At 46.6% G+C, this 141349-nt stretch overlaps 6 protein-coding genes and 1 long non-coding RNA gene across 7 annotated transcripts; 1 reads left to right on the top strand and 6 right to left on the bottom strand.

The window, feature by feature from the left end:
* Positions 1–66054: 66054 nt before the first annotated feature.
* Positions 66055–71773, top strand: LOC130600563 (uncharacterized). Its single transcript, XR_008972484.1, has 4 exons — positions 66055–66196; positions 67021–67164; positions 71481–71511; positions 71593–71773. It is a non-coding gene; the product is annotated as an uncharacterized LOC130600563 (long non-coding RNA).
* Positions 71774–82524: 10751 nt separating this feature from the next.
* LOC130600532 (tubulin tyrosine ligase 3-like) lies at positions 82525–87020 on the bottom strand. The gene is made up of 12 exons (XM_057411947.1): positions 86912–87020; positions 86321–86422; positions 86151–86233; positions 85738–86061; positions 85502–85630; positions 85293–85407; positions 85097–85195; positions 84765–84930; positions 84538–84686; positions 84207–84453; positions 83555–84128; positions 82525–83370 (listed from the first exon to the last, which is right to left on the bottom strand). Exons 1-12 carry the CDS (start codon positions 87018–87020, stop codon positions 82525–82527), a joined length of 2943 nt encoding a protein of 980 aa, XP_057267930.1.
* A 4297-nt stretch (positions 87021–91317) lies between these two features.
* Positions 91318–97614, bottom strand: LOC130600531 (tubulin tyrosine ligase 3-like). Its single transcript, XM_057411946.1, has 13 exons — positions 97321–97614; positions 96954–97167; positions 95167–95249; positions 94979–95077; positions 94751–94930; positions 94512–94640; positions 94209–94276; positions 93383–93473; positions 93180–93288; positions 92997–93083; positions 92639–92693; positions 91793–92210; positions 91318–91470 (listed from the first exon to the last, which is right to left on the bottom strand). The coding sequence occupies exons 1-13, from the start codon at positions 97612–97614 to the stop codon at positions 91318–91320; spliced, it is 1980 nt and encodes a 659-aa protein (XP_057267929.1).
* Positions 97615–98259: 645 nt separating this feature from the next.
* Positions 98260–111528, bottom strand: LOC130600530 (tubulin monoglycylase TTLL3-like). Its single transcript, XM_057411945.1, is given in 14 exon segments — positions 98260–98406; positions 98718–98992; positions 105784–105938; positions 106017–106263; positions 106349–106497; positions 106558–106612; positions 106916–107002; positions 107098–107212; positions 108426–108554; positions 108665–108844; positions 108893–108991; positions 109081–109163; positions 110868–111081; positions 111235–111528. Coding segments are annotated over 14 exon segments (2229 nt in total).
* Positions 111529–112173: 645 nt separating this feature from the next.
* LOC130600529 (tubulin monoglycylase TTLL3-like) lies at positions 112174–114047 on the bottom strand. Its single transcript, XM_057411944.1, is given in 7 exon segments — positions 112174–112320; positions 112635–112912; positions 112995–113284; positions 113365–113429; positions 113431–113523; positions 113655–113785; positions 113882–114047. Coding segments are annotated over 7 exon segments (1170 nt in total).
* A 33-nt stretch (positions 114048–114080) lies between these two features.
* On the bottom strand, positions 114081–114743 carry LOC130600528 (uncharacterized). Its single transcript, XM_057411943.1, has one exon. It carries the CDS (start codon positions 114741–114743, stop codon positions 114081–114083), a length of 663 nt encoding a protein of 220 aa, XP_057267926.1.
* A 5234-nt stretch (positions 114744–119977) lies between these two features.
* LOC130600526 (tubulin tyrosine ligase 3-like) lies at positions 119978–123943 on the bottom strand. The gene is made up of 13 exons (XM_057411941.1): positions 123913–123943; positions 123435–123536; positions 123265–123347; positions 123080–123175; positions 122867–123034; positions 122628–122756; positions 122419–122533; positions 122223–122321; positions 121891–122056; positions 121661–121809; positions 121330–121576; positions 120816–121251; positions 119978–120490 (listed from the first exon to the last, which is right to left on the bottom strand). Exons 1-13 carry the CDS (start codon positions 123941–123943, stop codon positions 119978–119980), a joined length of 2334 nt encoding a protein of 777 aa, XP_057267924.1.
* Between the last annotated feature and the right edge of the window lie 17406 nt (positions 123944–141349).

Genomic DNA, 141349 nt, shown 5'->3' with positions numbered 1-141349 from the left:
TATTAGAGTAAGATAGGATTTCAGTGTTGTGCAAGGCTGAAACACAGATTCCAAGGACCCCACTTTTACTCATTTGGAGTTCATACCTCCGCATAGAAATGGCTGGCATGGAGGCTAAATGGAAATCCTCTATCTGGGAGGATGGAACTCTTGCTGCTGGAGAGAGGATGAGCTGTCATGAATGTCGAGCTACAGCCTGCAAGCAGAAAGGTGATTGAATTCCTGGGAGACAAACAGCTGGATCTGTACTGACATACAGCTGGGGGCACGGATCTAGGGGTGGATGAGTCCCTTCTATAAATAATTGCTGAGGAATAGAGCATACGGGATGCAAAGGACAGAAAGCAATGCCAAGGACAAAAATGCACAACTAGGGAATACGCTGAGAGAGTGGAATGAATCATATAGTGAGAAGCAAACCGGAACAGGGGAAGGTTCTGGGGTTACTGCAATAATGATGCACCTCTCCTGTAGAAAGCCTCGAATGAAAGGCACTTGGAGAAAGTGCTTTATAAGCTGTGTGCAGGATTGAATTCCCACTGGAGCTGATGGAATTGCTCCCATCTATTTTTTTAATGAGTTGATTTGGGCTTCGCAGGCCATGTTTTGATCCCTTGTGCTCTGTGGATGTTTTCTTCTTCTGCTGGCAAATATATCAGTTGGTTTCAGATGGACTGTTTGAGCACCAAGACTGTGTTAATTGTGAGTTAGGTTATTCCTGGTGTTGATTAGGATTGTAAACTGTCACGAGATCGAGGTTCTCTTTGCTTACCAGTGTTTTAAAAAGGTTTTGTGTTACCAACACAAATAATATCTTGGTGCGACACTGAGTAGGACTACAACTGGAGGAGCAGTAATAGTTTAAGGAAAGATAGATAGAAATAGAATTTATTTGTAAATGTGGGAGAACTCAGCACATGTTTTTAGCTGAGAAATCAAGAAGGGGGGGAGAACTTGGCAAACTTCTGCTTCAAAGCAGCACAGGAAATTCACCCGGAGTAGGCGCATGACCTAAGTAATGTTAATTCTTTTTCTGTTAATAATACCCCACAATTAGCTTGTCAGATATTTGTAGCTGACTCAAAAATACTTCCAGCTTTTCACCTTGAAGTGGTAGAGACCCTTCTGCCCTCACGTCTTAAAAATGCCACACATTCAGCTGACACAGGAGGAATCTGAGGCAGCAGAATGCTGATAGCAGGGACCACAGAGGGGTCAGGTTTGGACCCCCATCTCCAAAGCACTGCTGGATCTTTAAATCATGCAGGTTGTGGTTCCCCCACAGACCTTCTGGTCAGGGTAGTGCCAGGACATTGACATCGCTTTGTGTTTTCCTTCTTTCCCTCTAAATTACTAACCCAAACTATCTCTGTTTATTCTCAAGTTTAATGTGACCATGTACATGTAATTGCAGATCCAAGTGTAAATCGGGGAAAGGCACCTGGGGCTTGAGTTTTATTATCAATAAATAACCAGGGAAATCTGGGAGCTGCAGCATGGTGAGGAGCGTCTGTGGGACAAAGGGGTAGGACACCAAAAGTACAGGAGAGTGGAGGTAAAAAATAACTAATTAATGCTTCTTGAATAAAATTATTCTGCTCTTTATCTCCATGAGAATTAGATTTAGAAGGACTTGGAAGAGTCTCGAGCAAGCTGATTTGGTGGCATGAGTTTTGGTGCAGCACTGAGGCTGACGCTGTTTGCAGAAGCACAGACACCAAGGTCGTGTCTTTGAGCTACACATATGTTTGATGGGAATAAAAATGAAAGACATTCCCGGTGTCTTTGAACTGGTATCCAAAACAAGAACTAGGGGTCGCAAAGTGACAGTGAAGGAATGGATGTACCCAAAGTGTTCGTGACAAAAATTCCTTCAGCAGGACAGAGCTTGGTTCCGCACAAGAAATGGGCTGTGTGTCCACAGGCAGGTTTTTCCCTGCAAAAAGCACTTCAAGGGAGGAGAATGGGTTTGTATTAGGAAAACAGTTAAATGAAATCTTGCGTCATGTTTGGAATGATGAGGGGATGATGCCTCAAAGGTATGTTGTGGAGAGCAGCAGTGTCATTGGAAGACACCGAAAGAGGACATGGAGCCAAGGAGGTTACCTCCATGCTGTTGGCAGGGGACAGATGCTCCTCTGTGTTGCAGCTGGTATAGAATAAGGACTGGTGAGTTAGTGGGTGAGGTGATGGGAGGTATGTGAGAAGTTCAGTACTGGTTTCTATCTTCCCCCTGCTCCTTTGCAGCCTGCCTTTTTGTTTTCACCCTTGCAGACATCTTGGGTCCCTGCAATACAGTTGGTTACTATAGAGCAAAGAGCCCACCAGAGATAAAGGCATTGCAGTGCCTTGAGGCATTAGGAGGAGCACTGAGCCATGTGTCTTGAATGAGTTTGTAGGAGTCAAATGTCTAAAATGCCCGATATGTTTTTCCTTATGCTGGGCAATGGCAGTGTGTCATCTGTCCTGCCCCAGCTATGGCTCTTCCCATGTGTTAAAGCTCAGCCAAAGAAAAGCCCTAATGACTTAGCTGAAGTTAAGGAAAAAGTTTGCATTAGCTGTGGATCTGTGGTTGGTTTGTTCACACTTACTGACCTGCCCTGACTGCTTCCTCACCCTTCCCTGTTATGTCTTCCTCCTGTCTGTGGTCCTGTCTGCACTATCCATCTGTCCATCCGGAGTGTCATTTTCTAATGCCTGTCACTCTTGATGATTGATAAAAGGCAAAAGGACAAATGCCCTTCCTATCAGTGTGATAAGCAAATCCAGTGCCAGTCATTTGCATGCAGAGAGGACTGTTTCATTAAGAATTTCATTAAGATGGTAATGTTTAATGTTTCCTGGAAAAAATGAGTTTTTAGGTAGTTCAATTATATAATTAAAGTCTGAGAATTAGGGAAGATTGCAAGCTGCTTGCATAATGTGGGCCAGTTTAATGGTAAAACTTGTAAATAAGTTCAAAGGAAATGAGTTTTCTTTATGTTACTTGCCTTGAATTGAGTTTGTCTCCTACAAGGGTGAGGGATATGGAGAAGGGCAGATGGGGAGTTAACAGGCTTTGACAGAGGTATGTGTTAACAGACAGACCTCGTTTCTTTGAGTTTGAGCAACAGGAGATGGGTGACCTGTTAAAACACTGAAGGTGCTGCTTAGACACCCAGGCCACCATCCTGCTGTGTGAGCCCATGCAGGAGCCGTGCCTTGCGGAGGCTGAGGCTTAAGAATATTTCTTCCACTTCATTTAGCACAGCACTGGGTTACAATGGTGTTGGATTTGTACTTCGCAAGCACGCGTTAATCTGTTCCTTGGGATGTTGTGTCTCTGTTCTTACCATGGCTGGGGTTGAAATGCTGCACGTACGTTGTGATAGAACTGGCCGCCGCTCTGTGTGCGTGCAAGGGCGAAGCGTCCAATGCTGACCTGAGTGAAGGCCAAGAGCGCTTGTAGAGTGGAGTCAGTATATATGAGATTTGTGCATGTGTGTATATATACGTATATGGACGTATCTATGTATGCACACACAACATATGTATCTCTGAGAAGAATAAAAACACTATTAAATTAATTCCTTAAGATAGCAGAATATGCCCCATCTGCTTTGCTACAAAACAGGTTTCCTTCAGGACTAGATTTAAGGCAGTTGGAATGGTTTAAGGGAGATCCTTTCTTCTACAGGGGGCAAGCTCTTAAAGATAGCTGTGCTCCATCAACACAGTTTCCACTACAGCAGGCTGAAATGCTTTTGTCTCCCCAGTTTGCCCAAATCCTACCTCCTAGGAGGGCTCTCCCAGTTACAACTTGGGTTTCCCAGAGCACTAGGGGAGCTGAACCTGGAGTTGGTTGGCATCTACATGGCTCATTAGGGTCCCTGTCTCCTGTCCTGCACCAAAACACAATACTGTGAAGTGGGGCATCTGACAGGGAACTGCTGTGCTGAGGTCACCAGCTTCCTGTAGTTATTCCAGGAGATCTCTGAATCTTTTTGAAGCATCCTTTAAGTGACAGTCCTGAAAAAGGACATAAAACGGGAATTTATTACAGAGAATTCCCAACAGAAGCTCTAGCAGTGTAACACCTTAAAAAGAAAATGGTGACCTGACAGTGCTGCAACAATGTCACGTATTATGTGCTTCTCCTTTCAGTGCTTTATATAGCTTATTTTAAGGAGATGACCATTTTTGATGCACCATTATTCTTTACAAGGAAGATCTATATTTGAGCGATTGAGAATAACAGCTGTATAACAACAGTTTCCTCCACTGGGTTTCCCCCCCCCCCTCCTATTTTCTATAGTGTTCCAGTTCAGTTCATTGCTGGCTTTTATTTTAATTTGTGACTTTTGAACGCTGGCCAGCATGTTAATATTTCATATGAAAAATCATTAATATGGATACCTTTATTCAATGCTCTTTTCCTCATCCAGCTTGTGAAATATCCACAGACATTTCTTCAATTTCTTAAACCCCACCATTTCACTCTCTGCCCCCCACTATATATATTTTGCACCCACACCTTGAGTTCTGGGGTAATTTGGAGCATTTCATTTGGAGTATGTGCCAGTGCTATGTTTTTGGGCACCAGATCAGACAATGCATTGAGTAATGCTAATAGCCTGGCCTTGGTGGCAGGGTCCTGTTAGCCCCCTAAGTGAGTTTATGCCTCAATATCTATTCCCTCTTCTTGCAGATTAACACTTTTGATCTTCCCTCCCAACCCCTATGCATCCAGCAAATCTTCCCAGCACATTGACAAGAATGATTCATAGGTCTTTCATTATTATTTATCTGTAATGTATTATGAGTCAATGAATCACATATTTGCCTTCTGCCTGATAAATACTTGACTCTGGGGAGAAATATACCCAGCCATTAGTAGTCAAAGAATGGTGCATCCTAGGAGTTTACTACTGGGTCAATAAAAAAGTGTCTAGGCATTATGCTGGACAAAAGAGGATTACGGGGTTATTGAATGGGAGGTGAGTGATTATGGATTGAAGTATTTGTGGTTTGAAATAACTTTGAATAAAAACATACCATGCATGCTGTCACTTGCCAAACTTGTGTTGTCTCTGTGATAACAGAAGTAATCCTTCTGTGTTGCCCATTAATAGTGATATTATTCACCAGTTAAGTTTTGTAATGGAGCCTGCCTGTAGCATTTCTGACTTAATTTGTTGACTCTCGGTTCTTCCCAATGAAACTGCATGAATAGTGGGATTCATGAGATGCAAAATGTGCTGCGTGGATTTGCCCATGACCTGTGTCACCAGGGAAGGCCAGCCTGTGCCCTACAGCTCAGTCTGCCAATAACACAGTGGTCTGGAGTAGCTCTCTGCTTTAGCACCACTCTTCATGTAACATTTCCATATTTACTGTCATCATTGCGTTGAGAGGAGTGGGAATGTGTTTCGCTTCCCAAATTCCCTGAAGGAATTGGCTTCCTTACTGCTGAGTAGTTGAGAATGCTGTATACATAGGAAAGATTGATGGTCTGTAAGTAAAATATTTAAAGACGTGTGTAAGACAAGCTTTGCATGGTATCCATTTATCATCTTGAGTGGATTTCATCTCCTAGCTGAGTTCAGACTTCTAAAGGAAAAAACAAGAGCTTTTGCTCTTGGAGCTGCAGCTGTAGAGAACTTCAAGGAGCAGCAGCCACTGCAGAATTAGTCTACCTCTGTATCTTTATTGACCTGTTAGCAGTTACACATTTATTGCTGCAAAGGCTTGCTTGCTGCTGATGACAAGAGGGACACAATCAGACAATTCAACAGTCCAATTACTCTGGTGTGGAGGCAACAAAGTTGTTCCAAGGTCATGTTGTCACATCGGAGCAGGCTGTTTCCCGCATCTCATTTTTATGCCCACACGCAAAGAGACACTTTTCTGGCTGATATTTATAGAAAAGTCCTACAGTCATTTTAATTATGCACAACATACTGATGCCTGCTTCACTGATCATAATTGCAGCTCTGACCTGTTTTATTTTGTGATTTAGATGCCTTCTCTTAAGCATTGCTCTGGGGTATGATTTACAGTGGCAGGTACTGGAAGTGAGGAGATAGACATTGATAATGCAGCTTCAACTGGTGGAGGCTGAAATGTGCTGTGGGCTGTCACTGAGGGGCTCCTACGTATTCTTGAGGGGAGCATTGGCATATATCAAAGAGCTGGGAGGGGAGAGACCAGGACTTGACTATCCCGTCCTCCCAGAGGACTTGTCATGTCCATCCTGTCCAACTTTATTTCTCCTCCTAGCACTTCCCACAATGAAAATTCCACGGCCAAAATGTTTGTACTCTCCTTATTCATTCTGTCAGTGATTTATTTATTTATTTGATCAGTCATGTAAAGGTAGGTCCAGGAGCAACATGAGCACTCTTCCATAGGCAGCCTTTTGCATCATGGTGTCCAAGAAAAGCTTGCAGCGCTACTACAGTGCCCCTTCCCTTTGTCACATTAAAGATTCACTAAGCAAAGAAATCCATTTCTTGTAAAACAAGGAAATGTGGGAACGTGGCATCTTGCGAGCAGCAGCGCTGCCAGCCTGTGTCTAGTAGCAAAAGTACCCCCAGGGGTTGTCTGGGGAGACTTAATGTTTTAAATCCCTTGTCATGTTGTTATGGCACTCGTTCATTTGCCAGCAGAAGTGGCAGAAGACAAGCCCCATGGGCCTTCTGCAGTGCTTGGCAACAAACATTTGTCACCTAATGCTTTTAAGTGGTTATCCAGGGTGGGAAAGGCAGAGTGTTTGTGGGAGAAGATGACCCATTTCTATCTTTCACAAATCTTCCTCAGATGGAAGCTTTGCTAGAAGGGATTTGTGCTGCTGGAAGAAGGCTGGGAGACAGCAAGGCTTTAGGAGAGTCACTCCTGTGGAGCGCTGTCTGCAGAGTCCTGCTTTGGTCACTTCAGTCCCAGTAACAAATCCCTGTCCAGTCCACACTAACCAGCACATAAGGACATGTGTTGTCTGTCACAGACCATGGGGGTTTCTCGTGAGCTGAGTCTGGAATAGTGAACCCTAAAAACGAGTAGTCCTGTGTGCTGGCTGCAGATAAGACCCTTCTTGCTGCAATGAAGGCTTGGGGTGGTCCAGAGTGTGAAAGGATTCTGGTTGATAGTCAGTGAAGTGTACCAGGCTTCACTTTGTCAATAGATGGATGTAGAGAGTAGGGGCTGGTCCCTGTATGCATCATTTGAACTGATCTAATGTTTCACCTGAAATCTCCACTTGAGCAGAAAACAAGTGGTGGTGGTGGTAGGGTAGACTGGAGAACCATATCTGCAGATGGCAGAAGGAAATCTAATCATGCAGAAGTGATGAAAAAGTTGGCTTGTTGCTTGCTGTGGTTCTCTGCTGGCATCTACCTGACTGTATTTGTCTCCATGGCTAGCTAAGTCTGCTATTTGTTATGGCTTTCTCTGGTATTTTAAAGAAACATGACATGGCATAACTCTTGTAGGAGAAGTGAGGTTCAATAACGTGGCACTTCAATCGCTGTGTAAGGGTTCAGCATGGGGCACCTAATAGCCCACTGGCATGGGCTATGGCTTTTCTCACCTTCAGGTTAATGGTTTGTATTGCTCATAGCTGCTCTGAAATGGGTTTTATGCCACGTGCTGAATCTAGTTTGGAGAAGAAGCCATAGTAAAAGAGGAAATATTGAGATGCATTTGTTGGTTTGGCTTTTGTTCTTTTGTATTTTTCTTTTCCTGATGGGAAAAGAAATGCAGGAAGTGTTGGCCTTATTCTGTAGCATTCCCAGGCTAGTATTACAGCAGGAGCTGAAACAAATGCTCCCCTTGTCTCTGTATCTCAGCAATCCGTCTTTGTCTGAGTCTCACTGTGTCAGCATGAGGGAGGTCTGAGCAGCCATTCACCCTGGGCTGACCTGAGGGATGGGATTTTATTTTGGCTATGGAGTTACTATGGTCGTCCCTTACTGTGAGAGAGTAGAGTGTGGGAATCCTCTGTGTGCCCTCACCTTCTCCAGTTGCATCACCTTATCTGCTTCAATGTCAGAAGCTGCAGTCCTGTACAGGGACTTCAGAGTGATTTATTATTATTATTAAAACCTGTATGCAGAATCCAACTTGATCAAAATCTAGAGGAGTTAAAGCCTGAAAGGTTTGAATTTGTTTCTACCTTTGTATCTAAATGCAGATCCTGAAAGCACGAGGCATTCTGGGATAACCTGTCCCTGTCGCCCTCGTTGACACTTCTATGCTGGAACATAGGTTTTGGAAATCCCTAAAATGCTGCCTGTTTGCATACCACTGAACACAGGGAGGGCACTGCGGCTGTCATTCCAGAATACAACAATATGCTGACAGCAAAGAGCTACGGGAGTGATAACGACATCAGCAGGACTAGTATGGGAGGCTGTTGGGGTTGTACGCATGCAGAGAGAGCAGAAATTGCAGGGCTCAGCTTCCCTCTCCTATCTGGCAGTAATGCACGATCAGCTGAGAGCCAGGAGCTGTTTATTGATTATTACACACTGTCATTAACTGGCACATGCTGATCAGAGGCATTGAAGTAGAGAGTGAAAAATCTGACTTTTGACTCCTGGGACTGAGTTTTCCAGGAGGATGAAAGCAAATCTGTGACGGTCAACAAATGGGGACGTTCCTGATGTGTCACAAGTCACTGCTGGCTGGTGCAGCAGCTCAGGAGGATCTGATGCCATTTATATGACCCATTACCAGATCATTTCTTGATCACATTCTCGTGAATGGGCCAGGGTGTGAAACTAGGCAGGCCATACAGCAGGCTGCAAGCCTGGCACCTTGGGACACTTCATCTTCCAGAAGTGGATAACAGTTTAAATGTGCTGCCATTACGGTGCAGCAACTGGTGACCTAAAACCAGCTTGGGCAGTGGTGATGTGGTAATTGCCAGCTCGGTCAGGGAGGTGTGAATGGAGGCAGGCAGGGAAACAGGACTGGGCTCTTTTGTTCTGTTTGCATGCACCAGTTAGATGAAGCCTTCTAGTAGTGGTGCCAGGGCTTTTAGCTTCATCCCTATGCCCTCTGAGCCAGATCTTTGGGTGGTGGGAGCTGTGGTTGCTGGAGCTGCCACCATCATTTGCTGCTCATTACCTGAAGCCACCTTATTCCAGTGTGGCTGATAAAGAAATGTGCTGGTATGGGCAGGTGTTAGAGCAGGTTGCTAATTTTTATCAGACAATAAATGTTTTCATTTATTCTCTGTCAGAAGAAGCCTTGGTTACTCTTAGGGAAAAATTGAGTAGAGATAATGGGTTTCTGCTAATGGCCCTCTTCTATCTTGCTTACTCAGAGCCGGTCCCAGCTCTGCAATGGGGAGAGCAGCTTGTCTGTTGAACGTGTCACTGCCAAAGCAAACTATGGGAATCTAATGATATTACATATTGCTCTCAAAGATGGAGAAAACATTTGTAATGCCCTGGCTTATCACTAAGCTGCCCAGTCATGAAAGAAGGGGAGAGCTGATGCATTCAAATAATAGGATAAAAAAGAACAGAGGAAAAATGTTGTAAGAAATCTCTACTTGGTGCTGATTTTTCCTGTTAAAAAGGTCAATGCTTTGGCTAGGTCAGTGCAATTGTAATAGCATCTCTGAAATGTGATTTGATGCAATATTTGTGAAGGTATTGGTTGTTAAGTTTATTTTACTTTTTCCTTACTATCTCCTTCCCTGTTCCATAGTTACACTGAAAAAAAATAGGCATTATACGCATTCTCAATTATGAAGTTTTTATTCATGTTGAATACCCACTGTAAGTAACAATTATCTTCCTCACAAAGTATAGGACTGCATAACAAGAGATTAGATTGGTTTTGTTACTTTGCAACCAACTTTGTTTCTAACCTTGCATGAACCTTTTGATCACAATTATGTCCCAGTGCACCAGTTATTAAATTTAATAATATAATATGAAACAAATATTGTTGTATAAATGGGTACTCTGACATAAGCCTGCATCTCTCTTCAGGAGATCTCAACTTGGTTTTCACTGACCTTGGTAGCAGCTGACCTTTGTGTTTTGAGCTAATGGGTTCCTTCTTGCTACCTTTCTTGATTGCCTGACCCAAGCTCAAGCCTTCATATCACCAAAGACTGCAGGTCATGGTCTGCATAGGGGACTTAGGGAGCCCAGAGCATCACTTCAGCTTGGGGTGGACACTGCAGTGCCTGCTGCATCATTGCAGATGTGCTGGGCAGGATGCTGGGGGGCTTCAGGGGCACCCAGTCATGGCCTGCAGCTGATTTGGTTCATGTCCATCTAGGCCTGTAGGTATGGCCTGGGAGCAGTTCCCCATCACATCAAGAATGGTGAGTTGCTCAGGTTTGGGTAGTTTCTGGTGTTTAAGAATCAGAAGCCTCATGCTAAGCATAGCTCTTGGCCAAGGTGATTTTGCAGTGTCTGTTACCTCTGTTGATGGATCTGATGACTTTAGCCAGATTGAGTTGGTAACTTGTGCCAACAGAAGAAGTGAGAAGACCTTCAGGGTGCCCAGTCTGTTTGACATGAAGTTCACAAAGAACAGGAATCTGGTTTCTCTCCTCTCTGACCATTCATGTCTCCTTAGTATGACAGTGTCCAGATAAAGCATCTAATTGCCAGGAAAATCTCTTTTCCAGGCTCTCCCCGAGTCAGGTAATGCACCTACCCTGGGTGTGCAGCTGATAACGTGCAAGATGTAGCCCAAGGAACACCCTCTTGCTCCACCTCCATGGTTTGCCTAATTCCTGTTTTTATGGGAGGACTTAAGGTTGCAAGGGGGGTTCCCAGAACTGATCCATCAGCACAATGAATCCTGTCATTTCATTCCCATCCCTCACTGGAAGGGGACACCACATTCTAGATATTGGACTTAATTACTTTCTGAATGACAACACATTAGGTTTATTACCCATAAAATTGAAGCACAGATACTTTAGGTCCAAAATAATTTTCCAGCTCACTAATCTATATGTGGCAAACCTCTCGACATGGTGCCTTATGTTTCCAAAGGCATTTCAGGGTGCAGCAGTTACACACACACCCATCCATCAAAATGCCTGGAAAAACTCCTTTTGCATTTGGCAAGATTTTGGTTGCAACTACAAAGCAGGAGTCTGGCTCTTGGCTAACCTGCAATTGAAACAACACCTAGGATTGCCAAGTGGAGGTAAAATTCTCCAAGGTCAGAACAGTGGTATTACCTTTATCTTTTGGCTGATTGCTCTTCTAAAAAGTAAAAGTGGGAAAACTCAAACCCATTAAAATAGATGGTATGCATCCTCTTTTAACTCTATTGATTATTAAAAGAAGTAAGCCAGATCAAGTGCAGAGAGAATAGCTACAAAGAAACTTTTATCTACCTATAAAATTTTGTAAAATTCAAAGAAAAACTATTTCTTGCTCCTATATTGAAGTCATGAGCTCTCAGAGTAGAAACATAATGAAGAGAAGCATCCTTAGAGATCCTATGATTTTCCTGCTTCTTTTTGGTTCTCCCCTTACCTGCTTCCAGCCATTGGGTTCTCCTGACCTGGGGCAAGCCTGCCTGGGCACTTCCATCTTCAGGTTTTGTAACATGTTGGGGATGAGTAAAGAATAAAACTGAGCAGCGCTTAAATTGTATTAAAGCATAGCTAAGATGAGGCTCAACAGAATGAAAACAGGGCCATTCCACCCTTTCTTTTTGTGCTGCTTTTTCGTTTCTATGTATGGCTCTCATACACCCTTTGGAGCTCAACACTACAAATCCCCCATCCCCACAGAAGGTTTCAGGAAGGGAACGCTGTTATGTATCTGAATAAGAATACTTGAATTAGATAGCAGGTAGCAGCAGCATTAAGGTTTTTAAAGAGATTGAGAGATGACTCGCATTACAGGGGGGAAAAAACCTGAACAGGGAGAGTTATGAGCCTGCTGTCCATAAATGGGTCACACCACTGGGGGTCCATAGCAAGGCATTTTGCATCTCCAGCTACTCCCTATGGATTAATGCCTCCTTTGGTTGAAAGGAAAATAGTAGGTCCTAGTCTTACCCTGGTTACCTGTAACTCTGTTCCTGTTTCTTCCCCAGTCTGTGGGAGGAAATGGAACTTGTTATTCATGATGGCCCTGAAGTAAAGGAATTAGATAAGGGCAGGTTAGGTGAGCTCAAGCACAAAAGCATATTAACATTTCCGTGGTGCCTGGCTAGGATTCTGCTTGCATTGTGCCACAGCTTTGTTTGTGCCTACTCTGTATCTCAAAAACATCATGAGTTTTCCTGTTGCTTTCCCTATAAATCATTTGTTGTCGAGCGAGCTGCATACCTCACTGAGCAAAAGCTGAACATTCCCTTCTTAATCTGGAGTATATATTATTCTGCTAATGCTCATATGGCTACTTTTAATTTTTTTCGAGGTCATTAGTCACTTGCCATAATGGTAAAATGTGATGAACAACCCTATGTAGAGTTTAGTGAAATGAATAAGTAGCTTTAAACTCTTTTATGATGGGGGAAAAAAAAAGAGGCAGCAGTAAACAAGGCAGCATGTTTCGCATAGATGAATTATCTATGACTAACCTTGCAAGGCTGAAATTCAGTCTTCTGCATTGTTCTTTAGATACTCTCATGAAGCTACTCTAGTGGTCAAGAATTTCCTTTATTAGTGTCCTAGGTAAGACATGGGTGGTAACTGGAATTTCCCTGCCTACGAGAAATAATGCTAGTCCTCTTCTGTGTTTGTTTTTAATACTTTCAGAGCTTTTCCCCCATCAGCCACAGTAGATGAGCAGTGAACTGGTTTTGGTTGGAGCTGTTCTACTCAATACACAACATACTATGATGAAGTAATAAATTCACCAAAAACAAAGGCTTGTCATAGTAGTGGATATCCTGATATAACGAGTCTCTGGTTCTTCAGGGTTCTGCAGTGGAAAAGATACTATAAAGATACCAACCCTGTTTGTATTTACTTATTCAGATGAATAAGTAAGTAAATCAAGTACAGCAGGGTTAAGAAAAAAAATCACTTTGTTATAATGACCTTCCACCTGAACTAAGAGAATGACCTGTGACATGGTACAAGCAAACGATCCAGTACCTTGCAGTGGGTACACCAACCTTCTCCTGTAGTGACAGAAAGTATTACATACCCATTTGTTGTGCTCTCTAATCTAGAGGTGTTGGGTGAGACTTGATAAGGGTTAGCAAGTTGCTGTGAGGTTTTGGGTAGAGGTGGTTCTGGCTGGATAAAACATTGCACATAGGAACAGAAATGGGAATGAATATTACTTTTTTTTCCCCTCCTCCCTTTGGAGCTTTTAAAATTCCAATGTTTCCAGTTGCTGCAAATCTTTATTTAACAGCTGCAGTGTACCTAAAGGTGAGGTTTGCCCTTCTGGGAAGGCTCAGCTCAAATACACTAATCTATTTGTATCCCAAGGGCTTGCTGGGCTAAGTCTTGTATGGATCTTGATTCGCCTTTGCATAGGAGTGAATTTGTGCTACAATTGTAAATGAGTAGCAACTTCAGTGTTGCCTAATTGTCATGTTTTTTTTTTTTCCTTATGACTATATTAAATCTTAGGTTATTTCACTTTATTGATAAAGGTCCTCAGAGGGGTATTAAAAACATCCTTTTTGTATTGAAAATTTTTTCTGCCCTTCGTTGTAGCACAAGAAGTCTTGAGAGCACGATCGGACAGTCTCCCATATGACTGAAAGCACAGAGAACAAGCAGAACTAATATTTTGCTTGTCGTGTCTGAAGCCACAGTAATTTTTGGAACATGGAAGGTTCAGGGGTTTTGACTGCTTATTGCCATAACACTTGCAATATTTCTCGTTCATGCATAGGTAAAAAGGCACCCGAGAAACTTGTGGAATTTTAGTGGACTACTTGATATCAACAGTGTTTGGGAGATATGAGTGGTAAGAAGTGTGTGTCCTGGTCACTGAGGTGACAGCATAGCTGTAGAAGTGACCTCTTCAGAGCTGGGCAGTGGTATTTGGTCTGGGATGTCTGGAGCAATCCCTCTGTAGCCAGATACCATCTCCTTTGAGTCCTGTTATTCTCAAACCATTATGTACAAGAAAGCATAGCCGTGTAAGTAAATGAAGAATAAACCTCCTGATTCGATGGAGTCAATACTAACCAGCAGTATTCTAGACGACTGCTCCCAGTCTTGGAGTGATCACTACCAACCTGTGGGGCAGGCCTGGTGAAGGAATACCTCTATTTGTTTCTACTGCATTTACAAGTGGCTTGAGTTTTCGTAAAGATGGCTTCTTGTTGTCAAATTATCAGTTATTATACTGTTGTTGAAATGCTAGACTGAATATTTCAAGTGCCACTTGAGTTGTAGCAGCAGATTTGTTGGCAAGGGATGGAGACAGGGAGAGAACACAATGCTCGCCCAGGGAGAGGTTGAAACTGTCTCTTCACTCTTTTTAATGGAGACAGGAAAGGTAATTAACAGCTAGCGTTGTGTACAGATTCGTATTTCATGGGGAAGATGACTCATTTTGGCTCTGTGCAAGTATGAGAATGAAATTAAACCAACGCCTGGTGCCATGCCAGCAACTTTGGCATTTTAAACATATCTCCCCTCTGTGTCCCAACACAAGCTCGTTGTATTTTCAATATAAGTATGTGCTTTGTGGGAGCAGGTTTTTCCAGGCTCTCTGTAGGTGAAATATAGCTTTTATTTTTCTACTTGCATCCAAATTCATTCATTTAGTAACCTCACTGTGCATTAGCTGTGTGGTTTTTATGTTCATCAGCCTGTTGCCGTAGACTCTTTTAAATTGTACTAGCTCAAGGTTAGATTTATTGGGGCAGTAGAGGAGTTTGCAGAAGAGTCCATTGGGCAGGGCTGGCAGAACAGGATACGTTAATGTGGGGGTAATTATTCCTTCCATTGGGATCGTGCTACCTACAGTTTTCTCCTGCATCCCTGATGGTCAGGATGGCTGAACCATGCTACTGAACTTGGAGCTCCTCTCCTTTTCCAAAGGATTGTGGGTGTTTTTGTGTAATGGGGTCAATGAAATACTCTGACAGAGAGCTGCAGTTTATGCAGCAAAGTTTGGGCAAAGTGCTGTGAGCGAAATGCAAGACAGACTAATATTTAGAGCAATGAATTCTGTGCTCAGTGATGTGCATTTACTCTACTTGCTGTCTTTTTAGGGAAGTGGGAGTGTATCTTCAAGGAAGCAGTTTCCTAAATACCATGTCATGACATAGTGGGGGAATTGCTTGAGGACAGGACTGTGTTCCCTGCTATATGCAGTGGCCTTGGGCAACTGAGACTGTGCCTTTGTGCTGGCCACAGTATCTCCACAATCACTTGCATTAACATTGAACAAATGAGTTAAAATTCCACTGTGCCTATATTTACCTTTCACAGTGGTGAAAGACTACCCAGTGCCTTTTTACTACTTGGGCTATATAATAGATAACCAAAAATGAGATGTATTCTGAGATCCTCTGCTTCACTCCAATGTCATCTTTATGCTGTGAATGTCTTGTAAAAGGTGGTAGAGACCTTGAATTTTTTAATTTTTTTCCTTATTTATTCAAGGAAAAGACATCCATAAATAAACTTGTACTGATGGACTGAGTCATTACCGCCCATTTCCAAAATAGCCCCGATCCAGCCCCCCACCAGCTTTACCACAGCAGGAGCAGAATTCGGGTAATGAGGACTGAGGAAAAGGTTACCAAACAAAGCTGAGGGAGTTAAATTTAGAGAAAAAAGAGCTAACAGGTGGCCAGAGAAAAGGGAGGGAGGAAGACTTTGGAAAGGCAGTGAATAGAAATGTGATTGCATTTGTTACGAGGTTTTTATAATAGGGGAAAATGTTGGGAGTAAAATAAACTCCATAAAGAACTATTTAAAAATGTATTGTTTGCAGAAAACTGCAATCAATCTAACTGACAGTCAGAAAGGTCTATTTAAATTGCAGGGCTTTCATCCCTTGCACTTTTACCAAAATCAGCTTGAACAAATTGGGAAGAGTATAGAACAGATACTGAACTCATCAGCATACTGACATGCACTGAGCCTGGAAGAAGTGACCCTTGAATATCTTCACTGCATTTTGTGCCTCAGCCTTTCCTCTATTTTATGCTATGGTCTCACCTGGGTTTGGGATATTAACACTGAGATCCAAATGCCTTTCAGACTTTTGCTTGCTTGTGCGTCTGCATACTATGTTGTTTGGGTTTTGCCTCGAATCCAATTTAACTTTTATCAAAGGAACAGTTTAACAGAAGGGATCTAACAGTCATCTACCTGCTGCTTTCATTTGGCAACGATAGCTTTGACTGCAACTGTGCTCCACAGACTGGCTCCTAAAACAGATTTATTGTTCAGGCTGGGGACTGAGATGTATCTATAGAAAGAAATGGAAGTTTAGACAGTGTTCCTTTATACAATGCCATTGGGCTCACTTCTGCTGATATTGGCGGATATTGTCTGAAAGAAGAATTTGGTTCACTCTGTGTGATGAGAATGACTTGGAATCACAGAATCATAGAATAGTTAGGGTTGGAAAGGACCTTAAGATCATTCAGTTACAACCCCCCTGCCACGGGCAGGGACACCTCACCTAAACCATGCTAGGCAAGGCTTCGTCCAACCTGGTCTTGAACACTGCCAGGGATGGAGCATTCACAACCTCCCTGGGCAACCCATTCCAGTGCCTCACCACCCTAACAGGAAAGAATTTCCTTCTTATATCCAATCTAAACTTCCCCTGTTTAAGTTTTAACCCGTTACCCCTTGTCCTATCACTACAGTCCCTAATGAAGAGTCCCTCCCCTGCATCCCTATAGGAAGGCTGCTATGAGGTCTCTGTGCAGCCTTCTCTTCTCCAGGCTGTACAGCCCCAACTTCCTCAGCCTGTCTTCATCTGGGAGGTGCTCCAGTCCCTGATCATTCTTGTGGCCCTTCTCTGGACTTGGCAACTAATTTGATGCTGTATTTTTTTAATTGGTACCAAGGCTTTCTTAGTCTTTTTTTATTTGAAGAAATTTGTATAAGAAAACTCTGTCTTGGCCACAGAACTAGTTTCCAGGTTTGTACACCGGAGAATTGGAATCTAGCTTTAGCATTAGCTTATTCTATCTGTCTGTAATAGAATGAAAGGGATTTCTCTCCAGAAGTATCTAGCTCTTCATGTAGGGAGTCTAAATGGATTTTCATATGTAAATATTCATGTTTCAAGTATTTGAAGTTGGACAGAAGAATCCCATATGAAGTGCTCACTGTACTGCACTGGAATTTGGGAGTCTCAGTAGCACTACCTTTCAGAGGTCTATTTCTCAGTATAGCTGTATTAAGCCCTTAAGTAATATATTATTGTTTATACTTATTGGAAATCCTCTAAGGATTAGTTTCTTTCTTCTTACAGAGTTTTGCTAGATTAAGGAGAGGTGTATTATGACAGCCCTGTATCATTACTTGGTTTTATCTGAAGGAATAACTTATTTCTATATATTTCTACATTCCCTGAACTGTGATCGGCTGTGCATTGATGTGGCCAAGGTGCTTTTATGTTACCTAGATGCAGCCTGTGGCTGGTGTGTCAGAACGCAGCATTATCCTCACAATGACATTTTGGTCTCTTTTTATGATTCGGGGGCAACCTCTTGAATCTCTTCTTTGATATGATGCGACTGACACCACTTTCAGAAATAACAATTATGAGTAGGAGCATTTAGGCAGTGCCACAGCCATTGTTACATGGACAACAACAAGGTTTTCCTTTTTCTCTCCTTTATTAATCCCTGGAAAACATAACCCTGTCTACCTCAGCCACCTTTAAAAGGGAAAGTGCAGCATACAGCCTCTTTCTTCACTCAGTGGAAATACTTTACTTTAGACAACCTTTTTATTCAGAGGACCAGCCCAGCCTCAGATGGCCCTTCATTCTAATTCTGCTTGGGGGCTAATTAAGGCTGCCCTATCTAAAATCAGTTTGTTTTGCTGCTTGTTTTTGGGTGTATTTTTTCCCCTTTATTATTATTTTGAGTTTGAAACATAGCAGGGCACCCTGTTGGGCACCCAATTTATTTCAGTGTTTTCTTTCCCAAAGCTAAAACCAAATTGGATTTAAAATCGTCTGTTTAGAGTTTTCCCTGATCCAATCTACCTGTCCTTATTTAACCCAATCACCCTGTTTCAGATTACTGTGTTACTAATTATAGTATTGATTACTTCTTCCTCTCACTCATTCTTTCTTCAGGCTTGTTAACTGGTAGTTTGAAATTCTGCAAGGGGAGTTTGCGTAGCATATCCTTGAAATTACACTTGGAAACTATTACTTGGACAGTTACTTTGGAGGCATTCTTGGAGGTCATTACAGTTTTTGTCAAGAGCACTTTAATTCTCTGCCATTTTCCACTTTTGTTATTATTGTGGATTGTCATGGGAGCAGGTTAATTTGGTCCAATTTCCTCCACGTGTCCCATCTCATAACTGCAAGCACATGAAAGCTGGACGATGCAGAAGATTAAACCTGTGGTGACAAGTAATTCCTGTGACAGAATCTTTAATGAGAAGAGAAAAAGACCTTAAAGTATCTTCTTTCACTTAATAAGAATAATCTAAGCAATGGTATGAAAACCATCGGAGGACAGCCTGACTCATTTGCAAGTCACCTTATGAGCTATGATGGGACTGCCCTTTGGGCACGTACATGTGAGACAGTGACTCCATCGGCAGGCAAAATTAAAACCCTCTCTCTGAAAAGCAAAGAAAGCTCCACAACAGTGTTCTAGGAGAAAGTGGGTCAGTGGTCCTGCTGTCTGGAGGCATGCCATGTCTGTGCATAAAGGACTGGATCCCGCAGTCTTCCATTGCAGTGGCTTATTTTCATGCTGTCCTCTGCCCTTGCTCACTGCTAAGGACAGCATGGAAGTAGCTATCACTTGTTTGGCCAAGGCCTGTCTAGTGGCAGGTGTGTATTAAAAAAGCATGAGAAATAAATAGACATTGAGCCTGTCTCAGATAAACCTTTTTGGCAGTTTTTGGTTTAGAGGCTTTCAAGTCATATCCTTAGGTGCCAAGTCCTCATGACTTTGTCTAGTCCTTTATTAAATCCTTTTTAACACCTTTGTCCTGTGCAATAACTTGTCTCAGGGATTTCTATAAATTAACTGTGTAAAAAAGCACTTTGTTTAATTTGTTAGACATGCTGCCTGATGATTTCATCCAATTCCACCCCTCATCCCCATTCATTAGTTTGGGAGTAGTTGCCCTCTGACTATCTTTCCACTCCTGATCTTACAGACCTGTTATTCCTTCCTCTATCACTTTCCTACCATATTCTAGAAAGAGCCCTTAAGGAAATTTAGCTCTGTTAAATGGTAGAAGCCAGCTCAGAGCAGCTCCTCAGGGTCAGATTCATCAAGCAGTGCTCTGGACCTCAAGGAGATCGCTCCAACAACAAATGTCGCACTCTTATCCATGTTATTGAAAGAGGCTGTTTGCAATCAGAAGCATTTACCATAGTTCTGCCTTTCACATACACAACTGTTCAGGCAGGCATAAGCATGTCTTTTAGGGTAACTTTTTTACAATGGGAAGTGGCGAGTTTGCTGTCACTTGCCAGAAACACCTGCCTGTCACCCTAGGGAGAAAATCATTACTACTTGGGAGTTTTTTGATGGCAGGGCTCTGAATAATCAGCAATTCCAGCTATGGGTTTCTCCTGAGACATGTATCTTCCTGGCTTATCTCTTGACCCATCCCTAAACCCTAGCATCCCTTGACCAGAGAGGCAAAGGAAGCAGGATAAAAAAATAGGTACCATATTTCTGTGTTATTGCCTGGTGTGTTGTTGGGATGTGCATGTGAACTTAGCTCAGCAGGTCGGTCAAGCCTTCCTCCTGCACTTGCATCTCATTGTCTTCAGTAAAAGCCAGACACATGTAAACCATGTGTTTAGGGTTTCTCCCTAGTTTGGGATGAGAGTGGTTGCCTTACAGGTGGTTTAGCTGTAGCCCTGTGCCTCAGGTCTGCTGGAGCTCAGGAGGCTGGAGGTCTTGGTCCTGACCTGCTGAATGAATTTGGGTAGAAATCACTGCCCTGCTCTGTGCTTCAAGCTCCCTGAAGTTGGAGCAGTAAGTGCTCTGCCTCCTTGTAATCTGTGGCAAAACATCTCTGTGTAAGTTATAGGTATTACTAGAAGACTCGTGGCAGCAGCTTGGAGATTACACCCGCTATCTGAAAGGCTTTTGTGGTTGGAAACCAGTTCATTTCTATGTGAAGAAATCAGAATTTTTATAAGCAGAATGTTGTGGTTTTTTTTTTTTTTCCCCAGGTCTGGATGCTTCCAAAAGCAAGAATGTTCCATCAGGTATTAAAATCTGGCTTTGCTTTCAGTGGCAGGCAAGGATGTGTGTTATTACTGTACTTGGACAAAATGTCACTCAGGATAATACAGAGCTGCAGACAAGCATTGCTTTAAAAGCAGGCCCTTGTCTCTCTGCATTTCCTCAGCACACTGAATGTTTGGCTAAGCTCCAGGAACTTTCCAAACACAAACAAGCATTTATGTATTAAGTCTTTTTATCAGGCTATGCTCTGTCTGAGCCGCGATGCGGGCAGCCTTTCTTATAAGGTGTATGCAGAATTGTTAATGGCTTTCCCATCACCCTGTGCAACAAAAATATCAAAACTTTTGAATATTAAATCACTAAAAGCTTTTTGGATGTAAATCACTGTCTTGCTTTCACTAAACAGTATAAGAAGAATTAACTTACTATGATTTTGATAAAAGCCCTGGGTTTTTTTCTCCTAAATAAATGGATTGCTCTTTTATATGGTGAGAACATGAAAAGCAGGTTGAAGCTTTTGCATGTGGCCTGTGCCTGGTGCTGGAATGAACTTTGGCAGCGCTGGTCCACCCCTGCCCCCTGGTCAGTGGGTCCCAACACCTTCCATGTAGCAGGTAATAACCAAACTAATAACGCTTGTGCAGTTGCTATCATGAGATGGCCCGCAATTTAGCATTTCTAAATGCAGTTTTAACAGAAACAGCACTAGCTCCCTTTCATGGCAAAGATGAGTGGGAGATGTGGAAGGTACAATGCTGTGTTATCTGTGGTACACCAACTCGGTGCAGTAGGTGACTGCCCTGGAGCAGTCGCAATCACACTGGCATTTTGACTTGATGACTTTTGAATTGCTGGTACTCAAGCTGATCTTGTTGCAAACTCTAGTAGAGGATTTCAGGGCTTTTACTCTGTTCTCTTCACCAGGCTCACTGAAATGAAAAAGAGATGCGCTTAACATATATATGTTTAAATATGTAGATATATTTTGAAGATGCAGTCTGTTGTTTGGTCCTTAGTTTGTGTTTTATGTCAGTGGAACAATCTCCAAAATAAGCTACTAACTCTGAACGCATTCCATAGCAAACCATGGCTTCAAATAATGTCGTGAAGTAAGGTCTCGTCAGCTGCAGGATGTGCTTTGTATTTGCAACATTGGTCATATTGCCTCATTTCCCGTACATTTAGAGGTCACCTGCTATCCCTTCTGTCCTGAGACAGCAGGAGATGGCACTCAAAAGAGAAGTTTAAGTGTAAACGTTTTCCTCTTTTTGCCTCTTTGGATTCAAATTTCATTTGCATCAAATAGAATCTGAAGTGTTCTCATTCATGCTTTCATCAAATGGTGAGTAAGCATTATTGAATAATGCCCTGTGTCTCCATGGGGAGCCTAAGAGAAGTGAGCTCCATGCATGCAGCCATTAGAGGCAATAGGATCGGGTCACACAGTTGGGAAAAACCAGCAATGAGCTCTGGAGAGCAGGGGTGATGACGGTAGTTGTTCTGGCAGATGGGTTAGAAGCATCCACCAGGTCTTGTCTATGTCCAAACTGGAGGTGTCCGAGTGCTGTGTGGGGAGGACCTTCCCACAGGAGCTGCTGTCACAGAAATGGTTTCACATGCTGAATGACTGTGGATGTGAGGAGTAGTCTTTGATATACATCACTGCTTCTGGAAAAATCAAATATTTGGGTTCAAGCATAGTTCAGTTCTAAACCTCTCGGGTCCACTGGAGTTCATCATCCTTCTCTTTCCTTCCAGGAGTGTTTATTTTTTATCCCCTCACCCTTATTTGTTGCTGGTCCCTGTTAGCATGCAGCTCTCTTTGCATCTAGAGATCAAAAAATCCTGTATATATGACAGAGCTATTGAAAGTAAAAAGGGGATAAAAGAGTGATAGCTGGGAATAAAGCCAATGTTGTGGCTTCTCAGAAAGCATCCTTCTGCAGCGCCCAGAAAAGGCACCAGATGTGCATGTGTGTATTTTTAATACAGCTTTGGCTAGAGGGAAGTGATGCTGATGGTTATCTCTATAAAAGTGGATTTGGGGCAGGTAGGAAGGGGTGATGAGCTGAGGACCAAATAAATGCTCCCCTTTGTTTGTACCCCTTCTTGTCAGGGAGCGGAGGGACATTTCAGCCAATTGATCTTTGGGCTGGAGCAGCTGTGGCCAGTAGGCAGCAGACACTTTAAACCACAAGTTTCTTTAAACTCTCTCGGATTAGCCTTTCTTCTTCTGAAATTGAGAGGAGATGCCCTTAGCATCTGCTGTGGCCTGGGACTGCCTTCTCTTGTGCACTGGGATCCCTTCACTTGTGCTTGAAGCAACAAACCTCCCCTCATCTCCACATGTGCCAAGAAAGAAGGAAAAAGCAGCACTCTTCACCATCCTACTGTTTTGCTGAGACTTGCACAGGCAAGTTTTGGGAAATGAGGAGCTACCAGGGTTTCTTGTATAATATTTGGCTTTTGGAGGCCTGCCTGCAAGGCTTAGGGCTGGAGGTCAGAGTGGTTCCTGCTGTCCCAAGGCTGATGTTGGAGCTTGGCAGCCAGTTCCAGTCCTCCTAGGGACCTCTTCCTTTTCTTACTCTTTCCCATTGTAGCAGGGCAGGGGCTCTCCGATCCCCTCAGCAGACCAACCCACTTGTGAGCCCTGTGCATCTCTTCTTCAGCAGAGACCTAAATCCAGGGAGAGCTTGTAGATGTTACCTAGGCTGCAGTAGGGACAAGTACCGATGCTCTGCGCTAGCAATCCTTGTGTTAAACAGGTTGCAGGTATGTGGCTGGCATGACCTCCCTGAGATCATGGGAGCAGCACGGCAGGAGAAGTTTCTGCTCAGCAGATGTGAATTGTGTGCATCACTGGCACTGCGGAGACTCGATTCTGTTTCTGAACATGTCTCCACTGGCAGGATGAGCTGTGAACAAAACAAGGTGCTGGGAAGGGAGGGAGGAGTCAGCTCTGTGGTCTGGGGAGGCAGAGAATTCATGTGTTTTGGAGTAATGCTTCTGAACAACTCAAATCACAACGTGATGCTGTTAATGCTGAAGTAACCTGATGGTTGCCATGGGGGTCAAGTGCTTCTCTGTGCCAATTCACTTATTGCTCTGTGCAGCTTTGTGGTGTGGGTCTCCTTTTCCGTGTTGGTCATTTCTGCCCTATAAGAAAAGGGAGAGAGAAAGAAGAAGAAAGGGAAGGAGCAGGAATCTGCTGGAAAACCTAGGAGACTGCAGTGGAGCATGAGGGGCACATTAGCAGTCTCAGTGTTGTTTGTGGGTGTACTGTTAAGGAAATGTTTCTAAATAATAGCTCTTTGCAGTTTCTCTGTATAGAAAGCTTACTTAAGCATGATTTCTCCCAGGATGTGTAGAGCTTTTCTCTTCTTTGGGCAAACATAGAAGCCTAAAATGGATCCATCCACAAAAGCCCCAGAAGCTGCTTCTTTCACAAGCAGAGCTGGCTGTCACCTGGGATGGCCAGGAGCATCACTCATGGAGCAGCTCAGTAATTGGACTTTGCCAAGAAGAAGTAAATAAAAGGTTTCCAGTGAGGATTGCTCCAATAGCATGGATTTCACAAATTGAAAACATATTAGCTTCTGACAGCTCTGTTCTTCTATAGACAAAACAAGTACATTCCCAGGAGCTCTGTGCTTAAAGTTTTAAACCTTTTTCCTTCTGATGAATTCTTCGTGCATCTGAAGAAGGCTCCTAGAGCCTGATTATTTTTTTTTTACATTCTTATGCACCTTGGTTTATCATTCACACCAATGCTGGGCCGGCTCAAAATGTTCCTTTGCCTCTAATTTGGCAGCATTTCACATCCACTTGGCTCTGGGGCATGTGTTTATCTATCTTACTCCACTGGGTACAAGGCATTAAAAGATTTGGCCCTCTAATATTTCTTACAGTTGAACCCAGGGTTAGGTTCTCTGGGACTTTGCAAGATTCAATTCATTTATTCTTTACTCTGCTCATCCTGCCTCTATTCTTGGTGCCTGCTGATGAAACTGTGTGAAAAGAAAACCTTTCTTAAGTTGCCAGTTGCATCTTAGAAACAGACTTTTGGTTCAAGTATATGGCTGCTCTTCTGCTAGGCTATGCTGTGGAGCAGGAAAGGTTGTGAGGAAGGAGACTAATGCAGTGGTTAGCATTTCATAACAGCACTTTCTCAGGCTCACAGAATGAAAGCTCAGTGTTTCGCATCAGTCTGCCAATATATAGTTGCGTCAATAGGTGCCTTTTTTGCTTCTCCACATGGAAGAATTTGGCTCGGGGTTTTCCAGTAAACCATATTTATGACTTGGCCTTCTTTGTATGACTCTGGCTCTGACTGCCAGTTACACCGAACAGGAAAACTGACAGCAAGGCAGGTCTGTGCTCCTTGTCCCTCTATAAATCGGGCTCATTTTTTGCCTAGTAATGGATTGCAGCCAACCCCTTCCAGTATCCACAAGAAGGGGAGGTAGATCCAAGGTTGTTCTGTTAACAAGTAGAGATGAGTGGAGCATGAAAGACTCAGAAGACAAACATGATGATAGCTAGGCAGCTTTGGGGTGGCTTCTCTCTCTCCTGTTTGTATCTTGGTTAACATTGTTATCTGAGCTCTGGCCTGCAGGGATGCTTTGTGGGGCATGCTTTTTGAAGGGATGCTTTTTGAAGGCAGAGCTTGCCTCTCATGGGAAAACTGAATCAACATTGGCTTTTGTATGAAGTGTGGGGGCAAACTGAGCACCTCCAACTAGTTCTGTGTACCTATTTCTTGGCTGTGGGAAGACACAGTGCAGTCTGTGGGGATAAAGAAAGCAGAGGGGAATGAATGGAAGATGAGTGAAGGATTCTCCATGACAGTCATGCACAGAATCAATTTAAAAGCAGTCGCTGAAGATCACTGCCTTCAGGGGAATTTAAGGGGCCATCCAATCCCTACATCCTCTGCTGTCTGGAAGTGCAATTGCTGTACCTGTGGTACACAAAGGAAGAAACAATCGGGCCTCTTTCCCCTCTTCTGATGACAGTGCTCAACTCCTAACACTTCAGCTGTGAACAGGAGCTCAAGCAGGCATTACAGGCAGTATGGTATTTGTGGTCACTATGACTTTGCAAGCCCTGTTCTGATCCCTGTCGGCTGTGATGGTGACTCTGGAGAGATGAATGTCATGGTTTGTATGGTTTTGTGTGCTTTTCTGGGGACTTCGAGCAGTGTGCGCTCAGCCTGCTCTTTGTTAGAGTTGCAGGAGCTCATCTGTGCTTGGAAGTAGCAGGGAGCATCCTTCCTCGGGCTTGTTGGGAAACCAGCATGCTGCTATTGGGGCATTTTCATGTGGACATCTCTTGAAAATGTCCTAGCCCTGCATAAGTCCTGTTTAGCCTTCAGTGATTGGATTCATGCCTCAGGAAACCAGTGCTGCAGAGAGGAACCCAAGAATTCATTTTGTATTGTGCATTTCCAGACACTGCTTGTTGGCTTGAAAACTTCAGCTTATCATTAGTTTTGATTATATCAATGTTTATGTGCTAGCGTGCGTACTATGGGCCAGATGGTACAGCTGTTGTTACCTGCATTGCAGATGCAATTTGGCCCAGATGATGGTGTAAGTCACCCCCACGTGTCTCTGGGTGTCAAAGTTAAATGTTAGCTTTTGTGGATATCTTTTTTTCCTCCTACATATGAAACAGGGCAAAGTAGGTACGGTAAAAAGAAAAAACATAGCCAGTACAGCTAATACAAGGCTAATCCTTTGCTGCAGCTTTGGGTTGTTGCTGAATAAATAAGAGAGCAGCCTTCAGACTTCACTAGTCATCCTAAAAGAACAGGTCCCAGTCACCCACAATAGGATTAGGAGAGTAGAGAAGCATAGAGCCTGTGCTGTTTTTACAATCCTTTCCATCCCTCTGGCTTGCTCTGTACAAAGATATCCTGTAGACAAGGCTGGGCAGGGAGCCAAGGGTGAAGACAGCAGGAAAATTCCAGTACTGCTCAAAGTGCTATCTTCTCTGATTCTTTCTGATCAGATTTAGTGTGATCACTTTGAAAATAGGTATCTGGATTGATTTAGCAGCTGTTGCACTTGTCAAGTATATTGGGTATCAGACATCTAATGGATGAAAGGCAAGAGTCAAGAAGGCAGGATGACCTGTAATCACGGTTGCTAACATTGGTGATTTCATCACTTCTGTCAGGCTTCCTTTGCAAAGAAAAAGAAACCACAAAAAAACCCAAAACATTTCAAGAGCAAAGCATTATAATGGGGTCCTTAAGAGTCAAACAACAGGGAAGTAGTTTCAGAAACGCATACAAAATACTGTGACTTCAACCTTCTGATTTTTTCAACCTGTTCAAGAACTCTTGGATTTGGTCATTCTAGACCTTTAGGGACAAGGTTTCCAGTGCTCTGTGGGGTTTTATTTGTGTTTCTGAAGCAGGCATTCCACAGAAAAGAGTTTGGATGCCTTTTGTCTACCACAGGCTTAGGCTTTAAGCTTTAGAGGAATCTAAAGCTGTTTTGGGCTTAAGAGTAGAAGTGTGGGTTACCTCTCTTGAGAATAAACTGTATTGTGTATTGTAACTGCAGCTCGTGTAGAGGAGAGGCTACCCTGGAAGTCAGTGTAAAGCCTTTAGTCCTTTCCCTGCTTTTTGTTGCTTTCTCCCAGGTGCTGTGACTGTCTTGGGGAAATCAGAAGCAGCTTTTAGAGCAAATGAGACAGTGAAGTAAAGATCAAGGATGTTTGAAATGAAGTGTAACATCCTCACACTCCTCCCTTTAATGCATTGGAAAATATGTGGAAAAAGAGAAATAAGAAGTGCAGTGAATTTTGACTCCTTCAATACTTGCTTAAAGGAACAATGTTTTTGCTGGGACTTGGATTTTGGGAGTAACTGCTGTGTTAACATTGCAGCCTTATATGTGTTTCCTCTGATCTCTTCTTGCAGCATAATTGCTGTATCGTTGTTATCAGCTGCATTCCCTCTTTCTGCAAATGCTGTGTGCTTCCCCTGCAATAGGAATGCTGAATTTGGGATCCGTGCTTCAAAAGCAAATCAGAAGAAGTGTCTGCATACAAATGGCTCTGAAATAAGTGAGCTTTTCTTCTTTGGCACAGAGGTCTTCAGAGCTATAGCACTACTGTGAATGTTTTGTTTGCTTGTTTTCTAGCACCACAAGTAGGGAAGAGCCTGTTTGCATTGGTATCAGAGAATATTGTGACAGGACTGCACTTGGAGCAGGACTACTGGAGACTCGGCCTGTCTCTGCTATGATGCTGATGGGTATCCAACACTATGGGTAAATTGAGGCAGGAAGAATTTAAGAGGTCAGCCTCAAATGCTAAAGCCAAGCAGAAGTGTGACTTAGGTCTTTAAGTTGGCCCCACTGTCACTTGTGTGTAAAAGTGCTTCCGTGCTCTCCCTCAATACCTCTTTTCTTTGCCTGTATGTTATCAAAGGGAAGGAAGTGTTTCTGAAGGACAGGAGCTCCGTCCCTTTCCTGGGCTGGCTTTGTGTCCCAGCAGTGCTCTGTAATCTCTCTGATGGAGCAGAAACAATTCCACTTTCCTCTTCTGCACCCTCACTGCTGTCTCTCCTGCATGTCCTGACATGCTCTTTAGGTTATTTGCTGCCAGTGTTGTCTTACAGGGTTTTTATCCTTGATGTCTGCAATGTACCCAGGTTTACTCTGAGCCTTTTGAAGTGACGGCTCAGAACTAGGCACCAATGTCCGAGGTGCTTTGCTGGAATTTGGCATCATTGCAGAACTCTGCTTTGGTGCATTTCATACCAGTGTTCTGGATTTTTGTTGTTTTTTTTCTCAGGTGCTGTGACTTGTCTTGTGAAACCCAGAACCAGCTGATTTCTACAGAGCCCAGGATATGCTTCCTCACTTATGCTTGCTATTTATGATAAAACTTGGGTTGTGATCTGACAGTTTTTAATCCCAGCAAAGCCATCTGTGCCAAGCTAGATGGGGTGACTTTTGTGAGTCATTTCCCATGACTTGTTAATGTCCTCTAGGTGTCTCCTGAAATGGTTTTATTTCATTGTTGTACTGTGCATAAATACATACATGGGAGCCATAGTCAAGTTTGTTCAGTTTATCAGGACTTTCCTGATGAATATTGGCTTTTTACAAGCTCCTTCTCCATTTCCCCAAAGGTTTTCAAAAGAAGTCAGTGATTGCTGAATATTTTGTTGCCCATGTACCTTCTAAAGCCTTTGAGAAGCCAGTCCCCTCTGGGCTAGGCAGATGGTGCTGTGATACCTGCACATCACTGACTCCGGTGGGTTCAGCTGATTTGAGCTTCCTGATGCGGTCTCTGACAGTATGTGTTCTCCAGGTAATAAAACATGCCAGGGAAATAATGTTTCCTCTTGCTTCTCAGCTGCAAAATTTCAGTTTCTGACCCTTCCCAAAAGTAGACAGAAATTTGAAGTAGATGGAATTAGATGGTTTTGTGCCTGGACAAATCTTGTCAGTCCTTGGACTGTCAAATGTCTGCTCGAAGATAAGATTCCTACTTATTATAGTTGTAGCTGTGTCAGTGGGAGTTCATGGGAGCTGTGTGCAGGACTTGGGGCCAGCACTTTGTCTAAAACTTTTCAATAGAGTGGGGGTACTTATAAACTGCAATTTTCTGCTATTCGCTTATTGAAGGTGGGCCTGGTCCAGCCCAATCCCGAGCTCCCACATCCCTCTTACTTCCAGCAGAGATGGTTATTTCTTGCAGGGTTTTTGCCATTGTGGGGAGACCTTGAGCTGGGGTTCAGACATTTCAGATAGGAGTTTCATGGAGGAAGTTTTGTCACTTTAACTACCTTGTTGGGGGATATTTAAACGGAATCTGTGTGCTGGGTGCATGCATCCTTGCATCCTTTTCCAGTTGTTTTCGTTTTATGTAACTCCTGTCTTCCTCATGCTTCAAATCCATCCTAACAAACAAGTTTCCCACTGACTCAGGCTTTCACGATGTTCCAACACTTGTTAGTTCACAAGGCATGAAAAAGCTGAATGTTGTTATATTATTTACTGTTTGCATTTCTAATACCTCTCTTAATGATGTGAAATATAAATGAATTATGTGCCTTCATTTGTGGTTGCAAGTTGCTGTTGTAAGTTATGCAGATGGATGGCTGTGAGGTGGTATATGAAAATTCTTTGGAAAGAAATGACAGGAAGAATGGAAGCAAAGAATGGTTTTGGTTGGCTGGTGGTGTGCAATAACACTTGTGACTGAGCTGTGCAGAACTTTATAGACTACTCCTTTATTTTATCTTCCTTTTTAACTGAAATAGTTTGCCTTAAAAACTGCTCATATTCCAAAATTCCATTCTGGTGTTACCTCAACTTTCTCATTAGAAATGAGGGATATTTGAAAAATAAACTTCATTTCAGAATTTGTTTGCTGCAGGAAAATAAGAAACCTGATCTATCACTCTTTCACAGGGACTATGGGAAGAAGCAGTATCCATCGGATATAGAGTGCAGGACTGGTTTTGTCATGAGTGAGGCAACAAAGTTGATTTCTTATCCATAGGATACCATAAATAATTCATTTAATGTTGTAACTTATCATTACTTGGAAATAAAAAAAATTAGGTTTCTTATATTTGTGTTTTAAAAAGTTTGCAAGCACCAAGAACTGCATCTTTAATTGTAAGTACATGGAAAGTCAGACCTGCTTGTATAAACTCTGCAAGACTGGGGCTATATCCCATCCCCGCAGCAAAAACCTGCTGTTGCTTTTAAAACCAAGAAACAGGTAGGAGAAGGCCTGAAGGCATCTGTCAAAGAGAAAAAAAATCCTGGCCTGAAATTAATAGAATTGGTCATGTGGTTCATGCTATTAGTTCCTTGAATTGCCGCTCAAATAGTAAGATCTTGAGTGATGAGGGGTCTAAATACATTCCTTCTTGCTTTATTCTCTCGTAACTGAAATACAGCTGATCATAATTCTTCATTACATGCTGAATTTCAATAAAATCTCTTTTTCAGAAAAATACATATGTTGAAAGCTGTCTGAATTTGGCAAGTATTACATTAAAAGATCATCCTTCTTGTTCTTTTTGGCATTGCATTTTTCTTCTGTTTCTCTTTTATTCTTCATTGCCAGTTTTGACTGCTCGGCTCAGTCACAGGAGTTAATCAAAGTAAGAAGTGTTTTGTTACAGATACGTGTGAGCATCAGCTGAGAAATGATTAAATGAAAACAGGAGTCAAAAATGCCTAAAATAGCTCCTTGAACATCAGCAACGAGTGAGGGATAGGATTTTGTTGTTGGTTTTGGTGGATTTAAAACTACCCATGGCATTTGTATTAAAGTATCCAAATCAGCTGTTGTAAGCAAGTCCTGCAGCATCTCCTTGTGAGGGCAACTTTGAGATTACTCTGAGTTAATCATGCCAATGTTAGATATGGGAACATCAAGACTTGTTTGTGGGTCTTGGAGTCTCTGGATGCAGACTGAGCACACCATGCTCTGGAACAAGATGTACCTCTATGCGTGAGCCGTTTAAATCTGTATTGAGTCTACAGTGGTATATTTTCCCATCGCTAGCACTGAGAGGAGGTATATGGTCTTTAGCATGCCATGAGTTGTTAAGTTTTTCCAGCTAAGCCAATTCAGTGCTGCGAGGCTCCGGTAAGGATGTCTTTGGGGCTGGTGATGTGTTAAAGCAGTAGATATGGTGCTGCTTTTTGCCAGACTGGGTGGGTTTCAGGGACGTTTTGTCTCCTGCTCTCTCTCTGATGGGCCTGCTGGAGAGTGAATTCAATAAGCGTGCTGTACAGATGATGCTGATAGAAGGAAAAGACTGCCGTGAAATCACAATGAGGATCCTCCCCTGCTTCTTTTCCTTGCGCTCTTACCTTCATTTATCTCGGCAAGCTTGAATTGCAGTCCCATTGCTATTAACCTTTCGACTGCTGGCATTTTACCCAGAGCACTCAGCCCCACCTGGCAGCGGAAAGAAGAGGATTTGAGCAACTCTGTTGTGAATTGGCATTGGGGCTCCAGTCAATGGCTGCTATCTGGAAAGTGGAGAACGGACTATACAGCTCTGCAGTCTTAATACCATGTGTGCCCAGGTATAGCCACCTGCAGAAGCCTGAAATCCAGGAGCAAACAAGAGAAGGGAGAACCACAGCACAGGAAGGCTTACTTTTCATTCTACTTTCCACAACCAACTGCTTTGCCTTGGTACAAGCAGACACGCTTTCTCAGCTCTCATGGCAGCAGCCTGTGCTGAAGTCAGGCTGTGTGGCTTTGCTTTCTGCTGAGGGGCTGTTGTGGGAGTGGAGCACAAGGCTTATTTCTCCCAAGGGCTGTCCCTTCTCTCTTAAATTCAGCACCCAGCTCCAGATGTGGCTTGTTCTCTAGGCTGTTCCATCAGGTTTCAAGGTGCCTGGTGGACTGCATTGCCAGTATTAACACTGTCGTGCTGCCTTCAGTGTTCCCCAGCATTCCTCCATGGATACACAGCACGATGCTCAGTGCTGTTGGCTGAGCCTTGGCTGTGTAATTGCCAGTCCTGCCATCTGCTCGGTGCAGGGCAGGGAATGTTCTGTGCTGGCTTTCTCTGGCCTGTCAGTGCAGCGGGCGGCAGGAGGTACTGTAAAACACAGTGGTGTGATGAAGTCTGGCCGCCCTGCCTGGCAGGGGATGGGAGGCTGCTTTCCATGGGTCCAGCCGCTGGCAGAGCTGCCTGCGGTACTGACCATCATGCTGTGAGTCTGCTGGGCCCTCGCAGGTACGTGGCTGGGCACGAGCGGCCTGTGTTCTGGTGCGTTCATTATTCAGCTCTAGAGAATCATGCTAGTTAAATGTCAACAAATGACTCCTGTTAATGAAGAGAGGCTTTTGTTTTAAAGAGCTAATTGTCCATCTCTTCTGCATAAGAAATGCAAAGCTTTTCTTATTTTTTTCTAGTGATGTGGCAGAACTTACAGATGCGCAAATACTGTGGGAAACATCTATTATTTAACTTTCATTACCATTAATATGAATTAAATTGATGGTGTTTGACAGGATGCTTTATGCGTTGTAGCAGATGCCTTAGGGAGCTGCTTTTAAAAGAGAAGAATTTCAGGGAAAGTAAAAGTTGGTTTAGTGGCTAGGTGGAGAGGACTCTGGAGAGTTGAGTTGAGCTCTCAGAAGTGGGAGCTGAGTGGCTCTTTATATGACCTCATGTAAATATTGCAAGACCAGAGTTTCTGTGACATTCGATTCCCATTTCTTGGGCTTTCCAGAGTGGCTGGATTTTCAAAGCAGGTCTGGTAACCAAATGAGATAAGAGTTTAGTGACCTTGTGTCCTGTTTGGGAAAGAATGCGAAAATACAAGGACAGGTGGCAGGTAAAATACATGTGCAGTAGATAAGATGTGAAGAAGAAGTGGCTGTGATTTGCAGGTTGTGTAGACCTGATTGCAAAGTGATGGAACTGGAATACCTCTGCCTGATTGGAGCTAAGAGATGGTGATGCAGTCATATACTCAAGCATTGCTGCCTGAGCACGCTGGTGGCTTAGAGGCTGGGTGATTTGTGTCCAGTACCCAACTCATTGATGTTCTTCTATTGCTCTCACCTGCTGAGAAAGGGAAAGGAGGAAAAGGGGAAATAAAAGAGCTTGAAAAAAAGGGTTTCAGTTTAAAGGCAGTGCAGGTACTGCAGCAGGAGCTGTTTCCTATCACTGCTGACCTCTGCAGATGTGTGGCCAGGCCCCTTCTGAGGTCTGTGGCCAGCCCAAGTGTCTGGTAGTGCCTGCTTCATTCATTATCTGTGCTGTGTGGGCTTGGTGAATTGCAGTGCAAGCTGCAGACCTGCCTCTCTTAACCCCTTTTACATTTCAATTCTTAAAAGCAATTTCAGAAGAATAATCTCTTTTCTTAAGTGGATTTAAAGAAATACGCAGAAATGAAAAGAAAACCCAAATTCAAAGGCCTGAAAACTCAGTCACTAGTATTAACCTAGGTTAAAGTGAGTAACTTGGTATGAGATAACACAAATGCCTGTCACCATCCTCTCCTTTCTATTCTGGTGTTACTTTTATTTACTGGACAATGAGTATTCCTTGATTAAAAGCATTTATTTGCACAGCAAGCTATGTGAAAGAGCCTCTCGATACCCAGGTAACCGGTACGAGGCTAAAAAGGAAAGGTGATCCCAAATACAGCAGTTATTGCAAGTTCCACCTAAATCACTTAAGCGGTGGATGGTTGCAATACAGCACAAAACTGGCCAGTTGCCTTTCAGCAGCCTTGTTGGGAGCAGGTATCGGTCTGGCCTTGGCCAGACACAAAATGCAGTGTTGTCAGTCTGTAGGTAAGCAGTCGCTGTGTGCCTGCCAAGAGCATGCTTCAGTGTTTCTTCTGTAGGAGAACAGAGGCACAAGAGAGCTGGTCAGTCCTCTGCAGCTCCCCTGCCTGGGGAGTTCCTGACATTGCCACTGGCTGCAGGTTTTTGGGTTTATTGCCAGAGTTGGGTGGAAACTGCCTGCTGAGAAACAGGTGAAGGCTTCCCCTTCTTTGCATTGAGCACGAAATGGTAGCAACTTTCTAAGCCTCTCGGGCCAGGCCAGGACTGAACTGATAAGGAAGAAACTTCCCATCTCACTCTGAATCCCCAGAGGTTTACAGCTGCATTTTTAGTATCTACTAAAAAGAATCTATTGCCATAGACCACCTCTTTCTGATTCCTACACGGCTCTTGAGAGTGTTCCCGTTAAAGATTCAGAGGTTCTGGCTGCTACGTTGGCTTATATATTCTGTCCATGTCGGGTGGTTTCTGTAAATGCTGGGCGAGCAGAGTAGTTGAAGCTGCAGTTTATCTCTGTGCAGAATACAGACAGGAGCAATTCTGAGGAGCAAACTCCCCAGACTGATATAGCTTACAGCATAAGCTGAAAGGTCACCAACCTGTCTAAATCTCCACAGCACTGATTTTTCAAGTGATTGTCCATATGAGGATGAGCTCCATAAAGATTCAATCTTTTTATAATTGCTAAATAGTAGCACTGGTCTCTCTTCTTGTACCTTGGATCCAGGCACAGTAACAAAAATAAGACTTGAGAAAGGACCTTAAAGTTTCATCTTTTGGGGCAGGAGGTGAGAAAAGGAACCATTTCCTTTGGCTTGCTTGCTGAGGCAGGTGGGGGTGTTGCCTCTTCCAAGAAGGCCCAGGCCAAGAGGTCCAAGGAGGTCTGTGATGCCCTGAAGAATCCATGCTGTCTTTGATTTGTTTGTATATGTAGTGGCTCTTCTGGACAGAGCTGTGGACTTTGGGGTTCTCTGTCTGGGTCTGGAACTCTCATCCAACTTCATCATGTGTATGGTGCTGAAGAAGTCTCAGTTATGCTTGCCGTCAGATGTAGGTGAGGCTCAAATATTTTGAGGTTCATGTGTGAATGGTTCCCTTCAAATATTAAGGTTCCATCTGCAAATTCTTGAGAAAACACTTCATTTTACATTATCAGCCTTTTTTTGAGAGAAATCCCAAACCAAAGCAAACCAAAACAGAAGCTTTTTCAGATAAACTACTTCAGCATGCAAAAACTTTCCATAATTTTCCTAGAGGAGAAAAATTTGAGTTCTTATCTCTTGACCAAGTTTTTGACCACACTTATTCAATCACTGCAGCTCACTTCTGTATCATGGCTTTTGCTTGGTAAAGATGTGGTTCAAACTCCTGCTCTGCATTAACATGTACTCGATGTGATTCCACCTGTCCCATGGCAGTGGTCTCCCAGAAACAGGCAGCAACCAGCAGACACCTACGGGCATGAAAGAAGCTCAGAGCATGAGCTTAATTCCTATTGCTTGCATCCCATGCAAGGATTCCCCTTTCGTATTGGGGCTTTAGGACTACCTTGATGCAGAATGAGAGAACTTTCGAAATCCTAATGAGATTTCACAAGTTCCTGAATCTGATGTTCCCAAATCAGTAGCAATGTACAAGGCACGAGATGAAGTCTCTCAATATTGGAATACAGCAGATCTGTTCTCATGTGAGAAACTAAATACCAGTTTGTACTCTCTAAGTTGATGCCTGTTTGAGGCAACTTTTCACTGAACTTCCAGTCTCTGCAAAGCAACAAGCATAGAGGTGTTGGCCATGTAGTAACCTGGTATAACATCTGATGGGTAATTTGTTCTGACAATTTTTATGAGCAGGAAAAAAACCCAACCCTCATCAAATGCATGTCTCACTTTCTGACCCTTCTCTGTGGTTCATTTACCTCCTGGAAGAACCACCTGCTTTGTGCTTTGATGCTCCATTTGCAGTACTTGAGGGAGGAATGATTATAGTGGCATGCAGCCACTGGTTAACTTCTCCCCAGATGTGTGCTCCAGATGGCTATCCCAGGAATCCACCCCAGACCCAGATTTCCTGCTTAACGCTGACAGTCTTGATTCAAACTGAAACATGGTTGTTTTCTGTGTTTTCCTCTTTTTTAACTGATAGCATCCATGGAGTGGTGCGAGCAAACACAGTCCATAGAAAGCTACACTAAATACATTGTTGATGCACTGATGGCAATAAAGATGAGGGTATTATTAGCCTCTTCTCTTAAAGCCTGTCTCAGTCTACACAAATGGCTACAGTCTGCTGCATTTCAGGAAGATCAGAAGTAACCGTCTGGAACCTGGTGTGTCAGCACTGGGCAAACTGAACAAACACAAATGCTAATTTAACTGAGCATTATCTGGGTTCATACGCAATAATAGCTTCTCCCCTTGTTGCTTCTCTCACGACTTCTATGCCATCTCTCTGAATAATGGTACTGGCCTCTTTATTTTTGAGCTCTCTGAGGATGTTATTTGTTTATCATCTTTATTTAGTAACAACCAGTGTAGCCAAGTGATATAATCTAGCTTTGTGAAGTTCTGACCGTAATAGAATAGAGTGGCTTCTCTTACTCCTTTGGAGTTCAGGGAAGCTGCAACAGAACGAATAAAGCAAGTTGTACTCTCTCTCTATGCTCGCTTCTCTCTCCCTGCCTGCTTCCTAACAAAAGTCTTTTATTTCTTTTTCTTTTCAATCAATACATTTTTCCTCAAGTTCTGTTGATCATCTTGCTGTATGTAGCAGAGTGAGGCTGAGCATCCTCCTCTTGAATTTCATCCCCTGCTGATGTGATACTAGGCATAACAAGCATATTGGGTCATTATGCTTTAGTGTTGGTGCTCTTGACTTAGGATCAAGTAATCTTAGGGCATAGTGTGACTCCTCTGCAGGAGAATCTCTGCTGCTGTGTGTCCTGAGTTCAGCTGTGGGCTTAAACTGTGACACTGTGGTACCAGAATACAGTGCAATCACAAGAAAAGAGCGAATCCTGGAGAGCTGCAGCAAGCTTTGCCTATAGGGGATTTGTTGCTTATCCACCAGGTTACAACATATAGGTCTAGGCATGCGATTACAGCATTTGGAGGGGTAGTGTTGCTGGATTAGGGGAGGCTCAGCTGTCAAACCTTCGAAGCTAATAAAGCCTCTTAAGGAAGAGGCTGCTCTGACATTGATCACATCTCCAGGAATTACAAAACCCTAAGAAATTACAGCCAACAGAGGCAGGAGAGTCTGATTCTCATATTCTAACTCCTGAAAGGCTCCTGATGAGTTTCATAACTCCCTCCTAGGACCAAGCACAAGGGTGCAGCAATGGCTTGGAGGATGTAAAATCTGATCAAAGCCATAAGGAGACAGGGGTTCCCAAAGCTTTGGGTTGTGCCAAGGAGCCTGATGAGTCATAGGACCCATGGAGCGTGGCTGCATGGTCGCAGCATGAAAACGGGTATTTGGGAGTCTGTGACAGCTGAAGTGTCCTTCTGTGTATGATGCCACAGGAGGGAGCAGCAGTGCTTGCTGCTCTGTTGCACTCCTTTCCATCAAGTCGTTGGGAGTGCTTTCAACACCTTATTCCAGGAAATATGCCAAGAAAGGACAAATATACTGGTTATTTATAGGCCACCTTATGGCCCTCCTTATTACTGTCTGGAGTCCATCAGGGTAGGCATTTATGTAGTGAATGACCTTTTCTGCCATCTGAAAGAACACAGATCCTCTGGTTCTCTGCTGACCTTCCTGTGTACCCTTTCTGGGGAAGATAGAAATAAGAAAAGAGTCCCCAAGGATCCTCAAAGGAAGAAACATTTTTCTCTCGTTAAAAGATCTGCCATAAGTATTCCTAATTGGCAAAGAAAGAGGTTTTGTTGTCTCCGTGCTTCCTTTGTCATCGGTGTGAATCAACGGAGGAATTATATCTTTTGTCATCTCGGGATGATAGGAACAACTTTATTTGCATGAAGTCACTGTTGAGAATGTTTCCAATATCTCCTTAAAGAGAAGCAAAACTCCCACAGCAAGAACTCCATTAATCTTTGCTGCCCTTATCTACATTGACTTATTTAGTGCATGAGCTAGATCATTAGCAACACTAGGGATTTCCCCTCAGCCTGTGGTAGAGAGATCAGTGGAAATAATAAACAAGTGTGAGCGAATGCACAGCCTGATTAGTGTATACACATACGTTTTCATGCTTGGAGACCTTTGTAGTATCTCCCCTGCCATTAGGTGCCTTTTACTGACTCTTGCAGTGCAGAAGGTCAGTAGTATCCTAGTATCCTACTCCTCAGGGCCACTGGTTATCATAAATACTTATGTATTCTATATACTTATGCTTATCATAAATGGTACTTATGTTTGACTAAACTTCAAACAACTTTGACCTTTTTATTACTTTCTCTGTGCAATTTAATGTGTCTTGGAGGGTGGATGGAAGATTAACTCTTCTGCCAGCCCTTCCAAGAGTCACCCAGGGGAGCTGGGTTTTTTTTGGTAAAGGCCAAGTTATCTCCTTCAAGACTTAATTTCTATGAAAATAGAATATTTTGAAATCTAATTTCTTCCTTAAAAACTTGGAATCTCTTGCATGTGGGTGAGGGAGATGCAGATGTTTTTAGACGCTTGGGAACTGTTCACTGGTTAGTTTAAAATATTTAGCTATTTGCATGCTTCCTTCTGAGGTATGTAAAATAAATGGAATCATAAATCACTCCTTAAATATTCTATTTTGTGCTAGGTGACTGGAAATAACAGATGGATGCTTACAGGCGGGATTTAATTTTGCTCTAAGTTAGTGATGGGTTAGAAACCAGTACACCGGATTTTAGCCCCCTAAAGCTTTGCATCTATTTGCATCTGTCTTGGGAACTTGGTAAGGCATAAGATTTGCATTAAGTGGATAACAGCTGTAACCTCACATCAGCATCATCTTTAGCACTGAGACAGTGTAGGTTTAGGCCTGGCACAACGGTCCCAACTTTCTGCTTAAAACTGCTGTGAAAGTGTGGAGGTGTATGTGTATCAAATAGTGTGGATGGGATGATAATTTCTGCCTTTTCCAAAAGCTTATTGAAAATAGGAAATCTAGAGAATAGGAAGAGGGCAAAAAAAGCCTCTAATACAGATCAGGTAGGTCAGAGATTTAAAGCTCACTTGCTCACTACCAAGCTCCTCCTGGCAGTGTGCACAAGTCAGTCTTACTACACAAAAGAGATGAGGCTGAATGCTGGCTGCAAATGCCTCTGAGCCAGATATTCACGTGATATCCTCATTGTCTGTCAGATGTGCCAATATGTGTTTTCATGCAAGAAAAGGAGAGTGTGGAAGAAAAGAGATTGCGATCCTCTGCTAGGAGGCTTGTGCTTTTTGTACACCTTCCCATTGCATGGATAGCTGCTGCAGGGTGAGATTAAATTATGAGGAGGGATTGCATGGGACAAGGGGAGAATTGCTGTAATCCCATGTTTCTCACATTGATAAAACTTAATAGAGATGTTGAATTGTACCAAACAGTCTGGCCACTAGTTTTAAGTTTAAATTGCAGATCCCAGCTAGTGGGGCCAGGTCTCCCCTGAGCATATCTAAGCAAGAACACAGCTTGCAGCAGTGCCCAGATTTTGGACCGCTGTGTACGCAACAGCTCTTCAGATGATCTGGGCTGCAGGCATGTTTGTGTGTTCATCAGCCAAGAGTGCTCACCAGTTCTTATAGCAATGCTAAAACTACCCATTGCTGTGCCAAAGAACACTTGTGCTGTGTCAGAACATGCTCCGTTTTCCCAGAGGCTGGAGGCAACACAGGTAGTTTAATAAAGATATTGGGATGTATCTTTGGAGGCAGAGATTGGCCATTACTTGAGATCTGGGACTGGGCAGTTGTGGTGGTGTCTGTGACTGCACAGGGAAACAAAGCTCTAATGACTGATAAAAAAGATCATTTATGTTGTACACTGTCCTCATTTTTCTTGCACCCTCTGTGCACAGATTCTGGGACCAGTTTATCAGGCTCCGTTAAGCAGGCTTTTGCTGAACTAACATATCTAGAAACCTGACTTACCTTGAACGTTTTGCCATTTGCTTATCTGCTTTCACTAGTAATGGGATTCATGGTAACACTGAACTTGAGAAACCTACAAAGGATGTAATAGCAAATGTGGCTCCTGCTTCCATTTGCCAAGTCACTGCCCAGTTCAGTGCAAACATTTAGTTTTTCTTTCAGCTGAAGGTGAAAGAGTCTCTCTAGCAGTAATCCTGCAGAGCCCAGTGTACACACTTCATCTTCTGTGCTGGGCCTGCAAGGCCAGCTCAGTGACATTTGGCTCAGAGAACTCTTTCCCAGTGCATTTTAAAGTTCAACCTTGACTGTGAAGATTCTCCATCACAGCAGCATCTTCATTACTACCAATTTACAGAAGGGGGGAGAGAAGGGATGGCTCTGAGGTCAATTTGCATGGTGCTCTTGGCTTGCTGAATAAGCTGGGTTTTGAGATGGTGCTGATAATTTTGCTTGCATCCACCACAGAAAGGTTATTGAGCATTTGGTGAATCTCCTGGGGATCAGTTATAAAGAATGGTATTTACAGGAGGGTAAACCATAAATCTTCATGACCTTCCTGCAGTTAGCAGCATTTAAAATTGCATTATTCTTTTCTTCTCCTGTAGACAAGGCTTTGATAAAACTATCTGTCAGTTAACTTGAATAATCCATGGACAGCGGGGTCTTTGCTGGAGAAATGACTTAGCTGAATTTTAACTTGTTTGGTTTTACTTCTTGCCAAGTTTTTTTACTCGGAAGATTAAAGATGAATTTAATGCTTTGACAGATTCCCTGAGGAACGTTTACCTTGACAGGAGGCAAAAAAAGCCCCCCTTAGGTCTCCATTGTCTTCACTTCTGTTCTTCTTGTCAGATAGGGGATGACAACAGGACTGTGGAGAGTTGAACAAGGGAATCTCTGTCATTCAAAACTGTTGCATGTTTGATCCCTGCTGTCACGTTTTCATGAATTTCACATGCACAATGTGTGTATTCACTTGTTACAAATTAGCACCTGGTATTTCTCAGGCTACCAGAGATATCTTTCCTCTTAAATAATTGAAGTTTATGCTGTTTTGATTTTACTTTTTAGTTGTGTTTTATTCTCGGTGATTAATTAATAAGAAATTCTCAAATGTGCTCTTTTTCCTTGTTTTTCATTAGTCTCACTCAGTGCCATAATTTCTTGTTGATTGAGTTTCACTGGCTTTTTAATACCTGTTATGAACAGGTCACATATCTTACTTAAATGTGTTTACTTACAGACCTTTCTTCTGTTGAGGCCATACAAAATTGTCCAGCATGAATACTTTCATTTTGTGTCTCTATTTAGGTCTAATTTATAAACAAGCTTTGTTAAACCAAACAAGCTGATACTGCTTGTAGTGTGGAAGCATTTAGGTGGGTAAGAAGGAACTTCCACTAGTCTTACTCATTTCTATTCCTGTACAGGAATATTTATGCCACTATAAAACACCTTTACACTGGTAAAATTGCATTCACATTTATGTTGCTAGGATGGCGTAGTTGTATCAGAGAACAGATGTAATTCTACTGGACAACTTCTTCTTGTAGGCAAATCTTCACTGCATATGGAGGACAGGTTGCCCTGTACAACTCCAGCTGCTGGAGTTGTGGAGGTCTCTTGAGAATGTGGATGTCTTATTTCAAGGCTTTGCTTTTGCAAGAGGTGCAACTGTTGTAAAAGTATATAAGCACAACATACAGGTCTCCGTGCAAGTTATGGGCCATTTAAACATCCCTAAAAGGCAGCGTTATGATGTTAGGGAAGAGGTGGTTTTTTTTAATGTAGGTTCTTCATGGTCTTACCCCTTTGATGTAGTAATTGGAGCTTGCATGATCAGAAAACTGAGTGCCAGAAGCAAAACTGGTCAGCTTGAGTGCAGAGCAAGCATGAACACCCGGTGGGAGACTGGCATTGTTCTGTGTTTTATATATTTCCTTTTAAGAAACAAACACCAGTGCAGGAAACTTTCCAAATCATTCTTTGTCTAAAGCAGTAGTTTATGGCTGCAGTAGGCTGTGGGTGCTTGAGGACAGCACCCATGCAGGAAGTCATAGAATCATAGAACAGTTAGGGTTGGAAAGGACCTTAAGATCATTTAGTTCCAACCCCCCTGCCCATGGCAGTCATGTGTGATACCCTACCAAAGGAGACATTCATATTTTAAAAGGAAGAACAAGTGTCTGTGGCTTGGAATTGGCCAGTTTTGTCCTTTGTAAATTATGCAGAGCAAAACCTGTCATAAATAACTGGTAATGTATAAACATCTACCATCTGGAACAAAGTTAATACATACATTGTTTGAAAGAAGCATGCATGTTGCTTCAAGGGTCTGGTTTGTGAAGCATTTAAGTACTTGCTTATGTCCTACTGAAGCCAAAGAGATACTGTAACTACAGATGGAGTCAAGCTTTTCCTATCAGCTTCTGCTCAGGTGTGATTTGCAAATGAAGTATTTTGGCTTGGGGGAAGACTTTCTGTGAAGAAGGTAGTGGTGACACATGACACAGTCATTTATGGCTCTTGGGCACTGCGTGGGAAAGCATCGCATCACAACAATGGGGGAATTAACTGATGCTGACAATTGAGTAATTGGGAGGGTATGGCACAGCATGGATATACCTGGTAGTGCCTCAAAGTTCTTTGTGCCCTTTGCTTTAAAATTAAGAAGCAGATGGTTGCTTGGAGTTACTTGTTTCCACTTCCCTCCTCAGGTGCTCGTTTTCTGCTAACGGCAGCCATCTGCTTAGGACTGTTGACTTGAGCCTGTGGAAAATAAATACTGAATAGGTTTCGTTCTACTGTAAGTGACTTTTAAGCTTGGAGCATCATATTGAAGTATTACCATGCTCCTATGTGTCTGCCGCTGCTGTGACACAGGAATGTGTATTTAATACCCTAACTGCGTGGTTGGTAAGAACTAGTTCTGAAATATTAGTACATGACATTTTTTGCCTCTGTCTAAGGGGGGAGAGCCATACCCTGTAATGGGTGTCTCACTGTGCTGCTTTGTACAGTGCTGCTGGACTCCTCTTTACTTACACTTTTTACTCTAAAATTTATCTGCCAGTGTTCTTTTTACTTTTTGTGACCATCTGAAGGGAGATAGGAGTCACCTGAAAGTCCTTGCTATAGGTGAACGAAGGTACTATGTTGTATTTTGCTTGCAATCTGCTCATTTAAGCAAATACAGTACCATACAATATTCAGGCTCCAAAGCAAATGCCTCATTGTTTCCTTTAGTCTTCCAGATCCCTGAGGATCTTTTTCTCTTTTTACTTTTGTTGCTGTGCTCTGTGGTGGATGCCAGGCTCCTGGTAAAGCAAGTCAGAGTGGTCTTTTCATTGGTGATTTGCTTTCAGCTCTAAAATACACCAAATTCGGTTTTGAAATCCTACAGCACTGTGGGAACAATGTTATCCCAGCGCTGCACACCTCTGCTCTGCTCTGCTGTGTTTCGTGCCCAGGTTCCTGCTCTGCCAGGCTCTGTGCTGGTGCCGTGCTCCCTGGTTTGTGTCCACGGGTGCAGCTTGTGCTCTGAAGAGCAGGTTTTTGCAGGAATGGAAGCGTGAAATACGGTGGCGTGAGCAAATATATACAGATGTAAAGAATAAAGCTCAGAGCTTTAGAAAGCCGCTCAAAACCTCGTTGGAAATGCAGCCAGTTGGGCTAGATGCATCTCCCAGGTGTAAAACTGTGGACTGCATTTCATCACTGCTGTAACCCGATTGTAGTGGCTAGCTGATATACCCAGAGATATCCTGGAACAGAAATCATGGGCATGAGGGTCCTTCATCTGCTTATACTAACAGGCACCACGACCTCATGTTTTTGCATGGCTGTAAAACGTGTATGAGGAGGTCGCTCCTGATCTTGCACAAAGTACATGAATTAAATACTGAACATTTTAGTCACAGGGTCTGGCTCAGACAGAAACATTCCTTTGCCACCATCACACTCTCCCTTGTGTTGTAGATGGTGCAGCTTCTCCAAATGGAGGGCACCTGTAAAATAACGAGCACTGTTGTCCATCAATCCCTAGCAGCAGGTCAGGAGAGATGCGAGATCGCTGCAATCGGCTAAAACCTTTGTGGAGATCATAATGGGGGTGGACTACAATAAATAAAAAATGAAGGCAGGTAGCACAGTGTAAAGGAACATGACTGAAGAGAGAGAAGCAGAATTTGACTGGGAAAGAGTTTAAGTAATGTCAGAATGGATGGAATTTGCAGGTAAGAAGTGCTCTTACCCATTAGAATTGCATTTTGATTCTTTTGTCTGCTGCTTTGTGCAGCTCTGCTACCTCTTCTAAAGAATTAAGGAAGTCTCCCCAAATGAGTATAGCTAATCCTTGCTTGCCTACTTAGTGTTGTCTTCTGGGTTTTTTCTTGTACAGCATCTTTTGAGAGGGCTGTGGCTGCTGTTGTAGTTCTTAATTCAGGCCTTCTAGGCTGGAGGAGGCAAAGAAGAGTCCAAACACCAGTGAGTGACTGGGGAATTTCCTGAGCTTTTCTCCTGGCTCTGCACAGTGCTGGATAGTTCATTTTTTTCAGCTTGGTGCCAGAGGTCATGTGGTTACCTGCCTCTGAGAAAGTGAAGCAATGTTTGCATGAGGCTTGTAAGGCGCTGAGTGATGCTAACAGTATTAGTTTGGGATTAGCTATTGCAGCACAACCACTGTGGTGGCAGAGCTGCAGCTCAGGAAATGATCTCCTCCAAACCTGGAGAGCTATAAGCAGCAGAGGAAATGGGACATTATCTTGTGTTTATGACATTGCTGTACTCAAAACTTTGGGATGTCTGTTGCATCTGTAATAAGCAGGGCAGTGTGTATACATCAGGGCATAGGAAATGCTGTGTGAGGCCATGATGTTTGGTCTCAGATAGTGTTATTTTCCTTTTCTGTTGTTGAAAGTGCACTGTTGCTGGCAGTCCACAATGAAAACTTGTACCACATTTCTCTCTATCCCAGTAGACAAGGGGTGGTTTTGAAAGCTGAAGGTCCTTGCAGCAGTTGTGGAGTTTTTCAGCAGAGATTGAAGGTCGGACCATAACTTCAAGTGTCCAGCTTGGATGTGCTGAAATCAACTCCATCCTACATCTGTTCTCCGAGACCAGTGCAACTTTGTACCATGACCATTTCTTATGGTTAGAAATCACCTGCACCGGTAGCGGATCTGACCAGTTGATGTTATTAACCTGAGGACTAACAACTCATTTGGCAAAAACTTACCAAAATAATGTTCCCAGCCTGTACACTCCTACTGCTATATTCCCCTTGTCCCTTGAAAGCAGGCTGAAAATCCACATACTTATTATAGCCGCATTCCCCATTAATAAGGAATTTGGAAAACAGTACAACACTGCACAGGCAAAAAATGCACCCCCAAAGGTGCAAATGAATTTAAACAAATTAATCAGGTCAGAAGAATTAATTAGTGACTGATAAACAGATAAACCTCTTGGATGCTACTAGAGAGAGGAATGAAACTCTAGTCTGGGATTCGTCTGAGACTGTCCTAGGTGAAAAGTGCTTACCAGAGAATTGTACCCAATGGATTGAATAGCGCAGGGCATGAGTTCTGTTCCTCTCCCTGTTTGTTCCTAGTTTGGCTTTGCTAAATGGAGTGAAATCCATTTTCCTTTTCCTTTCCTGTATTGCTGATCCACTGTTGCTAATTTTATTCTTCTGATTTGATTGCCAGGTTGCCTTGTGGAGGTGATTCCTGTGTCTGGTCACTCCAACAGCTGATCTCATGTTGCTGCACTCTTTGTAGTAAGATGAGCAACCAGACTGAGTTCATATATATTAATACACACAAGTGTATATGTACACACTTTTTCCCGCCATGATGTTGAGCTCAGAAGTTTTTGGAGAGCCTAGGAATCCACCCCAAGTGGCTAGTTGGTCACATCCTCATCTGTTATACCAGATATGTTGTTTCTGTCAGCCTGACATTGTGGTGCCCTGTCCTAAAGGGATGTTCGGTTTTGAGTCTTGTCTTTTCTTGCTTGCCACATGGCTTGCAGTGCCCTTTTGGGAAGGGTGTTGTTTATTGCAGGTTGTCCGTATGCAGTTTAACGTACTCTGTACCAGTACACTAGCTGAGAGCATTCATTTGTAAGATCAGTATTTTAAATGCAAACCCATATATTCTGTGTTAACTCATTTACTTTGCGTATAAAATTTCTGCAGATCTCTGAAATCCAGCAGGTTTCCAAGCCTCTTTTTGAAGGACTTCTTGGGCTGGCAGTTGTTTTGGTGCTGGAGGAGCTGAATTGTGAATTCACTGTGATGTGACACTGCAGCTAGCACAGGTCAGTCTGTGGTGAGGACTCTTGGGGCAAGGTCCAAGCAGCATCCTTAGCTGTGAACCAGCTGCCCTGCGGTCAGGAGGAGAGGTTGTGCAGTCCTGCAGCCCCTCTGACTGCCTCAGCCCAGGGTCTGTGTACCCAGCAGGTCACATTGCAATGTTAGGATGGTGTTCTCCAGTGAAGAGATGACTACAGGACTTCAGTTGGCTCGGGGGAGAAAGGTTTTTCTGCACTGCAGAACCAATTATTTTGAGAGATGCTCTTGGGTGCAAAGGCATCCACATCCAAACTGCCTTGGAATGTGAGATTTTTTGAGTTGGCTGGTCCCTCCACCAGCTGGGGAAGCTGGAAAATGAGTGACTGTGGAGCAGGGCTTGACAGAGCCAAGACAGAAGCCCCTTGATCCCCTTCCCCTGTTAGGATACTTGGTTTGTTACTTTTCCAGAGGTAAGCTCTACATATGAGCTGCTCTTTGCTTTAAGTGGCTTAGGTATGCTGTGCAGCAGGGAGAGATGTAGCATATTAGCTTCAATTTCGTGGTATCGGTAAATGCTCATGCAGTATCTGTGGTACATTAATCCTGACCCATGAAGACTTGTACAAACAAAAATGAAGTTGAATCGAATAAGAAATAAGTTGGCAGGTTAATTTGTTCTGTTTTCTGAAAGAAGATGTTTTCTTTAATTCGATTGCCTCTGGAATGGAAAAGTCTTGTGATAAGAGCATACAAAGCACACTGAACTGTATTACGCTCCAACTCCCATCCCGTGAATGTGGCAGCACAAAATATCACCCAAGGACAGATGCTACCTTATTGCAGTTGATACTTAAAATTGAATTTGCGTGTGTTCTGCTGTAGTCTATCTCGCTGGATGGTTTCCTCTGGAAATATTCTTTAGGGTCTGTCTCAGTAACATGTCTGCAGACAGATGTCAGTGCTGCCTAGGAAGCTGCAGTGGGCATGTCTGGAAGTGCTTGGCAGTGGTTGGGATTGCAGAATGGGCTTTGGAGGTCTTTGATCCTGCACTGCTTGATTTCTGCTTCAAGGTAAGGTTTATCCTCTATGATGTCTGCTTCATGGCATTTGGACTGTATGGTCCATCAGTTGATTTTCATGTTTAGAACAAAATCAACCAAACAAAATCCCAACAAACAACTGCAGAACAATGCAGGCTTTTACTGTATCTTATTAGCAGTGAGAAGTGAGCTAACTGCTGGTGCCTGTGGGACCAGCCTTGATGATTTCTTAATATTTCTTGTTTTCTTCAAAGGTTAATCTCCTTTAGCTACCTTTTGATATCTGGCCCCTTTCCACAGGCACCTGCTTTTCTCATCTGGGTCTTCAGTAGTGACCTTATAACTCTGTAGACAAACATGGTCGTTGTTGATCTGTCAAGTCCAATATCCCTTTGCTTAAATGTTAGATGGATTTATGTTATTGCTTTGGGAGGCAATAATCCAGAAGGGAATTCATTTTACAGAGAGGTCTTCTGCCTTGCTGAAGGGCTGTTGGTTGGATGAATCACCTACCTAACATCATCCCAGTTGGTTTGCTTCTTCAGTTTTTCATACATCTATTTGTCTCTCACACCTAGACTAAGAAGCAAAGTCTGATCCTTCCATCTGAGATTTGTTAATCTTGCTTATCAGCCACTGAAGGAGTCTTTCAGACTTAGCAGTGCTATATTCACACCCCTGAGGCATTACCATGTAATGCTGTTGCAGGGAGAAGATAGCAGATGAAGGCTAGTTATCATTTGGACCTCGCTGTTTTTTTGTTTGCTTTAAACAGCAGTTTTAGAAGCCAGGAAAGTGAATAGTAGGGACTGCAAATAAGAGTTAACCCAGACAAACCCCACAAAACCCAAGTGCAACTGGCTGTGCTGGAGGTTTTAGGAAACTGCTGTATGTGTAGGACTGTGATCTCTGCTGTTCAGACCTCCAGAGTAGTGCCAGAAATGTAGATTAATGGCTCTACTAAACATTATCGCATGCTCTTCTTTCTAGGAGTGGGTAGAGTATACTGAGCTTAATGGAATGAAATCCATTTTAACAGAGGGCGACTGAAATGAAGTTTGTTAATGGAGTGGCATTTCATGATATCTTTTATGGCTGTTCAGTCTGTAAAAAGAGTATTTTCCAGCTGGCTGTTGGTCTGGCTTGACTAGAAGAGGAATACACATGCATCCAGTGTCCAGGGTTTGTGAGCTCTTTCCTGAGTTAACTGGGCCATGTGGGAACATTTCTCTGGAAGCAAGATGTGTTTGCTTAGGCTGCAGAACTGATGGACCCCTCATTCCTGACAGCTTGATGTCACCTTTGGCACCTTATTTAGCATCTCCTGCTCTTTCACAGTCTCCCTTTAAACATACCTTTTCAACATTTAGCTGAGGAGCAGAAACATCTTCATGAGACTAAGAGTTGCTGTTTGCTGACCATGCATTCAGCTCAACTGTTACCCCTCCTGACCATTGAAAATAGCTATAAATAAATCAAAATCACAGGCACTTGAAGCACAGGCTGTTTCTTTCATGGGTATCCACATAGAGGTAAACCAGCCCAATGCAGCCCAGCTCCATAATGGAGCTGCTGTCCAGTGCAGGAATACAAATATTAACAAATGTAAAGAGGTGGCTTAGAGTGCTAGAAAAATCCAGAGTAGCTCGAGGTGAGGTTACTTCGTTCTACTGCAGATTTGCACAAAGATGAAGGGAACCAAGAAAACTGATGAGCTGTTTGTTTTCCGAAAGTGTTTACAGCTTTGGGCTCTTTGTCTTGTAAAACCTCACAATGCTGTTGCCTTTGTATGTAACTCTTTATCCGTCATGTTGTTTACACAAACCCGTTCTGTTCACAGATTATGTGCCCAGATTTAGCCCAGACAGGATGTGACACCGTTTTTTTTTTTTTGGAACTGTTGTAAAAGCATTGCATTAAGGATGTGTGCATTTATTTTCTCAGTAAATCTATTATCTCAAGATGCATATTTGGTTAAGGAGGACAGGAGCAGGGTGCTGCTGAGTGCTTTGTACTTTGCAATGACTGGAGGCAGCTGGGCTTGTACACTGAAAAACTTCCATGGATGTATTTCCAGCTGTTAAGGCAGCAGTGGAGGATGTGGGTGCCTCTATTAAGACTGTTAAGAATGAATGTCAAGTGAACCAGCATATCTGCTCTTCCTTTTCTGTTTCCTTGCTTCTCTTCCTCATTTCCCCACATTAAAGGGAAATTGCTGGAAGCTATTATCTACCTAAATGTAAATTATTAGAGACATCCAGTGGTCATTTAGCTGTGCTTTCTTTAGTATGCTTTGGGTATGAAGGATGCCATTGCAAATCGCTGCTATGGTAAGACCTTGCCAGTGTGAAGACACAAAGTAGTGTGGGTTTGCTCTATAGTACTCCAAAGTATCTCAGAAAGTTTATTCTGATACTCTCAGGGTACTTACTTCCTCAACGTTGTTTAGAAGCTCCAGGCAGGTTTGTGCTGTGGTTTTTGGTGGTGGTAATTTTAAAGGGATTATTTTGCCTCTTCTGACCTGATTAGCAAGGTAACTTTAATGCAGTCATCTGTTAGAGATGGGACTCTATGAATCAGACAGATTGGAGGCCCGAGTTGACCTGGAAAACAATTTGTTGTGAATCCCCCTAAGGAATGTTAAAATTTCAGTAGTAAAAAAATTGCTTTCTGCTCACCTCTGCACGTTGTGAGCCATTAGGGACAGACTCATTGTGTAAGGAGAGTTTTGTGTTGTTAAAAATTCATCCTGCTAAATATTGCAAGGGAAGATACATTGATAAACTTGGAGCTTCTCAGTAGCCACAAGTACCCAAATTTTCCAGCTTTATGCCAAATTCAAATCCAAGGGGCTAAGATACGTTTTCCATATTTTTTGTTTTGTTTTTCCTAGCCTGTTATGGACAGCAGTTGGAACACTTGAAGTTACCCTGTTAACTGTAGCAGAACTTGGTCTCGTGAAAGTGTTTTGAAAGAAGCTGTATGCTGGGAAATAGTAGTTGATCTCCTCTCAAAATCTCAGCCCACCCTTTGGAAGCTCTCTCAGAAGGTTGCTTTCACTTTAAGCTGGAAATGCAAAGCAGCTATGTCAGCACAGTGGGAACATCCTACTCTCAGCCTCAGTTACCTTCCAGCATGGCTTTTTCCCTGCCTAAATGGCTTGTCCCAGCTGCAGCACCAAAGGTAGAGAGCCCTTCCGACTTGACAAAAATACGTGTATCAACTGGCATATAAAAATGCAGCAAGGAGGATTTATTCCATTATATTTTACCCTTGCTGGCAGAACAGCCATACAAGCAAAGTCAATGGCACTATCAATGTTCGCTGCATTTTGTTTACAGATGTTTGCTGGTTTATCCTCCTCTGCCAGATGCTTGTAAAAACCTATTACCATTAAAAAAACAACCCCAAACCAACATCAAATGGGTTTTCCAATATTAAAAGAAACTTCAGAGCCATTCCTTTAACTGAAGTTCTTAAAGAATCTGTTTAGATGGCACAATGAATTTTGAGAGAGATTAATATGGCACTGAGGGCAGAGCTGAAGTAAGGTTTGTATTTCTGCATGCTGCAGTACTGGAGGGATATTAGAGAAATAAATAAAACCAGTGGTGGTCATCGTAATTGGGAGGAGGTTAAAAATGGAGCTCTTTGAAAAAGTTTGAAAAGTATATTATTTCTGTTAAAATAAAAGCAGGTGCTTAATGGAATAAGGGGCTAGGAAAGCAGGAACTCAAGGACCTGAAGGAAAATGACTTTTCAGGGACTGCATGAAGCAAGCTTTCAAAGTGATATCTAAAGTGGCAGACATATCTCTGTTGGCTGTGACTTGTGCCGCAGTCAGGACAGAGGAGTGGCCTGGACTGAGATTACCTAAGAACTAGGACTTGTGTGATTGCAGTTCACCTCTCCCACTGTTTGGCTTACATATTGGTATGTCCCTTCCTAAAACTTTCTTCCTGGGATGCCGTGTGTGACACGTGAAGGCAGATTGACTCTACAGCATGAGTGCAGTCCCTTCCTGATGCCTTTTTTCAGCCCTCATCGCACAGGTCTGATGGGGACTGAGAGCTGAGAGTTAAAAATGACCAAAAATCCTGGGGAGAAAATGGAGCAAAGAAAGCCGGTTAAATACAGCCAGTGCAGGGCCAGGCATGTGGCTGCACTCCCTTCTTCCCAAACCCAGTGTGCTCTCCTCTGCACCTCCATCAGGAACTGCATCTGCTTGGCTTTGTGGGGATTTTGCACAAGAAGGAGGGATAGGGTTGGGATCCTGGGGCCCTTCTGAGCTGGGATGCCTCTGGAGTGTCCTGCTTAGCATGGGTGAAGACTGGGGTCAGGACTGACCTTAGCTCAAAGCACATCTGGAGTGGGGCACCAAATCAGAGCCCTCTTGGGTGGGAAACCGCTTGAGGAAAAGGAAAGCAGAACAACAGCTGGTTTAGTGGGTGGATTTTCTTTGCTCCTGAACTGCCCAAGCCATCCCTGCCGTAAGGTACACAGCTGTTTCCCAGTTGTGCTCCTGAAAACAGCCATTGTCTATTTGGAAGCATACTTTTTTTGGGTATTAAGCCAGTTTGTTGCTTTCACAAGGAGGGATTTACTTCAAAGGTCAAACACGTGCTTGTCTCGTGTGCAGCCTCACTTATGGTCCAACTCAGCCTCACGGCAGCAGCAGACAGAGCCTGCCTCCTACATCTCCTTTCTGGGCCATGGGGTGTCCTGGGAATCATAGCTTTTATTTTGACTTCCCTGTGTTTTGATTTGAGTTCACTGAAATATAAATACAATTAGAGTTAGCAGAATACCTCTGACTTAGATTTTTGCCCTCTCGTTTATGCTCCAGGCATTATGCTTTAGGCAGCAGCTAAAACGGGATCTAAACCATGAAAAAGCCTACGGGCCCTGACTGAAAACTCTGTTTCATGTTTAAAGGGAAAGGTTGAGTTGTCAGTGCTTTGTAGTGATGCCTACTCAGCAGGGATGGTACACTGAAACTTGCAGCGGGTTTGGATCCTGTTCTCTTATCCATAAAGAAAGCGAAGGGATTGAGGTCAAATTTGAACTGAAGGAGTGAAATTGTGGAATGCAGAGTAAGTTGTACCTGGAGACTTGAAAAAGATCTGTTTTGTTTTGTTTTCTTTACATGACTTCAAAAACCCAGCAGACTCATCTATAAAAATTTCAGTTTAGAACTTTCACATGCAATTCCAGAGCTTTGCAGATGTAAGCATTTTTGTATAGTTTGGGGCTTGTGTTGTCTCTGGGTACAAATTAAGTTGTAAAAGCATATAACAAGTTCCTAGAAGAAAAGCTGCTGCTTTTCTGGTGCTGTGCTGGCACTGCACCTGGTTCCATGATATTTACAAAGCATGGTTTAAGCAGAGATGTCTCAGTTTTACTCGCTCAGCCTCTGCTGTTTTTACAGTTGTATGATTCAGGGTATAATTTTCTTATTCAGCCCAATTTGCATTGCTGCTATCTTTTATTACAGCTCTCTATTTCAAGCTATGCCCACTCACTGCATTAGCCTGTAAATGCAGACATCAGCTACTGGAACTCCCCAGAGATTGATTTTTATGGAACTTAACTGGAAATAAAATGATACCAATAAAACCTTTTTCTTACTTTGCCTTGACAAACTGCAGGCAAAGTCTGCCATGCATCTTATGATGGGTTCTCCTGTAGTCTGCAAGTGGTCCCATCCTCCTAGGAAGAAGGGAAGAGTGGAGCACTGTTCATGATGTGTAGGGATATAGCAGAATCTGCAGCCCTGTAATAAGGGTCTATTGCTCTCAACTGGAGTCATAAACTCTTCCGCTTTTTGTTCAATTACCAGTAGTTGCCATCATTTGAAAGGTGGTGGCAGAGCTCTTGATGAACCAAACTGCTTAGAAAAATGAGAGAGAAAATAGCTTTTTCCTGTTTCTTATTTCTAGTGGGAGAGTACGAAGAAGAATCAGCATCCAGCACTGCTGAGCATAGGAGGTCTCTGACCTTGGTGGAGTTGGTGTTTGAACCAAACAGTTCCCATGAGCTCTTTAGGAATTAGTTATACAGGAAATATGTAGAGAGAGTATTATAAAAGATACTACCTAATGAAAAGGAGTCTTATGAATATGAGCAATTGGAAACCTTTTAATGGGGAATGATGCTATCTGAAAGTAGTGGGGTGGGGAGGTAAATGTTAGCAACCCTCTGAATGTGGCAGATGCTAGAAGTTATAGAGGAAGTGATAGGTTTACATAGACTGGGTAGTGCTGGAAAATCAAACTGTTTTGGGCACACAAACTCTTCCTTAGGAAAGGAAATCCATTTCTGTAATACAATCTTTTCCATTTGCTTGTATATTAGCTGATTATGCACTTTGCTTTTACATTATTTTATTTGCTTTTTCTCAGACCAAAGATTATCCCACCTTTCTGTCTCGGATATCATCAGAATACTTTTATTTGTCCTTGAGAAACAGAATTGCTGTTATTGATATAGTAGTAGCTGTGTTCACAGGGGTAATGAAATAGCAGAAAAGCTCCAGTATGCTGAGATAGAGAAATGTGATACATGGGAAAATAGTAAAAGTATGGTGACATGCTTTTAGGAAAGAGCATGACAAGAAGTTGGGGTTTAGTTATTGATTTGCAGTGATTTCCTTGAGATGTTTCTCATGTAGTCTCTGCATTAGAATATTTCTTTGTTATTGCCATTTGCCTGTAAGAAATTCAAAGATAAAATATTCTTAAGGTTGTTGTTTCCTAAAAAAGCATGAAGTAGCTGGACCATCAGTGTAGTTATGAACAACAATGTTCCTGATGTAGTGAAGCCCTTTAGAAGTCTGATTGCTGGACAAGCTCCATTGTTTCTAGGTACATTTTTCTCCTTGTGCCTGGTAAATTTGGCTTAGAGTGAATACTGCAATCAGGTCCCTCTCTAACACAGAGGCAGATGCAAAACAAATAAAATTGAGATGATAGCTTACTCAAGAATCCTTTAATATTGGTGGAAATTCCTCATTGACTTCAAAGGGGTAAATTCTGCAGGGGTAGCAAGTGTTCATGGGGTCAAACCCCCGGATGTGTTCACAGCCTGGATTTCAGATCTGATGGAGGTGCTGACCCACAGCTGAGGCACGTTCCTTGCAGTTTCTGAGCACATCTCGTGAGTGTCCCATGGGAGCTGGCACAGCACAACCCCAACTCTACAGCAGTGCTAGTACCCATTGCTACTCGATCGTTGTCCCATATGTCTGTTTTCTGTTGTCTAAGCCTGTTTCCCTTTAAAGGTTGGCTTTAAATACTGCTAGCTTGAAATGTAAGACATAGACCTGAAATCAATTCTGCTGTAGTACCTTTCTAATCAGCTGGCCTCTGGCTTGCATCTCTCAGTAGCTGCAGGGATTTTGTGGTGTGGCAGGTCTCCAAGTGGGCTTGTGCCTTTCAGCAGAGCACATGTCCATGGAGGGAGAACACCTGCTGATTAATCTCCAGTGTCCTTCTCAAAATTGGCTTCTTCCATCACAGCTCACTTGTGCCTGCCACTGAGTACATGAAAATAGTCTTGTTAGACACATGAGAGGGCCTGCATGGGCAACACGCTGAATTTATCTTTTCAGCACAGAAATATGTGATATTATCAAGGTCAGTCCTATTTACATCCTACTGCTCCATCATTTCTGCAATCCTGGATTAGGCTAAATAATCTAATGCACACAGGTGTATATTGCCGGGTCAGAGAGGAAAGCTGAAGTGCTGAGAATCCTCTTTCCTGAAAGTGTCAAGAAAACTGATAGCTTTAAACTTTGCTTTCTCAATTTTAGATCCTGCATTGGGGCATCTTGATCAAAGTGATCAAGTGATCCTAATATCAGAGATTAGCCCTTAGATATCCATTTAGGAGGTTCCTGTGCCTTCTAAAGTGGGGGATTCATACCAAGGAACATAAATCTGTTCCTTTCATGGACCTGTCTCATCAGCTTCCACCTGGACTAAATTGCCTTCTCCGCTTGCATTAGGTAAAAGTCCAGAGCATGTTTGTATGGCTCACAAAATGCTAAGGCTTTGAAATGTACAGGTTAAAATCAATTATAAAGCTGTTGTCTTAAGAATGACTTATTCAATGGTTATAGCAACTCACTGGCAACTATTGCAGGTGCATCCACTTGCAGCATAGGCTGTTTGAAATCCAAATGACTGTTGGGTCTGTTTGGGTGAGTTGCGGCAAAACATGTGATCCTGAAGATGAAATCAGTGCTGGGCTGTTGACATGTTGTGACTCCGTGGCAGTGTAAATGGACATCGAATGGCAGGGACAGCATGGCTGTGACGAACACCCCACCGTGGCTTCAAAATGCTCGTGAGGATTCCTGAAAGTTTGTCTCTGACATAAAATAGAGTGGACTGAGGGCACCATGCATGAAGTAGATTCAGCTGGCAGTGTTGTCCAAAATACCCTTATCAGCAGTTTGGTGTTTTACCAAACAAATCATACTCAATAAGTTTTGCCACAGCTTATTCTTGCTTACATGGTCCCTTTGTTGGCTTTTCCTCTTGAGCAATGGTGATGCCTCAAAATGAGCTGAATTACTATTGCTTTACAACATTAGCAGCCATCCCACTTCTGCAGGAAAATTCTGGTTTGCAAATTGCTTAATCTGAAACCAAAGTGCAGGGAAAGTCCTTGCAATCACAGAGTGGGTCATGTAGGGGCCCTCAGCTGCTCATTTAGGGAGAAATAAGTAGCAGGTTCCAGAAAGGCTCAGCAGGGAGAAACTTGTTTGTGGGAGGAAGTTAGTCTAGACCAGCACATCTGTGCTTATTGCTCACCCACTTTTACATAAAAACAAGCCCAAATTGGAACTGGTGCTCCCAAAAGCTGCTCAAAACTGTAGATGTTCAAGTCCTGTGTATTCTTGCTTTTGAAAATGCATTCATTTGTGCCAGTTGGGAAGAAACTCCTAAGGAAGCTGTTGGGCTGATGCTCAAGCTGTTGCTGAAGCAATGGGATTTTTGTAGCACAAAGTGATGCAAGAAAGAATTCACAGCAAGGAGAAGGCTGTGTGCTCGGGGTTCAGCTCATTGTGCCTTAGTTCATTTTCTTTCTCTGCAGTCTTTGCTTTCACATAGGTTTCAGTGAGGCTGTTGCAGGGAACCCTCTGCACCACTTTACCAGCTTTTTGTTGTACAAATGTTGGGGCATAGGTGCTCTCAGTCTCTTAGCTGAAGGGATAGAGAAGTCCCAGGCCAACCAGAGGGATTTTTATCCTCACCTATTTGGGATTTCTCTCTTTATTGCCTTCTTATCATATCTTTCTTTTCCTGATGGCATTCCCTGCTTGTCAGTGTTTAGACTGGGGACTGGAGCATGTCTCTGTGGGTCAGACATATCTTCTGATTTTGCCAGCATTGGTATTGTGCCTTTTGCTAGTATAAAGTCTGTCTCTGTATCTGCTAGGCTGCAGGACAGAAACTATATTCAAAACTAAGCTGGTCTTCTGTTTGAATATGCGCTTTCTGTTACGTATTTAGCTGATGAATGCTCATGTTAGCTTGCCTACTTTCTTCTCTGTTCTACCCCACATTAGCAGAGGTGCTGCTGGCAGGTACTTACCCAACACTTTAGTCTTAGATCAGAATAATCTCAGGGCAATTCCAATGAACAGATAACACTTATACTTGAGAAAAAAACAAGGTGATAGGAGAAGAGAGGGCCTGGCTATTTCCTCTATTTCTTTTGAGTGCAAAACTATTCTGAGTTGTTCTCTGGATTTCAGTTTAGTGTTTTCCTTTTCTGTCCCATCAGTTAGTGGTACAGTGCCTCCAAGATTTAGCCTGAAGCACCTGCAAAGAAGAGGCAACAACAACAGGTCAAAGGAAAGGCCAAGAATACACTGCTATTTTTGTCTTCTCTTGATCTGTTTTTGGTGCCTTGTCACAGCCCTGCTCTACGGTCAACACTTCCCATCCATTTTTCTGTACAAATTCTCCATCCTTCAACTTTGATGCCAGTACCTGAGGCAACCATCTGGGATTAGGAGAAGGGCCTTAATTGGCTGATTCTATATCAGCTGTAAGAAAGATGATATTTTTATCGTTAGGGCAGCAACAATGCTTTGGCAGTTATCTAGCGCTGTAGACTGACAAGCTGGTCCTCCTTAGTCCCCCAGCTCCCTCCACCCTCCCTGCTGTGAAGGAGAAAGCCAGGGATGCTGCAGCATCCTAATTTTCCAGATGACAATGCTCCCGAGCATCCAAGCTTCCCAGGGAGCTGCAGACACATCTGATCCCAGCTGCTCTTGGCTCCCCTTAGCTTGCAAAGACTGAGCCAGGAGATTGCTGCTTCTGCTGGAGGAACGTGCACCTTCCAGGCTGGCCCATAAACACAGGAGCTGCCACAACCCCCGTACCCGCTGAGCAAACAAGAGCAAACATGATAATAAAACATATTAATATGCCAGGAATTGGCCAAGTTACCAGGGCGCAGATTGGCAGAGCTGTGAAGCAGAGAATGAAGTTCAAAATGCTTACGGTTATTTACAAGCGTCACGTTGTTTTATGGAATAAATTACTTTATGGTGGTTTTTATACAGACAAGGAGAAAGGGGACAACTCCTCAGCTGCCTTCCCAGAGACATCCTGACCATAGTCCTGCTCTCCTGCAGGTCCCAGACATGGGTGAGGGAGGAAAGGGAAGGATCCCCATTGAGGAAACGGATTCAAAGACAAGACACTTTCTTCTTCTTCAGTTTTAAACCCATGCTCTTTTACCCCAAATTGCAGCATCTTCCCCAGATTTTCTTGCTCTTTAATTCCAGAATGGGATTTTAAAGATAAATGAAATGCCATTGGTGGTTGAAATGTCACCTTTTACTTTGATTGAGCAGGCCCATCTAATGCTGGTATTTGCCAATTCTGCCTGCAAACTTTGAAGTGCAGCTTGAAATCGTACCCTTTCCAAGCAAGTCAAAGCCATCTTTAAAGAAAAAGGATAAAAATTACTTTACAGCTTGTTTTAATACTTTTCTGAGCCACAGATCTGATACATGTGTTATTATTAATGTACAATCCTCCCCCAACTCTCCCCCACCATAACTCAATTCTTTTCCTCTCCCATGAGACACACATTTGGTACTAACCCACAGCATTAAATTCTCCTGTCCTGTGGCATTTTTACCCACTGCTTTTTTTGTTACCAGATGCATGTCTCTGATTGACAGAATTACTAATCCATTATAATCATATTTTCATAATTAGTCCCACTGAGCCTCCAATGCCTGCACGCAAGCATAGGTAAACTCCAGCCTGCCACAATATGTTTTTACTTATTGACAGCTCATTGTGAAGAAAATGTCTGTCTGGTTCCTGCAGTGGTTATTAGAGGTGCCTTTTGTTTTTCCTTTCCCTCCCCCCCCAAGTCTTTGCTAATGTGGACTCTTTGTTGCTTATAAGTCACCATTATCAACTTCTAATCCTGAAGAAATTCAGGAAATACCAGGTATTGGAACATCAAAGTCACTTCTGAATAAAAGCACATTGAAAAGCATTGATTATTCACCAGGTAAATCCTGAGCAGACACAGATGCCAATACCTGTTTGTTTGCCTGATGGAGGAAAGATTGCCAAAGCTTTCAGATTTGTCTTTCTGCATCTTTCACATCACATCGTTATGGCTGTGTCCTACATGCCGTGTGATCTTGTGTTGCATCCAGCCTTCTCTTGGGCTTGGATGACTTTGAGGCAATGACTCATTGCTTGGCACCTCATTCTGGGTTCGGTTCTGCCACTGGTCATGGACAAGTCCCTGGGAAGAGGGTTGAGACAGTCCAGCAGAATCCATCTGAAGGGCTCTTGGGCAGCACGTGCTATTCCTCTTACTCTGTCCGCATGGACCTCCTGCCGCTTCCTGCTGCTTGCCCTATTGCTCTGGACTTTGCGGCCATCTGGAATACTATGTGACTTCACTGTTGGTTTCAACAACTTTCTGAAAGTTACTTTATTTCTAACAAGATTATTCTAAATCTTGGATGCTTCTTGATGTATCATCATTTAATTTAAAAGATTGAACTAAAAGTGTGTAATAACCCCCAAATAAGACAACTTAAAAAAAAAAAATCTGCTTAAAGATGACAGTTTGGTTTGACCAAAACCTTAATTATTTAGACTATTCTATCCATCTCTTAAACAAAAGGTTTATGAGAGTTCATCTCGCTTCTGCCAGCCTCACATTTTGAACCTCTGTTTAAACCTTTTCCCCAGCAACTTGGGAATCCGAGACATTGAATCTGAGCACCTTATCTGCCCTGCAAGTTCTTGATTGGGATGGAGAGCTGAAATCTCCAAGCAGCAAGAAGTGAGGCATCCAATGTGTTCACTGATAGAAAGATAAATCACTGCTGCAGGGATCATAAGGAGTTACCTGACTGCAGGAGCTGAAGTCCAGAGGGGAGCAGCAAGGACTTTACATGTGCAAATCAGCCACCTTCTTAATTACTGACATCATTAATCATCCGCATGTGTCACGCAGTCTATGCTGATCACAGTGTGAGTAAATAGGAGGGCAGGAAAAGTAACTCAGAAGGGCTGTGTCTGGCTCTGTTTTGATCAGCAGACGGCTCTGCTGATCAGAATTCCAGACATAACCTCCTACTACCTCTGTAACCTTTAGGCTGCTTCAAGGAGAAGATGAGTTTCCACTTCATTATCTATCTCTGGCTTCCCTGGTACTCACAGCTGCCTGGGGCACACTGTGCCTGAATCTCCCCCAGGAGATGGGATATAAAATCCCCAAATATCAGAAGCCAGCATTAGATGGTGGAGAGCTCTCCTCTGAGTGCTCTTGTCTGCTGCAGCTACTCCTTCCACTGCTCATCACTCCTGAACAGACAGAGAATGCTGATAGAGCATACCAGTGGTACCAGTACTCTGTGATTTGGAGGGTGTTGGGAGCAGGGCACCTCTTTTTCTGCCTTCCTTAAACAAGATAAGGGAGATGACTTCTCTCCAATTCCATCATCTTGTTATGGTATCACAGATCATATCTTCCACAGCTCAATTGCCAAGAGCAACTTTATATGCTTTAAAATGAGCATATGCTTATGTGAAGACTAAGTAATGAATGAGTGCTGTGCTGAGCTGGGCAGTGATGAGCACTGAGTGACTTTTGCTGACACATTCATTTCCAGTAAAGCACAGGAGACTCCAAGTGAGACAAATCCCTCCTTAGGAGACTCTGAACAGAAATGCTCAGTGCTAATCCCTCAGTCACAGAAGTCTGATTTGGTTTTATTTACTTTTTTGGGTTTGTATTGGGTTTGTGTGGCAAGGCTTAGGCAGCAGGGGGCTATAGGGGTGGCTTCTATGAGAAGCTGCTAGAAGGTTCCTCTGTGATGGAGCTGATACCAGCTGGCTTCAAGATGGACCCACCACTGGCCAAGGCTGAGCCCATCAGCAATGGCAGTTGCAACTCTGGGATAACATATTTAAGAATGGGGGAAAATACCTGTGCATTGGTAGCCAGAGAGAGGAGTGAGAATGTGTGAGAGAAACAGCCCTACAGACATGAAGGACAGTGAGGGGAGGAGGGGAGATGTTCCAGGCACCAGAGCAGAGGTTCCCCTGCAGCTCATGGTGCAGACCAGTGTGAGGCAGGCTGTGCCCTGCAGCCCACAGAGGTCCATGGTGGAGCACATACCCACCTGCAGTCCACGGAGGAACCCACATTGGAACAGGGGGATGCCCAGAGGAGGCTGTGGCCCCACAGGGGACCCATACTGGAATGGTTTGTGAAGAAGATATTGGAAAGAATTTTCTCATGCCTAATACAGATTGGTTGGAGCATGGGGTTTAATGTAATTTGCAAAATGAGCAAACAGCAGTGACTGCTTCTGTATCTTTAGATGTGCTTGAAAACTGTGGTGAAATGGAGAAAAGTTTGGCTTTTGGTTTATTGTGTTGCAAAGCAGACATCTTGAAGTGTGAGGAGTTTAAGATTTAAGCTGTGACAGGGTATTCACTTTTGCCAATTAATGGGGGAGATGACCTGATACTCTCTAGAGGCAGTACATGGCTAAGTTGGGTGAAAAGATACTGGAACAGGGAAGTAGCGTCTTGGCTTTCCTAGTAAAAGCCATAGGTGAGTATTGGTTAATGAATTCTGAGCTGGTGTTTGATGGAAAACTCAGGCCTTGAAGTCTTTCATGAATAAATCCATTAGCAAACCCTTTAAAAAGGTCTAACTCAATTTTCCTTCCCATTACCTCCAAAATGGATTCTAGCACAAAGCCAGTTAAAAGCAATAGGGAGGGCAAAACCTGACCAGAACCTGCCAGTAGTTTTCCTCTCAGTTGGATGGGAGGTGAGGCCATGCATGTGATGGAGGATGATTGCATCCCATTTTATCTGTACTTGTAGATTTAAAGCACAAGAAGAGGCTTCCTGGGGAACAGCTACTTCCCTGGTTCTCTCTCCAAATCCATGTGATGACATGAAGACAGACTAGGATTGAAGCTGTGAGCTGGTGGTGTTGCTTTTGCTCTCTTCTTGTTAGTATCGAGTATTTTACCACTAATAAACACATTTGTGGGAAAAGAAATCACATGCTCTAGTGTGCCATTGGCACATAGCGTATGTTTTTGTAGGTAAGAGACCCAACCTGCTTTGTTTCAGTGCCTGGAGTAAGGGCTCTTTTATCTATAGAGCTAGGGCACTACGGAGAATCACTATGGAGCATTCTCCTTGAAGCAAAAAGCAGACATTGCTTCTAATATAACACATTTCCATGGGCTCTGGTGGCATGCAGGGGTAAGTTTTCCTTTCTCCCACACCAGGGTTGCAGCAGTAATTCTCTCCACCTGCTGTGGGGAAGCCATGGATGGCTGATCTTTTGAGGAGAGTTCAGCTCAGGATTATACCAGTAGGTCTGTTAGGTACTGAATAATGTATCCTGGCAGCAACGTTTCAGTCGGTGACACAAATGTGACATTTGCCTGCATCATGTCTTTTTTCATCTGCTTCCCTTAGATCAAGGATGCTTAAAATCTCTGTGGTGTTTTGGATGACTGGTCATCTGTGGAAAGGGGGCTGGTTGAAGGTGAAACGGCCAAGACAGTTGCATCAAAACGTCCTCGGAGAAACAAAGAGATCCCGAACGTGAACATGGCCCTTTCCCCAATAACTTGTATGTGATGTGCAACCATGAAATGAAGCATATCAGGGAATAAAAGCAAGGGGGCATGATGCACACTGGTGCTTGAGTGCTTTGAGGATCATCTGCCTGTCAGAGCCATACGGTGAAACTGCTTGGGGTAACTACAGACTTAACAGAGTAAGATCTGCAACTCCAGGTGCCACAGAGGAAATAATTCTTATGATCAGTGAGGTTGCAGCATTACTTCTTGGGGTGGTTAGTAAGAGGTTTCTTCTAAGGTTGAGAAAAGGCCCAAAAAGAGGAACAGGTAAAGCCAAAATACCCCAAACATCTGTGACCTATGCTTAATTAAATTTCATGCTTGTCAGTTCCCCAGAGCTTTTTGGTACTCTATGTATCTTGACTTAAGTAATGAAGGCAATAATACTTGTGTACTGGAGGCAGTGAAATGTGTTCTTGGTAAAACTAGGTCAGCATCAGGGTTTTGCATGGTTCAGACAGTCATCTTCTGATGAAGTTTGAGAGAAACTAGACTTCACAAACTCGTCTTCAGGGCAGTTGGCCTGTGATGGCCTTGCTGTCTAACAGGATGCTCCTGCTGAGGTTGACTTCAGAAGTCATCCAGATTTTTGTTTTCTACAGAGAAAGAAAAAGAGATCACTAGTCTGTGAACTGATGGGAGCAAGGTCCTCAAAAATCCTGAACTTGTAGCCCTGAGCTGTCTTCCCCCAGCTGTCAGCCTCAAGAGGAGGCTTCTGAAATCCTTTCCTTCTTTAAACTCTATGAATTCATCCTTTCTGCACATCTCCTGGTGGGACTGATGCCCTAAACGCTGTTCCCACCATTTTACATAGAAACTACATCTAGATGCTAACAGATCTGCATGGAAGAGTTCAGTGAATTGCTTATTTTGATGATGATTTCTGGCCATCCTCCATCAGTCCTACATCTCTGAGGGGATTACCCATGTGGGGGCACTTGGATCTGGCAAGCTCTGTGGGAAAATCCCTTGTGTGGTTGTTTTCCTAATTGCTTTGCAAAACAGGACAGTGCTGGGCTGCTCAGTTACTTGAGATGATGAGCAAATCTGGACAAATCAAGGTGATTCCACCAAATGAAAGCTATAGGAGATAGACTTCCCAAAGTGAAGAAACTAACTTAGCTGTGTGGTTGTCAGCCTGTCAGTTATCTCCTAGCCTTTGTGCCAGACTGTCCAAGCACTGAGTGCTGCTGCGATTGCTTCAATTTACTCTATTTACATGCGTAGGAGGAGATGGGGGTGGGAAAATTGGTATTTGCCTCCACATCGAAGTGGAGGAACTGGAGAAGCAGGGGAGTGCGCAGAGCAGTTTCCAGAACCACAGACTGAAGGATAATTGTAGAAACCAAATGCATCACAGAAAACCCAATTGGAATAAATTGGCCAAGAAGCTTAAAACTTTTTCTGTGCATTGCAGCAAACCAAGAATTAATTCCTGGGAGCAGACAAGGCCCCAGGCTGGCAGAAGGTTAATGTAATTGGCTCTGGGTGCACTCAGACTGCATTGGCATCTCAGTGCCTTGGCACTTGAGAGGGTAACAAAGAAATGGGAGCTCACCCCACCAGCTACAGCACTAGAACTGATAGGATTTGGTGCGTGTTAAAGCAACAATGATCCTAGTGTGTGGCCTCTGAATGATCACAGAACAAGTGAGCAAATATAGACAATCATACACCAATAGACATGGCAAAGGAACGGACAAAGTGGTCTCAAGCTGAAAGACTCGGAATAGGCTCTAGAGCAAGGATATATGATTACTGGCTGAGACGTGGGACTCTGCCCGGACTGGGAGGATCGCAGGCATCAGACTTTGTCTTGTTCAGCTCTTGTTAAAATGGATTAGCAATGAGAACCTAGATCATGTGCTGGAGATGCCCTTATGGATGTGGTTTTGTTTTGTTGGGTTTTCTTAGTTTGGTTTGTTGGGGTGGTTTTGTGTTGTAGTTGTGGGGTTTTTGTGGTTGGGTTTGTTTTCTGGGTTTTGTTTGGTTGGTTTGTTTTGCTTTTTTGAGTTGGAGGGGTTTTTTGGTTGTTTTGTTCTTTAAGCTGTAGCTACTCTCTCCTTCCATGACAGGAACAGGACTAAATGCTGGAGTAAGAAAGGTGGAGGTATTAGTCATAGTTGGCTTGACAGGGCCGTACTTAAGGCAGTCTGAATTAGTTTACTGCTAGGGAAGGTAATGTGGGGTAATGAACATAAATTAAACCATTTTCCTCCTCTGTCTCAGCCTGGCTTGTGGTGAAGACATGATGCAATATAGGGTTTTCCATGCTTTACAAGCCTTGACAGAATTAGATGTCACAACCATCTACATGGAAATAATAATGTGTGGACTCAATACGACACTTCAGATTTGCCAGTGGAGTATCTCCTGTACTCATGCCGTCCTGCCCAGTGGGCTGCAAGTGTCCTATACTGTTCTTGCTTCTTCCAAACACGTCACGTTGAGGTAGACCCCCTACAGTAAACAGAGGCTTTGGGATCCTCCTTTTTTGTCTTTGTCGATGCATGGACGAGCTGATGTGCTGACTGTCAATGGGATATATCCATTTTTGCAACCTTTCAGATCTAGCTAGCTAAGAAAAAGAGGAGTACGTGTTTTCTCTGTGCTTTCTTTTGGTCTGCCTTCAGGGGTCTTCGTAGGGATATCTGGAGCTGCTTTGTTTCTTTGAGAATCATTTGTTGCCCAGGGTCTGAAGTAATAGATCTGGAGCTCTTCTTTAAGCGTTTTCTATATGAAATACAAAGCACTTTGTTCCTGGGATACTGGGTGCACCCGGAGCAATGCAGTGCTCCAAGTGAGAGCTGCACAGGAGATGCAGAGCTCCTGCTGCGTGTGCAGTTGCATAGCAGCCACGTGCTCCAACAACAGGAAGTCAGCACTTTCTACTACACCTTGTGTAGGTAGAGGGCAGGTTGCCCGAGTATTGAAGGCGTTGTCTTGCTGTTACATTGCAGCAGTGTCAAAAATCTTCTGGAAGTCCTATGCTGCATTCAATAGGGTATGCTGCTAAAAGCTCCAGTATCCTGAGACCCCAGTATCTGTTCACATGCATGGATTGGGTTCTTCTCTGGCTAGCATCTACAAAAGGTTTTTTGTAGCTGGAGTTGGTATCTTTATGTGTAACTGATCTGTTTATCACCAATCATTGTGAATAATTTGCCTCTGGATAACTGCTGGTAATTGCACCTGGAACCTGATGGTGAGGAGGCTTGTTCGTGTATTATCCATGTTGTAGTTGCTGACTGCTTACTCTTTATATACATATATTCTATCCATGCATGCATTTACTTCAGAAGGGGCCTAAGGAAAATGTATTTGAAGTGCATGTGTTGTTTCTAAGCTTGTCCTGATTAACTCTGGGGAGAATGTGATACACAGGCCAGGAGCAACAGAGACATTTTTATTAACTGCTTTGGCTCTGTGGGAAGCACAGTGAACCTCTGAATGTGTTTCCAAGGGGTCACACAGACTCTTATTTCATTTTTATCTGAAAAGCAAAGGCCAGTTCTTCCACGTGAGCTTTTAAATCAGAAGCACAATTTAGGGAAATCCATCAGGATTGCTGCATGCTGCATAAGACCTGACAGTTCTCTGGAATGACTGCTGTCTCGGTTTCCCTGTTGGGATGGTTGCTGTGCAGAATGGGACTGTCCTTTTCTCAGACAGCACTGTACCCAAGGGCAGCTCTGGGCTGAGGTATCACTGCTGTCTTGGTGCTGGATGCTGCTTCTGCCTATACTCGTGCAGCTAATGCAGAAGGTCCATAGACTTTGAAGTCTGCTTTTTCCTTTCATCCTGTTACTGCAGAGCTAACAGACTGGTGCACTGATCCTGTGTGCTGATGTCTGCATTGCCTGAAAAGAGCTCTTCACTCCGAGTAATCCAGAGATGTGTTTGTAATGAGATACTTGACAAACTGTTGTAACTTGACAATTCCTCACAGTCATAGGAAAATACCTGTACCAGGTGTTTCTTAAGGTAAGTCGTCTGTGGTCCAGCAACTTTCCAGGCTACTTCAGTGGTATAAAATTACCACCACAAAATGCTTCCATAGATAAAAGAGTAAGAACTTTTCTGTTATATTTACAATGCATAATCTCCTGGGTAGTAGTTAGGTGTATGAACACTACACTGGCATTTCCTCTTTAAACATTGTTATTTTATTGCTTTATCTATCTAGAGGAGAGCAGAAATTATCTTTTAATTACAACGAATTTAATGCTATTGGTTATATAGCACTTTAGCTCACACGCAGCATGACAAAGCTTAGAATTTAGTATAGTCCTATGATGCATCATTGATTCATCTTTTCATCCTGGAGTGCCAAGTATTTCCACATTGTTGCTAAAAGCAGGTAAAAGATTATAAGCAGGAGATGTTTAGACTGACTTAGTCAAAAAAGAATCAAAATAGGACTACATAGGGAGGCATGGGAAGGCAGGTCATGCTAAGGCTTTGCCATGCCGTCCCTGAGAAGAAGAAGAAAGAATAGGAATAAATACTCTGTCATTATCAAAACACAACACTATAACGTGAAGAGGTGGAGTAATTTATCTGTAAGTAATAGACTGACCTATTCAGAACTGCAGTTTTAATGTAAGGCTAACCTTTGAAAATGGATCAAGTGATATAAATTATTAAGGAACAGGCATTCGTCAGATAGATGGTCTCTATTAGTAATTTTATGCATGAATAGTTATCTTCAAAGGTAGAGCTGCTGTCTGCTGAGGAAGAAAGTGCAAAAGCAGATTACCTGAAGCTGATGTGTAAGGCTGACTTTCATTCTGTGTGTTCTAATCCAGTAAAAACAAAAGGCTGAAGCAGGGTCATCTCTCTTGCTACCCAGCCCATGCAGCTCTTAAATTCTCTTGCTTGCAGAGGAAACCCATGTTGCTGATGTTCCTAAAACATCTTCCACTTCTGCATGGAAAAGTAGGAAAGCAAAGGTAACCTTAAGCTATGTGTTCCTAGCCTGTTTGCTGCAGTAAGCAAAACCAACTTCAGGCTTTTCCTAGTTTCTTCTGTCTCCAGCTTTTTGTGTGTCTTGTCTTCCAGTCACAGATGCTGCTATTGCTCAGCTTTTGAATGTGGGTTTGAAAGGGGTATAATACCAATGCATAGAGGGTATTACAGGCTTTCCTCCATCCTTTAACCACACTGATGTCTGTAGTGCTTTGGGAAGAAGTGCGTACACTGAAGCACATCCCTGTTAAATGGGACTTATACCCAGCACATGATGCTTTTTCACACAGTCCCTGGTCTGCTTATTTTGCATAGTGACTTTTAGCCATTGTGTTACCTCCACATCATAATATAATGTATTTGTTCACTTCTGACATCTTTGTTCACTCCAGAGGTGAAAGGGGAACAATCTACAGTGTGTCTCAAATTCTTCTAGATTCTGACAGACAACATAAATAATCATATCAGGGAAGACACCTTTCACATCCAAAAGAATCTAGAAACTGCCCACATGTACATGAGCATCTCTTCTCAGCAGGAATCCTCCTTTTCTCTTTTCCCAAGCACCAGTCTCATCTATATTTCCATTTGAATTAAGAAAAGGTTTTGAAGGGAACTGGAATTTATGACCCCTCTGAAAATATCTACAAAGAGATTAAGTTTCTGCATCCTATTTTCTTCAAATGGCAGGGAAAAAATGGAAACATAAACATATGAACATCACTCCAGTGTCTGGAATCTTACTGATTTCTCTCTTTTCCTCCTTTTTCTTCACTAGTTCATGTGTGAAGATGAATGTTTTGTGGTTAAAATGCTGGAGTGGGATGCAAATGATGCCAGCTTAAACTTCCAGATATGTTAAAGGCTTCCTCTGTGATACCATTAAATAGCTCTGTGATCTCTGCATGTACTTTTAGCTACAAAAAGTATCTAAAAATATGACGTCCACATTATTTTTATGATTTAGACAATCATAAACCAGACTCTGGATATTTAAAACCCACTCACTTTGTTTCTTTGAACAAAATACCTCCTGTTTGTGTTGAACTGATACAGGTTAGACTTTGAAAAAAAGATAAGCATTTGGCGTACTAATTTGAGGAGCAACAGTTTTCAGTAGCCTGGAACCCTTTGCAGTATATTGATGTTTCAATTTGTACAGAGTAGCAGCTGCCCTTAATGATAAAGCAACTGCTCTGCTCTGTGATAATTTGATGTGGCAGCAGTAGTCTTGTGGAATGCGACATGACAACTTGAAATAACAACATGCAGATACGATGCCACAGACATGTCATGAAATAACATCAATTACTAGAAATTATAGGAAAACATCTTCAGAGCAAAAATATTGAGACAAAAAGTTGTCATCGCACCAGAAGCTGAGAGGAATATGCTAGTTTATGAAATTCCTACTAGAAACAGTTTAGTTTAGTTTGACTTTTTATAATTTGACTTCTTAAAATCGGCACATTCATCACTAGACTAACTTGTCATATACAAAAGTAAGATGATTTTCTAGTATCTGCAATGCTTTTTAGTGTAAATTCTTTCAGGCTATTGTCATGTGTGTGACCATGCTCAAAAGGCCATGAAGGCTATGCCCACATTAACAAGTAATCTATCTCAACAGGAACGCATGTAGAGCAAAACAGTGCTGAAGGTCCGGGTTCCCCTCTACAAACATTTCAGAGGATTTACTTCAGGTAGCTGTAGTCTGACTTGTCTGCTGGCCACCGTTTGCTGGAGGGCAGTAGGTGAGCTCCTGGAGTGCATCTTCCAGTCTAATTTTATCCTGAATTAAAATGTGGAGCTCCAATTCAGTCTATGAGGGGAACCAGAGCCCAGCAAGTGGAGATAATCAGGAAAGCATCTTCATAAAGCACACCTTATTTCATAATGAAGCACTAACACATGAATGTCCAAAGACATCTGGGCTGTCTGAGTGCTTCCAAACGATGAACTAAATTGTTTATTCAAACAATCAGCTTAATCCTGTTGGAGGTAAGAGAATTATCGCTGTGCCGATTAGAATTGGATCAGTGGATGATCCTTTTATCCAGGAGCTTCCTTCATTTGATTGGGCTTTGCTGGTTCAAAGAAAATGGAAATTGTTTCTTAACTATCTCTGATGTTGAGTAATGGAAAAGCCAAAGCTTGACCTTTTTGAATCATTTCCATTACAAATAATGCCATTGTGGCCCCTCTTAGACACTGTGCTGGACAAATCTATATGCCAGTATCTATTCTGAACTTTATTCTCCTTGTCCTGCTCTCTCCAGCTTTCTCTTTCTGTAAAAGGAGAGACTGCTTCATTCTTCTACGAAGGCTTCTGCTGAACAAAAGCAACTGACTCTGAAAGTCATCCTCTGACATCAAACCCTTAGACTTTTCAAAGCATGGCTCAGGGTTTTAGATGTGAAGCTCCTACTGAATTTAATTGGAGCTGTGCAGCTGCATCAAACCTTTCAAGATGCATACCCTGAAATATTCATATTGCCTTTCTCTCTTTCCTTTCTCTTAGCCACATTTGTTAAAGTTTAAACGAAGTCGCTTCCAGTTCTTGTAGGTGCAAATCTGTGCTTGCATAGTCTATGAAGACATTAGCATTTAGACATTGAACACCCCTTGATTTGTATGCACCAATCACTTGGTAAACAGCTGAAGTGGTTGCATATAAGCTGTCAGTTAATTCTGGCTGCAGAAATTGATTCAATTTTTTAAAAGTCAAGCCCTATCAGGTATCTTCTCTTCTGTTACTTGCACAAAAAATGATTTAGATCCTAGCTTTTTAAAATCCCCCCAGTCCAGGTGGAAGTTTTCCTGTTGCTGGTTGGTTTGCTCTCAGTTTGCATGATCCTAAGGTAGTCCAAGGTTGCTTTCCTTTCAGAAGGAGAGCACAACAAGAGGTAGGGTATTAAAATATGGATGTATTCCCTCAGTTTGCACAGCACCCTCAAACAGAAGGTCTGGGGCAGGGCTTGGCTTTCTGTGGTGAGTTTGTTCAGTGAGTGAGAGAAAGGGGTATGTGAGTGCTAGGCATAAGGGTTCTACAGTGTAATAAGGATGGCATATAAGAAGGATTATATCACTCTTTAGAGCCACACATGTATTGAGTATCTAATAGAGGAATCTCATCTTCAGATATGGTTTCAGAAATAATTATAGTCTGTTCTTATGACCCTCCAGAACCAGTCATAATCTTATTTTCAAGCTTACCTGTCTCTGAAGGCTGCTTAACATGGAAGAGTTCCTAATTTGTTGACTGTAAAGCAGCTCCCACTTTCTGCTTGAAGGTGGGAGTGCTTCTGTTTATAAGGAAAAGCCCAGGAGAAACTACAAGGAATGCAGCTCTCTAGTCTCTGTCTCTGCTGATATGCTGCTCAGCCTTGATTCAGTAACCTGTTGCCGCCTCAGTCTACCCATCAGTAAAATGGATATAAGGGTAAAAGTAAGAATAATGAAGGTCAATCTGTGGCAAAACCTGACTTTTTCATGGCACTCACCATTTCTCAGAGTTGCTGATACTGCAAGCATATATGAGTTCCAGTGCTTCATAATTCCCTGCTTATTAGGTGTACTGAATTAACTCACCACATGCATGGCTCTAATCTACTGCAAACACAGAGTGAAATGCATTATCTTAAACCACCATGAAGGCAAGCTAGCTGGTAAGCAGAAAATCAGAAAGATCTGATTACCAATTTGTTTGTAATTGTGGGTCCACACCCATAATTCATGTTTCTGGGCTGATCTGAGTCCTTCAGAAGCAAAGGGTATTAGGAGAACTTGTACTTTGGTTTGTTGCTGTCAGGCTTTGTCAAATCTCTTGCATGAAAGGGTTCAGAAACATTGTTTTATCCTTCAGCCCAGGAAAGAATTGCCTCATCAGCAAGGTGCTTCTATTTTAGCTGCCTAACTTTCTAATTGAATTTAGAATATAACAGAATCATCACTAGCAGCACTGCAAACCTTCCCAGTTTGATTTGGATAATTCTGCCTCGCTGCTGCAGGGGTTTTCTACATACTTTTGGGAATACCCCAGGAGAAATGCAAATTGTGACACAGAATTAGTTACCTCTCTGCAACAGCCAACAAGATCTAAGTACGCTCTCTGTGTCTCTGTCTCCTTCTGATTTCACTTGTCATGTGTTTATATTGGCAATTGTTTTGTATAGATAGACTTGTAGTGTTAATATTCTGCTTTGATAATATTACTCTTCAGGAATCTTAATGAGTGGCTTATGTATGTGGCATCTTTAAAGCCTTCCACTGATGGTATTTATTCTTTATTTTCTTTAAGTGGTGAAGGAGCACTGCTGAAGCCCCCTTGGGTAAACAGTGTTTAAAGTAGTCCATGCATTTTAATTAGAAAAGAAATACATAGATAAGGATGAAAGATTTGTTTTCCTCAGGCAAACCATGAGAACATCAGGCCCACAGGTAGCTTAGTTTAACTCCAGAGAGTTTACATTTATATCTCCTTCTCTAAATATTAGAAACTCCATTCTGATACAAGCGGGACAAATTAAGGTAAGATAAAGGTGTCTTCTCTGCTGGAGGCTTAAGGTCCTTCTTACTGTACATTATTAAGGTGTCCTGCATAGGGGAGGGGGGGGAAAAGCAAAACTAGAAAAAGAAAACTGCACCGCAATCTATGTATGAGACTCTGTGCACAGGAAAACATGGGTTATTTTAACTAATGATTGGTTATGGAAGTGGGTTGGTTGTGTTTTTCCTGGTCATGAACCAGTGGGTCCTCAAAGCATATTTATATGTTTTAATTATTAAAATCAGTTTGCTGTGTTGGCAAGCTTCTTGTAGAAGATGCACTTCTGGTATTCGCCTTTGCTGCGTAGCTGTAGGCTAATATTTAAGTTCTTGAGTAGGTTTGGTTTTGCTTTTGTTTTTAAACTTGAGGGTTTTTAAGCCTCTTTTGAGAGCTAAATGACTAGCCTGTGGTTAAACAGCAAATATGCAAGTACTTCTTCAGTATGCAGGGGGTATGTTTTCAAGTGGAAGGTCAGCAATGAGTTGTAGAGGCAGGAAATTTTTCAGAGCCTGCATCAGTCCAGTCACTTGAACTTAGAGCAAGGGTTGCACTTTGCTTTTGGGAGGAGTACCTTAAAGATTGAAGGAAGGTAAAGCCATGCACAGAAAAGTCTGAAGAAAGATGTTTTGTTATTACTTTCCTAGCTGCTGTAGTGTTCCCTGTCTTTGGAAGGGTTTGGAGACTGATGTGTGTAGAGAGCAACAAGGTTTGCTGTTGCTGGAGAACATCAGGAACACAAGGAAGGTGCTGCATGTTCACAGGGCTACATTCATTTCCACACCATTTTCTAACTTTTCTAATGATGTTTTCAGCTCAGGAACAAGAAAATCTGGATGACTTGGCTGAGATCAAATAGAAGGGACACAAATTGATTGTAGGCCCCTGGATGGCCTCCTGCTTCTCAGTGAGAAGGCTGAGCCATGGATGTTGCTGCTTCCTCTTCTGCCTTTCAGAAGCAGCCAAAATAAGGGTGAATGACTGAACAGTGGGATTTTTCTAAATGCCTGCCTTGAGACCATTGTCAGCACAGCTCACAGATGCTGTTAGGTTAGATATAAAGGAAGGCATTATACCTTGCAGTGTTCATTGTGTAGGAGCTGGTCTTATAAGGTGTCTGGTCCTGTACTGTGACAGACTGCATATAGGCACATCACCCGTATGTTCTACTTTAGAAGAAGGCTGAATATGCTGCAGAACTTGATTGAGATCCTGTGATACCAGAATTAACTCATGTATATTGTGCATTATTCAGTAAAGCAAAATGTCTGGGAGAGGTGTCATCTCCAAATACGTGTAAGATTGATTTGATTTCAAGACCTAGGTCAGATTCTTTAGTATTACTAAGCCCGAGGCCTAAATGGGAAAGGACAGTATCTGCTCTCTAGGTTGTGCACTGATCTAGGTAGCCTCTGGGCTGCTCTAATTAATCTCTCCCTTGCTTCGGGATATTCAGAGCAAGAAGAGCAGGCTGGCAGCCAGAACCATTAGGTCTGTGCCAGATGAGGTTCCTACATGCTGGTGGGGTCTGTAGGTCTGCCTCCCAAACCCTTTGCTGTCCTGATGCCATCTGATTGGGACAGCCCAGAGCTTTACATGAAACATTCTGAAACATGTGCCAGGACTGTAACCATCATTGTGTGCAATTGTGGCACACACATAGGTAGATTTGCTAAAGAGGATAATGTGGAAGAGCCTTCCATTTCCTAAGCAGAAGCCTTTGTTTTAGAAGCCTCTGCCATTTACTGGTCATTTCTTGTGGTCTTTTGAAAAATATCAGTGCTGTCTCCAACCTAATTAGCAGAGTAAAAGATGAGTTATCACTTACCAAGGCTTTGATTGCTTTTTCAGCTTTGTATGGCCTCTTGGCTGGTAGGTGGAATTGTGTACAAGATGGGCCTTTTTTTAGGGAAAGATATATATAAAAAAATAAAACAAATAAAGGAGCCAAAAATTCAACTCCCAATTCTGTGCTTTAATGTTTTACAGTTTTGCAGGGTTTTTTGACATAAGGTCATAGTAGTTCTCCTTTAGAAATCAGGAAAAATAAAATCTCATTTAAGTCTATCTTTAGGTTCATATTTCTTAAAAATGTATCCCTTGAGAATGAAGACGCAGGTTCCCAAAGTCTAAAACGCAAGAGTCAGCAGGAGAAACAGCTCGCTTGAAAACAATCTGAGGAGTAATTATTAATTAATGTACAAAAAAAGATTCGGTGTGCAGAAATCTCTGCCTTTCTCTCATTTTTATCACGGATTTCCTCTTCTTCTGGACTTCAGATGCAGCTCCGAACAACCCAGCTTATGTTGTGTTTCTGCAGATACAAATAATCAGAAGAGAACAGGTCATATGTTTTGACAGATACCACATAAAAGGAAACGTTTAGACTGGCATACCCATACTCAAATTTGATTACAGGGAATTAAGTTTCTTCAAAGCAAATGGCTTTCTTTTACTTCTCGGTATTTCTCATGCAATTAGCAAGTTGGTTCTATTAACTCTCTTGACAGACAGTATTACGGATCTTATCAGCTTTCACTTGTGTATGCAGGGCTTTATTAGCTTCTTGTTTGCTTATGAACTTCTTTGTTGACGATAAAATTGGTGGGTAAGTGTGGGACATACGTGTCAGGGTAGGACGCTGTTTGCTTCGCTTATCAATAAATAACAAACTTTTGGCAAATAAATAAGAGCGACAAGGGAGCTGGTGGGTCTCAGGGTTTCTTTTGCCACTGTTGGCACTTGCTCGTGTTGCTAAGTTACTGCAGCTCCTGGCTTCTACTTTAGAGAGAAGAAATTATTTTTACATATATAATGAACACAGTACCAGGGACTCCCAGAGCTGTGCTGGAAGTGACTGTAATACAGGGGGGATTGTGAATGCAGTCTGAAAGCCAATGCTGCAGAACACTGGTCTAATACAAAACTAGGCCCTACCATCACATTACAATAACAAAGGTGGGCATATTATTTATTTTTGTCCAAAATGCCTTAAAAATAGCAAGCAGCAATAATGAACCACTGGACTGGATGGTACCTGCCTCTGTCACTTGCAGGGTATAGGCTGAGAATGGTGGTTTTTCTGGGAATGATCATGACTAGAAGTAAAACTTCCAAATTAACTTCCCTGAAGAGAAAATATTCCCAGAAGAAATCGTATTTCCTTACTGAAAACTTAGTTCTTTGAATCACTAGTCAAAAGTATTTATTATTCCTGATATTGCAACAGTGAGTTCATTATTACAACTATGAAAATAACAAGCAGTAATGCCTAATTCCCTAAGGAGGAGTTTTAAACTCCCTGTCAAGTTACCCAGCATGGTCCTTGCTATTCCTTTTTCTGAGGCAAAGGGAAACCGAGTGGTATTACTTAGGGTTCAGTTGCTTTGGTGTTACAAAGGCTGAAGCTCTGAACTGAAAAAAGGAATCAGTTTTCATACTGGGAAATACACAAAGAGTTTTATTGATATTCCAGTTGGTGAGAGGAAAACATTATTTTCCTGCTGGTTAGAAGTTGCACTTTACCATCCATTGCTGGGCAATGTAAGCCCTTTGAAAGGGCTGGAGTTCAACTCTACTTGGCTTCAGGCTTAACCTGCCTCTCTAGTGGAGGAGAGGAGTCCGGGGGTCAGATGGTGGGAGCATGTGACTCAAAGTTGCTGGGACACATTGGAGGATGGCCTGAGTCCAGGGAGATGAGCACAGTGTAGGTAGCTTAATGCAGAAAATTGCTAAGTAATGTGCTTTGGCAGCAGGTTCTCTGTCCAAGTGCTGTGAAATCATACAGGCCAGTGGGAGGGGAAGGGATGCCCTATACCAGAGGGTTTAAACCCAAAGAGATACAGCAACCACTGTGTCTACAGAAAAAGAAAACATGAATTTCTGGCCTTTAGTTAAGCTTCTGGTTTATATCAGTTAACAGTTTCAAGGTGCAGAAATTAACACAACATACTACTTGCCAGTTAGGCAAGAAGTCGGTAGATCCCAATGCAGCAGGAGGCGCGAGACCTTGATAGTATGCTCTGTAGTCTGAGTTCTTCTACCTGAATTTATTCTTTCATCTGGTCTTTCCTTTTCCTGCTGAAAAGGGTTCTGAAGGGAAGGGCTTTGTTTTTTTGTTTAAGAGTTCATAAAGTTGTCTCAGCTCTGCTTCTGATGGTGTCCATAGGTGTCCTCTTCCTGCTACAGATATTTCCATGGGGTTGTAGGGAATATTCTTGTCCATGCAAGGGAAATGGTCTGCTCTGCTCATTGGGAATCTGATAAAAGACTGCCAGTGGCTCTTTTTTTCTGGGTATCTCGGTTTTCTCTCGGGCTGAATTGTCTAAATTCTGGATTCATATATGTAAAAGAAGAAAGTATGTGAAACCTCAGGGACCCAGCTGGGGCAAAGCAGCAAGCCCCAGGACACCTGTCTAAGGGAAAAAGCAGAAAAGTTGTAAAGATGACACTAGTACTAAGCATTTCTTTTGCAGATGGTTACAGGTATAGACTGACTTGCACACACACTACCAGAGGCACTTTTCCCTTCATGCCCCCAGGAGCCAGCTTGGATGTCTGATTCATCTCTGCAGGCTGAGACAGAGCCATCCGGCTCTGAAAAATTGATTTCAAGGGGAATTCACTTGCTGTCTGAGCACAGCACTCCTCAGGACAGCTAGCCCTCTGCGGAAATCATCATAATTGTGCCTAGGCTTCTCAAAGAAGGCTGGATTTCCAGCCTCCCCTGGGATCTGGGCTCCTTATGCAGTGACATGGCTTTAGAGACATCCTTTCTTCTTAGAGCAGATGGATTCAGTGGGGGGTCTGAAGAAATGGGCTTTTGAAAGAGAACTGGTGAACATAATGGGGAGCAGGAAACTTTCTGTGTGGTTTTAAACTTGCTCCTCTGGAGTCTAAGACTATGCTGATGTCAAAATTTATAGGTAAGCCTCTATTGCAGAGAGAGGGTCTGGTTAAATCTCTGTCTTTCTCTGCTCAGCACTATTAGGGGTATTGCAAACCAAAATGAGAGCAGCAGATTGCAGCAGAGCTGCCATGGGTGAACCAGTGGGCAGAGCCACATCTAGCTTATCTCTTTTTCCTTTTTCTGTAGAGCAGGGAGAAATTCTTGCACCTCCTCAAGGACTGACCATACAGGTTTGTTAAATGTGGACCACAGCTCCATATTCTTAGTGATTCAAGAGCAGACACAGCTTAGAGCTCCTACCATCTGCCAGTTGTCACCAGCACTGTCCCTGCAGGCGAAGCTGCGGTGGGGCAGTGCTGCAGCAGCCAGCTGTAAAGCTGTGCGGGTAGAAGCAATGCAAAAGGACCATTATTCACTGTGTTTTAAGATAAGGGAACCAGGGAGCATCTGAATCTCACACAGGTTAAAAACTCAAAGCAGCATTATTTCCATATAGGGCATAACTGAATGGTGGAGTTTGTTACCATGTGATTTGGTGGGGATAAAAAGGATAACTTTTCAAAAGCCATTGGGAAACATTATGGAAGGAAAATGCACTGACTGCTAAACACAGTGATGCAGAGAAAACTGAGACTAAGTCCTCATAGTTCTTCACTGTGGAAGGCTCACCACAGACCTTTTCTCTGCGCACCTGCAGCTGATGGCTGACAGGTACTGCATTAGATCTCTAGTGCACATAAGCCAGTATGGTAATTCCCATGTTTCTCTTGCTGCCTTTAATGCAAGAAGCTGTGTGGATTGAGATGGTTTTGGACTCCTTCTGATGCTCAGTTTCAGGCCAAAAGATGGCCAAAAATGAAAAAAAGAATGGCAAGTATAAGCATGTAGGATTTATTAGCATCATTTGCTATGGAACAGTCTGGCAAACCATTTAATTCAGCATTCAGTTTGTAACTGAATAACATCTTTATGACCACACAGTCTCTATATTGAAAGACTTTATAACTGCAGTAGTCACATACAATGGTGAGGGTAGCCACAAAGGCATTGCAATAGGCTGGTGACTGGCCATGTAAAAGCTAGGGAGCTGATTTTGCTCATTCTATCAGACCAGAGCTGCCATCAGCACAGTTTACAGGCTGCTTCAACCAGTAGTAATTCATATAGATGCTCAGCTTGTCACAGATGCAGAGCAAAACATATTAGCCTCAACCAAATGAAAGAGGTTAAGATAAACACATCTTCATCTTTGATGTTAGTGCGCATATGAGCAGTTACTGCAGATCAGCCAATGTGTGGGAACTCGTTACACTGCAATAGCTTGATCATAGTTCTGAGCCCTTAAGCTTCTCAGTTTAATGCAAGAGTCTTCATTTACTGCTGAGCTCATGCCTCCTCTTTGTTTTTCAGTGAGCAATTCCACTGGCGTTTTATGCTCTTTCCCTTTCCCTGCAATTTCTTTGACATTTGTCTGAAACACCTCAAATCCCAACGTCAGGATAGAGAAGCTAGTAGATCTTGTTGTTCTTGACCTCTTTTGGAACCTCACAAGGAATAGCCCTGGAGCTGTTTTCTCTGAAGTAGACTGACCCATTTATAGCTATGACAGATGTCTGGGAGGTGCGAGGATGCAGGTTTCCCACCTTGGGAAGGAGCAAAGGTCTGTGCTCACTCAGCCCTATGGAGGGTTAATTATTGTTTTGCTTAAAAAAGCATTCGGCTGCCCTTAGGTATAGGAATTTATTTAAGCCTTATCTGCATAATTATCATGTTTATTGCTTAACACAGCTGGATGGATATGAAGAGTATGCAGTTTTTGATACACACTTTATGTCAGAACCATTACAGGGGAAAATAATTATCTCTTATAGCCCCTGCAAAGAGGCTGGCAGTAATAGTTTTTTGACTTTAAAAGACAAGTCCTAGGACCAAATTTATTGGGCCTATTTACATATTTTGTGATGAAGTTTTTCCTCTCTTTATGAAATTTGTGCTGTGATGGACAGCCAGGATTTTGAATGGTGATTGGTGACCTGAGGTGCTTTGCTTAATAGACTCAAATTGCAGAGAGGAGGGAGCTGCATCACGTGAAAATCATTAACCTCTATCAGGGACTCTTGTCAGGCACCCAAACCCACCTTCTTTAGAAATCTCAGCCACTTCTAACATCTTAACATGTTGAGATATTTAACAGGAATTCTGGAGTAGCCAGAAAAATGCAGAGAGCATTTTAATCTATGATGATTATTATTATTCTTTTTAATCTTGCAAGGTGTCACTCTATTTGAAACCCTAGTATGTTGTATCCTTTATGGGTAAATCTTTACAAGGCATTGGTGGGTATTTCTGTATTTGTAATAGTGTGCAAGCATGTAAATGGTTCAACTTTGTCTCATTCATAAAGAGTGCTTACCATTTCAAATTCCTGTTATTGCATAAGGCATCAATAGTCTGAGGGTTTCCTGGTCCAGCCTATAGTCTGCAGAACTCTTGCAAATACCTGCATGGCATAGCCCTGGGGCAGCAGCTGCTGACACGCTGATGTCACTGCGAGCAAACCAGAATAAAGCTTTGAAAATGAGTATGAGGCCTACACAGGAGCAACCAAGGGCAGACATCTCTGCTGTATAGTTCAGGCATTGGCAACCTTTATTCTGGCCAAAGTGGGGAGGTGGGGTGATATACTGGAAAAATGAGCATGTAGCAGCATTCTGACAAAGCTGCTACTATCACCAGATAACATCTGATCTCAGCAACTGGGTTATGAAAGGAGAATACAAAAGACCTAAAAAAGGTCACATTTCAGTTAATATCTCCTTCATCAATGATGTGTGAGAGCTATTTAATATTAACCTCCGATTCTGTATGGTAGGAGTAGGTACCAGTCAGCATGTTGTCATTAGCTGGAGTGCTAGCTATTTCTATTTTATGTTCATTTCTTTGTTATACGAATGAATCTTTCAGTGTGGTTGGGAAGAACAACAACATGGTGAAGTAACAGGATGGAACTTTGGCATAAAAGCCAAAATAGTTAGAAGGGAGGCCAACCACCTATCAGTTGTGATTTCTCTCTTTTGCTCCACTAATCTCTCCATGTTCCATAGATGATAAATTACCAGTCACTCCCTTTCAGTCAGAAACATCTCTTCCCATGCTAACCTGTTGCACCTAATCAATCCTCAGTTACCCAACCACCTTCTCCCTTTTGGTCTGATCAGTGTTTCTAGTCAGACAAGTTGCTTTTGACTTGGTTACTCTGAAAAACAGTGCGTGTGTAACTTCCAACTACATGAGTCTTGGTAACTGCTTGTCTTGTTGGCTGACCATCACAGGCTCTGCTTTCAAGATCTTGGTAAGTTTAGAGCAGTCTCCAGTTTAATATAAACCTCTTCCTCTCTTTTCTGTGGCTACACTTGTATTTCCTCACTATGGGATAAACAAACCTTTCTACAGGTGATCAGCACAACATATGGCCTCAAATTAGGAAGCAGAGAGACTTGGTACCATGGTCTAAGCCCAGCTGGTAACTCAGAACCACACAGCTGCTCATTCACTTCCCAACTTTTGTTCTCCCAGCTCCTGAAGGGGTGGGAAGGATAATTGAAAGAATGTAAATTCCAAGGTTTGAGATAAGACCAGTCCAGTTACTAAGGTATAACACAAAAGTACTACTACTACCACCAATAACAATGATAAGGGAAAATAAGAGGGCTAGAGAATATTGCTAAGCACTCACGGACTGATACCCAGCCTGACCGAGAAGTGATCTAGGCCTTCCGGGTAACTCCCCCCGTTTCTATACTGGGCATGACGTGCTGTGGTGTGGAATACCCCATTCGGTAGTTTGGGTCAGGGGTCCTATCTCTGCTTCTTCCTGGCTTCCCCTCCTCCCTGGCAGAGCATGAGACTGAGGAAGTCCTTGATAGGAGTAAACATTACTTAGCAACAACTAAAAACATTGGTGTGCTATAAGCACTGTTCCTAAACTAAAGCTGAAAACAAAGCACTGCACCAACTACTAAGAAGGTGAAAAATCACTGCTACTACTGAACACAGGACAGCATCTGCCCTTTATTCCATGCCATTCACGTCATGCTCAGATCCCACATTTTTTAATATACTGTTGCTTTTTGTCTCATATATATACAGAGAGAGACACACGTATATATACATATACACACAAATATCTATACGCACCCCACACACAAAAAAGAGAGAGCATTCCATTGCCCATGGACCAATCCCTATAAAATTTTCTGAATTCATTCAGGCCATGATGTCAGGCTCTCTCTCTTGTAACAGTCTCTCAGGACAGGAGAGATGGTGTTTAGTGTTGGGTTGTTGCCTGCTGACGACACCGCTGAACTCATCTGGTCAGTGCTGAGCTCTTCCATTTTTGTCATTCTTTGTTGGGGTGATGATTGGAGGGAAGTCAGGGTCAGTCAGTGGTGACCTGAGGACAGATCTGCTGCTGCTGCTGGCTTTTAAATGACTTTGTATTCTGCAGATGATCATGACAGCACCTATCTCCTTTTTAAAGTCCAGATTGGTGGAGATGGGCATCTAGCTGATGGGCTATAAAAGTGTTATATAGCAGGCGACAGCATGTAATAGAGTTCATTGGCTGTTTTCCCCCCCCGTTAAAATAAATCCTCTTGTGATACACAGTGGACTTCTCCATCTTCCCGCATTACCCGCCAAGTATATCTGGGTCCCTGAGCAAAAGCAATCCCACGAGTAGGTTTGCCTTTACCTGAAGCAGGAATAACCCAGACTGTCTTTCCCAGCAAATTCCTTATGTGCACCACAGGAACGTTATCCCTCGCTACAGTACATGAAAGTTCTGACTGGGCTGGGCCAGCCCTGTTGGCAGATCCCCTCGTGTTGACCAACCCGGTGGCTTTTGATAAATGCGTATCCTCATGTTTGAAAGTCCCACCACCCATTGCTCTCAGTGTAGTTTTTAAGAGCACACTGTACCATTTGATTTTCACAGAGGCTGTTGCATGGCAGGGGATGTGATATACCCACTCAATGCCATGCTCTTTGGCACAAGTGTCTATAAGGTTGTTCTGGAAATGAGTCCCATTGCCTGACTCGGTTCATTCTGGGGTGCCGTGTCGCCACAAAATCTGTTTCTCAAGGCCCAGGGTAGTGTTCCGGGCAGTGGCGTGGGGCACAGCGTATGTTTCCAGCCAACCGGTGGTTGCTTCCACCATGGTAAGCACATGGCCTAAGTCTTGGCGGGTTGCTGGGAGTGTGATACAGTCAGTCTGCCAGGCCTTCCTGTATTTGAACTTCATCTATTGTCCTCCATACCAAAGAGGCTTTAACCACTTGGCTTGCTTAATTGCAGCCCATGTTTCACAGTCATGAATGACCTGGGCAATAGTGTTCATTGTTAAGTCAGTCCCTTGATATCACAGGCTCCGCTTGATGGGCTGAGGTGTCATGGGTCCATGGCTAAAAATAATTCATGCCAATGTAAGTCCATTTCAGCCACTTCAATCTTAGCAGCTTTATCCACATTTTGGTTGTTCTGGTGCTCCTCGGTGGCTAGACTCTTGCGTACATGAGAATCTACACGGTGTTACGTTCACCACCACGATCTGCACCCGGGCAGCGGTATCTTGTCACAGTGCAGCAGCCAGATGAGTTTACGTCTGTGTTTCCAGTTGCTCTGTTTCTATTGTTGCAACTGTCCACTTTCCTTGCTCAGTAATGTTCCAGGCCAGCTGGATGGCTTTCACCTCGGCAAACTGATTCCATTCACCCCCTTGGCTGGTGGGATGTGTGTCCCTGTGCGATGCCGGGCTCTGGTTGATGTAGGGGGAAGTGGTTGCCGTCGTGTTGTCACACTTCAGGTGGGCAAGACGCTTTTCCCTTTCTTCATGGCCTTTTTGTTGCAGCGTTTCTGCCTGCTCCCAGGTGCTGCTTCGTGTCCCTTGGCTGCAGCACGGCTCTGCTGCCCAGGACATGCAGGCAGGGTTGTTGGTGGGACTGCGGCCGCTTGTGCGGGTTCCCTGTCAGGACAGTAGCCCCAGGCTTGCTCAGAGTGGCCTGACGCCACTGGAGCAGGGGGTTTGGCTGTGGTGGTGCCTGGGGGGCAGAGGCGGAGGAGAGGCAGAAGTGCAATTGCGTCAGAGGAACCACCTTGACCTGTGCTTCTCCAGGGGGTGGGAGCTGAGTGGTTGTGCCCCACTTGGACATCACAGGAGGCCTTGACACTGTAGGAGACCTGGGCTCTATAGGGGGCATGGTGACCATAGGAGGCTTGGTGACCGTAAGTGGCTTAGGCACCACCGGAGGGCTGGGCACCACAGTAGGCTTGGTGTCCATAAGAGGTTTGGCCACCACTGGAGGCCTGGGCACCTCAGGAGTCTTCAGCACCATGGGAGGCTTGGCGTCCGTAAGTGGTTTGGAGACCACTGGAGGCATGGGCACTGCAGGAGGCTTGGGCACTATAGACCGATTAGTGACCATGGGTTGCTTGTCCATAAGTAGTTTGGCCACCACAGGAGGCCTGGGTACCACGGGAGACATGGGCACCACAGATGATTTGGTGTTCATAAGTGGTTTGGCCACCACCAGTGACTTGGGCACCACCGGGCAGACAAGAGGCAGGGTGGTGGGGAGTTTGTCCTGGGGTTGTTGTTTTTGCAACTGGAACTTCATTAGCGAGTAGCCTTCCACCAGCAGCTTCAGTCCCAGGCAGGGAGGCACTGGCACGATGGGCTGCAGGGAGATATTGAAACAACTGGGTTGGAAAAGAGCTTAAGATCATCAAGTCCAACTGTTCCCCACCACTGCCTAAGTCACCACTAACTCATGTCATTAAGGGCCTTTTCTACACAGGTTTTGAACCCCTCCATGGACAGTGACCTCCTTCTTCCCTGGGCAGCTTGTTCCAATGCTTGACCACTCTTTTGGGGGAAGTAATGGTTCCTAATCCCCCGCCTAAACCTCCACTGCTGTAGCTTGAGGCTGTTTCCTCTTGTTCTATTGCTTGTTCCTTGGGAGCAGAGAGCAGCCTATCCCACAGCCCCTCCAAACCCACCTCTTTGTGGATGAGTTCAAAGGCTCCAGTGGAGCAGCTGTGGTTCTCCCTGTGGTCCAGGACCACACGCAGTATGTCACGCTGGACGGCAGCGCAGAGCTGTCGGGTCACTGCTGAGCAGGGCGCCATGGTGGGACTGGCGTTGATCTCTAGCAGCCACGGCTGGCAATCCTCCCCGAAGATGAAATCGGCCCCATAGAGCTCAAAGCTGTCCTTCCGGTCCCTCACCAGTTCCCGGCAGCTGTGCAGGGTAGCCACCACTGCCTCCTTCATGCCTGGCACGATCACGTTCTCCCAGGCCTCCGTGTGCCCCACTTGCTGCAGGTGAAGCTGCAACTGGTGGCTGGACCATATCAAGTCACAGGGCAGATTGGGGTTACGGCCTGCAGCCTGCCTCCACTGCTTCTGGATGGACACATTGCAGAGGTGCCGGGAGCTGGTGTGGGGAGAGCAGAGATGGGTCAACAGGGTGCTGGGATGTGGGGTGTGCTGTGCCAGGGTGGGGGGCACTCACGCGTGTAGGTGGCTCAGGGAGAAGGGCTGGGAGCAGAAGCGCACGTAGCTGTCCCGGTAGAACCATATGGTCAGCGGGTTCCAGTCAGTCACCAGGATCCATTGCCGCAGGTCAATCTTGGTGCCGAAGATGAGCAGCGGCCGCTCCACGTATTTCTGTACTATCCATTGTCCTGGCCGCGCTGAGGGCGCTGCAGGTTTCCCAGGCAGCTCCACGATCTCCTCCAGCCGTGCCGAGCAGGTGATGCCTGTGAGCGGGGTCACATGGTGCCGGTGAGACCCCTCCTCACCAGGAAGCCTGTGCCCAAACCCCATTTTCCCCTTGCCTTCACCTCTACCACGGGACATAGCTCCAGGCTTGATTATCCAGAGATTGTGAACGCCCTCCATGTGGAGCTGGGGCAGCCGCTCCTGCAGCTTCTGTAGCAGTGCCCTGCAGTGTTTTATCTGAGGAATGCTTGCCTCCAGCCTCGATTGCTTGCTGCAGGGTGGTGACACAGGGGGCTCAGCACCAGCACTGCCATGCTGTGTGCCTCCCCCCGTCTCCCCCCAGACGCACTTCACCACACGGTAGTACTCGTGCAGGAAGCAGTCCCAGTTGGCGTTGGTGATATGGAGCAGTGGGGAGTCCCTGTCAATGTCAGTGTGCTCCAGCCTGTCCAGCTGCATCCTGCAGACCTGCAGTGCTTTCTCCAGCAGCTCAGGGGGTGATGGGGATACTGGACCTGCTGGAAGTGGCATGGACTGAGGGGAATGGCTGCTGGCTACCCTTGGGATGCTTGGCTTTGGGTGCATCCGGGTCCCAAGGCACAGCCCCAAGCAGAGGCTCAGCCCACAGCCAGGGCCCTGAGCTCCTCACCATCCCCACCAGGCCCATCTCCACACACTCACCTGCCCCCTTGCCAGGTGACTCCATCACCCCTTGCATGATGCCAGGCTTCTCCACAGCCAGTTTGAGCAGGCTGTGAGCTGCTGTCAGGCGGAAATCCTCTGCAAAGGATTTGTGTTTTCCTCACCCTCTCCTGCCCAGGGCACTCGGGGATGTAGGAGATCGGGGGGGGGCAGAAGGGCAGCAGCCCCAGCTCACCGATGAAGGCTTGACGTTCAGCCTCATCCCCGAGCTGGTAGCACCTTGGGAAGAAGGTGGTGGGATCCGCTTGGTAGAATGAGGGCAGGTTTTGGAGGTTGACACACAGCCCCTTCTGTGCGGATCGACAAGGGTGGCAGTCAGTGCTGGACCCGTCGCCACCCCTGTTCATTCCCCACACTTTATCCTGGACATCTCCAGGCTCTCACCTTGGTGGTGAAGGCTCCAGTGCCAGTGAAGTGGTTTACCATTTGGTGGTCCTGGAGCTCCCGGTAGTGTACGGCACTGCGGCGGTTTGTCCAGATGAATGTTGGCAGGTGGTCTTTCACCATGGAGGACTACGGGATGGACAGAGGGGTCTGAAGTGAGTTGTCCCTCTGTCCCACCCTCGCTGCCCTGCCCAGGCTGTGCCCTGCGGAGTCCAGCGCTGCCCCTCTGCACTAACCATGATGTCATGGATGCCATCAGGGTCCTCAGCATACCACGGGACCTCCTCCTGCTGTTCCTCTTCCTCCTCAGGAAGCTCCAGGTTTTCGCCCGAGCACGGAGCCCAACAGGATACCGACCCTGGCTCTGCATGGAGCACTGCCTCCCTCTTCTCCTCCCCACTGCCATCCTCCTGCTTCTCCTCCAGCAGCTTTTTTGGTTCCTGCTGCACTGGACAGGTGTCCTCCTTGATGGTGGTGGTGAGCTTCTCCACCCAGCCTCGTGCCCGCAGCAGTTTGCGCATCACAGGGTAGGGGCCCTGCACTGAGAAGATCTTTTTCTCCTGGGGAAGGACACAAGCGCTCAGCCATAAATGCAACAGGCGCATGTGCATGGCATGTTGTGGGGTGTGTGCGTGTAATCGGGTCCCACCTTGATGGCCTCCTTCACATGCTGTCTGGCCCTCTTCAGCAGCTCCTTGTTGACAGCGGGCTGCTGCTTGGTGCTGGCAGGAGCTGTTAAGGACAAGCCAGGCTGAGCTGCTGGCCCCGTGTCCCCAGTCCCATGGCAGGGACAGCAGGACAAGGGGTGAAGGCACCCACCTCTCTGCTGCTGCATGCTTGAGCCGGGGCTACTCTGTGCAGCTGACACGAAGTCAGAGAAATTCGTGCCGGAATTCCGGCTACTGTGCACCCCGAGAGGTGCTTCACAGGGCCCGGAGGCCTCACTTCAACTGTCGTGGAAATCGTCAGTAACACGTCTCCTAGTCTGGCAGTCGCCCCCCCCCCCAGCCAGGCTGGGGGAGTCTGTGTGCCAAAGAGAGATTGACTCCTTCCAGCCGAAGCCTGAGGGCGAGGGGAGCTGGTGTGACTTTTCATCCCCCAGGACCAAGCGTTTCCCCCTCCCTGTGGGGACCGAGGTGGGGCCCAGCACATGGAACTCCCCAGCTCCTGCACCAGCCCTGGCCATGCACTGGCCCCACTGTCCCGAAGGGGCTAACACTAGCCCTCCCATTTCACGTGTCTCCCCCCTCAAACTCGCAGGCCCCAGAGAAATTAACCCTTTTACATCGAGATCCCCCCCCCCCATACAAGCCTCAAACCCTTTCGTGCCCCACATCCCGGGGCTCCCCCCAGCCCCGTTCACCCCCATTTATCCCCTTTTTTTTAGGCCACCCCTCCCGCTCCTCCCACCACACGTCCTGCCCCCACCGTCGGGACCGCCCTCTCTGTTTGTGGTTGCTACAGCGGGCCGCGAGTAGTCGGGCGGGGCGTCCAACGTCACCATGTGTGCCCCGCCCATGGAACCCGGGCGTTCGATGGGCCCCGGGCACTGTAAGCCAAGAGAAGAGAGGCAGCTGTGAGCCCCTGTGTGCCATGGGGCTGCGTCCCCAGTGGCTGTTGCCAGGCCCCTCACCGTGCTCTTGGCATCTCAAACCCAGCCCTTCCCCAGCACAGGGGGTGCAAGCAACCTGGGGCATCCTCCTGCCCTGTCCCTGAGAGGGTCTTGGGCACAATGGCACCGCTGTTCCCACAGGTGGGACTGACGGCTCTGGGCACAAAGGGCACGCTGGCTTGAGGCCCGTACCCCGCTCCCAAAATCCCAACATGAGGGATCTGCCTTCTCCCATTCCAGAGCCTCAGGTTCTCAAGGAATTCCTCCCCCAGAATGCAGGCCCTGGTGTTGACAGCTTCATCTTGCTGATTTTCTTGTGGATCTCCTCCATGAAGCGGACGACAAAATCCACCAGCTTGTGCTTGTTACAGATGAACACAGCACAATGCCCACTCCTTATTCCATACCATTTACATCATGCTCAGATCCCATGTTCTTCAATTTATTGTTTCTTTGGTTTCTCGTATATGCATGCACACACGCACACACAAAGAGATATCATTTCTTAGTTTATGGACCATCCCTGTAAAATTTTCTGAATTCATTCAGGCCATGATGTCAGGCTCTCTCTCTTGTAACAGTCTCTCAGGACAGGAGAGATGGTGTTTAGTGTTGGGTTGTTGCCTGCTGATGACACCGCTGAACTCCTCTGGTCACTGCTGAGCTCATCTGGTTTTATCCAAGTTCATTCTTTGTTGGGGTGATGATCGGAGGGCAGTCAGGGTCAGTCGATGGTGAACTGAGGATAGTTCTGCTGCTGTCTTTTCCAGTACTATATTCTCTGCTGATGATCATGTTGGCACCTATTTTCTCTTTAAGCTGCTTAGCTTCCCTACCTTCTAGTCTGGGACTTGTCAAGGGTTGTGTTGAATTTACAGCATGGGCAGGGTGTAAACCCTGACCCTGAATCCTTCTTTTTGTGGTTGGACTCTGATCTATTGGTTGGGAATTTGCTGAACCTGTAGGTCAGTGGTAAATAGCTTTTAATGCCTGGAGAGTGGTGCAATGTGACTCACCTGGTAGCTGGAGCACAGTTCTTGCAGGGAACCCTGATTCTTCCCTCCAGGGCTGTTGGAGAGCTGCTGTTAGTGTGGCATTGTGCTGGTATGGAGAGCTGCAGGATCTATTGCTCAATGCTGTGGTCAGGCAGCGGCATTTGGTGCTCTGAGTGTGTCTGTGTTCCTCTTGTGACCTACAGCTATCCCCTATGCCCCTGCTCCCTGCAGCTCCTCTCCACTGCCCTGCTCCAAATCCCTTCATGCCTCCTTGAGCATCTGCCCTGCCCTCTCGAACTCTGTCACCTAATAAAATCTACAGAAGACATTAAAGCTCCTACTGAAGAGCTTTATGATTCCTCTCCTTGCCAGACAGCAGCAGGTCTCAGCAACTGTGGTCCCCAGCAAGTCAGTCCTGCCTTCAGTATTGTTAAAATGCACCAGGATGTGCTTTTCCCACCCAGAACAGAGTTCATGTTTTCTTGCTTGAAGAAAGCATCACCAACTTCCTTCAAGCTAGGTAAGGACTGAGAGAGGTTTGATGGAGCTCAGATTTAAAGTCATGGGCTTGCTGGTCCCTGTCTCCTTCCATGCCGATTGGAGAAGGCTGCCCCTCTCATGGCTGATGCATAATTTAAGGCAAGGGTATTTGAATCTATCTCTTCTAACAGTCTTTCCTTGCAGGAGAGATGGTGTTTACTGTTGGGTTGTTGCCTGCTGACAACACCGCTGAGCTCATCTGGTCAGTGCTGAGCTCTTCCAGTTTTGTCATTCTTTGTTGGGGTGATGATTGGAGGGAAGTCAGGGTCAGTCAGTGGTGACCTGAGGACAGTTCTGCTGCTGCTGCTGGCTCTTCCATGACTTTGTAGTCTGCTGATGATCATGACAGCACCTATCTTCTTTTTAAAGTCCAGATTGGTGGAGATGGGCATCTAGCTGATGGGCTATAAAAGTGTTATATAGCAGGCGACAGCATGTAATAGAGTTCATTGGCTGTTTTCCCCCCACGTTAAAATAAATCCTCTTGTGATACACAGTGGACTTCTCCATCTTCCCGCATTACCCACCAAGTATATCTGGGTCCCTGAGCAAAAGCAATCCCACGAGTAGGTTTGCCTTTACCTGAAGCAGGAATAACCCAGACTGTCTTTCCCAGCAAATTCTTTATGTGCACCACAGGAACTTTATCCCCCTCTACAGTACATAAAAGTTCTGACTGGGCTGGGCCAGCCCTGTTGGCAGATCCCCTCGTGTTGACCAACCCGGTGGCTTTTGATAAATGCGTATCCTCATGTTTGAAAGTCCCACCACCCATTGCTCTCAGTGTAGTTTTTAAGAGCACACTGTACCATTTGATTTAACCAGAGGCTGATGCATGGCAGGGGATGTGATATACCCACTCAATGCCATGCTCTTTGGCACAAGTGTCTATAAGGTTGTTCTGGAAATGTGTCCCGTTGTCTGACTCGGTTCATTCTGGGGTGCCGTGTCGCCACAAAATCTGTTTCTCAAGGCCCAGGGTAGTGTTCCGGGCAGTGGCGTGGGGCACAGCGTATGTTTCCAGCCATCCGGTGGTTGCTTCCACCATGGTAAGCACATGGCCTAAGTCTTGGCGGGTTGCTGGGAGTGTGATACAGTCAGTCTGCCAGGCCTTCCTGTATTTGAACTTCATCTATTGTCCTCCATACCAAAGAGGCTTTAACCACTTGGCTTGCTTAATTGCAGCCCATGTTTCACAGTCATGAATGACCTGGGCAGTAGTGTTCATTGTTAAGTCAGTCCCTTGATATCACAGGCTCCGCTTGATGGGCTGAGGTGTCATGGGTCCGTGGCTAAAAATAATTCACCATTATGTTGCCAATGTAAGTCCATTTGAGCCACTTCAATCTTAGCAGCTTTATCCACGTTTTGGTTGTTCTGGTGCTCCTCGGTGGCTAGACTCTTGCGTACATGAGCATCTACATGGTGTACCTTCACCACCAGGTTCTGCACCTGGGCAGCGGTATCTTGTCACAGTGCAGCAGCCAGATGAGTTTACGTCTGTGTTTCCAGTTGCTCTGTTTCTATTGTTGCAACTGTCCACTTTCCTTGCTCAGTAACGTTCCAGGCCAGCTGGATGGCTTTCACCTCGGCAAACTGATTCCATTCACCCCCTTGGCTGGTGGGATGTGTGTCCCTGTGCGATGCCGGGCTCTGGCTGAGGTAGGGGGAAGTGGTTGCCGTCGTGTTGTCACACTTCAGGTGGGCAAGACGCTTTTCCCTTTCTTCATGGCCTTTTTGTTGCAGCGTTTCTGCCTGCTCCCAGGTGCTGCTTCGTGTCCCTTGGCTGCAGCACGGCTCTGCTGCCCAGGACATGCAGGCAGGGTTGTTGGTGGGACTGCGGCTGCTTGTGCGGGTTCCCTGTCAGGACAGTAGCCCCAGGCTTGCTCAGAGTGGCCTGCCGCCACTGGAGCAGGGGGTTTGGCTGTGGTGGTGCCTGGGGGGCAGAGGCGGAGGAGAGGCAGAAGTGCAATTGCGTCAGAGGAACCACCTTGACCTGTGCTTCTCCAGGGGGTGGGAGCTGAGTGGTTGTGCCCCACTTGGACATCACAGGAGGCCTTGACACTGTAGGAGACCTGGGCTCTATAGGGGGCATGGTGACCATAGGAGGCTTGGTGACCGTAAGTGGCTTAGGCACCACCGGAGGGCTGGGCACCACAGTAGGCTTGGTGTCCATGAGGTTTGGCCACCACTGGAGGCCTGGGCACCTCAGGAGTCTTCAGCACCATGGGGCTTGGCGTCCGTAAGTGGTTTGGAGACCACTGGAGGCCTGGGCACAGCAGGAAGCCTGGGCTCTCTAGCGGGCATAATGGTTCTAGGATGCTTGGTGACCATAAAGAGTTTAGGTTCCACTGGAGGCCTTGACACCACAGTAGTCTTGGTGTTCATAAGTGGTTTGGCCACCACGGGAGGTCGGGACACCACAGCAGTCTTGAGCACCAAGGGAGGCTTGATGTCAGTACATGGGTTGGAGACCACTTGAGGCCTGGGAACTGCAGGTAACTTGGTATCCATAAGTGATTTGGAGACCACTGGAGGCCTGGGCACGGCAGGAGGCTTGGGCACTATCGATTGCTTAGTGACCATGGGTTGCTTGTCTGTAAGTGGTTTGGCCACCACAGGAAGCTTGGATACCATGGGTGACATGGGTACCACAGATGATTTGGTGGTCACCACCAGTGGCTTGGGCACCACCGGGCAGACAAAAGGCAGGGTGGTGGGGAGTTTGTCCTGGGTTGCTGTTTTTGCAGCTGGGGCTTCATTAGTGAGTAGCCTTCCACCAGCAGCTTCAGTCCCAGGCAGGGAGGCACTGGCACGATGGGCTGCAGGGAGATATTGAAACAACTGGGTTGGAAAAGAGCTTAAGATCATCAAGTCCAACTGTTCCCCACCACTGCCTAAGTCACCACTAACTCATGTCATTAAGGGCCTTTTCTACACAGGTTTTGAACCCCTCCATGGACAGTGACCTCCTTCTTCCCTGGGCAGCTTGTTCCAATGCTTGACCACTCTTTTGGGGGAAGTAATGGTTCCTAATCCCCCGCCTAAACCTCCACTGCTGTAGCTTGAGGCTGTTTCCTCTTGTTCTATTGCTTGTTCCTTGGGAGCAGAGAGCAGCCTATCCCACAGGCCCTCCAAACCCACCTCTTTGTGGATGAGTTCAAAGGCTCCGGTGGAGCAGCCGGGGATCCCCCTGTGATCCAGGACCACACGCAGTATGTCACGCTGGACGGCAGCGCAGAGCTGTCGGGTCACTGCTGAGCAGGGCACCATGGTGGGACTGGCGTTGATCTCTAGCAGCCACGGCTGGCAGTCCTCCCCGAACATGAAATCGGCCCTGTAGAGGTCAAAGCTGCCCTTGCGGTACCTCACCAGTTCCCGGCAGCTGTGCAGGGTAGCCACCACCGCCTCCTTCATGCCTGGCACAATCACGTTCTCCCAGGCCTCTGTGTGCCCCACTTGCTGCAACTGGTGGCTGGACCATATCAAGCCACAGGGTAGTTTGGAGCCTGCAGCCTGCCTCCACTGCTTCTGGATGGACACATTGCAGAGGTGCCGGGAGCTGGTGTGGAGAGAGCAGAGATGGGTCAACAGGGTGCTGGGGTGTGGGGTGTGCTGTGCCAGGGTGGGGGGCACTCACGCGTGTAGGTGGCTCAGGGAGAAGGGCTGGGAGCAGCCATGCTGAGCAGGTGATGCCTGTGAGCGGGGACACATGGTGCCGGTGAGACCCCTCCTCACCAGGAAGCCTGTGCCCAAACCCCATTTTCCCCTTGCCTTCACCTCTACCACGGGACATAGCTCCAGGCTTGATTATCCACAGTTTGTGAACGCCCTCCATGTGGAGCTGGGGCAGCCGCTCCTGCAGCTTCTGTAGCAGTGCCCTGCAGTATTTCAGCTGAGGAATGCTTGGCTCCAGCCTCGATTGCTCGCTGCAGGGTGGTGACACAGGGGGCTCAGCACCAGCACTGCCATGCTGCGTGGCCCCCCCACCTCATCTCGCCGCGCACGCACTTCACCACACGGTAGTACTCGTGCAGAAGCAGTCCTGGACGGTGACATGGAGCAGTGGGGAGTCCCTGTCAACTTCTGTGCGCTCCAGCCTGTCCAGCTGCAATCTGCAGACCTGCAGCACTTTCTCCAGCAGCTCAGGGGGTGATGGGAATGCTGGACCTGCTGGAAGTGGCATGGACTGAGGGGCATGGCTGCTGGCTACCCTTGGGATGCTTGGCTTTGGGTGCATCAGGGTCCCAAGGCACAGCCCCAAGCAGAGGCTCAGCCCACAGCCACGACCCTGAGCTCCTCACCATCCCTACCAGGCCCATCTCCACACACTCCCCTGCCCCCTTGCCAGGTGACTCCATCACTCCTGGCACGATCCCAATCTTCTCCACAGCCAGTTTGAGCAGGCTGTGAGCTGCTGTCAGGCGGAAATCCTCTGCAAAGGATTTGTGTAGTCCTCACCCAGGCCTGCCCAGGACACAGGATACATGGGATATGGCAGGGGGGCAGAAGGGCAGCAGCCCCAGCTCACCGATGAAGGCTTGATGTTCATCTTCATCCCCGAGCTGGTAGCACCTTGGGAAGAAGGTGGTGGGATCTGCTTGGTAGAACGAGGGCAGGTTTTGGAGGTTGACACACAGCTCCTCCTGTATTGATGGACAAGGGTGGCAGTCAGTGCTGGACCTGCCGCCACCCCTGTTCATCCCCAGCACTGCATCCTCGGCGTCTCCAGACTCTCACCTTGGTGGTGAAGGCTCCAGTGCCGTTGAAGTGGTGTACCATTTGGTGGTCCTGGAGCTGCCAGTAGCTTATGGCACTTCCCCGGCTCATCCAGATGAATGTGGGCATGCGGTCTCGCACCATGGAGGATCACGGGAGCGACAGAGGGGACCAGAGTCAGCTGAGGAGTCCTCATCCCAGCCTCACCACCCAGCCCAGGCTGTGCCCTGCGGAGTCCAGCCCAGGCCCAAGCGCTTCCCCTCTCCCTGTGGGGACCGAGGTGGGGCCCAGCACATGGAACTCCCCAGCCCCTGCACCAGCCCTGGCCTCTGCACTGGCTTCACTGACCTGAAGGTGGACAAACACCAGCCCTCCTGTGTCATAGGTCGCCTGGAGCAGCCAGGTGAGGCATCCAACGGCCCGGCGCGTTACATGCCCCCGCCTTAGGTACCAGGAGCTCTATGGGCCCCGGGCACTGCAAGCCAAGAGAAGAGAGGCAGCTGTGAGCCCCTGTGTGCCCCGGGGCCATGGGGCTGCGTCCCCAGTGGCTGTTGCCAGGCCCCTCACCGTGCTCTTGGCATCTCAAACCCAGCCCTTCCCCAGCACAGGGGGTGCAAGCAACCTGGGGCATCCTCCTGCCCTGTCCCTGAGAGGGTCTTGGGCACAATGGCACCGCTGTTCCCACAGATGAGACTGGGGGCTCTGGGCACAAAAGGCACTCTGGTGAGGCCCGCACCCCGCTCCCAAAATCCCAACATGAGGGATCTGCCTTTTCCCATTCTAGATCCTCAGGTTCTCAAGGAATTCCTCCTCCACAATGCAGGCCCTGGTGTTGACAGACAGCTTCATCTTGCTGATTTTCTTGTGGATCTCCTCCATGAAGCGGACGACAAAGTCCACCAGCTTGTGCTTGTTACAGATGAACACAGCACAATACCCACTCCTTATTCCATGCCATTTACATCATGCTCAGATCGCACATTTTTCAATGTATTGTTGCTTTTGTCTCATGTGTATATATATATATATATATATATATATATGCACACACAGCCCCTCCTGTGTAGATGGGCCAGTCAGTGCTGGAACCGCCGCCACCCCGTTCATCCCCTGCACTGCATCCTCGAAATTTCCAGGCTCTCACCTTGGTGGTGAAGGCTCCAGTGCCCTTGAAGTGGTGTACCATTTGGTGGTCCTGGAGCTGCCAGTAGCTTACGGCACTTCCCCGGCTCATCCAGATGAATGTGGGCATGCGGTCTCGCACCATGGAGGATCACGGGAGCGACAGAGGGGACCAGAGTCAGCTGAGGAGTCCTCATCCCAGCCTCACCACCCAGCCCAGGCTGTGCCCTGCGGAGTCCAGCCCTGCCCCTCTCCACTAACCATGATGTCCTGGATGCCATCAGGGTCCTCAGCATACCACGGGACCTCCTCCTGCTCTTTCTCCTCCTCCTCCTCCTCCTCCAAGATCTTGACCCAGCACTGAGTCCAACAGGATGCCGACCTTGGCTCTGGATGGAGCGCTGCCTCCCACTGCTCCTCACCACTGCCATCCTCCTGCTTCTCCTCCAGCTGCTTTTTGGTGTCCTGCTGCACTGAGCGAGTGCCCACCTTGATGGTGGTGGAGAACTTCCCCTCCACCCAGCCTCGTGCCCGCAGCAGCTTGCGCATCACAGGGTAGGGGCCCTGCACTGAGAAGATCTTTTTCTCCTGGGGAAGGACACAAGCGCTCAGCCATAAATGCAACAGGCGCATGTTCATGGCATGTTGTGGGGTGTGTGTGTGTAATCGGGTCCCACCTTGATGGCCTCCTTCACATGCTGTCTGGCCCTCTTCAGCAGCTCCTTGTTGACAGAGGGCTGCTGCTTGGTGCTGGCAGGAGCTGTTAAGGACAAGCCAGGCTGAGCTGCTGGCCCTGTGTCCCCAGTCCCATGGCTTCTGGAGAAGGCCCATGTTGTCCGTAGTCTTTCTTTTGTTTGGAGTGTACCTACTGAATCCATTCCTGTTATCTTTCACATCCCTAGCCAAGTTTAACTGGGCCTTAGCTTCCTAAACAACATCCCTGTATTCTTCCCATGCTGCCTGTCCTTGCTTCCACCTTTGATAGGCCTCTTTTTTCCCTTGATGTTTCCTCAGCAGCTCCTTACCCAACCAAGGAGCTCTCCTGGCCCTCCTGCTGCACTTCCTTCTAGGGCTATATCCCATGGAACCTTATTAAGCAGGTTCCTGAAGAGGCCAAAGTCTGCTCTCTAGAAGTCCAGGGCAGTGAGCTTGCTGCGTGCTCTTCTCACTGTCCTGAGGATCTCGAACTCGACCATCTCATGATCGCTGCAATCAGGGCTGTCCTAGAGCGTCACATTTCCAACCGGCCCTTCCCTGTTTGTGAGCACGAGGTCAAGCATGGCACCTCTCCTTGTTGGCTCCTCTATTACTTGCGGGAGGAGGTTGTCTTCCGCACAATCGAGGAACCTCCTGGATTGCTTGTGCCGGGCCATACTGTCCCTCCAACAGATATCAGGGTGGTTGAAGTCCCCCATGAGGACAAGGGCCTGAGAGCATGAGGCTGTTCCTATTTCCCTACAGAGCGCTTTATCCAGAGAGTCCTCTTGATCGGGCAATCTGTAACCGATCCCCACAGTAATGTCTCCCATTACTGTTCTCCCTTTAACCCTGACCCACAAACTCTTTGTTGACTGATCAACTGTGCCGAGACAGAGTTCCACACCCTCAAAATCAAATCTCATGATCTAGATACCCAACCCCCTGACTATGGCACCACCCTTCTAACCATTTCTTAACCTGGCAAATCTGCTTAGCCTTTTTAAGGTCCTCCCCTTTATCCTGGGGAATTGATGAAAAGACTTTCTGAGCTCTAGAGCCCCTAACCACCTCTCCCAGGGCTCTGTAGTCCTTCTTAACGTTCTCTGGGCTGCTGCTATCTGTATCACTAGCACCCACATGGATCACTAGAAGTGGCTAATGGTCAGTGGGACTTACTAGAGCAGGCAGCCTCTCTGCAACATCCCTGATCCGTGTCCTTGGTAGGCAACACACCTCCCTTGAGACTGGGTCAGGCTGTGTGTGCCTCTGTCCCTTTCAAAGCAGTCTCCTCCTACTACGACCCTGCCGCTTTTTCCTGGGAGCACCAGTAGAGACATTCTTTACTAGTGCACCAGCCAGCTTGTTCCTGGTGCAAGTGTGTTTCCTCATTAGCCCCCTTCAGGACAGCAAAGCGGGTCTGGGCGGGGACATCAGATTTGGGAGGAAGCCCCTTCCTTTTACTTCTCCTTTTTGTGTTTTGTTGCTGTTTCCCAGCTTCCTGCGTTAACGGCCTCCTTTTTTCCTCCATGAGCCACAGTGGACGCTTGCGGCCCCTGCACAGTTTGGGCCTGGAGCAAGCAGTCCTGCTTCCTCCCAGCTTCCCTGACATCTTTCAGCCTCTTGGCAGCTCCCCGCAGCTCAGGGAGCACCGGGTGCAGCCCCGCCCGTAGTGCACCCTCCCCTCACCAGACCGGTGCAGGCACTCTCTGCACTCCGAGCTCTGCTCTGCACTCTCCCCTCTCATCTGCTCTGTCTGGGTGCCTACGCTGACCACCGCCGGGACACCCAGAGCACAGCTCCCAGACCGCGCCCAGCTCGTACGGCGAGCGCTCACCATCCCCCTCGCCTGCCCGCGCAAACTGGCTCGCCACGCCCTGTTTGCCGCGCTCCCTGAGGCGGGTTTTTAACCCCTCAGGGCTGGTGCCGCCCGTGCTGGCGCTGCCACTGTGAGTTTCTGCTCGCGTGAGCTGAGCTGCAGGCTCGTAGGCAAATCCTATCGAGGGCTTGAGGCTTCCTCAGGGGGCTCCCGCCGCTCTGAACTGAGGCTCCTGGACGCTGAGCTTCCCCCCGCGACGGTGCTGAAGGCGTCCTCTCTCGAGGACATGAGGGATCGGCCTCCTCCTGTTCCTGACCCTCAGGTTCTTAAGGAATTCTTCCCCCAAGATGTGGGCCCTGGTGTTGGCAGGCAGATTCATCTTGCTGATTTCCTTGTCTTCTATTGCTGCCACCACCCCCGAAGGGCATTTGAACACCATCCCTGAGTCAGTATAAAGTACTGCCCGCTTTCCGTGTTCAGCAATGTGCCAGGCGAGCTGGATGGCTTTCACCTCTGCAAACTGATTCCATTCACCCCCTTGGCTGGTGGGATGTGTGTCCCTGTGCGATGGTGGATTCTGGTTCAGGTAGGGGGAAGTGGTTACCGTCATGTTGTCCCACTTAGGGTGGGCAGGATGCTGTTCCCTTCTTCATGGCCTTATTGTTGCAGCTTTTCTGCCTGCTCCTGGGCGCTGCTTCATGTCTGCTGCCAGCAACACAGCTCTGCTGCCCAGGACACGCAGTCAGAGCTGTTGGTGGGACTGCATCTGGTTGAGTGGGTGCCCTGGTCAGGACAGTAGCCCCAGGCTTGCTCATAGTGGCCTGAACCCACTGGAGCAGGGGTTTTGGCTGTGGTGGTGCCTGGGGGGCAGAGCTGGAGAAGCGCAAGTGCAGTTGCGTCAGAGCAGCCGCCTTGACCTGTGCTTCTCCAGCCCGTGGGAGCTGAGTGGTTCTGCCCCACTTGGGCATCACAGGAGGCCTGGAGTCTGTAGGGGGATTGGTGACCATAGAACACGTGATGACCATAAGTGGTTTAGGCTCCCTGGGAAGCTTGGACTCTATCGAGGGCTTGGTGACTGTAGGACGTGTGGTGACCATAAATGGCTTAGGTACCACTGGAGGCCTGGTCTCTATAGATTGCTTAGTGACCATGGGCTGATGGCTGTAAGTGGTTTGGCCACCACAGGAGGCTTTGGTACCACGAGTGACATGGGCACCACAGATGATTTGGTGTTCATAAGTGGTTTAGGCCACCACTAGTGACTTGGGCACCACCGGGTAGACAAGAGGCAGGGTGGTGGGGAGTTTGTCCTGGGTTGCTGTTTTTGCAGCTGGGGCTTCATTAGCGAGTACACTTCCACCACCAGCTTCAGTCCCAGGCAGGGAGGCACTGGCACGATGGGCTGCAGGGAGATATTGAAACAACTGGGTTGGAAAACAGCTTAAGATCATCAAGTCCAACTGTTCCCCACCACTGCCAAGGCCACTTCTAACTCACGCTGTTAAGGGCCTTTTCTACACAGGTTTTGAACCCCTCCATGGACAGTGACCTCCTTCTTCCCTGGGCAGCTTGTTCCAATTCTTGACTGCCCCTTTGGGGGAGGTAATTGTTCCTAATCCCCAGTCTAAACCTCCCCTGCTGTAGCTTGAGGCTTTTTTTTTCTTGTTCCTTGGGAGCAGAGAGCAGCCTATCCCACAGCCCCTCCAAACCCACCTCTTTGTAGATGAGTTCAAAGGCTCCAGTGGAGCAGCCGGGGTTCCCCCTGTGGTCCAGGACCACACGCAGTATGTCACGCTGGACGGCAGCGCAGAGCTGTCGGGTCACTGCTGAGCAGGGCGCTATGGTGGGACTGACGTTGATCTCTGGCAGCCACGGCTGGCAATCCTCCCCGAACATGAAATCGGCCCCGTAGAGCTCGAAGCTGCTCTTGCGGTCCCTCACCAGCTCCCAGCCCCTGTGCAGCGCAGCCACCACCGCCTCCTTCATGCCTGGCAGTCACGTTCCCCCAGGCCTCCGTGTGCCCCACTTGATGCAGGTGAAGCTGCAACTGGTGGCTGGACCATATCAAGTCACAGGGTAGTTTCCCAGGCAGCTCCAGGATCTCCTCCAGCCGTGCCGAGCAGGTGATGCCTGTGAGCGGGGACACATGGTGCCGGTGAGACCCCTCCTCACCAGGAAGCCTGTGCCCAAACCCCATTTTCCCCTTGCCTTCACCTCTACCAGGGGACATAGCTCCGGGCTTGATTATCCACAGATTGTGAAGGCCCTCCGTGTGGAGCTGGGGCAGCCGCTCCTGCAGCTTCTGCAGCAGTGCCCTGCACTGTTTCAGCTGAGGAATGCTTGGCTCCAGCCTCGCCTGCTCGCTGCAGGGTGGTGACACGGGGGGCTCAGCACCAGCACTGCCATGCTGCGTGGCCCCCCAACCCCATTCCGCCCCACACGCACTTCACCACACGGTAGTACTCATGCAGGAAGCAGTCCGTCGGTGACACGGAGCACTGGGGAGTCCCTGTCAATGTCTGTGTGCTCCAGCCTGTCCAGCTGCAATCTGCAGACCTGCAGTGCTTTCTCCAGCATATCTGGGTGATGGGGATGCTGGACCTGCTGGAAGTGGCATAGACTGAGGGGCATGGCTGCTGGCTACCCTTGGGATTCTTGGCTTTGGGTGCATCAGGGTCCCAAGCCACAGCGCCAGGCAGAGGCTCAGCCCACAGCCATGGCCCTGAGCTCCTCACCATCCCCACCAGGCCCATCTCCACACACTCAGCTGCCCCCTTGCCAGGTGACTCCATCCCCCCTTGCATGATGCCAGGCTTCTCCACAGCCAGTTTGAGCAGGCTGTGAGCTGCTGTCAGGCGGAAATCCTCTACAAAGGTTTTCTGTTGTCCTCACCCTCTCCTGCCCAGGACACAGGGTACATGGGATTTGGCACGGGTGGCAGAAGGGCAACAGCTCTAGCTCACCGATGAAGGCTTGGTGTTCGTCCCCGAGCCCGTAGCACCTTGGGAAGAAGGTGGTGGGATCCGCCTGGTAGAATGAGGGCAGGGTTTGGAGGTTGACACACAGCCCCTCCTCTGTAGATGGACAAGGGTGGCAGTCAGTGCTGGACCCGCTGCCACCCCTGTTCATCCCCAGGACTGCATCCTCGGTGTCTCCAGGCTCTCACCTTGGTGGTGAAGGCTCCAGTGCCGGTGAAGTGGTTTACCATTTGGTGGTTCAGTAGCTGCCAGTAGTGCACAGCACTTCCCCACCTCATCCAGGTGAATGTGGGCATGTGGTCTCCCACCATGGAGGACTACGGGTGGGACAGAGACAACTTGAGGCCTAGGCCCTTCAGGTAGCTTGGTGTCTGTAAGTGGTTTAGACCACTGGAGGCCAGGGCACTTCTGGCGGCTTGGGTTCTGTTGGTGGCATGGTTACTCTAGGACTCTTGGTGACCATAAGTTTTTCACGTACCACTGGAGGCCTCGGTACCACATTAGGCTTTGTGTCCCTACGTGATTTGGGGACCACAGGAGGCCTGGGCACTGCAGGAGGCTTGGGCTCTATAGGGGGCATGGTGACTCTAGGACGCTTGGTAACCGTAAGTGGTTTAGGCACAGCTGGAGGCCTCGGCACCACAGTAGGCTCAGTGTCCGTAAGTGGTTTGGCCACCACTGGAGGTCTGGGCAAATCAGTAGTCTTGAGGACCATGGGAGGCTTGGTGTCCGTAAATGGTCTGGAGAGCACTTGTGGCTTGGGCACCGCAGGGAACTTGTTGTCCGTAATTGCTTTTGAGACCACTGGAGGCCTGGGCAATGCAGGAGGCTTGGGTTCTACAGGGGGCATGGTGGCTCTAGGACTCTTGGTGACCATAAGTGGTTTACGCACCACTGGAGGCCATCTGCACCACAGTAGGCTTGGTGATCATAATATCATAAGTGCTTTGGCCACCATTGGAGGTACTGGGCACTGCAGTAGTCTTGAGCAACAAGGGAGGTTTGGTGTCTGTAAGTGGGTTGGAGACTACTTGAAGCCTGTGTACTGCAGGGACCTTGGTGTCTGTAAGTGGTTTAGAGACCACTGGAGGCCTGGGCACTGCAAGAGGCTTGGGCTCTATTGGGGGCATGGTGACTCTAGGAGGTTTGGTGACCGTAACTTCTTAGGCACCACTGAAGGCCTCAGCACCACAGTAGGCTTGGTGTCCGTAAGTGGTCTGGCCACCACTGGAGGCCTGTTTACCGCAGGACGCTTGGACTCTATAGGGTGTCTGGTGACTGTAGGACACTTGTTGCCGTAAGTGGTTTACGTATAACTGGAGTCCTCGGCACCGCAGTAGGCTTGGTGACCATAAGTGATTTGGCTGTCACTGGAGGTCTGGTCACTTAATAGTCTTGAGCACCGTGGGAGGCTTGGTGTCTATAAGTGGGTTTAAGGCCACTTGAGGTCTGGGCACTACAGGTACCTTCGTTCCTGGAAGTAGTTTAGAGACCATTGGAGGCCTGGGCACTGCAGGAGGCTTGTGCTCTATAGGAGGCATGGTAACTCTAGGACTCTCAATGACCTTAAGTGGTTTACGCACTGCTGGAGGCCTCGGCACCACAGTAGGCTCGGTGTCCCTGTGGTGTGGCCACCACTGCAGGCCTGGGCAACACACTAGTCTTGAGCAGCATGGGAGGCTTGTTGTCTGTAAGTGGTCTGGAGAGCACTTGTAGCTTGGGCACCGCAGGTAACTTGGTGCCCGTAAGTGGTGTGGAGAGCACTTGTGGCTTGGGCACCGCAGGTAACTTGGTGTCCGTAACTGCTTTTGAGACCGCTGGAGGCCTGGGCAACGCAGGAGGCTTGGGTTCTACAGGGGGCATGGTGACTCTAGGACTCTTGGTGACCATAAGTGGTTTACCCACCACTGGAGGCCATCTGCACCGCAGTAGGCTTGGTGATCGTAAGTGCTTTGGCCACCACTGAAGGTCTGGGCACTGCAGTAGTCTTGAGCACCATGGGACGCTTGGTGTCTATAAGTGGGCTGGAGACTACTTGAGGCCTGTGCACCGCAGGTACCTTGGTGTCTGTAATTGGTTTAGAGACCACTGGAGGCCTGGGCAATGCAGGAGGCTTGGGCTCTGTAGGAGGCATGGTGACTCTAGGACTTTTGGTGACCTTAAGTTCTTTAGGCACCACTGAAGGCCTCAGCATCACAGCAGGCTCGGTGTTCGTAAGTGGTCTGGCCAACACTGGAGGCCTGTTTACCACGGTAGTCCTGAGCACCATGGGAGGCTTGGTGTCTGTAAGTGGGTTGGAGAGCACTTGTGGCCTGGGCCCCGCAGGACGCTAGGCCTCTGTCTGGTTCTTGGTGACTGTAGGACACTTGTTGACCATAAGTGGTTTACGTATAATTGGAGGCTTCGGCGCTACAGTAGGCTTTGTGTCTGTGATTTGGAGATTAGTGGAGGCCTGGCCACTGCAGGAGGCTTGGGTTCCATAGAAGGTCATGGCGACTCTAGGACTCTTTGTGACCGTAAGTGGTTTACTCACCACTGGAGGCCTCGGCAATGCAGAAGGCTTAGTCACCGTAAGTGGTTTGGCCACCATTGGAGGTCTTGGGCACTGCAGTAGTCTTGAGCACCATGGGAGGCTTGGTGTTTGTAAGTGGGCTGGAGAGCACTTGTGGGCTGGGCACCGCAGGTAACTTGGTGCCCATAAGTGGTATGCCCACTTGCGGCTTAGGCACAGCAGGCAACTTGGTGTCTGTTTTAGAGACCACTGGAGGCCTGGACACTGCAGGATGCTTGTGCTCTGTAGGAGGCATGGTGACTCTAGGACGTTTGGTGACAATAAGTTGTTTACACACCACTGAAGGCCTGGGCACCACAGTAGGCTTAGTGTTCGTAAGTGGTTTGGCCACCACTGGAGGCCTGGGCACTATAGTAGTCTTGACAGCCATGGTAGGCATGGTGTCCTTGAGTGGGCTGGAGAGCACTTGTGGGCTGGACACTGCGGGATGCTTGGGCTCTGTAGGAGGCATGGTGACTCTAGGACACTTGGTGACCCTAAGTGGTTTACGTATAACTGGAGGCCTCGGCAGCACAGTAGGCTTGGTGACCATGATTTGGCCACCGTTGGAGGTCTGGTCACTGCAGTAGTCTTGTGCACCATGGGAGGCTTGGTGTCTGTAAGTGGGTTGTAGAACAATTGAGGCCTGGGCACTGCAGGTGCCTTGGTGTCTTCGTGGTTTAGAGACCACTGGGGAGATGGGCAGTGCAGGAGACTTGGGCTCTGTAGGAGGCATGGTGACTCTAGGATGCTTGGTGACCGTAAGTTCTTCAGGCACCACTGAAGGCCTCAGCACCACAGTAGGCTGGGTGTCCATAAGTGCTTTGGCCACCACTGGAGGCCTGTTTACCGCAGGACGCTTGGACTCTGTGTGGTGACTGTAGGACACTTGTTGACTGCAAGTGGTTTACGTATAACTGGAAGTCTCAGCACCACGGTAGGCTTGGTGACCATAAGTGATTTGGCTGCCATTGGAGGTCTGGTCACTGCAGTAGTCTTGAGCACCATGGGAGGCTTGGTGTCTAGAAGTGGTTTTGAGACCACTGGAGGCCTGGGCAATGCAGGAGGCTTGGGTTCTATAGGAGGCATGGTGACTCTAGGACTCTTGGTGACCATAAGTGGTTTACACACCACTGGAGGCCATCTGCACCACAGTAGGCTTGGTGACCATAAGTGCTTTGGCCACCATTGGAGGTCTGGGCACTGCAGTAGTCTCGAGCACCATGGGAGGCTTGGTGTCTATAAGTGGGATGGAGAACAGTTGAGGCCTGTGCACTGCAGGTACCTTGGTGTCTGTAACTGGTTTAGAGACCACTGGGGAGCTGGGCACTGCAGGAGGCTTGGGCTCTAGGAGGCATGGTTACTCTAGGAGACTTGGTGACCATAAGTTGTTTAGGCACCACTGAAGGCCTCGGCACCACATTATCCTCGCTGTCCATAAGTGGTTTGGTCACCACTGGAGGCCTGTTTACCACAGTAGTCTTGACCACCATGAGAAGCTTGGTGTTCTTAAGTGGGCTGGAGTCCATTGGAGGCCTGGGCACCGCAGGACGCTTGAGCTCTCTGGGGTGTGTGGTGACTGTAGGTCACTTGTTGACCATAAGCAGTTTACGTATCATTGCAGGCCTCGGCACTACAGCAGGCTTCCTGTCCGTGCGCTGGAGGCTACTGGAGGCCTGGGCAATGCAGGAGGCTTGGGCTCTATAGGGGGCATGGTGACTCTAGGATGCTTGGTAGCCATAAGTGGTTTATGCACAACAGGAGGCCTCGGCACCACAGTAGGCTTGGGTTCCTAGTGGTTTTTCCAGCACCGGAGGCCTGGCACTGCAGTGGTCTTGAGCTCGATGGGAGGCTTGGTGTCTGTAAGTGGGCTGGAGACCACTTGAGGCTTGGGCACCGCAGGTAACTTGGTATCCGTGTTTTGGAGACCACTGGAGGCCTGTGCACCGCAGGAGACTTGCAATCTGTGGTTTGCTTGGTGACTCTAGGACGCTTAGTGACCATAAGTGATTTGTCCACGGGTTACTTGGGCACCACAGGTGATTTGGTCTTCATAAGTGGTTTGGCCACCAAAAGTGACTTGGGCGCCACCGGGAAGACAAGAGTCAGGATGGCAGGGAGTTTGTTCTGGGGTTGTTGTTCTTGCAGCTGGGGCTTCATTAGTGAGTAGCCTTCCAAGAGCAGCTTCAGTCCCAGGCAGGGAGGCACGGGCACGGTTGCCTGCAGGGAGACATTGAAACAACTGGGTTGGAAAAGAGCTTAAGATCATCAAATCCAACTGTTCCCCAGCGCTTGCAAATTCACCCCTAACTCGTGTCATTAAGGGCCTTGTCTACACAGGTTTTGAACCCCTCCATGGACTTTGACTTCCTTTTTCCCTCGGCAGCTTGTTCCAATGCCTGATCACCCCTTTGGGGGAAGTTAATTGTTCCTAATCCCGTCTAAACCTCCCCTGCTGTAGCTTGAGGCTTTTTTTCTTTTCTATTGCTTGTTCCTTGAGAGCAGAGAGCAGCCTATCCTACAGCCCCTCCAAACCCACCTCTTTGTAGACGAGTTCAAAGGCTCCAGTGGAGCAGCTGAGGTTCTCCCTGTGGTCCAGGATCACACGCAGTATGTCAGGCTGGACGGCAGCGCAGAGACACAGAGTCATTCTTTGTTGGGGTGGTGATTGGAGGGACGTCAGGGTCAGTCAGTGGTGACCTGAGGACAGTTCTGCTGCTGCTGCTGGCTTTTCCATGACTTTGTATTCTGCTGATGATCATGACAGCACCTATCTTCTTTTTAAAGTCCAGATTGGTGGAGATGGGCATCTAGCTGATGGGCTATAAACGTGTTATATAGCAGGCGACAGCATATAATACGAGTTCATTGGCTGTTTTTCCCCCACATTAAATAAAAGCTCCTGAGATACACAGTGGACTTCTCCATCTTCCCGCATTACCCGCCAAGTATATCTGGGTCCCTGAGCAAAAGCAATCCCACGAGTAGGTTTGCCTTTACCTAAGCAGGAATAACCCAGACTTTCTTCCCCAGCAAATTCTTTATGTTTACCACAGGAACTTTATCCCCCTCTACAGTACATAAAAGTTCTGATTGGGCTGGGCCAGCCCTGTTGGCATATCTTCTGGTGGTGACCAACCTGGTGGCTTTTGGTAGGCATGTATCCTCACGTTTGAAAGTCCCACCACCCATTGCTCTCAGTGTAGTTTTTAAGAGCACGTTTTAAGAGCCACCACTGCCTCCTCCATGCCTGGCACAGTCAGGTTCTACCAGGCCTCCGTGTGCCCCACTTGCTGCAGGTGAAGCTGCAACTGGTGGCTGGACCATATCAAGTCACAGGGTAGTTTGGGGCCTGCAGCCTGCCTCCACTGCTTCTGGATGGACACCTTGCAGAGGTGCTGGAAGCTGGTGTGGGGAGAGCAGAGATGGGTCAACAGGGTGCTGGGGTGTGGGGTGTGCTGTGCCAGGGTGGGGGGCACTCACGCGTGTAGGTGGCTCAGGGAGAAGGGCTGGGAGCAGAAGTGCACGTAGCTGTCCCGGTACAACCATATGGTCAGCGGGTTCCAGTCAGTCACCAGGATCCATTGCCGCAGGTCAATCTTGGTGCCGAAGATGAGCAGCGGCCGCTCCACGTATTTCTGTACTATCCATTGTCCTGGCTGCGCTGAGGGCGCTGTGGGTTTCCCAGGCAGCTCCAGGATCTCCTCCAGCCGTGCCGAGCAGGTGATGCCTGTGAGCGGGGACACACGGTGCCGGTGAGACCCCCTCCTCACCAGGAAGCCTGTGCCCAAACCCCATTTTCCCCTTGCCTTCACCTCTACCACGGGACATAGCTCCAGGCTTGATTATCCACAGTTTGTGAATGCCCTCCACGTGCAGCTGGGGCAGCCGCTCCTGCAGCTTCTGCAGCAGTGCCCTGCACTGTTTCAGCTGAGGAATGCTTGGCTCCAGCCTTGCCTGCTCGCTACAGGGTGTTGAAACGTGTGCTCACCACCAGCACTGCCATGCTGCGTGGCCCCCCCACCTCATCTCGCCGCCCACGCACTTCACCACACGGTAGTACTCGTGCAGAAGCAGTCCTGGACGGTGACATGGAGCAGTGGGGAGTCCCTGTCAACTTCTGTGCGCTCCAGCCTGTCCAGCTGCAATCTGCAGACCTGCAGCACTTTCTCCAGCAGCTCAGGGGGTGATGGGAATGCTGGACCTGCTGGAAGTGGCATGGACTGAGGGGCATGGCTGCTGGCTACCCTTGGGATGCTTGGCTTTGGGTGCATCAGGGTCCCAAGGCACAGCCCCAAGCAGAGGCTCAGCCCACAGCCACGACCCTGAGCTCCTCACCATCCCTACCAGGCCCATCTCCACACACTCCCCTGCCCCCTTGCCAGGTGACTCCATCACTCCTGGCACGATCCCAATCTTCTCCACAGCCAGTTTGAGCAGGCTGTGAGCTGCTGTCAGGCGGAAATCCTCTGCAAAGGATTTGTGTAGTCCTCACCCAGGCCTGCCCAGGACACAGGATACATGGGATATGGCAGGGGGCAGAAGGGCAGCAGCCCCAGCTCACCGATGAAGGCTTGATGTTCATCTTCATCCCCGAGCTGGTAGCACCTTGGGAAGAAGGTGGTGGGATCTGCTTGGTAGAACGAGGGCAGGTTTTGGAGGTTGACACACAGCTCCTCCTGTATTGATGGACAAGGGTGGCAGTCAGTGCTGGACCTGCCGCCACCCCTGTTCATCCCCAGCACTGCATCCTCGGCGTCTCCAGACTCTCACCTTGGTGGTGAAGGCTCCAGTGCCGTTGAAGTGGTGTACCATTTGGTGGTCCTGGAGCTGCCAGTAGCTTATGGCACTTCCCCGGCTCATCCAGATGAATGTGGGCATGCGGTCTCGCACCATGGAGGATCACGGGAGCGACAGAGGGGACCAGAGTCAGCTGAGGAGTCCTCATCCCAGCCTCACCACCCAGCCCAGGCTGTGCCCTGCGGAGTCCAGCCCAGGCCCAAGCGCTTCCCCTCTCCCTGTGGGGACCGAGGTGGGGCCCAGCACATGGAACTCCCCAGCCCCTGCACCAGCCCTGGCCTCTGCACTGGCTTCACTGACCTGAAGGTGGACAAACACCAGCCCTCCTGTGTCATAGGTCGCCTGGAGCAGCCAGGTGAGGCATCCAACGGCCCGGCGCGTTACATGCCCCCGCCTTAGGTACCAGGAGCTCTATGGGCCCCGGGCACTGCAAGCCAAGAGAAGAGAGGCAGCTGTGAGCCCCTGTGTGCCCCGGGGCCATGGGGCTGCGTCCCCAGTGGCTGTTGCCAGGCCCCTCACCGTGCTCTTGGCATCTCAAACCCAGCCCTTCCCCAGCACAGGGGGTGCAAGCAACCTGGGGCATCCTCCTGCCCTGTCCCTGAGAGGGTCTTGGGCACAATGGCACCGCTGTTCCCACAGATGAGACTGGGGGCTCTGGGCACAAAAGGCACTCTGGTGAGGCCCGCACCCCGCTCCCAAAATCCCAACATGAGGGATCTGCCTTTTCCCATTCTAGATCCTCAGGTTCTCAAGGAATTCCTCCTCCACAATGCAGGCCCTGGTGTTGACAGACAGCTTCATCTTGCTGATTTTCTTGTGGATCTCCTCCATGAAGCGGACGACAAAGTCCACCAGCTTGTGCTTGTTACAGATGAACACAGCACAATACCCACTCCTTATTCCATGCCATTTACATCATGCTCAGATCGCACATTTTTCAATGTATTGTTGCTTTTGTCTCATGTGTATATATATATATATATATATATATGCACACACAGCCCCTCCTGTGTAGATGGGCCAGTCAGTGCTGGAACCGCCGCCACCCCGTTCATCCCCTGCACTGCATCCTCGAAATTTCCAGGCTCTCACCTTGGTGGTGAAGGCTCCAGTGCCCTTGAAGTGGTGTACCATTTGGTGGTCCTGGAGCTGCCAGTAGCTTACGGCACTTCCCCGGCTCATCCAGATGAATGTGGGCATGCGGTCTCGCACCATGGAGGATCACGGGAGCGACAGAGGGGACCAGAGTCAGCTGAGGAGTCCTCATCCCAGCCTCACCACCCAGCCCAGGCTGTGCCCTGCGGAGTCCAGCCCTGCCCCTCTCCACTAACCATGATGTCCTGGATGCCATCAGGGTCCTCAGCATACCACGGGACCTCCTCCTGCTCTTTCTCCTCCTCCTCCTCCTCCTCCAAGATCTTGACCCAGCACTGAGTCCAACAGGATGCCGACCTTGGCTCTGGATGGAGCGCTGCCTCCCACTGCTCCTCACCACTGCCATCCTCCTGCTTCTCCTCCAGCTGCTTTTTGGTGTCCTGCTGCACTGAGCGAGTGCCCACCTTGATGGTGGTGGAGAACTTCCCCTCCACCCAGCCTCGTGCCCGCAGCAGCTTGCGCATCACAGGGTAGGGGCCCTGCACTGAGAAGATCTTTTTCTCCTGGGGAAGGACACAAGCGCTCAGCCATAAATGCAACAGGCGCATGTTCATGGCATGTTGTGGGGTGTGTGTGTGTAATCGGGTCCCACCTTGATGGCCTCCTTCACATGCTGTCTGGCCCTCTTCAGCAGCTCCTTGTTGACAGAGGGCTGCTGCTTGGTGCTGGCAGGAGCTGTTAAGGACAAGCCAGGCTGAGCTGCTGGCCCTGTGTCCCCAGTCCCATGGCTTCTGGAGAAGGCCCATGTTGTCCGTAGTCTTTCTTTTGTTTGGAGTGTACCTACTGAATCCATTCCTGTTATCTTTCACATCCCTAGCCAAGTTTAACTGGGCCTTAGCTTCCTAAACAACATCCCTGTATTCTTCCCATGCTGCCTGTCCTTGCTTCCACCTTTGATAGGCCTCTTTTTTCCCTTGATGTTTCCTCAGCAGCTCCTTACCCAACCAAGGAGCTCTCCTGGCCCTCCTGCTGCACTTCCTTCTAGGGCTATATCCCATGGAACCTTATTAAGCAGGTTCCTGAAGAGGCCAAAGTCTGCTCTCTAGAAGTCCAGGGCAGTGAGCTTGCTGCGTGCTCTTCTCACTGTCCTGAGGATCTCGAACTCGACCATCTCATGATCGCTGCAATCAGGGCTGTCCTAGAGCGTCACATTTCCAACCGGCCCTTCCCTGTTTGTGAGCACGAGGTCAAGCATGGCACCTCTCCTTGTTGGCTCCTCTATTACTTGCGGGAGGAGGTTGTCTTCCGCACAATCGAGGAACCTCCTGGATTGCTTGTGCCGGGCCATACTGTCCCTCCAACAGATATCAGGGTGGTTGAAGTCCCCCATGAGGACAAGGGCCTGAGAGCATGAGGCTGTTCCTATTTCCCTACAGAGCGCTTTATCCAGAGAGTCCTCTTGATCGGGCAATCTGTAACCGATCCCCACAGTAATGTCTCCCATTACTGTTCTCCCTTTAACCCTGACCCACAAACTCTTTGTTGACTGATCAACTGTGCCGAGACAGAGTTCCACACCCTCAAAATCAAATCTCATGATCTAGATACCCAACCCCCTGACTATGGCACCACCCTTCTAACCATTTCTTAACCTGGCAAATCTGCTTAGCCTTTTTAAGGTCCTCCCCTTTATCCTGGGGAATTGATGAAAAGACTTTCTGAGCTCTAGAGCCCCTAACCACCTCTCCCAGGGCTCTGTAGTCCTTCTTAACGTTCTCTGGGCTGCTGCTATCTGTATCACTAGCACCCACATGGATCACTAGAAGTGGCTAATGGTCAGTGGGACTTACTAGAGCAGGCAGCCTCTCTGCAACATCCCTGATCCGTGTCCTTGGTAGGCAACACACCTCCCTTGAGACTGGGTCAGGCTGTGTGTGCCTCTGTCCCTTTCAAAGCAGTCTCCTCCTACTACGACCCTGCCGCTTTTTCCTGGGAGCACCAGTAGAGACATTCTTTACTAGTGCACCAGCCAGCTTGTTCCTGGTGCAAGTGTGTTTCCTCATTAGCCCCCTTCAGGACAGCAAAGCGGGTCTGGGCGGGGACATCAGATTTGGGAGGAAGCCCCTTCCTTTTACTTCTCCTTTTTGTGTTTTGTTGCTGTTTCCCAGCTTCCTGCGTTAACGGCCTCCTTTTTTCCTCCATGAGCCACAGTGGACGCTTGCGGCCCCTGCACAGTTTGGGCCTGGAGCAAGCAGTCCTGCTTCCTCCCAGCTTCCCTGACATCTTTCAGCCTCTTGGCAGCTCCCCGCAGCTCAGGGAGCACCGGGTGCAGCCCCGCCCGTAGTGCACCCTCCCCTCACCAGACCGGTGCAGGCACTCTCTGCACTCCGAGCTCTGCTCTGCACTCTCCCCTCTCATCTGCTCTGTCTGGGTGCCTACGCTGACCACCGCCGGGACACCCAGAGCACAGCTCCCAGACCGCGCCCAGCTCGTACGGCGAGCGCTCACCATCCCCCTCGCCTGCCCGCGCAAACTGGCTCGCCACGCCCTGTTTGCCGCGCTCCCTGAGGCGGGTTTTTAACCCCTCAGGGCTGGTGCCGCCCGTGCTGGCGCTGCCACTGTGAGTTTCTGCTCGCGTGAGCTGAGCTGCAGGCTCGTAGGCAAATCCTATCGAGGGCTTGAGGCTTCCTCAGGGGGCTCCCGCCGCTCTGAACTGAGGCTCCTGGACGCTGAGCTTCCCCCCGCGACGGTGCTGAAGGCGTCCTCTCTCGAGGACATGAGGGATCGGCCTCCTCCTGTTCCTGACCCTCAGGTTCTTAAGGAATTCTTCCCCCAAGATGTGGGCCCTGGTGTTGGCAGGCAGATTCATCTTGCTGATTTCCTTGTCTTCTATTGCTGCCACCACCCCCGAAGGGCATTTGAACACCATCCCTGAGTCAGTATAAAGTACTGCCCGCTTTCCGTGTTCAGCAATGTGCCAGGCGAGCTGGATGGCTTTCACCTCTGCAAACTGATTCCATTCACCCCCTTGGCTGGTGGGATGTGTGTCCCTGTGCGATGGTGGATTCTGGTTCAGGTAGGGGGAAGTGGTTACCGTCATGTTGTCCCACTTAGGGTGGGCAGGATGCTGTTCCCTTCTTCATGGCCTTATTGTTGCAGCTTTTCTGCCTGCTCCTGGGCGCTGCTTCATGTCTGCTGCCAGCAACACAGCTCTGCTGCCCAGGACACGCAGTCAGAGCTGTTGGTGGGACTGCATCTGGTTGAGTGGGTGCCCTGGTCAGGACAGTAGCCCCAGGCTTGCTCATAGTGGCCTGAACCCACTGGAGCAGGGGTTTTGGCTGTGGTGGTGCCTGGGGGGCAGAGCTGGAGAAGCGCAAGTGCAGTTGCGTCAGAGCAGCCGCCTTGACCTGTGCTTCTCCAGCCCGTGGGAGCTGAGTGGTTCTGCCCCACTTGGGCATCACAGGAGGCCTGGAGTCTGTAGGGGGATTGGTGACCATAGAACACGTGATGACCATAAGTGGTTTAGGCTCCCTGGGAAGCTTGGACTCTATCGAGGGCTTGGTGACTGTAGGACGTGTGGTGACCATAAATGGCTTAGGTACCACTGGAGGCCTGGTCTCTATAGATTGCTTAGTGACCATGGGCTGATGGCTGTAAGTGGTTTGGCCACCACAGGAGGCTTTGGTACCACGAGTGACATGGGCACCACAGATGATTTGGTGTTCATAAGTGGTTTAGGCCACCACTAGTGACTTGGGCACCACCGGGTAGACAAGAGGCAGGGTGGTGGGGAGTTTGTCCTGGGTTGCTGTTTTTGCAGCTGGGGCTTCATTAGCGAGTACACTTCCACCACCAGCTTCAGTCCCAGGCAGGGAGGCACTGGCACGATGGGCTGCAGGGAGATATTGAAACAACTGGGTTGGAAAACAGCTTAAGATCATCAAGTCCAACTGTTCCCCACCACTGCCAAGGCCACTTCTAACTCACGCTGTTAAGGGCCTTTTCTACACAGGTTTTGAACCCCTCCATGGACAGTGACCTCCTTCTTCCCTGGGCAGCTTGTTCCAATTCTTGACTGCCCCTTTGGGGGAGGTAATTGTTCCTAATCCCCAGTCTAAACCTCCCCTGCTGTAGCTTGAGGCTTTTTTTTTTCTCTTGTTCCTTGGGAGCAGAGAGCAGCCTATCCCACAGCCCCTCCAAACCCACCTCTTTGTAGATGAGTTCAAAGGCTCCAGTGGAGCAGCCGGGGTTCCCCCTGTGGTCCAGGACCACACGCAGTATGTCACGCTGGACGGCAGCGCAGAGCTGTCGGGTCACTGCTGAGCAGGGCGCTATGGTGGGACTGACGTTGATCTCTGGCAGCCACGGCTGGCAATCCTCCCCGAACATGAAATCGGCCCCGTAGAGCTCGAAGCTGCTCTTGCGGTCCCTCACCAGCTCCCAGCCCCTGTGCAGCGCAGCCACCACCGCCTCCTTCATGCCTGGCAGTCACGTTCCCCCAGGCCTCCGTGTGCCCCACTTGATGCAGGTGAAGCTGCAACTGGTGGCTGGACCATATCAAGTCACAGGGTAGTTTCCCAGGCAGCTCCAGGATCTCCTCCAGCCGTGCCGAGCAGGTGATGCCTGTGAGCGGGGACACATGGTGCCGGTGAGACCCCTCCTCACCAGGAAGCCTGTGCCCAAACCCCATTTTCCCCTTGCCTTCACCTCTACCAGGGGACATAGCTCCGGGCTTGATTATCCACAGATTGTGAAGGCCCTCCGTGTGGAGCTGGGGCAGCCGCTCCTGCAGCTTCTGCAGCAGTGCCCTGCACTGTTTCAGCTGAGGAATGCTTGGCTCCAGCCTCGCCTGCTCGCTGCAGGGTGGTGACACGGGGGCTCAGCACCAGCACTGCCATGCTGCGTGGCCCCCAACCCCATTCCGCCCCACACGCACTTCACCACACGGTAGTACTCATGCAGGAAGCAGTCCGTCGGTGACACGGAGCACTGGGGAGTCCCTGTCAATGTCTGTGTGCTCCAGCCTGTCCAGCTGCAATCTGCAGACCTGCAGTGCTTTCTCCAGCATATCTGGGTGATGGGGATGCTGGACCTGCTGGAAGTGGCATAGACTGAGGGGCATGGCTGCTGGCTACCCTTGGGATTCTTGGCTTTGGGTGCATCAGGGTCCCAAGCCACAGCGCCAGGCAGAGGCTCAGCCCACAGCCATGGCCCTGAGCTCCTCACCATCCCCACCAGGCCCATCTCCACACACTCAGCTGCCCCCTTGCCAGGTGACTCCATCCCCCCTTGCATGATGCCAGGCTTCTCCACAGCCAGTTTGAGCAGGCTGTGAGCTGCTGTCAGGCGGAAATCCTCTACAAAGGTTTTCTGTTGTCCTCACCCTCTCCTGCCCAGGACACAGGGTACATGGGATTTGGCAGGGGGGCAGAAGGGCAACAGCTCTAGCTCACCGATGAAGGCTTGGTGTTCGTCCCCGAGCCCGTAGCACCTTGGGAAGAAGGTGGTGGGATCCGCCTGGTAGAATGAGGGCAGGGTTTGGAGGTTGACACACAGCCCCTCCTCTGTAGATGGACAAGGGTGGCAGTCAGTGCTGGACCCGCTGCCACCCCTGTTCATCCCCAGGACTGCATCCTCGGTGTCTCCAGGCTCTCACCTTGGTGGTGAAGGCTCCAGTGCCGGTGGTTTACCATTTGGTGGTTCAGTAGCTGCCAGTAGTGCACAGCACTTCCCCGCCTCATCCAGATGAATGTGGGCATGTGGTCTCCCACCATGGAGGACTACGGGTGGGACAGAGACAACTTGAGGCCTAGGCCCTTCAGGTAGCTTGGTGTCTGTAAGTGGTTTAGAGACCACTGGAGGCCAGGGCACTTCTGGCGGCTTGGGTTCTGTTGGTGGCATGGTTACTCTAGGACTCTTGGTGACCATAAGTTTTTCACGTACCACTGGAGGCCTCGGTACCACGTTAGGCTTTGTGTCCCTACGTGATTTGGAGACCACAGGAGGCCTGGGCACTGCAGGAGGCTTGGGCTCTATAGGGGGCATGGTGACTCTAGGACGCTTGGTAACCGTAAGTGGTTTAGGCACAGCTGGAGGCCTCGGCACCACAGTAGGCTCAGTGTCCGTAAGTGGTTTGGCCACCACTGGAGGTCTGGGCAAATCAGTAGTCTTGAGGACCATGGGAGGCTTGGTGTCCGTAAATGGTCTGGAGAGCACTTGTGGCTTGGGCACCGCAGGGAACTTGTTGTCCGTAATTGCTTTTGAGACCACTGGAGGCCTGGGCAATGCAGGAGGCTTGGGTTCTACAGGGGGCATGGTGGCTCTAGGACTCTTGGTGACCATAAGTGGTTTACGCACCACTGGAGGCCATCTGCACCACAGTAGGCTTGGTGATCATAATATCATAAGTGCTTTGGCCACCATTGGAGGTACTGGGCACTGCAGTAGTCTTGAGCAACAAGGGAGGTTTGGTGTATATAAGTGGGTTGGAGACTACTTGAAGCCTGTGTGCTGCAGGGACCTTGGTGTCTGTAAGTGGTTTAGAGACCACTGGAGGCCTGGGCACTGCAGGAGGCTTGGGCCCTATTGGGGGCATGGTGACTCTAGGAGGTTTGGTGACCGTAACTTCTTAGGCACCACTGAAGGCCTCAGCACCACAGTAGGCTTGGTGTCCGTAAGTGGTCTGGCCACCACTGGAGGCCTGTTTACCGCAGGACGCTTGGACTCTATAGGGTGTCTGGTGACTGTAGGACACTTGTTGCCGTAAGTGGTTTACGTATAACTGGAGTCCTCGGCACCGCAGTAGGCTTGGTGACCATAAGTGATTTGGCTGTCACTGGAGGTCTGGTCACTTCAATAGTCTTGAGCACCGTGGGAGGCTTGGTGTCTATAAGTGGGTTTAAGGCCACTTGAGGTCTGGGCACTACAGGTACCTTCGTTCCTGGAAGTAGTTTAGAGACCATTGGAGGCCTGGGCACTGCAGGAGGCTTGTGCTCTATAGGAGGCATGGTAACTCTAGGACTTTTGGTGACCTTAAGTGGTTTACGCACTGCTGGAGGCCTCGGCACCACAGTAGGCTCGGTGTCCCTGTGGTGTGGCCACCACTGCAGGCCTGGGCAACACACTAGTCTTCAGCAGCATGGGCTTGTTGTCTGTAAGTGGTCTGGAGAGCACTTGTGGCTTGGGCACCGCAGGTAACTTGGTGCCCCTAAGTGGTCTGGAGAGCACTTGTGGCTTGGGCACCGCAGGTAACTTGGTGTCCGTAACTGCTTTTGAGACCACTGGAGGCCTGGGCAACGCAAGAGGCTTGGGTTCTACAGGGGGCATGGTGACTCTAGGACTCTTGGTGACCATAAGTGGTTTACGCACCACTGGAGGCCATCTGCACCACAGTAGGCTTGGTGATCGTAAGTGCTTTGGCCACCACTGAAGGTCTGGGCACTGCAGTAGTCTTGAGCACCATGGGACGCTTGGTGTCTATAAGTGGGCTGGAGACTACTTGAGGCCTGTGCACCACAGGTACCTTGGTGTCTGTAATTGGTTTAGAGACCACTGGAGGCCTGGGCACTGCAGGAGGCTTGGGCTCTGTAGGAGGCATGGTGACTCTAGGACTTTTGGTGACCATAAGTTCTTTAGGCACCACTGAAGGCCTCAGCATCACAGCAGGCTCGGTGTTCGTAAGTGGTCTGGCCAACACTGGAGGCCTGTTTACCACGGTAGTCCTGAGCACCATGGGAGGCTTGGTGTCTGTAAGTGGGCTGGAGAGCACTTGTGGCCTGGGCCCCGCAGGACGCTAGGCCTCTGTCTGGTTCTTGGTGACTGCAGGACACTTGTTGACCATAAGTGGTTTACGTGTATTTGAGGCTTCGGCACTACAGTAGGCTTTGTGTCTGTGATTTGGAGATTAGTGGAGGCCTGGCCACTGCAGGAGGCTTGGGTTCCATAGAAGGTCATGGCGACTCTAGGACTCTTTGTGACCGTAAGTGGTTTACTCACCACTGGAGGCCTCGGCAATGCAGAAGGCTTGGTCACCATAAGTGGTTTGGCCACCATTGGAGGTTTTGGGCACTGCAGTCGTCTTGAGCACCATGGGAGGCTTGGTGTTTGTAAGTGGGCTGGAGAGCACTTGTGGGCTGGGCACCGCAGGTAACTTGGTGCCCATAAGTGGTATGCCCACTTGCGGCTTAGGCACAGCAGGCAACTTGGTGTCTGTGTTTTAGAGACCACTGGAGGCCTGGACACTGCAGGATGCTTGTGCTCTGTAGGAGGCATGGTGACTCTAGGACGTTTGGTGACAATAAGTTGTTTACACACCACTGAAGGCCTGGGCACCACAGTAGGCTTAGTGTTCGTAAGTGGTTTGGCCACCACTGGAGGCCTGGGCACTATAGTAGTCTTGACAGCCATGGTAGGCATGGTGTCCTTGAGTGGGCTGGAGAGCACTTGTGGGCTGGACACTGCGGGATGTTTGGGCTCCGTAGGAGGCATGGTGACTCTAGGACACTTGGTGACCCTAAGTGGTTTACGTATAACTGGAGGCCTCGGCAGCACAGTAGGCTTGGTGACCATGTGGCCACCGTTGGAGGTCTGGTCACTGCAGTAGTCTTGAGCACCATGGGCGGCTTCTGTCTGTAAGTGGGTTGTAGAACAATTGAGGCCTGGGCACTGCAGGTGCCTTGGTGTCTGCAAGTGGTTTAGAGACCACTGGGGAGATGGGCAATGCAGGAGGCTTGGGCTCTATAGGGGGCATGGTGACTCTAGGATGCTTGGTAGCCGTAAGTGGTTTATGCACAACAGGTAGCCTCGGCACCACAGTAGGCTTGGGTTCCGAATGTGGTTTCTCCAGCACCGGAGGCCTGGCACTGCAGTGGTCTTGAGCACGATGGGAGGCTTGGTGTCTGTAAGTGGGTTGGAGACCACTTGAGGCTTGGCCACCGCAGGTAACTTGGTATCCGTGTTTTGGAGACCACTGGAGGCCTGTGCACCGCAGGAGACTTGCAATCTGTGGTTTGCTTGGTGACTCTAGGACGCTTAGTGACCATAAGTGATTTGTCCACGGGTTACTTGGGCACCACAGGTGATTTGGTCTTCATAAGTGGTTTGGCCACCAAAAGTGACTTGGGCGCCACCGGGAAGACAAGAGTCAGGATGGCAGGGAGTTTGTTCTGGGGTTGTTGTTCTTGCAGCTGGGGCTTCATTAGTGAGTAGCCTTCCAAGAGCAGCTTCAGTCCCAGGCAGGGAGGCACGGGCACGGTTGCCTGCAGGGAGACATTGAAACAACTGGGTTGGAAAAGAGCTTAAGATCATCAAGTCCAACTGTTCCCCAGCGCTTGCAAATTCACCCCTAACTCGTGTCATTAAGGGCCTTGTCTACACAGGTTTTGAACCCCTCCATGGACTTTGACTTCCTTTTTCCCTCGGCAGCTTGTTCCAATGCCTGATCACCCCTTTGGGGGAAGTTAATTGTTCCTAATCCCGTCTAAACCTCCCCTGCTGTAGCTTGAGGCTTTTTTTCTTTTCTATTGCTTGTTCCTTGAGAGCAGAGAGCAGCCTATCCCACAGCCCCTCCAAACCCACCTCTTTGTAGACGAGTTCAAAGGCTCCAGTGGAGCAGCTGAGGTTCTCCCTGTGGTCCAGGATCACACGCAGTATGTCAGGCTGGACGGCAGCGCAGAGACACAGAGTCATTCTTTGTTGGGGTGGTGATTGGAGGGACGTCAGGGTCAGTCAGTGGTGACCTGAGGACAGTTCTGCTGCTGCTGCTGGCTTTTCCATGACTTTGTATTCTGCTGATGATCATGACAGCACCTATCTTCTTTTTAAAGTCCAGATTGGTGGAGATGGGCATCTAGCTGATGGGCTATAAACGTGTTATATAGCAGGCGACAGCATATAATACGAGTTCATTGGCTGTTTTTCCCCCACATTAAATAAAAGCTCCTGAGATACACAGTGGACTTCTCCATCTTCCCGCATTACCCGCCAAGTATATCTGGGTCCCTGAGCAAAAGCAATCCCACGAGTAGGTTTGCCTTTACCTAAGCAGGAATAACCCAGACTTTCTTCCCCAGCAAATTCTTTATGTTTACCACAGGAACTTTATCCCCCTCTACAGTACATAAAAGTTCTGATTGGGCTGGGCCAGCCCTGTTGGCAGATCCCCTCGTGTTGACCAACCCGGTGGCTTTTGATAAATGCATATCCCGATGTTTGAAAGTCCCACCACCCATTGCTCTCAGTGTAGTTTTTAAGAGCACACTGTACCATTTGATTTAACCAGAGGCTGGTGCATGGCAGGGGATGTGATATACCCACTCAATGCCATGCTCTTTGGCACAAGTGTCTATAAGGTTGTTCTGGAAATGAGTCCCGTTGTCTGACTCGGTTCATTCTGGGGTGCCGTGTCGCCACAAAATCTGTTTCTCAAGGCCCAGGGTAGTGTTCCGGGCAGTGGCGTGGGGCACAGCGTATGTTTCCAGCCATCCGGTGGTTGCTTCCACCATGGTAAGCACATGGCTTAAGTCTTGGCGGGTTGCTGGGAGTGTGATACAGTCTGCCAGGCCTTCCTGTATTTGAACTTCATCTATTGTCCTCCATACCAAAAAGGCTTTAACCGCCTGGCTTTTTTAATTGCAGCCCATGTTTCACAGTCATGAATGACCTGGGCAGTAGTGTTCATTGTTAAGTCAGCCCCTCGATATCACAGGCTCATCTGTATGTTGCATCTTCGCTTGATGGGCTGAGGTGTCATGGGTCCGTGGCTAAAAATAATTCACCATTATGTTGCCAATGTAAGTCCACTTGAGCCACTTCAATCTTAGCAGCTTTATCCACTTTTTGGATGTTCTGGTGTTTCCCATTGGCCCGACTCTTGCGTACATGAGCATTTACATGGTGTACCTTCACCACCAGGTTCTGCACCTGGGCAGCGGTATCTTGTCACAGTGCAGCAGCCAGATGGGTTTACGTCTGTTTTTCACCCCCTTGGCTGGTGGGATGTGTGTCCCTGTGCGATGGTGGATTCTGGTTCAGGTAGGGGGAAGTGGTTACCGTCATGTTGTCCCACTTAGGGTGGGCAGGATGCTGTTCCCGTCTTCATGGCCTTATTGTTGCAGCTTTTCTGCCTGCTCCTGGGCGCTACTTCATGTCTGCTGCCAGCAACACAGCTCTGCTGCCCAGGACACGCAGTCAGAGCTGTTGGTGGGACTGCATCTGGTTGAGTGGGTGCCCTGGTCAGGACAGTAGCCCCAGGCTTGCTCATAGTGGCCTGAACCCACTGGAGCAGGGGTTTTGGCTGTGGTGGTGCCTGGGGGGCAGAGCTGGAGAAGCGCAAGTGCAGTTGTGTCAGAGCAGCCGCCTTGACCTGTGCTTCTCCAGCCCGTGGGAGCTGAGTGGTTCTGCCCCACTTGGGCATCACAGGAGGCCTGGAGTCTGTAGGGGGATTGGTGACCATAGAACACGTGATGACCATAAGTGGTTTAGGCTCCCCAGGAAGGTTGGACTCTACTGAGGGCTTGGTGACTGTAGGATGTGTGGTGACTGTAAGTGGCTTACGTACCACTAGAGGCCTCGGCAGCACTGGAGTCTTGGTCTCTGACCAGGGGCTTGGTGAATGTAGGACGCTTGGTGATCATGAATGGCTTAGGCACCACTGGAGGCTTTGGCACCACAGCAGGCTTGCTGTCCATAAGTGGGTTGGAAACCACTGGAGGCCTGGGCAGCGCAGGTAACTTGGTGCCCATAAGTGGTTTGGAGATATCTGGAGGCCTGAGCCCTGCAGGAGGCTTGGGCTCTATAATGGGCTTTGTGATCATGGGATACTTGTACATAAGTGGTTTGGCCACCATAGGAGGCCTGGGTACCACGGCTGGCTTGGGCATCACAGGTAATTTGGTGTTCATAAGTGGTCTGGAGCCCACTGGAGGCTTGGGCACCACTGGGCGGACAAGAGGCAGGATGGTGGGGAGTTTGTCCTGTGGTTTTTTTTGCAGCTGGGGCTTCCTTAGTGAGTAGCCTTCCACCACCAGCTTCAGTCCCAGGCAGGGAGGCACTGACACAATGGCCTGCAGGGAGATATTGAAACAACTGGGTTGGAAAACAGCTTAAGATCATCAAGTCCAACTGTTCCCCACCACTGCCAAGGCCACCTCTAACTCATGCTATTAAGGGCCTCGTCTACAAAGGTATTGAACCCCTCCGTGGACTGTGACCTCCTTCTTCCCTTGGCAGCCTTTTGCAATGCTTGACTACCCATTTGGGGGAAGTAATTGTTCCTAATCCCCAGTCTAAACCTCCCCTGCTGTAGCTTGAGGCTTTTTTTTTTTCTTGTTCTATTGCTTGTCCCTTGGGAGCAGAGAGCAGCCTATCCCACAGCCCCTCCAAACCCACCTCTTTGTAGATGAGTTCAAAGGCTCCAGTGGAGCAGCCGGGGTTCTCCCTGTGGTCCAGGACCACACGCAGTATGTCACGCTGGACGGCGGCGCAGAGCAGTCGGGTCACTGCTGAGCAGGGCGCCATGGTGGGACTGACATTGATCTCTAGCAGCCACGGCTGGCAGTCCTCCCCGAACATGAAATCGGCCCCGTAGAGCTCGAAGCTTCCCTTGCGGTCTCTCACCAGCTCCCGGCCGCTGTGCAGGGCAGCCACCACTGCCTCCTTCATGCCTGGAACAATTATGATCTCCCAGGCCTCCGTGTGCCCCACTTGCTGTAGGTGAAGCTGCAACTGGTGGCTGGACCATATCAAGTCACAGGGCAGATTGGGGTTGCGGCCCCCAGCCTGCCTCCACTGCTTCTGGATGGACACATTGCAGAGGTGCCGGGAGCTGGTGTGGGAAGAGCAGAGATGGGTCAACAGGGTGCTGGGGTGTGGGGTGTGCTGTGCCAGGGTGGGGGGCACTCACGCGTGTAGGTGGCTCAGGGAGAAGGGCTGGGAGCAGAAGCGCACGTAGCTGTCCCGGTAGAACCATATGGTCAGCGGGTTCCAGTCAGTCACCAGGATCCATTGCCGCAGGTCAATCTTGGTGCCGAAGATGAGCAGCGGCCGCTCCACGTATTTCTGTACTATCCATTGTCCTGGCTGCGCTGAGGGCGCTGCGGGTTTCCCAGGCAGCTCCAGGATCTCCTCCAGCCGTGCCGAGCAGGTGATGCCTGTGAGCGGGGACACACGGTGCCGGTGAGACCCCTCCTCACCAGGAAGCCTGTGCCCAAACCCCATTTTCCCCTTGACTTCACCTCTACCACGGGACATAGCTCCGGGCTTGATTATCCACAGATTGTGAACGCCCTCTATGTGGAGCTGGGGCAGCCGCTCCTGCAGCTTCTGTAGCAGTGCCCTGCACTGTTCCTGCTGATGGATGCTGGACTCCAGCCTTGCCTGCTCGCTGCAGGGTGGTGACACAGGGGTTCAGCACCAGCACTGCCATGCTGTGTAGCCCCCCCACCCCATCCTGCCCCACACGCACTTCACCACACGGTAGTACTCATGCAGGAAGCAGTCCCAGTCGGCGTTGGTGACACGGAGCACTGGGGAGTCCCTGTCAATGTCTGTGTGCTCCAGCCTGTCCAGCTGCAATCTGCAGACCTGCAGTGCTTTCTCCAGCAGCTCAGGGGGTGATGGGGATACTGGACCTGCTGGAAGTGGCATGGACTGAGGGGCATGGCTGCTGGCTACCCTTGGGATGCTTGGCTTTGGGTGCATCCGGGTCCCAAGGCACAGCCCCAAGCAGAGGCTCAGCCCACAGCCATGGCCCTGAGCTCCTCACCATCCCCACCAGGCCCATCTCCACACACTCACCTGCCCCCTTGCCAGGTGACTCCATCACCCCTTGCATGATGCCAGGCTTCTCCACAGCCAGTTTGAGCAGGCTGTGAGCTGCTGTCAGGCGGAAATCCTCTGCAAAGGATTTGAGTTGTCCTCACCCCGTCCTGCCCAAGACAGGGGGGGACATGGGATATGGCAGGGGGGCAGAAGAGCAACAGCCCCAGCTCACCGATGAAGGCTTGACGTTCATCCTCATTCCCAAGCCGGTAGCACCTTGGGAAGAAGGTGGTGGGATCCGCTTGGTAGAATGAGGGCAGGTTTTGGAGGTTGACACACAGCCCCTCCTGTATAGATGGACAGGGGTGGCAGTCAGTGCTGGACCTGCCGCCACCCCTGTTCATCCCCAGCACTGCATCCTCAGCGTCTCCAGATTCTCACCTTGGTGGTGAAGGCTCCAGTGCCCTTGAAGTGGTTTACCATTTGGTGGTCCTGGAGCTGCCAGTAGCGTACAGCACTGCGCCGGCTTGTCCAGATGAATGTCGGCATTTGGTCTCGCACCATGGAGGACTGAGTAAGGGACAGAGGGGACCAGAGTGAGCTGAGGAATCCCCATTTCACTCTCAGTGCCCTGCCCAGGCTGTGCCCTGCGGAGTCCAGCCCTGCCCCTCTGCACTAACCATGATGTCATGGATGCCATCAGGGTCCTCAGCATACCACGGGACCTCCTCCTGCTCCTCCTCCTCCAACATCTGGACCCAGTGCTGAGTCCAACAGGACGCCGAACCTGGCTCTGCATGGAGCACTGCCTCCCATTGCTCCTCACCACCACTGTCCTCCACCTTCTCCTCCAGCTGCTTTTTGGTGTCCTGCTGCACTGAGCGAGTGCCCACTTTGGTGGTGGTGGAGAACTTCTCCACCCAGCCTCGTGCCCGCAGCAGCCTGCGCATCACAGGGTAGGGGCCCTGCACTGAGAAGATCTTTTTCTCCTGGGGAAGGACACAAGCGCTCAGCCATAAATGCAACAGGCGCATGTTCATGGCATGTTGTGGGGTGTGTGCGTGTAATCGGGTCCCACCTTGATGGCCTCCTTCACATGCTGTCTGGCCCTCTTCAGCAGCTCCTTGTTGACAGCGGGCTGCTGCTTGGTGCTGGCAGGAGCTGTTAAGGACAAGCCAGGCTGAGCTGCTGGCCCCGTGTCCCCAGTCCCATGGCAGGGACAGCAGGACAAGGGGTGAAGGCACCCACCTCTCTGCTGCTGCATGCTTGAGCCGGGGCTACTCTGTGCAGCTGACACGAAGTCAAAGAAATTCGTGCCGGAATTCCGGCTACTGTGCACCCCGAGAGGTGCTTCACAGGGCCCGGAGGCCTCACTTCAACTGTCGTGGAAATCGTCAGTAACACGTCTCCTAGTCTGGCAGTCGCCCCCCCCCAGCCAGGCTGGGGGAGTCTGTGTGCCAAAGAGAGATTGACTCCTTCCAGACGAAGCCTGAGGGCGAGGGGAGCTGGTGTGACTTTTCATCCCCCAGGACCAAGCGCTTCCCCCCTCCCTGTGGGGACCGAGGTGGGGCCCAGCACATGGAACTCCCCAGCTCCTGCACCAGCCCTGGCCTCTGCACTGGCTTCACTGACCTGAAGGTGGACAAACACCAGCCCTCCTGTGTCGTGTGTGTCACCCCCCAACCTCCCAGCCCCGTTCCTCGAACTCGTTCACGTCGACACTCACCCCAAACATCAAACCCTTTCGTGCCCCGCATCCCGAGGCTCCCCCCAACCTTTTTGGTGCCCCCCAGCCCCGTTCACCCCCATTTATCCCCTTTTTTTAGGCCACCCCTCCCGCTCCTCCCACCACACGTCCTGCCCCCACCGTCGGGACCGCCCTCTCTGTTTGCCGTTGCTACGGCGGGCCGTGAGTAGCCAGGCGGGGCGTCCAACGGACCGGCGCCTTCCGTGCCCCGCCCATGGAACCCGGCTGTGCCGTGCCCCGCCCATGGGCCTCGGGCGCTCTATGGGCCCCGGGCACTGTAAGCCAAGAGAAGAGAGGCAGCTGTGAGCCCCTGTGTGCCCCGGGGCCATGGGGCTGCGTCCCCAGTGGCTGTTGCCAGGCCCCTCACCGTGCTCTTGGCATCTCAAACCCAGCCCTTCCCCAGCACAGGGGGTGCAAGCAACCTGGGGCATCCTCCTGCCCTGTCCCTGAGAGGGTCTTGGGCACAATGGCACCGCTGTTCCCACAGGTGGGACTGACGGCTCTGGGCACAAAGGGCACGCTGGCTTGAGGCCCGTACCCCGCTCCCAAAATCCCAACATGAGGGATCTGCCTTCTCCCATTCCAGAGCCTCAGGTTCTCAAGGAATTCCTCCCCCAGAATGCAGGCCCTGGTGTTGACAGCTTCATCTTGCTGATTTTCTTGTGGATCTCCTCCATGAAGCGGACGACAAAATCCACCAGCTTGTGCTTGTTACAGATGAACACAGCACAATGCCCACTCCTTATTCTATACCATTCACATTACGGTGAGATTGCGCATTTTTCAATATATTGTTGCTTTTGTCTCTCATATATAGGTATATATATATGCACACACACACAAAGAGATATCATTTCTTAGTTCATGGACTATCCTTATAAAATTTGCTGAATTCATTCAGTCCACAATATTAGGCTCAATCTCTTGTAAGTCTCTCAGGGCAGGAGAGGTGGTCTGCTGATGACACTGGTGAAATCATCTGGTCGCTGCTGAGCTCTTCCAGTTTCACCAAAGGTCATTCTTTGTTGGGGTGGTGATCAAAGGGAAGTCAGGGTCAGTTGATGCTGACCTGAGGACAGTTCTGCTGCTGGCTTCTCCATGACTTTATTCTCTGCTGATAATCGTGACGGCACCTATTTTCTGTTCAAGCTGCTTGGCTTCTGTACCTTCTAGTTCGTGACCATCAGCCGCATTGTCTCAGCATCAGATCAACCAGGTGACAATGTGCTCCCCTGGAAGACGGCTGAAATCTTTTTGTGTATTCCACAGCTTGGTTGATGTCCGGGATCAAGAAGTTACTTCTTCCTCTTTGTCTGATTTCTGTAGCAATAACTCTTGTTCAGATACTGTCCCTTGTAGTGTGTGCATTGGGTCTTTTTTTTTCTTCATTGCACAGGTTGCTCTGTGTGGCTTTTTTTTTTGGTTTTCCCCTTGCAACTGATATTGGTCCTTTGGTGCAGCTGCACTATCACTGTGGTTGGGGTGGCTGCAGGGTCTTTCACTGGGATTGGAGTAAGGATCAGAGTAAGCATTACTTAGCAACAACTAAAAACTTTGGTTTGTTACCAGCACTGTTCCCAGATTAAGCCGAAAACACAGGACTGCACTATCTAGGAAGAAGGAGAAAAATAACTTTTACAGCTGAACCCATGACACTTGTCCATTTCTCTTGTGTAGTACCTTACACCAAATGAGGCCTCACTGGACTAAAAGCAACCCTGTGGAGAGAGAAGATGCTCCTTAGATTGCTTTCTTTTAATTTCTTGATACGTAGCTTGCAGCAGGTGAAGTACGAGGCTATTGAAGTTGAACTGTTGAACTATGAACCTATTCACTATTGAACTATGAACTATTATTATTGAACTATGAACATATTCACTATTGAACTTATGAAATATTTAAGGCATGCTCCTCACTAACTACATTCACAAGTAGATCTTCCTTCTTCCCATTAAAGCCTAGCGCTGCAACTCTCTGACAGCTTGCATTACATTCAGCAGGACTTTGTAGTATTACATCATGTTATGCTGGGGTCATTTTCCACTGCCTGGTACTAACAGGATGTGACATTACATGAGTGAGCTAATGTAGCTAAAGTATCTATGATGGCGTGGGCTATCACAGCTGAATTGAAGTCAGAGAGGTGAAAGGAAAATAAAGCAAAGAAAAAATACTCTTTTTTAGAAAGTGCACTAATTTTGCAAGCGATAGGATTCAAAGTAGACAGCTGAATTATTAGCAGAGGTTTCAGCAATTTTTGGGGGGAGGAGGGAACTCATCAATCTATTTCTGGCTTTTCAAGGTTTATTTTAGAGTATTTGCTAACGACTTATAGAGTATTCTTAAGCATTCAGTTTATTTGTTGTTTTTGGCAATTAGTTTCTGAAGGCATATGTTATCATTTCTGCACCTTGGTTGGCTAAAAATGAACAGTAAGCAAGGTATTTAAGTTATTTTTGCTAATTGCAGGCTTCCTCTTAAGGAAATACTCATGACTTGTGGTAGTTTAATCTAACAATAAAAGGCCCTCAGAAAGAATTTGCTGATGTTGTCAAAAATGTCTTGAAATCTTACATTAATTCCAACAGCTTTTGGGGAGACAACAGTGCTATGGGCTCTTTAGAGCAATCATCTATTAACTTCTGCTCTGGCAGCAGTGTCTCCCCATGCCATTAGTCACAGAACTCCAGACACAGCCAGCTCTCAGTGACAGGAGCTCTCTCCCAGTCTCAATGATGTTAGTTTGCATCTCTGTTTTCTACCGAGTCTTGCCCTAGGTTAGCTGAGTCTGGTTAGTGAAGATACTCATTTGATGTTTGGGTCCAGGCTGTAGGTCCACTTGATTCAGAACAGAGAAATGAATTCAAATATCCCCTTAGCTGAACAGTATGTAGGACTAGGTTATATCCCTCTGCCAGATTAAGGAATATTTATATCAAGTAAATAAAAAATGCCATTAAAAGACAGAGATGTATTTTTGGTGGGGTAGTGTAAATGTCATATCTTATTTGAGTGGAGTTATGATCTGAAGCAGTTTTTAAATGTGGAAAACTGGTTTTTGGCTACTTTGGGGTGGTTAAATCTTTCTGATTTGACCACAGACTCTGTACTGAACATGGGAAATCTTTCTTACTTAAGGGCTTGTCTAAACTAATACATTTCCAAGAAATTCTGAATCAGAGTCTTCTATTAAGAAGCCCATTGTCCTTTTATATTAAAAATAAACTCCTTAGAACTCCCTTAATCTGAATTTTTATTGCTTTTTAAGTTCTACTGCACTCCACCAACCAGGCACTGTCGAGAGCACCTCTAATTTCAGACATCTTTATGTTTGTTAGCTTATTCCTGATAAAGAGCCCAGGGAAGAGCAACAAAGTAGTTACAAGCCTAAATAAATGTAGATTAAGATTTTGCACTGTGTGTTTGAGTAAAGAATGATTAGGTGATGGCAAACAGTGAAGAAGGTCTAGAAGTACCTACAAAATAGGAGTTTTAGTGGTGGAAGAATTATTTATAGGTAGAAAGTATAAGGGAGAGTAATGCAGTGAAACAAAGGAAAACTTGTCTCAAGTGTCAGCCAAACTTCTGACAAAGAGATGTATTGTGTTATGATATGGTCTCCCTGGGCAAGTGGCAGTAGTTCAGTGTCTGGCACGTTTGAAGCTAGACCAGATAAGACACTGAAAAATGAATAATAAGGAACAATCATACAGTGACAGGAAGATGAACTGAAGACCCAAGTGGTTGCTACCAGTCTCAAGATCCCATGCTATCATTCCACATATGCAGAGCTCAGGAAAAGAGATGTCTTTTCTGTATTCATGCAAAGTTAAGAGGTTTGACTGTGCCATCTGTAGTAATCATGTCTTGGCTGAGATGAGAGGTGAGAATTCTAGTAAGCATAATTCTGTTGTTATACTATTTAAAAAGAACCCGGTTATTTTCCTTAAATACGTTTTAAAAATTCTGTATCAAACAAAACAAAACAAAACAAAAAGGAAGTTTGAAATGAAAGATTCCTGCACCTCTGGTTGTCTCTTAGGACTGAAATGGATATGCTGTGAGAAGAAATTAAAAACCAAATTGCATTGTGTCTGATGCATAATGCAGCCAGAGCCTGGGGATGTGTCATCTGTCTGAAGCTCAACAGAACTTACATTTATAAAGCAGCAGCAACAACCACCACAAAATTCTAAGCAACAATTGGATTCCCCATCAAATATCAGAAACTTTAAAAAATGGAAAACTTGTTTTAGGAAAGAAATCAGAGCTGAGCTAGAAAACTCCAGAAGCGTGTGTTACATCCTGTGAACATTCAGGTACTTTTGTGAAGCAAACACATGATTTATCAGGAGAAAAAAGAAATACGCAATATTTCTATTGTTTTTCAAGTCAGTTATTGCTGTGGAGATGGTGCTGAGCATTAGCCTCATCAGAGCAGGAGTGTCTCATCCCCAGCTCTGAGGTGGTACCTTGCAGCTGGCCTGAGGTCCAGAGCTGGGAGTAGCTGTGTGTATTGGCTGCTGTTTATGAAATACTTCAGTGAGAAAATGGAGAACAACAAAGTGTAGTAGCTTGTCAGTCTTCTAGATGCCTGAATAAGTGATTTCTTAGGAAACCACTAAGCAAAGCCTTCAGCTTTTGTTTTCTTTTTTCCACCAACCCGTACTGAAATAGGACTTGTTTAGTGGTATGGCTTGTGACGTATGAGAAACTCAAATGACTTGTCAAGGGTTGTGTTGAGTTTACAGCATGGGCAGGGTGTAAACCCTGACCCTGAATCCTTCTTTTTGTGGTTGGACTCTGATCTATTGGTTGGGAATTTACTGAACCTGTAGGTCAGTGGTAAATAGCTTTTAATGCCTGAAGAGTGGTGCAATGTGGCTCACCTGGTAGCTGGAGCACAGTTCTTGCAGGGAACCCTGATTCTTCCCTCCAGGGCTGTTGGAGAGCTGCTGTTAGTGTGGCATTGTGCTGGTATGGAGAGCTGCAGGATCTATTGCTCAATGCTGTGGTCAGGCAGCGGCATTTGGTGCTCTGAGTGTGTCTGTGTTCCTCTTGTGACCTACAGCTATCCCCTGTGCCCCTGCTCCCTGCAGCTCCTCTCCACTGCCCTGCTCCAAATCCCTTCATGCCTCCTTGAGCATCTACCCCACCCTCTCGAACTCTCTCTGAAGAGCTTTATGATTCCTCTGCCTGCCAGACAGCAGCAGGTCTCAGCAGCTGTGGTCCCCAGCAGGTCAGTCCTGCCTTCAGGATTGTTAAAATGGACCAGGATGTGCTTTTCCCACCCAGAACAGAGTTCATGTTTTCTTGCTTGAAGAGAGCATCACCAACTTCCTTCAAGCTAGGTAAGGACTGAGAGAGGTTTGATGGAGCTCAGATTTAAAGTCATGGGCTTGCTGGTCCCTGTCTGCTTCCATGCTGATTAGAGAAGGCTGCCCCTCTCATGGCTGATGCATAATTTCGGGCATTTGAATCAGCATAGTATTTCATTGAATGTAAATACTCTGACTTAACCTTATTTTAACCTTTGCATGACTGTAGAAGGCTGTTGGTTTGAAGTGATCCCAGGGGGGTGTTAATGTGTCCATGTGGGAGAGTTAATTTTATAAATATAAACTGTGAAGACCGTTTGCTCAGAAACTGAATAAATTATTTAGCAATAAATGGTACTTGTGATTTCAGGAGAGCGCTGCAGATTGATAACCTGATTTTGGAAAGGTCAGCAGCTGTGACTTAATCGCTCAAGGGCCCCCACTGATGTCTCCTGTACCCAGTGCTGCAGCACCATGTGCTGGCAGGGAGCACCCTGCACGAGCAGGGCTGGTGAGTGGCAGGAGCAGCATCTTTCAGGATTAGAAGTTCTGTTGCTGTTAGAAGAAGTGATGGTAGGTTCAGTTTTCAAACCTGGTCACCCAACAGCCCTCACGTTGTCATCTGAATCTGAAAGACTCTCAAACAGCTCTTGTGCAGGTCCTGTGGAGCACAAGTACAGGCTGTAACTAGAACTTGTTTGGAAACTCTCTTTGCCTTTTCTTTCTTTCCCTTCCTATTTTACCTTGTCCCCTGGTATTACCTGAGTTGATGCTATCGTCCTGATTCAGTCCCAGACTAGTAATTTCCCACCTGCTCATGTCTCACTGGCCTTTTACGTTTGGACTAAAAATGTCAATTATGCACACAATTATTTGCATTGATGAAGTTTCTTGCATGGCTCTCTAAATCTCCTATGTGTGCAATTCTTCTAATTCAGTTTGCATTTTAGCTGCACATTTCGCAGGACTCTGTCTGGTGATGCTAGTTTGAGTGATTGAGCTCCATTTTTTCAGAGTTGTGAAGGCTTATCTGCAGACAGGTACATCTGTCTCCATGTTATGCTATCAGTTTTGTGAGATGATCATTAGGAAGTGATAGGCAATTTTGGAAGCTGTACAACTCAGTAATTTTGGAAGCTGTGACTTGGCTGTTTCCATATTGCTGACTTGCAAATTTGGGTTTTGCTGAGTGGTATGGTTTGATTTTGCTAAGTTATGACCTACTAAATTAGTTGTACTGTCACAACTTGCTGAGAGCTGGAGGTACCTGAGATGGTTGAGTTTCTGAAAGATAGTGATAGTTTTTCTGTTTAAGCCCTTAAACTTGCTTTCCAAAGAGTCCTCAGCTTAATTGTTATGTTAAGAAAAAAATACATGGAACCACATATTCTTTCTCTTAAATAGGTAACTGTCTTAACCTTTCTAAGCAGAATAGCTCTCCCTGGAGATATCTCTGTCCTCATCTGCTAATGGGAAAGGAAATACGTGCAATGATTTCAAGGGAGGCTGGATTTGACTTCATAGCAAGCTTCTGTATTTTATATATATTTAGTCTGACCTGTTTTTTGTAAGTAGCTACATAAATATCAGACCACTTACCATTCACACTAAATGGTAATACTCAGGACTTCTGAAATGCCATAGGTACTGCAAGCAGATCTTTAACATTGCTCCAGAGTTTTCTTGGAAAAAGATGTATTTTAGAGAGCACAGGTGAACAGGGAGCATCCAGGGCTAAAGAGCGCTGAAGTGCGCAAATGGTCCTGATGTCAGCCAAATGAACTGGATCATCCAATTATTTTCAATTACAATTCTGATCCTTTCCTTAATGTTTTCCTATGCTGATATCTCTGTCAGTAATGCAGCCAACTCTGGCTTTATGATCGCCTTTGTTGCAACGTGCTGTGCTTAATTACTTTGCCTCTGTAACAAACAGACATTCTGAACAATTAGACAATAATATGGAAGCAGGAAAAGAAAATAGCTCAATAGACTTTCATTTTAATTATGCTGATAGTGCACCCTATGGTTTTGAATCAATGCTGGAATAATGTTCTTTTAATAGTCTTCAATAACTTTAAACGAGATCTAATAAATTTGTATTTTTATGTGAATTTTAGAAGGAAAAATCCCTTGTTATTGATTTTATTTTCAATTGAAAATCACAACTCCCATGATTTGTACACTTGTGTTCTAATTGGATGTCCACCCCCATTAAACAAATCACTTGAACCACCTAAATTACTATACTGGAAGTGATTATACTTTGAGCAAATGTTTAGTACATTCCTGAGTTGCTGCCCTGTTGCAGGAACATCCCACTTGCATTTTAGAAATTGGTGAAATATGAAGAATTATGTTTGGGGCTTTTTTTCGTACATACAGTCACAAATTTTTATATATATATATTAAAGCTAACAAGCTGACAGGAAGCAGAGTAGAATCTTTGTGAGTAGGATGAAAAACTGGCATCATAAAATGAATGCCCAGCTACTTTGTCCTTAAAATTAAATTAAGCTGACTTTGGAAGGGCTGCTACTGAGCTACGCTGACACACAACTTTGCTGTATTTTGCTACACAGCCACTGATGCATATTTAGCTTCTTAAGTCTTCTTCACCAATGTCACAATAATAAATCAAGCAGCAGTAAATCAACCAGTTTTCCAAGGTGACATGGGAAGCAAATAGATTAATTCCTTTATTAATACAATTTACATAAAATTACCATAGTTTTTAAACTATGACTTTTGACAGGTCTCTGAATATAAAAAAAGCATCTAAGGCATATGGAAAGCTGTGAGCTGCTCCTGTGGTCTTACAATAAAAAATAAAGCAAGCAAGACTGAAAAAGGACATTTTAAACCTCAGAGGATGTGATCAGAAATCAGTTTCCATCACTGGGAAATGACTGAGGAGATAGCCGAGTGTGCCATGCTTAGTTTATAACGAATTCAGTAAGGATCATGCACATGTCTTAAACTCCCAGTCTTTGCAGTGTGGAAATTTCTGGTGTTTGTCTAAATTCAGGTCTACAAGACTCAGAACCTCTTGTCTCTGTGTATGTAACTAAAGGCAGAAATTGTCTTCAATAGCCTTAGATCATGGTGAGCACTCTTAGGTACATGTGGTTTGATAAGAGTTTTGTACTGGTAAACCTGGTTCTGAAAGCTCCAACTTAAATTTGCACAGCATTGTGGAAAAGAAAGGTCTGAATAAGCTCCCACTGCCTACAGGATGGCAATGTGGCTGGCCAGGTTTGTGTTCACATGCAGCATCCCTGCCAAGCCCTTTGGGTGTATCTGCTGCTGGTTGTGCAGGTGTGAGCATGGCCCATCTGAGCAATATATCAGTTTGCCTAAAAAGCCAGAAAAAGTTACTTTGAGTGGGTTCAAGTTATTACAGAATGAGTATGATTTAAAAAGAAAAATATTCTTTCTCACTGGGTGGTTATTACTTTGAAATTCCTGTCTTTAGCTGCATTTCTTAAGAATGTCTGGCCTGTGATACCTATTAAAACACTACACTTCTCTGGTTACTGCTGCAGAATGCATAAAGTTTTACAAATTATATGGAAAACATTTCAGCAGAAGGTCCATAAATGGAGAACCAATTTTAGTGTGTGTGTCTAAGCATGTGCAGGATGCATGCTCAGTTTGAGGTTTTTAAGAAGCAAGTAAATGATATGTACCAGCCTTTTAAAAGAGGTCTCATGCAGGCATATGACATGAGTTGTCAAATAAAGAAGGCTCCAAAGGTATTACTCGCCACTGAAAACCTTGGCCGTACACACTGGAGCACTCACTGTGCTAGATCAGGCTAAACCAGCATGATTATTTTTGCTGCTGCTCAGCGCTGTGGTTTGACCTGACTTCTGCAAAATGGAGTGGAGCAAAACTACTGCTTAGATAGGTATAGCTTGTCAAATGGTTTTACAAACATTAATATATTATGCTAACCATTGTATCACTTCGTATACAGCTGAACATAGATGATAGATATTCAGGCAGTAGTGTTCCTGCTGTGGTCTCTAATTTCTCTTTGCTCACAGGGTCCCTTGAGCAAAAGTTTTGGAAGAAGAAACAGAGACCTGCTTGATTTACAGTGATCAGGTAGACAAGTGCCTCTGCTTTCCAGACTGAAAGCTGTTTTCTGCTAAGCAGCAGATATAGCTGTCAGTTTGGAAGGTTATTTGATATTGCCTGAGTTTCTCAACCACAGCATAAGTGAAGTGCTTCCTGTAATATGAAGCATTTATGGATAATATTTGTAGAGTAATTGCCATGCAATTACTGCTCCACTGCCAAAGATTTCAGTCAGTTGTCGTGTATCTTGCAGAAAAAATCCTACTGGGGACAGTGTGATGAAAACATCCACAAGCATTTGGGAAAATGATGTGAGGTCAGTTGGTTTGATTTGACTTGATGTGGGCATTCAATATGCTGCACTGGCTGGTGTTGAGAGAGTTTTCATTTCAAATATGAAAAGTGGGAAGCCTCTCAGATGAAAAATTAGTGGGAAGCTGGAATGCAATTACCGGTATTTGTGGTATCTAGAAAGAAACAAGAATCTCTTGTCCTTTGAGTGACTCCGTATGTTGTGCTTCTTTGGAAAAGGAATGAAAGCCATGTCCAATATACTGCTCATTTTTTCTTGCTATATAGCTTATTTTTGGTAAGCATTCTTACCCTTTCCTGGAAAGGTGCAGCCTTTTCTCTACATTTGTGGATATCAGGTTCCTGATGGCAAATCCAACTGAATTTTCATTTGAATTTTCATCTAACAGTAGAAAAATCTTTTATCTAATCTAAGTCCCATGTCCAATAGCTTTGATTTTTCTTATGTAATATTGAGCAGTGACCGATGGTATTTAATTTTGGTTCTGAGAATTCATTGCTTTCTTCTGCTTAGTAATAAAGTATTTACCCATTGCTGTGGAAGATCAGTAATCCCTCTCTGCAGGATACCTTTTCATCATAATGTTTAGCATGTGTAATCTGACTTTTTTGATGATTTTCACTTGAAAGCAGTGAGAAAAGAGATCTATTGTCAGCTTATTTTATGACTTTTAGAAAGCTGAACTGGGGTGTGGTTTCCCTGCAGTTCTGCAAGTTGTGTTCTTTCCCAAGTCTCTTGTGCTGAATCAACCGAAAGCAGGATCTCATCATGTAGCTTTTGCTGTCTACATTACCAAGCTACATGATAGTAAGTGTTTTATTCCCTAAACTGAGCTGTCAAAGTAGCAAGCTGATTGTTTCTCATTAAGGCTCTGCAAAATGCTCAGCTGTGTTTGGAGGAATCTGCTGTAAGGCAGCTGCAACTTTCCCTGACCTTTAATTTAATTTCGTTTTTCTTCCACCAAGGTTCTCAAAGTCAGCAAAAGAAATATTCTTACTGGGCTGATTAACCTGATGAAGTGTCTCACTTAAACAACGGTGTAAGTTAGGTGAGGGACTTCTTTGGCAGAAGCACATAAAGCACATACGCAGTAAAGGAAGGTTGATGTGAATGAATTTTAATAGAAATAGATATTTTGGTCCAGTTTCTATGGCGAGACATCTCCTTTGCCACATATCACATTCGGTGTCTCCCCTCTGCACAGAGCAGAAGGCTGAAGTGCTCAAAAAAGGACTGATCTTCCATCCAGAGGAAGGGGACCTTCTGGAGGAGGAAGGCTGGGGCTGCCTGCCTTAGCCTGCAAGAACAGTCCTCAGTTTCCTCAGTGGTGGTGGGAGTTTTTGCTCAGAGGGAAGCAAAATCAAAAAGCTATTGATTCTGTCGCTACAATTAAAATTCCTTCCTGTGGATCTGAACTTTCTATTTGCTGTTTTAACTTCTTTGGTCCATTTGCAAATATTTTAATATGTCCAGAGAAGGACATATTAAAGGACTTGGGGGATGCTGTGGCTCTATGTCTGGCCATGTGATGTGGAGACATCTTCTGTGAAGTATTTGGGGCTTTCTGCTTTCAGACCTGCCAGTGTCTGCAAATCCTGAGGCAGGACTTTGAATACCCAGTCATCCAGTCTCCTAGACTGTCTATGCACATGCAGCATGCACAGTGTGTTCTCTGAGAGCTGATGATATGTTCCACTGATCTTTTTTTCTTCCCAATTATTCCCTTTTCTTTATGTGCTTTACAGATTTCCAGGGGCTCCAGTCTTGCTCCCTTCTCAGAGAGCCATTGGAGGGTCTTGTTCCCCAATGACCTGGAAATATTACTAATATTTTTCTCTGTAAATGTTGTTTCTGAAGCCTTATAATCTAGCGGCCAGCCTAGCCTAGGAACTGCAAAGATCAATTTTTGTGTTTGTGGTGGTAGCTCTGTTATAAGCTCATGGTGTTCCTATAACCTTGTAGAATTCCATTGGGGGTTTGTGCATTGTATTTGGGGGAACTGCTTGATTCATCCCTTCACTGATCTGCTTTTCTGATCAATATTTGCTGTGCTCCAGCAATGTTGTATTTACTCTTTCTGTAAAATACCAACTTCTGGTCTGAGATTTCTGTATGTTATGCTCCACTGAGGTAAGGAATGGATTTCCTTTTGTTGTATAGCAGGGATCTATACAAATATCCTCTCACTGCCGCTTGGAGGAACCTAATAGTTTAAGCACTTCATTAGCAGAATACCACATTTGGTGCTGTTATCTGTTGGCAGAAGGTGAGCTAGAAATAGTAAGCATTTGTTTTACCCTTTGATTTGGTGCATCCACAGAATGAAGCCCATATTCAGCTTCTTCCAGTGTTATGCTGGAAAGGTTGGCATTTTTATTTAAAACATGAATGTACTTTTGTATTCTGTGATTGCACAATTCAGTGAGATAAAGTATGTAACATGAACTTGTAGAAATCAGTTCTGTGGTTGAAGAAGAATCGATGACCCTAAACGGAACTAAAAATAAGAGTAATGCTCTTTGAAGTGTTTGCACTGTCACTCTAGAGTAGCTGTGAATACAGGGCAAGCTGGGCTCTGTTTGCTCATACCACCACATGGTCCTGAGAGTGGCTGTCTTTCACATGCGTGCAAGGATTACTGTAGTTTAGGTAAAAAAGTAAAGGCTTTGTAGCTAAGTTGGCAAAAATGATCTGGAAAAACATAATATCCCATAGCTGATTTGCTCTGGAGCACATGATGCTTGAGTCAAGATGTGGGATCCTTTGGAAACAAATTAGCTTAAATTTGATTGAAAATTATTGATTTTCATGGTCAGAGGTTAACGAGGTTTGTCTTTCATTTAGCTTCCCAGCTCTTGGGAGAATAATGAAAATTGCCCAAAGATACAGACCATTCAATTAAAATCAGCAGATGAGTCTAACATATTAGAGTTGATTTTTAGTACTCTATCATTTTTTTTTCTTGTATTTTAGTATCTTGGGCTTTTCAAGAAGTGTGTATGGGGATGGTTTGTGAAACACATGGCATCTATCAGTTTGTTTTCTATATATGAGCTTCTGATGCTTTACATCAGGAATTACATCTTCAGGAATGCACCCTGAAGACAAAATTATGTGCACTAGACTGACAGATCAGGATTGATTAGATAAGATAATTGTGCTGGGGAGAGGGGATGCATATAGAAGAGAATAGGGTGGAGAGAAAGTATCAGAAGATGGCAGGATTCTTTTTTTTTTTTTTTGTACTTAAAAACTTCATTAGCAGTTTCTCTAGTACAGTAGATACAGCTAAAACAAGTCTTCTGCCCCTTCATGTTTAACTTCTGGTATTGTGCAAAGTATACAAAAACCAGGGTGCCTTGAGCAACATGGTGCCTGAGGGCTGCAACACTGATGCCTGCATCTTCCCTCTGCTGAGCCTCTGCTTCTCATTCCAGTAGCAAGATTTGAAGGATCTGAATACCTGTGAGATTCCTGCACGTCTGCCAGATTTGGGGAGAGCATTGCAAAAGGCTGCTTGTGAGAGAAGTTGCCACATTTTCTGCCAGAAAGAGAAGCCCTTCTTGTCTATTCCAGGTAGATTAGACAAGGGACTCCATCCAACCCAAGTGCTACTACTACATCCTTATCAAGTTTCAAAGCTGCATACTTTCCTAGATATTCTCTTTAGTACAAGAAGAAATGCACTGGGGCTCTTAGTTTTCAGTGGTCTGTGTAAAAGGGTGTCCTGTCCACATGGAGTTCATAGCAACACCAAGGTTTAAGTTACCATGACAGTTTAAGGAAGACAAACACATTGCTTAACCATTGCAGCAATGTTTTGCTGTTTGTTCTTAGACAAAGAGAAAAAAAATTTATCCAGGGACCTGGTACAAAGCATGTGGGAAAGACTGAGATTCTCTGCCCTGTCTTCACCTTGATCTTTCCACGTAAGATTTACCCTCAGGAATCCCAGGTCCCTGAATCCAGTGGGAAAGCCTAAAGCAAGGAAGATTTGTCCTTGCTGGAGGAAGGTGAGGTTGGGGTGCATTAGAGCAAACAGTGACTGGGACTAGTCAGTATGGGCTTACAAAGGGGAAATCATGTCTGGTGGACCTGATCGCCTTCTATGATAAAACGCTGAGCTCAGTGGATGTTGTTTATCTAGACATTCACAAGGCTTTCAACATTGTTTCCCCTGACATCCTAATTGACAAACTGGCAAAGTCTGAATGGGTTTCAGGTGGACGGAAAACTGGCTGAACTGCCCAGCTTGAAATGTTGTGATCAGGAGCACAAAGTCTATCTGGAGGCCAGTCTCTAGCTGGGCAGACACTGGGGCTGGTGCTGTTGAATCTCCATTACAGAGCTGCGTGATAGGACAGAATGCACCCTCAGTTAGTTTATAGATGATACAAAAGAGGAGTGAGTGATAGGTGTATGTAAGATGTCACTTTCTGCTGGATTTCTCTTGCTTATTTCTTTGTGATGTTTTGAAAATGCAGAAAGTAATTTTCTACCACAACTGTGCCTGGCTCTGTTCTGCCAAACCACAGTGGCACGTAATTGTTATCCTCTTGTATACAAACTGAGATTCTCAAAAAACATTGATTTGCTAAGTAGTTGAAGAGAAAATGAACTGAGGGAATTTAGCCTTAAATTAGGTTAAATTGGTTACTATATGGAGGTTATTCACAAGAGCAGAGTATGGAGGATGTGGCAGTGAAGGTGTTCTGCCTTTTGCACACTGTCCCATGAAGATGTTCATGAAGCTGTCACATTGTTGGGAGAGTTGATAACCTTCATGCAACTTGAAAGATTTGATAACTTTTGCCAAGGAAATTATTATTTTGATGGTTTTCCCTTTTGTGTTCAGCTTCAGCAGCTCTGGCATGGTCCAAGAGATGGATTTCCACAGGCAGCCTGTACAGACACCCCTTGCTTCCTGACTAATCATGGCCTACAAGGAAACTAAATTAAATCAGTCTCTCAGAAGCACCAAAAGCTGAGGTTCTTTTTTCAATCTGATTTCATTCCTAGGGTGTCCACAGCAGTAGAACACTGTAAAAAAATCAGCATTCATGCTCTAGCCTTCAACAGTTACCCTGTGTGAATGCTACTTCATCATGAAGATTAACCAAACAAAATAGAAAGGTCAAATACTTAAAAAACAATTAAATGAGTATTTCTATATACTGAAAAAATCAATCAAGAATGAAATTTGGTTTTCCGCTTCCAGTAACCTCAAATGTATTTGAATGTGTATCTCTGGAGAGCTGAAAAGACAAACAGCTCCTGTCCCACCTCCCCAGCAAAATACACTTTGGGAGCAATGGAGAACTGATGGTTTTCTTTTAGAAGTTCCAAGCACCAGCACCTTCCATTCAGTTCAGAACAGGCTTCCTGGGTGGCTTTGAACTACAATTAACAGCTTTCTGACATGTTTTGAGGTTTTGTGCTGTTTCACTGGTCATAGCTGGGAGGGAAGGGTCCATGTGGCCCTGGGTTCTCTCCCTAGAAGTGAAGAGAATAATAAGAATTCAGGTATAGGAAAGGAATATAGGTAGCAGGGCATGTATAGAACAGTCCTTTTCCACTCATCTTCTGCTGCCTAGGACCCAACCTTGGTGGGGGATATGTTTATTGGTCCTGTTAGACCTGTCCTCCATAATGGTGCACACACCCCTTTGGAAACCATTTGTCCTCACCCGGGTGCATAATGAGGCCTTACGTTTTTTTCTTTAAACTTTTCCCAACGATTCCTGATATTTTTCTAGCCGTTTGATTACTGTTGAGGATTGATCTGATTTTCATTGGGAACTAACCAAAGGCTCCAACAGCTGTACACTGAATGGCAATAGCTAATGTAGAGCCTTGTTGATTTGCATGTATAGGTATTTTTCCCTGCGTTCAATGCTTTCTTTAGCAAAACTGGATTTTGTCTACCGTTTTATCATCCAGTTGCTGAGGATTGCAACTTTCTGATGCAATAAGTAGTTCATGGTCCGCTTTAGTTTTGATTATCCTGAACGTTTTTGTATCACCTGCAAACTTTGTCTTTTCACTATTCATCACTTTTTCCAGATCATTTATGACTAGAAGTGTACATTTTCTAGTCCTTAATGACCCACCTTCAGAAACATTGATTTCTGCCACTGAAATTTGCCTTTTAAAAAAAAATTACAGAATTCAATAGGAATTGCCAACATTCACATAATGTTTCATGAAATACATATTTTCAGTAGCAAAAATCCAATCTCACCACTTCTGAGTAAGTGCAAGATACATTTTTTGATAGAGAAGAGCTCTGTGTGCAAAATGTACAAAATTTTGTCCAAAATAGTTATTTCCATAGAGATAAAATTGTTTGGAGTTTCCTTGCCTGCACCTGAGCCTATTGCATCTAGAGAAGATGTGGTCATTCAGTTTCTTTCTAGTTGTGCACTAAGACTCAGTTCACTTTTATGGTGTCCAGGGACAAGAGACTACAGATTTCAGAGTCTCAAAGCCACCAAATGAGGGCATAAGGCCCCAAATCCTTCATTACTTTACATACATTTTCTAATAGATAGAATTACCCTGAATTGCAAATTGCCTTCATCATGGATAGCAAAAAAAGAAAACAAGGCCTAAAGAGGTTTGTTAAAATCAGTGGTTTATCTAGATATCTGCAAAACAAATACCATCACTGATACACTATGAGTCAGTTTCTCTGACTTTACTCCTGTAAAGAAAATCTGAGTTTTGGTGTCAGTCAGCAATTAGATGATGATCACAGTTAATGCCAGTTCTCTTTCAAGGATGTCAGGGTCACTTGTCTGGAGGGAGCCGTAATAAAGCCTACTTTGACAAGATTAAACCACATTCAATCCCTACTACAAAACATCACAGTTTGATACAGACACAGCCCCTTCTCGATAAGGCACCCAGGTCTTGAATTTATTTTTATAATTTACAGAATTAATTCAAAGGACTAAAAATCTAAAAGTGATACGTCAGCATTCCCTGACTACTTAACTGTGGTGTAAAATAGCTTATTTAAGTCTTCATTTTCCTCAAACAGATGAGCAATGTTAGCTATTATGCGAGTGTTACTGCCTAAATAATCCAAACAAAGGAGTTACTAGGCACAAACAATGGCTTCACCTCTCCTGAAGTTAATTATTTTGGTGCATGTCAGCTGTTTAGAAACACTAGGACTTTAGAGCAGCAGATAGCTGCATGGTGACTATGAAACATGAACGCTTTTATAACATGCATAATGTAAAAGAGTATGAGTTAAAGATCGAGTCACAGCTGCCTCACTGAGGTCAGTCACAGTTTTTGCACTGGTAGCAGTCAAGCTGGAATTTGTCCCTGCAAGTTTAACACAGTAGTCATGTTCTGTCACTAACGCCTTGGCTCCCTCAGCTGAGAATGAATCAGTTCTGCATTAGAGCTTTCCAAACCTCAGAACAGTGTTTGGTGGAGCTGTAGTCCCAGAGAAGCAAACTTCAGACTGAATCGGATTACCTTACGCATGTGAGTCCATCCACCAGAACAGTAATTACACCGTGGTGGCTCTGCTTTGCCTCTAATCCTGTTTTTCATGCTGTAACTCAGCAAACTTTTGTGCAGTTTTTTTCTGATTTAATTCGCTATGCTTATTGTATCTTGTTCCTCTTTCCTGAGTCCAGGCAGAGCTATTGTTTCGTATGGAAGACTCACTAATGGGAGCCAGAGA

Source organism: Pezoporus wallicus, unplaced genomic scaffold (genome assembly GCF_028554395.1).
Source record: "Pezoporus wallicus isolate ANWC-B61680 ecotype Strahan unplaced genomic scaffold, APGP_CSIRO_Pwel_v1 contig_6354, whole genome shotgun sequence".
Classification (NCBI taxonomy): domain Eukaryota; kingdom Metazoa; phylum Chordata; class Aves; order Psittaciformes; family Psittacidae; genus Pezoporus; species Pezoporus wallicus.
This window is presented reverse-complemented; position numbering and strand designations above follow the sequence as displayed.

Coding starts and splice junctions, on each gene's coding strand:
- LOC130600532 (XM_057411947.1), bottom strand. CDS start 87,020: ATGGGCGGGGCACACATGGTGACGTTGGACGCCCCGCCCGACTACTCG. Junction 86,062..86,150: donor ATGTGAAGGAGGCCATCAAG/GTGGGACCCGAT, acceptor GTCCTTCCCCAG/GAGAAAAAGATCTTCTCAGT. Junction 84,129..84,206: donor TCCCTGAGCCACCTACACGC/GTGAGTGCCCCC, acceptor TCCCCACACCAG/CTCCCGGCACCTCTGCAATG.
- LOC130600531 (XM_057411946.1), bottom strand. CDS start 97,614: ATGACGGTAACCACTTCCCCCTACCTGAACCAGAATCCACCATCGCAC. Junction 94,931..94,978: donor AGTTCTCCACCACCATCAAG/GTGGGCACTCGC, acceptor CAGCTGGAGGAG/AAGCAGGAGGATGGCAGTGG. Junction 93,084..93,179: donor TGAACATCAAGCCTTCATCG/GTGAGCTGGGGC, acceptor AATCCTTTGCAG/AGGATTTCCGCCTGACAGCA.
- LOC130600528 (XM_057411943.1), bottom strand. CDS start 114,743: ATGCCCCCTGTAGAACCCAAGCCTCCTGCATTGCCCAGGCCTCCAGTG.
- LOC130600526 (XM_057411941.1), bottom strand. CDS start 123,943: ATGCGGGGCACGAAAGGGTTTGATGTTTGGG. Junction 122,534..122,627: donor CTGGAGCCTTCACCACCAAG/GTGAGAATCTGG, acceptor CCATCTATACAG/GAGGGGCTGTGTGTCAACCT. Junction 120,491..120,815: donor TTGAACTCATCTACAAAGAG/GTGGGTTTGGAG, acceptor ATCTCCCTGCAG/GCCATTGTGTCAGTGCCTCC.